Source organism: Dendropsophus ebraccatus, chromosome 13 (assembly GCF_027789765.1).
Source record: "Dendropsophus ebraccatus isolate aDenEbr1 chromosome 13, aDenEbr1.pat, whole genome shotgun sequence".
Taxonomy (NCBI): Eukaryota; Metazoa; Chordata; class Amphibia; order Anura; family Hylidae; genus Dendropsophus; species Dendropsophus ebraccatus.
The window spans coordinates 49,675,111-49,819,289 of record NC_091466.1 but is presented as its reverse complement, the minus strand read 5'-3'; the positions used below and the strand labels follow the sequence as shown (position 1 = coordinate 49,819,289).

At 42.2% G+C, this 144,179-nt stretch overlaps 1 protein-coding gene across 2 annotated transcripts; it reads right to left on the bottom strand.

Annotated features, from left to right (window-relative positions):
• Positions 1–50,544: 50,544 nt before the first annotated feature.
• On the bottom strand, positions 50,545–106,122 carry TMEM260 (transmembrane protein 260). Of its 2 annotated transcripts, none has more exons than XM_069951128.1 (17): positions 106,044–106,122; positions 105,172–105,400; positions 98,343–98,374; positions 95,987–96,138; positions 74,059–74,236; positions 72,364–72,477; positions 70,215–70,394; positions 68,134–68,174; positions 67,519–67,605; positions 65,082–65,193; positions 63,527–63,699; positions 60,845–61,016; positions 59,609–59,757; positions 55,394–55,570; positions 54,546–54,599; positions 53,178–53,268; positions 50,545–51,325 (listed from the first exon to the last, which is right to left on the bottom strand). In XM_069951128.1, exons 2-17 carry the CDS (start codon positions 105,329–105,331, stop codon positions 51,065–51,067), a joined length of 2,133 nt encoding a protein of 710 aa, XP_069807229.1. In that variant the 5' UTR covers positions 105,332–105,400; positions 106,044–106,122; the 3' UTR covers positions 50,545–51,064. The 2 variants fall into 2 exon arrangements, with proteins under 2 accessions (XP_069807229.1, XP_069807230.1); XM_069951129.1 differs by lacking the exon at positions 106,044–106,122 and adding an exon at positions 105,514–105,568.
• Positions 106,123–144,179: the final 38,057 nt, after the last annotated feature.

The window sequence follows — 144,179 nt, the reverse complement described above, 5'->3', positions numbered from 1 at the left end:
CCACTCACTACAATGCTAAGCATGGGCCTTCTTCCTTCTGTTGATTAGAGATGATCGAACATCGAAAAATCTTAGGTTTTATAGAACCCGAACGTTGTTGAACCTTCCGCATTTGATTCCTGATGCCTTCCCGGTCCGTGGGGAAGGAGGAGACAGCCCGGGTACCGCCTGGAATTCCGGGATACAGCCTATTACCTAGACTGAATCACAGAATTCCAGGCGGTACCCGGGCTGTCTCCTCCTTCCCCAGGGACAGGGAAGACATCGGGAGTCAAATACGGAAGGTTCAACAAGGTTCGAGTTCTATAGAACCTAAGATTTTCCGATGTTCGATCATCTCTACTGTTGATATCTCAAACATCCTACCCTGATGGTCCACTGTGTTGATCCCAGTCCCAAAAGAAAACCATATGGGAAGCTCCAATATTCCAGGGGCTAGGACAGCACTGCTCCAGAGAATAGGGGCGTTAGTGGTGGTGGCATCCAATACCCACACATTTAAATTTGTGTAACATAATTTTTTTTTACAGGAACTAATTGGATGAATGTGGAGGACTACTGCCTTATTCCATCCTCTTTTTTAGGTGCTACTCTGATATATACCATCCAGATGGAGGCAAAATGGACACTCTTGCATCCGTCTTGCAATGAATGCCTATAGACACGTTTAGCATGTACATTGTAAACTTCCTGGCTTACAAACCAAATATTGGGCCAAACCTTAATTGGGTTGCTCAAGACCAGTATATGATGATGGTGGTCATGCTGTGTTTCAGTTTTGTTGAAGAAGCCTAGTTGAGATAATCTGTGGCAGGCATTCTAGGGGTATCTGAACATGGGGTAGGTGTGGTGTACAATCTGGAGACATCATGTGTAATGGGTACTCTGGGGCATTTGTAGCTGGTACATTGAGGGGCATCTTGATAGGAACTCAAAGAGTACTTAAAGCCAAAGCATGTATGGGGCACCTGTGGCTTGCACCAATGTTAAAGGGGTAGGCCACTTTATAGTAAACCTGTTTTGTGTGTAGTATAAGTAAGTGTATTCACATTACTTACCGACAGCAGCTCCCTGTGTACCTCATAGAACTGAAATAAAACTCCCCTCTTCCAGGCTGTGCTGCCCTGCTCTGTGGTGAGTCTGTCCATAAGATGGATGACATGGAGGAGCATGTGACCATGTCCTGCCTCCATTGTCCTCCACTTGGGGGAGAGGCATGGTCACATGCTCCTCCATGTCAGCCATCTTATGAACAGACTCACCACAGAGCAGGACAGCACAGCCTGGAGGAGGGGAGTCTGATTTTAGCTCTATGAAGTACACAGGGAGCTGCTGTCAGTATATATAGTGAGTACATTTACTAATACTGTACACTAAATAATTTTACTATAAAGTGGACCTTTAAGGAATTGGTGGTGTATAAAAATGTCTGCACAGTGCAGGTGTGTGTGTGTGGAGGGGGGGGGGGGGGGGGGCAAGTGCTACGTGGCCAGTCAATGTTTGCAAATGGCCCTGATTTTAAATGATACGACGTCTCATAAATTTAAGATTTAGAAGGCAGATTTAGGTTTGATGCGACCAGCTGTTCCCTGCGTGTTGGTATTAAAAGCAAAGGGCATCGGAGCAGGTCAGTCCTAATGTTTGTGGGCTTGTAGGAATGTGTGATCAGAGGGGATGGCAGCAGCTTAGGCTCTCTCATGAAGTAGCGTATTTGCCTCTCCGTAAAGCAAACACTTTCATGTCAAATCAAATGTAACTTTGTCGAGATAACGTTTGCAGTGAGCTTTCTTGAATTTTTCCTTTGATAATACTCCTTTTAGCTGACTGAGAAGTGGCAGCTGATTGACAGATATTGTGACACATCCCGCTGAGAGAGTGGACGGCGTTTCGCTTTCAGTGGAGCATTGAAGCTTGACGCACATTATGTAGCCTGTACGGGGCTCTTTAAAGCAGTTACACTGACTTTTTCTGCAGCATCAACAAATAAACAAATGTTTGCTGTTCATAATCTCGCCTATATTTGCTTCTCGTGCGCCCAGTTACCATGGCAACCAAGGCCCAGAAATTCAGACCAGAACAGATGCAGGTGTTTCTGTCCAAGGTGCTTGCCAACAATGGTCAAGCTTGAGAAATCTTCTCAGTTTTGTGCAAATAAAATAATTTTGATTTCCACCGAGGCCATTCCCTCACTGAATCAATTTATTATACTACAATACTTAAAACAAATGCCGGCCTATAAACCATCTGAGCCCTTTTCCACGTTTCTCTGAAAATACTTGATTGAAGTCAGAAATACTATCGTATTGTGAATCCTTGTTAAACACATGCCCCCCATTAACTGCTTCTGAGCCACATGAATTGTCACATGACCGATATAGGAGTGATAAAGAGCCCAATTGGTTAATATTTGGGCTGTCCCACAACTAAAAGTGGTCCCCTATCATAAAATATAGAATAACTTGCTTATCAGGGGTTCTGGGATACTGACTGATCAAGGGAACCGACAAGGAACAAAGCACCCACCATGCATGTGTCAGACACTCATTCATTTCCCCTCTAATTTTGTGACTGGTGGGAGTCATAGGTCAGACCTCCAAGAATCAGCTAGGTATCCCCTGATCTATGGATAAGAAAGAACTTTTAATGGTGGGACAACCCCTTTATGAGAAGATGATTCTTTATAAAGCCACAAATTTCCTTTGAGTAAGTGATGCATATGGGTGGCAATTTGTGATTAAAAAAAACAACAACAGTACATCAAAGCCCTTCTGGAATCCACAGTACTTTGGCTATGGGCTATTGTCACACTAAGGTTCACTGTTCCTATTTACTGTAAGCTCCTGGCATATACAGTAAACAGATCCAGAGACCCCCATTACCCATAGTATCATTTGTCTTCAGCTCACCCAGGAGCCTCTGAAAAAGAAGAAAAAATGGGAAAGGGAATTTCCAGTGCAGATGTTTCAGTAAAAAATAAAGTTCCTGGTATAATAAGGTTGCAATGAAAGAGGTGGAAGACTGAAGGAAATTTCAATGTGCCAGCAAGACTTAGGGTGCGTTCACACTACGTATATTTCAGTCAGTATATTTCAGTCAGTATTTCAACCAAAACCAGGAGTGGATTAAAAACACAGAAAGGATCTGTTCACACAATGGTGAAATTGAGTGGATGGCTGTCATATAACAGTAAATAACTGCCATTATTTCAATATAACAGCCGTTGTTCTAAAATAACAGCAAATATTTGCCATTAAATGGCGGCCATCCACTCCTGGTTTTGGTTGCAATACTGACTGAAATATACTGACTAAAATATACATATACTGACTGAAATATACGTAGTGTGAACGCAGCAGTGTACCTGTCCTAATAACTTCTAAAAATCTCAATAAACAGTAGATGTGATATAAAGCAAGTTTGCAATTTACATCTATTATTTGTTTTTAGTTATCACGGAGAACAAGGCACTTCCTCTTTTCTGACTTTTTTTCTCAAAGAGTAAGAAAACAGGAAGTCCTGTGTATCCCAGACCATCTGACTTCTCATAGAGAAGGTAGTTATGTGATTGATGGAAACATTGAGCCGTGACTCTCTGTACTGGCCAGAATTCCTGTGTTTATTCAGTTTTTTTCAACCAGCACAAGTCAGAAAATCTGCCTTCAGGAGACTGGACCTGGATTTCTGGTAAGTTCAGCTTTGTTTTACAGCATGATAACAACAAAAAAAAATAATGAATGTATATTGCAAAGATGCTTTATTTCACATCTACTGTTGATTTAGATTTTGAAAGTTATAACGAGAGTGACACTTTAAAGGCTTGTCCAGGCTTAGAAAAACATGGCCGCTCTCTTCTAGAAACAAGTTTGACTCTTGTCTATAGTTTGAGTGTGGTTTTGCGACTCAGTTCCATTGAAATGAATGAAGCTGAAAGGTAATCTGTCAGCAAGTAAGCAGAAGGCCAGGCAGCAGAGATTATTCATGAAGAAGAGGAAGGAGTGGTGAGGCGTGTCAGAGTATAGCACAAACACTAAGCCACAACTCCTCTTTGACTCTTCATTACAGTAGGAGACCCAAGATTGCGCATAATCCACTACATGGGCAAATTACCAAAAGGTAACATGGGGACTGCCAACTACATCACACCGTCATCACTTCAGGTAGGGTAGAAGTGCTGACAGATTCCCTTTAATGGAAAAGCCACACCCAAACTGGATACAAGAGTCATGCTGTTTCTGCAAGAAATCGGCCGTGTTTTTCTAATCCGGGTTAACCCCTTTAGGTTGGTTTTCCCATCTCAGCATGTTGCTCCCTATACTCTGGGTAGAGGATAAAATATTGATTTGTGAGGGCCTCACTATTAAGATGGCAGAGGGAATGGTTTACAGAAAAGAACCCCTGAATTAAAGGCTTATTTCCAGCACGATGTGTTAGTAGGATATGGCATCACTAACCAATCAGTGTGGGTCTTACTGCCATGTTGACTAATCCTCAGAGTTCGATGCTTATGCTTCTTCCCAGTATGTCCCTAAACCGTTACGCATTTGTATATATAGCGCAAGACAGCCCCATTCACTTGGCTAAAAGCATTGCTGTATACAACTAAGTGCCTTTGTTCTCATGATCAGCAGGCTTGGCAGAGGTTGGACACCACCGATCACATGTGATATGCCATAAGATGTCGTAAGATGGGTATAAGGCCTTAATGCCCACTAATCCGACTGAGGCGGTGATGGAGTTAAATTTGGTTGTTGCCTGATTTGCATGTGATCATGAATAATTACAGAGATGGATACATTTTAATGAAAATATAATTCCACAATTACCTTGTAACTGACCGTGCAATTATGTGATTAGTACAATATAATAAGTGATTACACGCTGAGCCTTGTCCTCTAAACTCCTGTGTTACTTTCACATAAAAGCCACAAAAACAATGCAATTTAAGGGAGATCATAATTGTTGTGTACATTTTAATAACTAACTTCCCACATAATTACATCATTTTGGAACATCGCCTACACAAAGCGCTGAAGCCTCTTTGTGGGCTGAACCACTATTTATAAGAACATAGCTTCCTTATTCTCTAGGAATTATACGTGTTGGCTCAAACCCTTTGTGGGACACTGCTTAAAGGGAAACTTCTTATGTTAAAGGGGCTTTCCAGGATTAGCAGAACATGGCTGCTTTGTTCTCAAACCACCACCTTACTTAGTTGTGTCTGGTACTGTACCTTTTTTTTTTTCATGAGAATTGCATTATGGGAGTTCAAATAACAATTGTCACAGTACGTTCATACCACATGAAATCTGCATGGCCTAAGCATCACTGATTTTAGTGGGAAATACGCAATCAAGTCCACAAATGAGGGGCCGTATGAGGGATCCCACAGGCCGAAGGGGCATGGGAGAGAATAACAAGCAGAGGATAACTTGCGTGTGTTACACCATGTGACCAGCTCCAGGTCCCCCGCCGGATAGCCCCTTAGCCAGTCAGTGACTAGAGCGATTGGCTGAGTGGGCTGTCCATCAACCTGGTTGTGATGTTGGCTCAAATTGGGGTCTCGGTCTCCATCAATGCACAGGCAAGGGGAGAGGTGAGTTGGTGAGGTGTGTTATTTTCCCCACCGCCCTTGCATTTGGGGGAAAAAAAAACATCCTGTGGCCGGATTTCTCCTTTAATAAACTGATTTTGTTATAGGAACACGTCATGGTATGAGGGACATCTGCAGGTGCAGGTGCCCAGCAGGGGGAAAACTGCCAGAGGAAAAGAATCCTGCAGTGCTATAGTCGGTCACCGTCTGGCAGACATGAGGGGCCCCACAAGTGAATCTACTCACTGCGGGTTCATACAGCCACTTGAGGGGTTGCACTAGTGATGGTATTGACTTTTTTCCCAGAGCACCTCCTGCTACGGGTGATAAGCGTGTTTTGGCGCCAGACACAGGATTGAGAATAAGTAAAGGCAGCGTTTCTTTGCTTGGTTCAACCCAACAAGGGGACTCACAGTTTTCAATAACATGGTAGAAAAAGATTCTAACACTAAGGGCCAGTTCTCAAAAAGCGGCTGAATTCCTGCCTGCCATCTGTTTCAATGGGACGGCTAACGGTTGATAGGGGATAAAAGCAAACGACCTTCCACTATAGTGTTTTCCCAATATAGGCTTATGTTCTGTAAGTACCGTCTATATTACAAGATAGCCGCCTTCCCCTGATATGTTTCTAAAGTGGGAACATAGTCTTAATGTGGGTGAATGTAACATAGCTTCTTCTAATTAGTATATATTTTTCCCATGATGCCCTGTAAGACATAAGCCTCCACACACCCTAAATACCCCCTTAGCCATAATATTCACCAAAATACAATTTATATTTAAATAATATGGAATTTTAACCCTTCGTATACAGACAATCTTATAAATTCCAGCAGAGCTGTGAATTATTGGATAATGGCTCCACTTTATTGCTCCGCACAATCATATTATTAATATCTAATATTTTTTTTTAAAAGAGAATTTCAAATATATTTAGGAAAATATCAAGAATCCATGAAACCTTCACTTAGATGGAAATTAAAGCTGCATTTAAATGCATTGTCACTTAGACTTATTTAACCAACATAATATAAAACATAGAAATCATTGCCTCTGATTAAAACTTAATATTGGGAGTTTAATTTGAAGCTGGGGTTAAGCGTTTCTTCTACTTAAGGAGCATCTGGCTTATACCCGGTAGGAGCACATCATATTAGCCTAGAACTCGCAGGTAAATATTAAACAACTTTTAAAGATCCAATTCTTCATCTAACTTCTAGGAAATGAATTGACATTAAGATTAAATTGCATATACTCAGCTAACTCCAAATAGGTGTGAAGATGAGGGTTATGGTTCAGAACTTGCTAGCAGAATTGTAAGGTTTGGTGAAGGTTTGCAAAGAAGAAGTTTCAGTGTAATTTTGAGCAAAATGCATAGTAGTTCCCCGATAAAATGCTCAAAAAAAATAAAATCATTAGGCAGCCTATCAGTAAATAATAATCTATAATCTTTGTGTAGAAGAAGTATAACTCGATCTCCAAGGCCTCCACAGCAGCAGAGTAAAAGGGGAACAATATTCCTTAAGACTGCTACAAGCCCTGTGTGCCACTACACCATGTGGCCCTGTCTGGTACTGTACTTTTGCCCCCCAAAAGTTATACAAATAACCAATATACACTTATTATGGGGAAAGCTTATAAAGTGCTTTTTCCCTGCACTTACTACTGCATCAAGGCTTCACTTCCTGGATAACATGGTGATGTCACGACCTGACTCCCAGAGCTGTGCGGGCTGTGGCTGCTGGAGATTGCAGAGGGACACTGAGGGACACAGGGCACTGAGGGACACTGAGCAACCCTCTGCCATCATCCTCTCCAGCAGCCACAGCCCGCACAGCTCTGGGAGTCGGGTCGTGACATCACCATGTTATCCAGGAAGTGAAGCCTTGATGCAGTAGTAAGTGCAGGGAAAAAACACTTTATAAGCATTTTCCTTAATAAGTCTATATTGGTGATTTGTATAACTTTTGAAGGGCAATACAATACTTTAATAAAAATTTTCGCCGGACTTCTCCTTTAATAGGCTGAGCTGTAGTATGATGATAGGTGTGGAGAGGATGGAACTTCCATGGGTCAGAGGTGCTCGAAGTGGTAATATCTAGACAAGTAGTAGAGAAGACCCGGCAATCACCTAATATATTCCACTAATTTATTGTAGTACAAAAGGCATGAGATACAATAAGGACACATTTTGGCCAAGCATGGCCTTCATCAGCTTAGTAGTAGTAGGTAATTTACGAGGGGAGACGGCAGGGTTTAGGCCCTACAAGATCAATTTTACCCAGGATTCTCTAAATAGTGTAAATAATATAATAAATAAATATGGTAATTTCAACAATGCCAATAATATTGATAATATTGATAATAATAATAATAATAAGAATAACAGCACTGTGTCTTATTGCATATTTTCCCCCAGGCCGTGTTATTTCCCATTGATGTTTTACAATCTAATGCCAATGACACGGTTTCCTAAGCACTGACAACAACATCTTCTTTCTGTCCATATTAGAGGCTGTATTTGAAGGAGTATCTAAAGGTATCCGATACGACAGAGATTGAGAGAGGATCAGTGGACTCCCAACCGGGAACTCATTCATTTGTGATTCTCCAACAACAAACACAAAATCCCCTAAGCCCCTGAATCAACGCCTCTCTTATTCCTGTGATGTATTGACCCGATGCAATTGCACTAATCTCCATAATATAACAAAGTGTTTGAACTGTTTCTTTTTTTTCTTCCCCCCATTTATCACTTTCTCACTATTCTGAAGCCCATTATTCCACTTTTCCAGCAAAGTGAATCTCGAAGCCCTAAGGAAAACGATCTCTTCATGTATTATTTTAACCCTTTATTAGGCTGACTGGTAACCATGGCTGAAGTCACAAGTTGGTAAGGAACAAGTTATTATAAGTATGTGAACCTGGTGAGCTTCATCTGCATGGTGGAAATGAATGCACACATGTGGTGCAACTGAGGACGCAATGATACATGCATAGGGTTCTGTTCACACTACTGCTTTGTTGGAGTTCTAAAAATCGTTCATGATTGATGAATTTAGGATAAAATTAATTCAGACTTCAAGATCCTAAAATTATTTCAGACACCAGATTTCAGACCCAAAAATAAATTCAGGTTGACAAGAGTTAAAACCTACAAGAGACTTGCATATTTTTTCCTTAAAGAGCAACTCCAGCAAAAAAAAAAATCTTCCAAATCAACTGGTCTCAGAAATTGCCAAAGATTTGTAATTCATTTTTATTAAAATATCTCACGCCTTCCAGTATTTATCAGCTGCTGTATATCCTGCAGAAAGTGGTGTATTCTCTCCAGTCTGACACAGTGCTCTCTGCTGCCACCTCTATCCATGTCAGGAACTGTCCAGAGCAGCAGCAAATGACCACAGAGAACTTATGCTGCTCTCCAGACTGAAAAGAATACACCCCATCCTGCAGGACATACAGCGGCTGACAAGTACTGGGAAGACTTGAGAATTTTTAACAGGAGTAAATTACAAATCTCTGTAACTTTCTGTCACCAGTTTTTTTTTCACTGGAGTTGCCCTTTAAAGCGATATTGTCACCTTCCTTTGTATATATGGAGCTTAAATTCTGCACAAAGGGGGTGATTTATCAAACATGGTGTAAAGTGAAACAGGCTCAGTTGCCCCTAGCAACCAATCAGATTCCACCTTTCATTTTCCAAAGAGACTGTGAGGAATGAAAGGTGGAATCTGATTGGTTGCTAGGGGCAACTGAGCCAGTTTCACTTTACACCATGTTTGATAAATCACCTAACATGTCTTTGGTTCTCTCTCCGGTCAAAAATGCATTTCATCATTGGCGGACAGTGGCATCTGGGCATCTGTTTCCCCCGTGACTTCATTGCAATGGGGCGTTCTGGAGGCCGGGATTCATGCTCTGTGGTGCGGTCGGACAGTGGTACTGCAGTATCCTTATATGCATATACTTCGTCTGCGCCACAGAGGATGAATCCTAGCCTCCAGAGCGGCCCATTCCGATGACGTCACAGAGGGGGGGGGGGAGCATGGGGGCGAAATGGCCATGAAGCCCCACCCAGATGGCACTGTCTGACAATGATAAAAATAAAATGCATTTTTGACTGGAGAGAAAAGTAAGACATGGGGGGAGATTTATCAAACCTGGTGTAAAGTGAAACTGGCTCAGTTGCCCCTAGCAACCAATCAGATTTCACTTTTTGTTACTTAAAGACTCTGGAAAATGAAAGGTTGAATCTGATTGGTTGCTAGGGGTAACTGAGCCAGTTTCACTTTACACCATGTTTGATAAATCTCTCCCATGGTTTATACAGGTAGATATGACATGTGCAGAATGTAAGTTTCGTAATGGTGCTAAGAACTCAATGGAAAGGAAGGTGACAATCCCCCCAGACAATTACATTTGGTGGGTACACTTTAATTTGGTCCATCAGGGTTCGTTAGAAATCTTGCCATGAAAAATACTGGAAAATCCAACAAAACGTGAATGGTAGAATGCACAAGACAGCTATTCCAGTCACCTATGAGAACAGGGACATTGTGTAACTGGTGGTGACAAAAGACAGATTGTCCCTGGAATTCTTGCAGCAGTTTTGTAGAATATTCTATTACTTGTTATACCAGAAACCTGATAACTAAGTCTTGCAGAATGGCTTTATCAATGTGCAAGAACATTGCTGTAACAGGTAGAGGAGTAGCAGCCACACTTGTGCCCTGGTGCATGAGAAGGTTCAAAACCCTTATACCTCATAGAAGGATACCAGTAAGAACATGGTAGGTGAGGGGCCCTGGTAATTACACATCTGGGATATCCTGTGCTCCGTCCATAATGTCCATATAACTTATTAGTAGAGTTTATTAGGTCAGTGTCGCTGTTCCATTATCTTACCTGTGATTAGAGTTTATTTAGTGTATTCTGCTGGTGGATCTCCAGGGAAACTGAAACTTAAAGTTCCCACAACCCACTGAGTTTTATTCTACAGATATTGTAGAATTGGACTAGAGGTACATCAAAAGAGGTTAGTGTAGAATCCCCATTTTTTCAGTTCTCCCTAGCCGCAAGGGCCCCTCTTTTGATCCAGCTATTTACCAAGCACTACCAAAACTGTGCCTAACTGCTATGTGAGATTACCCTTCAGCTAAAACACTGACTTGCATTGCATCCACCACCTATATTAACTATACCACTACTGTGCAGCCAAACCAGGCCTCAGAGTATGGGATTAACATGTACATCCCTATGGCAATACTAATCCTAAACTGGCACTGGCTGTGGCCGTGCCCCCTACATGCCCCTTCCCCTGGGCTTCACATTGCATTCACACCTACATCTGGGAAGATCTACATTTTTATGTTTTATCTTAGACAAGGGCATTGCTTAAAGAAGCATTCAGCTTTTTTATTTTTTTTTTATTTCTCCCCCGGCTGCAGGCACATACACTTACCATACTTTGCCGGATGACCCACAGCTAAGAACGCTGGAAGTCAGAGTCTCCAATGCATCTCTATTAGAGCGCTCTTATACAGAAGCATTGGAGACCCTGACTTCCGACCTTCAAAAGCATTGGAAAAAGAAGAGGGGTGAGGAGATCTGAACTGCGGTCTAGGACCATAATGAAGCCACACTATGGGAAACCAATTATCAGTGGTAAGTATATGTGCCAGTCTGCTGCCAGAGGAGAAATAAAAAAAAAAAATGAAAAAAAAAAAAAGCTTATTTTACTTGGAAAACACCTAGTGGAAACTGGTTTAACGATTTGGGTTGAACACTAAGTGGAGCCAGCTTCAACAACACTGCCATAGGGTATATGCACATTGAGTAAATGTGGCGGATAACTCAGCTCGGATTCCGTCGCTCACTCCCCCCTGCGCGCCCAATTGAAGTTCCGCCCGTCACATAGACTCCTTTCTATGCTTGGGCGGATTCCGTCATTCGCCCAAAGAATTAACATGTCAATTCTATGGGCAGACAGCGGAATCCGCCTGACCTCAGAATGGAGTGTATGGGATGGGCAGTTAGCCAAGCGGGAATGCGCAGGGACCAGCAGCAGAATCCCTGCATATACCCATAAAAAAGAAGGCAGCCAAAACCTGATGGTCAGGGCAGCTTCCCTGCTAGCATGCACGTATATTCATTTCCAGAAGACACAGATCCAATTTAAAGCTGTGGGTAGCAGGACAACTAATACATAAAGCAAGAAGCCCTGGCACAAACCCTTGAAACCCTAGAACTGCATCCTCAAAGACTTGGATCTTTTAGCTATGGCCTGGTCTACAGCCTCCAATGGCTGTTATCAATATTACTCCCTGCTGTGGTGAGACTACATCTCCCAGCATGCCCTGGGTTAAACCACAACTTGAAATCACTGCATTAAGTTACAAATAAAACTTAACAGCGACCATCGAGCTATAGAAAACGGTTGCTTCTCCCATGGGATGCATTAACACACAATGCCTCATTTTCTTGTCAAAGTTCGAACGACACAAAAGAAGCTTTCTTTTCCTCTTTGCACAACATCCCTTTAACACATTATCAATGTCCTACCTAGAAGAGACCATTTGCAGGGAAATTACACCATGGGAACAGGCACAGTCATCTTAAAATACATTTCTTCCATTTAGACGAACACTAACATATAATTCTTGCAGGCAACTGTATATTAAGACGTGGTATTATGTAGATATGTTCTGATTCTAGTTATACTCATTAATTATGGAACATAGGGGCACTTTGGAGAACTCGCTTGTACTTTTCGTTTTCATGCCGATATTTCAGCCTAAATTAGACCTTACTCAATCACGGGTTTTAGCCTCCTACATTTAGGAGCCTTATTTCTAAAGGGTAGTTAAATGATTTTCAGTTTGCCTTTCATTACCTGAATATACGGTAACTCCACCTATTGAATTAAGGCACAAGTACTTTGCGGCTGGTGAGTATTCCGCTGCTGGCGAATGAATGCTTTGCCGCAGAGAACACACATATAATATTAGACTAGGCCATTTTCCATTATTTTCTCATTAGGTAATTATGGGAAGTATTCTGCTTTAATAGCCCCTTAATTAGTTGCTGGTTGTAAAGGAAAAAATTGCATATGTGTCTATTGTAATCTTCTGCAGAATATATATACATATATTTGATATTTTTTTTTATGAACCAGTCCTATAATTATGAATGTGGGTACATTGGAGTCCTGTGGATATGTTCCTCATTAGATAAGGGTAATAGCATATAAAGTGCACTTAACCAGAACTAAAATTACTGTGTAAACCTCTACAGCCGTTGTGCTAGCTAGTCTGTAAATTTTAGCAGGTTGTAACATTGCTCCCTGCCAAAATGTATTTCAATGCCTTAGCCTTGTTTAGAATTAACTGGTATAATGAAATTGGCACAAAATACCAAGGGACCATTAGAGAAGAATATGTTATACTTTTTGGTAGTTTTTAACATTTCAATGACTACTAGTATATATACATACTGCAAGTACTAATACTAACACTAGGCGGAGTAATGAGCATAAGTAAACGAGTGAGTAATGAGTAAGTAATGAGTATACGAGTATATAATGGAGGTATAAGAGGGTAACCGAGACATTCAATGCTCCTTATTTAGCCAAATAGAGGAAAAGGACTGGCTCTGTAGTGCCACCTATTGGCCTAATTTTAATGGTTTAAAATTAGGGATGGTCCGAACCTGCCAAGGTTCGGGTTCGTATGAACCCGAATGCTCGGCAGCAGATTCCCGCTGTCTGGCCGCTCAGTGCAGCGGGCGGATACAGCAGGAGGAACGCCTGGAAAACTGGGATACAGCCTATGGCTATGGCTGTATCCCAGTTTTCCAGGCAGTCCTCCCACTGGATCCGCCCGCTCCACAGAGCGGGCAGACAGCGGGAATCATTACCGAGGGTTCAGGTTCGTACGAACCCGAACCAAACTCGGTTCGGACCATCCCTGTTTAAAATGTATCTTTCAGAAAGATATGCTTGTATTGGTTTGCAAGAGGTTTTACAAAAGTTTATGACTTCCAGTCCTCATTGCCATTGACTAACATTCAACAAAATGCATAGAGGGATATCATATAGACTATAGAAGGTACAAAGTAAAAGACAATGGACAATGAAAAGAGAGCATCTGCAATATTTGGGGGCCGACTTATGATTATGGTTTATGCTCCAATCTATGATATCAGTCAGGGGGCTCTCCTGTCTGTTGTTATAACATCATGTAGGAAAGCAAGGTCTTGTAGACCTACAGTTCACTCAAAAGTAGAGATGAGATTCCTCTTGGGATTCTGCTCATCGGGGCTGCGAGGCTTTGAAGTCTTCTCCGTTCTGCTCCTCCCCAGATGCTGGGAAAAGAATGATCCAGTCCTGGGAAACATCTCCCAGTTTCCCAGGACTGGATCCATCTTTTTCTATATCACGGTCTTAACAACTTATGACCATCCAGAGGTTACGATAGCGATGGCCCAGGACAGGGGTAAACATGTTCAACCATAAACTCTACTCGTAATTCCCGTCCCTGCCTAATTGGACGATCCGCCCTAGGTCATGGCTTCTAATTGGGTGACCGGAAGACCAGCAAAGCAGGACTATTATGGGGGTGTGTATCTCCACACCAATACTTTGATTAATCAGTGCTGTCAGAGTCAGACTGTGCAGGGACACACCTCTTTGACAAGAAGAATGGTAACACCCAATTGTTCTAAAAGTCTAGTCGGAACAACAAAATACAGAGTTTAGTGCTCCAGAATTGTATCTTTGAGACAGAAGGTGATAACTTCTGACTGCAACAACTTTTAATGGGTGCTAAGACGCAGCACACCAAGCCTAAAAGTTGTAAAAGAGGGTGTTCATGTCAATAGGTGGGAGCAGAAGATGGTGTTCCCCTTTAAGAATCTGTTTGTCCAACACCACTTGAACACTTGTTTGCTTTGCTTTCCCGTCAGCCCAGGTGTTATCACAGTCCCGGGAGCTAGATCAGAAACACGGAAGTTGCCTGCAAAACAAATGGAAGAACTGTGTATTCAATTAGGAGTTAAATCAGGTCTAAAAGAAATTCAAGTGGTATTAAGAACAAATTGGGCGTGCTTGAATTTAAGATGCTGGAAGTAATTAGGACAATGTTTTCTTGGATCAAATGTTTTTTTTTGTGTAATTTTGGCAGTACATATAGAAAACGTCTCTGTGTAAGAAATCATTCATATTGAAAAACAGCTGCATGCCAACAAAATCTCTTCTTAAGAGCTGAGAGATAAAAGCATTATTAAACACGTACAAAGGCAGAGAACGCTTTCTCATTAGGTTACAAACAAAACTGCCATTCAGCCATATTGTAAGGCTCAGGAACCCGGCGTATGAGATATTTCCCAATGTAAACTTGACATGGCCTTTCTTGGGGAAAAATAAATGAATATATGCAACAAAAGACAATGCATACGCCAGACTTATTTCATTCACATCACACTCCAACTAGCTCACTGACTGGAATGCAATAAGAACACTTCTCTGTGTGAAAGTAATTTCAGAAAGTAATCTAGTTTATGGAAATCAAAGGCATCAAAACATTAAAAAACACAGTTTCTCTATAAGTGCTTTGCTTCAAATATTTGACATGGAAATTTGTATAATCCCTCTGGGCCACATGGGTTTTGCTGGTGTTAACATCTTTTGAAATGAATTTTACAAATGTTTATTTGGAATCCCAGCTAATAATCGAGGCATCTGATGCCATGTATGGTAAAGATGGAGATCCGCAATGTTTAGGAAAGGCTCGCAAGCCCGAATTTCGGAATTACAATTACAAAACCTGTAATTTTCAAATCACTGGGAGAGAGCAATGGGGAAAGCAATGTCGTCTTGTATTGTATTGTCCGACGGGATGCTGATTTAGTCGTTGAATATGAATGGCGGTCATTCAGTAGATGTGGCATTTAAGGGGTTGTCTAATCATAGAAACATAGAAAAACACTTGGTCCATCTAGTCTGCCCTTTTAGTATTTCCCTTCTTATTATCTTAGGATAGATATATGTTTATACCAGACAGGTTTACATTCTGTTATTGTAGATTTACCAACCACCTCTGCTTGAAGTTTGCAACACGCATCTACTACGCTTTCAGTGAAGTATTATTTTCTTGTGTTGTTTCTGACCTTTCCCCCAACTAACATTGGAGAATGTCACCTTGTACTTTTGTTCAATTTTTTTTATTTTTTTAAACTTATTTAGTCCTTTAACTTAGTTAAAGGTTTCGATCATGTCTGCCTTTTCCCTTCTTTCCTCCAGACATAAACATTTAGATCCTTAAAGGAGAAGTCCGGCAAACATTTTTCTTAAAGTATTGTACTGCCCCCCAAAAGTTATACAAATCCCCAATATACACTTGTTATGGGAAATGCTTATGAAGTGTTTTTTTCCTTGCACTTACTACTGCATCAAGGCTTCACTTCCTGGATAACATGGTGATGTCACGACCCGACTCCCAGAACTGTGCGGGTTTGGCTGCTGGAGAGGATGATGGCAGAGGGACACTGAGGGACACAGGGCACTGGAGGGACACTGAGCATCCCTCTGCCATCATCCTCTCCAGCAGCCACAGCCCGCACAGCTCTGGCAGTCGGGTCGTGACATCACCATGTTATCCAGGAAGTGACATCACCATTTTATCCAGGAAGTGAAGCCTTGATGCAGTAGTAAGAACAGAAGAAAAAAGGACTTTGCTGGACTTTTCCTTTAATTCTTTCCTGATATGTCATATATTTCAGAACACTTACCATTTTTGTAGCCCGTCTCTGAACTTCTTCTATTTTATTTTTTTAGGTGAGGTCTCCAGAACTGGACACAACGGGATCACAATCTTCCTCTTCCTTCTGGTTATACCTCTAGCTATACAGCCCAGCAAGCGATTTGCTTTCCCCCCCGCCTGGTTGCCCTGGTGACTCATTTTAACGCTAAATCCTTCTCTTCTGAAGTCTTTGCCAATACAGAATTGCCGATATTATACTTGAATATAGGATTCCTCCTCCCCAAGTGCATTATTTTACATTTGAAAACATTGAACTGCAGTTTTCATTGTTTGGACCACTTGCCTAGTAAAACGAAATTCTTTTTCATATCACTGGCATCTCCAGGAATATCAACCCTATTGCACACTTTTGTGTCATCAGCAAACAGACAAACCTTACATATCAAACCTTCTCCTATGTCACTTACAAACATATTAAAGTGATTCTGTACCCACAATCTGCCCCCACAAACCGATTGTACCTTTGGATAGCTGCTTTTATTCCAAGATCTGTCCTGGGGTCCGCTTGGCAGGTGATGGACTTATTGTCCTTAAAATATTCCTTTTAAACTTGCAGCCCTGTGTCAAATTGGCATGGTCTAGAGCTTCTGTGCATTAGACTTGCATCGCCCTTCTGTCCCTCCTCCCCGCCCTCTTCACCATTTGCAATGCCCCAGGCATGTCTGAACACTGCACATTTGCTGGATCGTTAAGGCACCTGTGCAGTGTTCTGACAAGTGATGAATAAAAAAAAAACTGCCCAGGGGCATTCCTAATGATGAGGAGGATGGGGAGGAGGGACAGAGAGGTGGTGAAAGCCCAGGGAACAGGTACTTTAGGCCACGCCAATTTGACACAGGGCTACAAGTTTAAAAGTTGTTTTTTAGGAGAATAACTGCATCACCTGCCAAACGGAACCCAGGACAGATCTTGGATTAAAAGCAGCTATCTGAAGGTCCAAGTGGTTTGGGGTGGGCAGATTGTGGGTATAGAGTCGCTTTAAAAAGAATAGGACCCAGAGCAGATCCTTGTGGATATCTGTCATTGAGCCTAGTCAAACATTTTGTGCATGTTGTGTCCCTCTGCTCCATCAGCCAGTGTTGCAGCAGAGCCACAATGTAAATCATTTAAAAAAACGCTAGAACATGGCATGTTTTTAAATGGTGTCCAACCAATAGGTACCCATCTCATCCACTGATTTTATTGAGGACTCTACAGCCCTCCAGTAGAGAGTCTGGGTGCCTTTAACCTATAAACAAGTTTCAAACTGGGGCTTATGAGCTGTTTGAAGAGGCTACTAAGCTTGTGCAAGCACCACACCCTCTTCCTTGTTTGCTGCCTTGCAATTGCCATACTTGTAGTAGCAGTAGTGAAAGGAATTGCAGTGTTCTCTAGGGTAGCCTAAGAAGGGACGGGGAAGGACACAGTGCGCCCTAATATGGACCCACCAGCTGACCCTGCCTACTTGCCTCAACAGTCCTAGGCAACTGCAGACAACCACAGAGACGGTCCCTGCTTGCAGGGAGGTTATAACACAAAACAAGGACAAGAAAAACTTACATACAAGGGATAGTCAACAGGGGTCAAATCAAACAGGCAACAAAGTACACAAACAGAATCCAAGAGAATAGTCAGCAATCAATGCTGAGGTTAAAAGAAGTAAGGTAACAAATACAGAGAAGAGATATAGAAATTCAAAGTACGCTAGGAAATCTAGTGTACTAACCAGCAAAGATTATAGGAACTAGGGGACATATATATGCCCCCCCTCCCCCCAGGGACTGTCAAATCCCCACTCCTGCCGAGTGATACGGACCCGAGGGGCCTCGCATTGCTGGGAATCGGGTGTTTGTGACATTACCTGGCTGGGAGCGTGACAAAGAGGATCCGGAGCATGCTCCAGCATTACATTCAAAGTGATGCTGCTGGATCGGCCGAGTAAGTATCTAGCAGTTGCCTTTGGCTAGACTAGGACAATACTGCAATAGAACAATACCCTTTTAAGGTGGCCTAGTACCATAAACCATTGTTCCCTCTATGTCCTGGTAAACAAGAGACAATATAGAAATCTAAGAGATACAACTCTGGCTGCAAATGTTTGTTTGGGCATGCTGTCAACGATGTTCCTCCACACAAGGGGCATGGGCAGAGAAAGGCGGCCATATATAAAAGGCCTTTACTTTCAATTGTCTTTTTTTTTTTTACCAGAAAATTTGATCAGTGATACTTCTGTCTGTTTTGACATTGCACTTTTATGTACATGAAAATGGTGTATAGACTGTATATTGTAATTTAATAACAGTTATATTTCAGGAACCATTAAATGGCAGTGTCCAGAGAGTGGATTGGGCCCAATAGATGGTGGGAGGTGTGCCTAAACATATAGGATTTTGTTGGGACCAGTCCAGTATTTCACATGTATCGGAGTTTTCCGGCACAACAGATGTTGAAGGAAAGAAGAAATTCGTTGGTTAGGTGTTGCACCAATTGTCAGTTCAACTACCCGTATAATGGACATGCATGTTGTTGTTAAGTTATTATTACTTTATTATGCTGTTGTTTTTGTACCAGTTTTTTGCAGATAGCTTAAGGGTTATCCCAAACTCCTTAACATACAACACCCTGGTTAAAACACTGCTATGCATTAGTATGCAGAAAGTAGAGCATAGAGGAGCTGACTGGCACTGCCCTTTCCACCATGCAGAGACTGGAATGAGGTCAGACCAAGTTAAACCACAAAATAGTGAGGATGTAGCTGCTCTAGTCTGAATAAAAGAGGTTGAGCTAGTCCTAACCCAGGACTTTTGGGGGCTGTCCTGGCTCCTGCAAAGTATTTTGTCCCAAGTAACAACCTGAGGGATTCACCTCAGGTAGACGTTTCTTTATTTTGGCTTCTGCAGCATGGAGACCAGCAACATTATGGTCTCTCCAGCATGAAGGAGATCAGTGCCAATTGGGGCCTTCAAGAAGAAGAAGAAGGACCAGTGCCACTAGTCTGTGGAGGGAAGTTTTGCACCAGTACTCCACAGCCTCTAACCTAGGACCTAGGGCTTCTGGCCTAGCCAAGGGATCCGTAGCTGCCCAAGCTACCATGAAGACCTTCAAGCCATGGAACATATTGTAGCACATTGTGAGTACATATCTTTTGGCATATCACTGTGAACAAACCAGTGTGACAACTTTTACCCCAGGTAGTAGCACATAGACATTTCTACCCTTTCACTATCACCAGCATAAGAATTGTAATAAGAGACTGTGCGTCCATTTAATTGGATGAAGGTATTGTTAACTAAAGGCCCAATGCAACTATCCTTGACTTGCAGAATTTGCTTTAATGCACCTTATCATCAACAACACATTCCATTGACTGAGCACTGCCACACCGTGATGTGTCCCAACAACATTGTGCAGCCCTCTCTCCATTGGAGCTGATCAAACATGGGAGAGACTCGCAAAAGCCCTTAATCTGGTTACAGAACTATGACAAGGCTGTGGTACAGCACAAGGCTCCATCATTCCACAAGTCTCTTCAGCTTAGGTCACAAAACATGTGTATGGTGGATCAAAGGAAGTAGATGTAAGCCAAATGTATTTCGCCAATAGCATCTATAATGTTTAGCCACCACAAGCCTATAGACTATTGTGTACAGACTACCCCTCTCTTCAGGTATATCATCCTAACCATGTTCACAGGGTTTAAGCAGAGGATATTAACAGCGGGAGCTCTTTAAAACAGCTGTAAACCAGTTTTTCTGAGTATCTCTATATCCTACGCAGTTCATCATCATGGTTTTTAGGGAACTCACATAGAAATGACCAAACAAGACCAAGCGATATAAATAACCAAACAGAAAATGTATAAAAAAAGCACGTACAATACATTCCAGGTTATGACCCTGTTACTGAAAAGGAAAATCCACAAAGGGATTTTTGGTTGGCTCCCGCTGGGCATTTTAATTGCGGTCAAATGCATTAGTTAGAATAAGATAACAGCTAGTGATTCACCGAGTATTTTTTTTTTTTTATGAGTCCAAAACGGAGAAGACATAATAAAGATCAAAAAGTAATGAGAAATCAACACTATAGGACATGCGCTTTAGGATTACACTTGGAACGATTGCCGACGGAACAACAAAAGCATAATCAAGCATGTTGAATGTGACATTCCCAAACTGAAAAAAAATAAATTAACCAGTGAGCAAGGAAGGGTTTTGATCCGGGGGCCAAGGATGTATCTCTTACAATAAATGTGTCTACTTCAGTGCCAGTTCTACATATTAACATGGAAGCTTTACGAAGGAACAATACATCGCCATAATGAGAATCTTGAAATCCCATCACTTTTGACACTGACATATCAGCTTAAGGATTAGCTTTACATTTAAAAAAGGCCCCAAATTGCTTTGTGATAAGCATCAGTTAAATAAAAATGGATCCATGTTGCCTGACATTTTATTTTCTCCTATTTAAAGTTATCCATTTTCAAGAAGACACCAAGGAGACTATAAAGGAGTTAGGTTCTAGTGCAATAGTAGCCTAGATACTGACCCACAAGACATACAGTACTTTAACATGGATGTGATTGGTTTCCATATACAAGGACCTTGGGGTAAAGTTTTTTTTAAAAGTTTTCCTGCTCCTTAGCCTCAAAACTAGACATGCGCAAGATTACATTAAGATTGGGTTTACAAAACCCTGAATGTTAGACATTTGACAGCAGGGCCGGTTTTAGACTAGATGGGGCCCTGGGCAAAGTTGAAGGTGGGGCCCCAAATGCTGAAATATTTTAGCAACAATTTAAGGTCCCCATACATGTTACTCTTGTTGGTGGTACCTGTTGCTCCTGGTGGGTTTGGCCATCAGCGTAAGGTGTATGGGGCTCTCTGGACAGTCCTCTGACAGATGATATCAGTGGACATAGGGGGTCAAGCTTGATGGAAAATCAACGCCCAACCTCTTTGTTCTCAGAGAGATAAGCCACCATCAGATCTGTATGGCTATGGTTTTCCCCTCTCATAGAGAACACAGGAACACTCAGATGTGCCAAATTTCTGTGTATGGGGAGGACGGGACCGGATGGGACAGATAATTGTCAGCTGAAGGAATGTTCAGCCAGCAGTTATTGGAAGTGTATGGCCACTTTTAAGGCCGTATTACACGGCCTGATATTCTGCAGAAGTGAGCGCCAATCTGGTAGAATGGAGCTCGCTTAGAGAGCCTACTACATGGCTCTTTTATGATGCAGCAAAAGCTATGGAGGAGATTTATCAAACTGGTGTAAAGAAGAATTGGCTCAGTTGCCCCTAGCAACCAATCAGATTCCACCATCTTAGAATGTGAGTAATGAATGGTGGAATCTGATTGGTTGCTAGGGGCAACGGAGCCAGTTTCACTTTACACCATGTTTGATAAATCTCCCCCTATGTGTATATATACAGTATATCATTAGTGATGTGTGTGCAATCCTTGCTGTATAAAGTAAACAATAAAGATATATACTACCTGATCACGTTCCCCGGTGCCCTCAGGCCTTGTCTGTGATATATACTACCTGATCATGTTCCCCAGTGTCCTCACAGAGCGATAGCGTCCTGATTCAGACTATTTTCGCTCCATGTATTAGGCCCCTTACTCAGTTCAGAAGGTTACATGCCGGGACTGCCGCTATATGCCAGGACTGCCCCTACATGTCAGGACTGCCACTATATGCCAGGACTGCCCCTACATGTCAGGACTGCCCATACATTCTGGGACTGCCGCTACATGCCGGGACTGCCCCTACATGTCAGGACTGCCGCTACATGCCGGGACTGCCGCTACATGCCGGGACTGCCGCTACATGCCGGGACTGCCACTACATGCCGGGACTGCCACTACATGTCAGGACTGCCCCTACATTCTGGGACTGCCGCTACATGCCAGGACTGCCCCTAAATGCCAGGACTGCCACTACATTCTGGGACTGCCGCTACATTCTGGGACTGCCGCTACATGCCAGGACTGCCGCTAGTGGTGTAAACACAAGAACTTTTTATATGAATTGCTTTAAAAAAATTAAATAAAAAATCACTATAATCAGGATCAAATATTACCTCCATACCGTTATTGAAGAAAACTTTACTATATATAGGCCAATATTACCACCATAAAGTGACCGCCCCATAATGACTCTATATACACTATATACAGACCAATATTACTGCCATAGAGTGACCACAGCATGACTCTATATACACTATATACAGACCAATATTACCGCTATAGACTTTCCACTGTATAATGAATGACTCTTTATACACTGTATACAGACCAATATTATGTGGCTGTCACTCTATGGCTGTACTTTTGGTCTGTATATAGTGTATATATAGAGTCATTATGTGGTGGTCACTGTATGGCGGTAATATTGGTCTGTATATAGTGTCATTATGTGGTAGTCAATCTATGGCAGTAATGACTATACACTATATACAGAACAATATTAATGCCAAAGAGTGACCACTGCATAATGACACTTTATACAGACCAATATTACCGCCATAGAGTGACCGCCACATAACTCTATATACACACTATATACAGACCAATATTACCGCCATAGATTGACCACTGCATAATGACTCTGTATCCAGACCAATATTATGTGGCGATCACTCTATGGCTGTACTATTGGTCTGTATATAGTCATTATGTGGTGGTCACTGTATGGCGGTAATATTGGTCTGTATATAGTGTCATTATGTGTCAGTCAATCTATGGCAGTAATGACTATATATACACTATATACAGACCAATATTACCAGCATACAGTGACCACCACCTAAGGACTGAATACCACCTTATTATTTTTCTCAATAAAATACACCGTATTGCCTTATATACATAGGAGCTGCAGCCAATCAGCGGCCTCAGTGGTCACTGGCAGCAATTACATAGGACTGATGAGGCCAGAGAATGGCTGCAGCTCCTATATACAGTCTATTCACCTCAACACTTGGGAGTCAGCAGTGCTAACTCACACACTAATATATATATATATATATATATATATATATATATATATATATATATATATATATATATACACACTCACACATCCATGAAAACACATTATACAGATACAAACCATCCAGTCCATACACTATACACAGGACATGTAACACACACTGCATTCATCCATTATACACTTACATTCATACACATTACACACTACATATACAGTATACTTACTCTGTCTAGCATGCTGGTTGTAGTGGTGAATCCCCCTCATGTACCATGCAGCTACAGCAGGCTGTCATCCTCTCCTCCATCGTCCCGACAGCTCCACACCAGAGGAGGAAGTCACGTGCAGTAAGAGGAGCTGGAGGGAGGGGGAGGGGGAGCTACACACACACGGAGCAGACACCAAGCAGCGTCCTGCAGCCTCTGCGTGACCCCTGATAGCAGCAGCCAGGGATCACTGCCAGACGCTGCAGGACGCTCTCCTACTGGAACTGCGGGAGGGGGCCCCTGGGGGATGGGGGCCCTGGGCATTTGCCCTGCTTGCCCCCCCCTAATGCCGGCCCTGTTTGACAGGATCCATGTTCTCCAGCGCCCCTAATTTCCTGAATCTGAACTTACTGTAATTTGACTTATCTCTACCTGAAACCATAAGATTTGGGCCATTAGACTAGAATTAGACTCTTCCTGGGCAAATAAAAATTCAAAAAAACAGCAACCATAGGATAAAACCTGGATATAACTGTTAGGGCTGCAACAGCGTCCCGTTCTCCGGGCCACTGCCCCCCCTCTTTCTGCCCCTCTCTCCACGCGGACACCAGGGCCCTATGTGCCTGATGCCGCTAGCAAGGCAAGCCAGGGGTAGCGGTCTGGGGGTCGCCTGCCGCAGCAAGTCCATCACGTCTTGTGGTGGGCACTGGTGAAGACCAAGGGGGAGATTTATCAAAGGGTGTAAAATTTAGACTGGTGCAAACTACCCACAGTAACCAATTACAGCGCAGCTTTAGGAAGTGCTGAAAGGAAAGCTGAGCTGTGATTGGTTGCTGTGGGCAGTTTGCACCAGTCTAAATTTTACACTCTTTGATAACTCTCCCCCCAAGACTCTACTCCCTGGTGCAGCTTACGCCATCGCTAGCAGCGGTACAGCAGATCCACAAATCTAGTCGTTACAATAACCAAGGAAAGAAGAAGTTTATATAAGGACTGCATGCTCCTGAATGAGCTGTATACACCTAGGCACAAGTATGTAGTTCCAGCTTAGCTCTTCTTATACAGCTCCTCCTAGGATCTCCACCTATCTCCTCGCTGTCATGTCAGATAGAGGCATTGACACTAAAAACTTCATGAATAGGCTATAAAACTTGACTGAAACCGTCACAAATAGGCTAGTATGTAACATTACGTAGGTGGTTAAGCCTTGTGATACCTCAGCTTTGCCGCTCATCCATGGATCCTTGTGAAGGCCTTTACATTTTGAAAAACAGCTTGGGGCTGGGTTCACACTACGTATAATTCAGTCAGTATTGTGGTCCTCATATTGCAATCAAAACCAGGAGTGGATTAAAAACACAGAAAGGATCTGTTCACACAATGGTGAAATTGAGTGGATGGCCGCCATATAACAGTAAATAACTGCCATTATTTCAATATAACAGCCGTTGTTTTAAAATAACAGCAAATATTTGCCATTAAATGACGGCCATCCACTCAATTTCACCATTGTGTGAACAGAGCCTTTCTGTGTTTTCAATCCACTCCTGGTTTTGGTTGCAATATGAGGACCACAATACTGAAATATACGTAGTGTGAACCCAGCCTAATGCAGCATTTTTACAACAGGTTATCTTACTTGTAGCCAACAAAACCTAAAAGTAGTAGGTAGTAAATGCTATAGAACACTAAACAACTGAATAAAAGACACAAACTACTGGATGAAAGAAGGAAGCAAACATTTGGAGGTCCTCTAAGAGACACAAGTTGATAAATTTCTATATATTTCCTACTAAGAATATTAGTAATCTGTGTTAGGTTTAGGAGAATAAAAAAAAGGGCTAAGGGCCAGTTCACACTGAGCAAGATCGTCGGAATTCTGCCGTGCTCAGTGTGCTGCTGTAAGTGAATGGAGAGGGTCGCGCTCGTCCGCTGCCGCCGCTCTCCGCTCAGAGAGCGAACATGTTCATTCTTTGAGCGGAGAGGAGAGGGAGCGGACGAGCGCATCAAAGATACCTTAGGCTGGGTTCACACTACGTTTTTTCATGCGTTTTTTGCAAAAAAAACAATTCATTTGTGTGCATTCGTTTTAATCAGTTTTTCCATTCACTTCCATAAAAAAAAAAACACGTTTCAAAATGCATCCTTTTTTTTAATGTACACAAAAATGTGACCAGCTACATTACATAGGCGATCACATTTTCTATACGTTAAAAAAAAAGGATGCATTATGATCTTTATTTATTTTTTTTTAATAATGGAAGATAATGGAAAAATGGATCAAAACGGATGCACACAAATGTATCCCTTTTTCCATCCATTTTTTGCAAAAACGGATTGCAAAAATGTAATGTGAACCCAGTCTTAATAATAATTGCAGAAATCAATGCCAGTCTGACCCTATTCCATGATGTAATTTCGAACGTGTTTTGCCAAAAACAAGATTTACTTTTTGCCATCTGTCTGTTGTTCTGTCATGTCTCATTTTTTCATATTAACAATACAATTATGGAGACTGTACATCCAACCCCTTGTTCAATCTGGGATTTGTTCTATATGTCTTACAGTTTAGCACATATGTGATCTGATTCATAATCAATATTATAATGCATCATTAAGGATGTCTGGTGCCAATTAAATTTTATGCGGAATATGGCAGCTCTATATCATGCAAAGAGCTGCAGACATGGGCAATTCGCTTATAGGGAGATAAAACAAATGATACCTGCCCAGGAAATATTAGATAAAATATAAATGATCAGACATTCAGATGATCAAAAGAATGAGCAAGTAAAACTAAAGCACAGACTAGATCTCATGTCATGTACAGATTTACCTTTTTGCTTCTGTCTTAAAGGGGTTATAATTCCCCATAAGGCCCCGTTCCCACTGAGCAAAGGTAGCGGAATTCCGCGACGGAATTGTCCGCCGCGGAATGCCGTTAGCCTCCCGCTCATAATGGGAGTCTATGGGAGGCGCACGCTCCTGCCCTGTCCGCGCTGAAGAATGAACATGTTCATTCTTCAGTGCGTATAGAGCAGGAGTGCGCGCCTCCCATAGACTCCCATTATGAGCGGGAGGCTAACGGCATTCCGCGGCGGACAATTCCGTCGCCGAATTCCGCTACCTTTGCTAAGGGAACGAGACCTAAGGGTACAAACCCACTTGACGTATTTGCTGCGTGAATCAGTCTTAAAAATAAGCAGGCAAAACGCAGGTTGGCTTTGTACAATTGTTCTGTGTTAAAATACGCAATTGCGTATTTTTGAAGCGTGAAGCTACATGCGTTGTTCGCACAGGTTGTTAACAACTGATGCTTTGCTAACAACAAGCTTCATGCTTCAAAAATACGCAATTGCGTATTTTAACACAGAACAATTGTATAAAGCCAACCTGCGTTTTGCCTGCTTATTTTTAAGACTGATTCACGCAGCAAATACGTCAAGTGGGTTTGTACCCTAAAAATGTTTGTATATGCACTGAGGCTGCCGTACAAAAGTCACATGCACCTGCCCTAATCCCCTGTTGTGTCTGTCCCAAAGGTTCCCAGTCCTGGCTGAGCAGCTCTTTCTGCTTTGTTTTGACATGCAGTGACTAACCTTGACTAGTGATTGGCTGAGCAGGTGCTTTCAGCATCTCAAGACTTAGGGTGCGTTGACACTACGAATAACATCCCGCGGATTCCGCCTCTCCCTACTGCACTCTCTCGCTGGACTTTCCACCCGTGCCATAGACTCCATTCTATGCTCAGGCAGATTCCACAGTCCGCTCATATAATTGACAACTCCCAACTCAGGTGAGAGTAGTTCTGATTTATCATTGATACTTACCTATACAACCCATGAAAATTCAACACTGTCACCTGATATACATCAAACACTGGCAGCAGGGATCAACACTAGAGATGAGCGAACCGGGTTCGGATTCGAGTCCATCCGAACCCGAACGATCGGCATTTGATTAGCAGTGGCTGCTGAACTTGGATAAAGCTCTAAGGTTGTCTGGAAAACATGGATACAGCCAATGACTATATCCATGTTTTCCACATAGCCTTAGGGCTTTAACCAACTTCAGCAGCCACCGCTAATCAAATGCCGAAAGTTCGGGTTCGGATGGGCTTGAGCATGCTCCAGGTTCGCTCATCTCTAATCAAAACCCAAGGTAACATATCGTCTGGAAAATCAATTCAGTTTCTTTACCAAGATCTGATCCATTTAAAGAAGCATTCCGGAACTTTTTTTTATTTGTCCTACCGCTGTGCGCTGGCACGTATACTCACCAGTGATGATGGGGGTCCCCTGCCATAGATTCGTTCTGGTCCTACGGCGCCATTCAAATCCCACACACGTTCATGTCACCGCTTTTGTAGATTGAAGACCTGAGAGCATTTGTCTCTAAACTGCGGCCCTCCAGCTGTTGCAAAACTACATTTCCCATCATGCCTGGACAGCCAAAACCAAAGCTTTAGCTATCCAGGCATGATAGGAGTTGTGGTTTCGCAACAGCTGGAGGGCCGGAGTTTGGAGACCCATGCCTTAGAGAATGCATTGGAGAGTGTGACTTCCGGCCTTCAATCAACATGGAGACAGAGGAGCGGTGCCGTGAACACGCGCAGGATTTAAACTGCGGCGCAGGACCGCAACGAAGCCGCGCTGCGGGACATCGATCATCACTGGTGAGTATAAGCGCCAGTGCGCAGTAGGGGGACAAATAGAAAAAAATTCCAAAACGCTTCTTTAAGATCCCACCAAAGATTCACTTCTATATTACCGATTCAGTGGTTAGGAATTTTACAATAGGGCTGAGTTTCCCTGTGCGTCTGCCGCAGAGGTATTGCTTACTCTTATTACAGGTTATTTATTTATTTTCACTAAGAGTAAATGATTTATGCCGAGGCTTGAAAAAGACAAACTTGAAAAGATCACATTATTGTGATAAAAAGGTAATGAATAACATAAATATAAATTAAACGTACGTCTCGGTGGGAAATCATCCAGCAGCGCTGCCGGAGCCATGGAGCTTCAGAGGAATAACTCATTTCAGGCCACAAGGACGTTCGACATGAAATCAGTTCAGCGCTGCATATTGATTCTATCTGGTTGAGGTCAGGCTTCTTTGTAATTATGTGTTAATTGCTCCTACGACTATGAGGTCATCAATTAATTCTCCAGTAAGGGTTGTAGATTACACAGATTGTTCTCCCGGCCAATTTTGATTAAAATAGAATTATAAGCCGATATTATAGGTTGGACGCAATGTAAGTTGCCATCTGCTGCAATTACGAAGCAATTTGGCCAATCACGGCAGTTGAAATTGCATTGATATGGTTGGGTCCCAAAAGATGATGGGTATCACAAGAGTAGCAATGCATGGTATAAACAGTCCATTAAAGGGGTAGTGCGGCGCTAAACAATTATTCACAAAATAACACACATTACAAAGTTCTACAACTTTGTAATGTATGTTATGTATGTGAATTGCCCCCTTCCCCGTGTTTCCCCCCCACCCACGATAGACCCGGACAATGAGAACTGTGAATCTGTGAAACAGTCTACCACAGGATCTGGTCACAGCAACAACAGTAGAGGGCTTCAAAACCGGCCTAGACAAGTTCTTAGAGCAAAATAATATAAATGCATAAATGTATAGAACCTATCACCCCTCCCCCTTCCCTGTATCCATCCCCTCCTTGGTTGAACTTGATGGACATGTGTCTTTTTTCAACCGTATTAACTATGTAACTATATGTGCATTATACTCACCGCATCTCGTGTCGACCCCCGTCCGCCATCTTGGGACAATGACATAGTCTTCGGGAGGCCGGCCGAACCGCTTCATCCATCCCTCATGCCGCCCCCCCTCTGCTGCGTCATAACTGTGCTCAGCCGCAATTGGCTGAGCACAGTTATGCTCAGCCAATCGCGGCTGAGCTGCTGCTGATGCGGCAGAGGGGGTCGGCATGAGGGACGGATGGAGCCTCCCGAAGACTACGTCATTGTCCCAAGATGGCGGACGGGGGTCGATACGAGATGAGTATAATGCACCACACTTCTGGGTTTAGCGTGGGGGGGAGGGGGAACACGGGCAAGAAGGCCATTCACATACATAACATACATTTCAAAGTTGTATAACTTTGTAATGTGTGTTATTTTGTGAATAATTGTTTAGCGCCGCACTACCCCTTTAAAGAACCACAGTATCTACCCAGGTTCTCTGAGGCTATTTTCCTACACAGTTATAAAACTGAGCAAAAAAATACGTCCGTTTCAATAAAATAATGTGCTTGATGTCTATGGAGAATTGACGATCAGTGCACATACAGAAGAGAAAAACAGCCGTAATTCCACAAGGGTGTAAAAACAATTTAAAAATGGGCCGTATTTCTAACAGATCAATTGAAACAATGAATTTAGGGATGGTCCGAACAGATTCCCGCTGTCTGCTCTCTCCGTGGAACGGGCGGATCCAGTGGGAGTAACGCCTGGAAAACTGGGATACAGCCTATGGCTATGGCTGTATCCCAGTTTTCCAGGCGGTCCTCCCACTGGATCAGCAGGAATCATTACCGAGGGTTCGGGTTCGTACGAACCCGAACCGAACTCGGTTCGGACCATCCCTAAATGAATTGCCCTTTTTTAAAAAGATAAATCATAGAATAAAGGTGACTCAAAAAGAAGGCAGAAAAATGGCTGTAATATTAACCCTTTTATGACCTGGGGTCATTGATGCCTCAATGCCTAGGTCGTGTTTGGACATCAGCTTATGGGATCATAATAATCCCATAATCTGATGTCCGTATGTCTGCCCCCTCTCCTCTGTCCCCTGTCGTTGTAACAATTGTGTAATGTTGTGACAGCAGCAGGGGAGAGAGGGGAGGGGGTAGAGCTCACGGGCGTGCTTCCCGCGCGCCCAGCCTTGACTCCCTTCCCCTGCAGACCTCTGTAGTTAGGAAACCGGAAGCCTCAGGCTTAGCACAGAGCCCCGATGGACACCGGCAGAGAATTCTTCCTCTGCTGACCGCAGTACCTATAGGGTTAACCCTAAGCACCAGAGTGCGGCTCTGGTGCTGAGAGTTGTGGTGGGTCCCCGGCTATCACTGATAGCCGGGACCCGCCACGGATGACACAGACGCAGCTCCTGCGTCATCCTGGATGGTTAATTAACATCGCTGCAGCGTCAGGCATAGGCTGCAGCGACGTTAATTAACTGTGAAGCGGTGGGAGAGGGTTAAACCAATCATACAAGTTGCACAGTTAGTTTTTACAGTTATATAATATAGTGTGTGAACAGTATATTGATACGTGTACCATTTTTTTTAAAGGTCTTAAACCTTCAAATACTCAAAATAGTATTTATTATATCTATTAACTTTTTTTTTTGGCGGAAACTGGAGCTTGATTCAACAGCTGGGAAAACAGGTTCGACTTTGGCAAAAAAAAAAAACATACTGTCAGTTTGATCATCTCTAACCTTGGCTTATAGGTTAATGACCATTAGAGCCATACAACACAAACTAATGACTAAGGTAGGCGAGCGCCAATCTGCTAGATTGGTGCTCGTTTACTCAGCCTATTACACGGCTCAATAATCAAGCAGAAAGGGCTGTAAATATATTGTTAGCAATGTCCATGCAGCCCTTGCCTTAAATGTAAAATAATAAACTTTACACATACTTGTCCATGCTTCCCAGTGTTGTTTTGGCTTCTGCCCACTCCCTGCAGCCGCTGCTGGAACTTCTGAGCCGGTTTCTAAAGTGACAGGCCTCTCAGCCAATCACTGGCCGAGACGGGGTACCACTGCGGCTATTAATTGGCTGAGTGGGCTGTCACTTCAGAGACCGGCTCAGAAGGTCCAGTGGCTCCAAGGAGCGGGCAGAAGCTAGAAGGACACCGGGGAGCGTGAACAGCTATAGATAAAGGTTATTATTTTTTTTATTTTTTTTAAACCATCAACCGCTGGTGATTCATCACTATAAGGCTGGGTTCACACTGCGTTTTTAGCATACGTTTAACGGATCCGTTTTTTTTAACGGACAAAAAAAATGTCAGCAACGTTTTTGCGTCCGTCAAAAAAAACTGATCCGTTTTGATCCTTTTTTTTTTTTATAATGGAAGTCAATGGAAAAACGGATCAAAACGGATGCACACAAATGCATCCGTTTTTGGAATCCGTTTTTTTCAAACCCAGCCTTACACAAAGCAATGTGTGCCCCATGGCTGGCTTTAAAAAAAAAAAAAAAAGAATGGATTAAACAACAATCAGCCTATGATTATTTCTTTGGCTGATCGTTGTCTTTATTACGTGAATCGGCCTGATTTTGCAGATTACCACTCCATGTAATAGGGCCCTAAGTTTTCTGCTAGTTAAAGGAGAAGTGCAGCGGAAATTTTTATTAAAGTATTTTATTGCCGCCCAAAAGCTATACAAATCACCAATATACACTTATAACGGGAAATGCTTATGCTTTTTTCCTGCACTTACTTCTGCATCAAGGCTTCACTTCCTGGATAAAATGGTGATGTCACGACCCAACTCCCAGAGCTATGCGGGCTGTGGCTGCTGAAGAGGATGATGGGAGGGGGATACAGGGCACTGGAAGGACACTGAGCATCCCTCTGCCATCATCCTCTCCAGCAGCCACAGCCACACAGCTCTGGGAGTCGGGTCGTGACATCACCATTTTATCCAGGAAGTGAAGCCTTGATGCAGAAGTAAGTGCAGGAAAAAAGCACTTTATAAGCATTTCCCGTTATAAGTGTATATTGGTGATTTCTATTACTTTTGGGCGGCAATAAAATACTTAAATAAAAATTTTCGTTGCACTTCTCCTTCAAGGCTCGCTCTCTGACTACTAGCACTAATAAAGTCTACCTGAATAAAGCGAACCTGAGCACACTTGGGTTCAACTGGAACTCCTGCCATTTGATTACCGGTGGCTGAAGAAGTTGGATGCAGACACATAGGTACAGCCATAGTTAAAATGACCCTGAGCATGTTCAAGGATCACTCCTCTTTACCAATAACAGCTAGGGGATTTCGATGTGTGTGACCCAACAAGGCAACTATATAAGGGATACTGTTCTGCGCAGGGGAATTGTTTGTTCATCCACTGCCACCTTACAAGCATATGCAACCATGTCTTGATTAATCGTAATGTTTTTAAATGCCCAAGAAAACTATGGAAATACCCTTAAAGATAATTGTTCGGAGCATATTACAGATCAACTCCATTTTCGTGAAATTTGTCAGGCCCACCTACGTAAACATTATCAAGAACACCTAACATGACATGAGCCCAAATCAATGGACTTTAGTGCCACAATGTCAGGTGCTAAAGAATTCAACTCCTTCAACTGAGCTTGTGAGCCTCACACAATGCTCGCTTTGTATCCATAATGACCAGTATGCAACAGAGTGGAAATGCAACTTCCAATACTAATCTACAAATTAAATTAAACTTGTTGAAAGACGCACGATAAACCTGCACTTGTGTTACTTGCAGAACAGGAAAAAAATTGAAACCTCTAAATGTTTTAGCAGATTTACCAAATTTCCAATTAACTTGGGTAACATACCAGCACGAAATCTAACACACACTCCGAACGTATGCCTGAGCAACGTCAAGGATCAGAGAGGAGGATTATTTGTCATTTAGCCGCGATGCCGGAGCGGTACTGCTCACCGATTGTGGTACAACTACAACTCCCAGCTTCGTGGTCATCCTAGATCTATGACACTTATTTTCTTCCTTGTATTTAGAGAAGGACAGCTCAGTAGCAGTTTCCATTGCTGATGCAGCATGTTTATTAAGAGAAGCAAGTCAGATATGTTAGCGATGACTGCCAACTGGCTGGAATTCAGAGCTGGCAAGGAAATGGCAAGACCCCTGCCAAAGGAAGGGTCACAATGAAAAGTTCAGAAGGGAGAGATACACAAATAACACTGTGACCGGTGTACACATCTTTTTTAAGCAATGGCAGGACTTACGTCTAGAAAACTAATGTTTGTTTAAAGTTTAGAAGAACAAAACTGGAGTCGACAAGCGAAAAACTATAAAACCCAAGTTCTGTTGGCCTGAGTATAGGAGGGTTGTATCAAAAGAGCTATCCTCCCATTAAACAGCATTATGGTTATTGTTGGTATTGTTGCTATATATGTTGCTTGGCTTTAGGCTGAACAGGACACTTGGGAGGGGCTTTGTCTGTCAGCCAATCAGCAGAGGCAAAAATACTCTAAGACATACCAATTGGCTGAAAGTAGCTGAAGGCTATATAACAGAACTAATTAAATACCCTTTCCAATTGTCACTTTCATCTTGTTGCCAGAAACAATATACAGCACCCAATACGGTACCATAGGACCTGACACATGTCTAGCAGGTTAGTAAATTAAAGGGATTATCTCAGTTTGTCTTTCTGGACTTTAAAGCGAATCTGTACCCACAATCTGACCCCCCAAACCGCTTGTACCTTCTGATAGCTGCTTTTAATCTAAGATATGTCCTGGGGTTTGTTCGGCAGGTGATGCAGTTATTGTCCTAAAAAAAACAACTTTTAAACTTGCAGCCCTGCGTCAATTTGGCGTGGTCTAGAGTACCCATGCCCTAGGAATGCCACAACCATTCGTCCCTCCTCATTATTAGGAATGACCCTGGAACATTTTCTCCTATTCATCACCTGTGTGAACACTGCACATGACAGGTGATGAGTAGGAAAAATGGTGAAGAGGGTGGAGAGGAGGGACTGATGGGCGTCGCAATCCTAGGGCATACACCCTCTAGGCCACGCCACTTTGACACGGGGCTGCAAGTTTAAAAGTTTTTTTTTTTTAGGACAATAACTTAATCACCTGCCGAACGGACCCTAGGACAGATCTTGGATTAAAAGCAGCTATCCAATGGTACAAGTGGTTTGGGGGGGGGGGGGGGGTCAGATAGTGGTAACAGAGTCGTTTTAATGTCTTTAAATAAAGATTAGATTGTGGTATGCCCACTGCAAATTATATTTGCATTTGTTGACTTAAAGGAGGATTCTGGAGTTCTAAAGTATTTGATATATTGCTGGTGGCGGTGAACAAAAGAAAAAAGATAATACCTACCCCCGATCTCTTGCTAAAGCATTCATTGTAGCTTCTGCTTTCTGTTATGCCTTGCTTTATCATGCAGGACATGCCCATTAAGCCAATAACTGACCATTGTAATGTAACATCCTGGCCAATGATTGGCTTAGTGGGCAGGTCCTTCTCCGTTCTTCAAGGAGCTAAAATGGAAGCTGTAGGGAAACTCTGGTATGTAACTACCTTTTTTAGTTACCAGCCCCAGCAATATATCAGTTATTTCAGAACACCAGAATACCCCTTTAAGTCTACTAGTTCTTTTGTATTGGATGAGCTGAGGATCATATTTTGCCTTTTTTTGTGTACAATATCTTTAGTCACATAAAAGAAAGGCTGGAACTACAGCTGACCCAGTCTATATTACGTGATCCTACAAGGTAGTTTATGGAGAAGATGCACTATATGTGTGGAGAGCAAGCACTAAGAAGCTTTTGTAGACTTCTTTAATCCAACCAGAGATCAACTACATTTCACATTCATTGATATGGTTTTCCAGGACTTATACTGATGGCTTATCCTTAGGACAGGCTCCAATACCAAATCATAGTAGTCCAACTCCATACAAACGAGCCATGCAAACCCTCCAATGTTCACCAGGTATAGTGTCATACATTTTACAGTGGTTGTGCTACTGAAGTTCTTTGCACATGAGTCCATTCAAGTAAATGGAAGTAAGCTTCAGCACCAGGCATAGCCACTACACAATTTACAGTCCAAGGCCTAGTACACATAGAAGAGACCCAAGCGCTCACCTGGCACCACAGTCTCTTTATTTAAAAGAGATCTTTCAGTAATGCATTGCCCTAAAGAAGTTATATAACTCTTTAATATACACTCCCTACAGCTTCCAGCCACATACTTCTCTATTACCCGCACTTACTGCGGCCTGAAGTCTTGTAGCCCATTTGAAAACAGGTCATGGTGCCTTGCAGTGGGCCCCATCTTGGGGCTGCAACGTGTACAGTGTACGACTGTCCTGTGGGCCTGGCCTGATCAGTGGGGTGTGTAAGAGGCCTTGTTTTCCCCACCCCACTCCTATGTCTTGGATGACTTCGCTACTGAGCAGATTCAGAGGTGGGTACCATGATGTCACAGCCCTGGATTGAGCAGGTGTGTGCCGCTGCTGGGACTGTAAGTCAGCTGTGAATGGAGCAGTGCCAAACAGTGTGGGGGGACATGATGTACATCTTTCTGTGGCATTTGTGTGAGGTTGCACTTGGTCAAGTATAATCCTTGTTTAAAATGTTTTTTTATGCTTTTCCTGAAATACCCCTTTAACTGATAGGTTGAGGTGCTTTATGCTAGACTACAACTGATATTGTACAAACAAACTACAATTAGATATTGGTGACCTATCACAGTGTCTGAGAAAAAACTTTCAGTACTGTTTTCCCAAAAATAATCCAGTGCCTTATGAATTTTTGCTCCCAAAGAGGCACTACTTCTTATTTTCGGGGGATGTCTTATTTTTTTTTGGGGGGGGGGGGGGGATGCCGGCAGAGGGGCAGCCTTACTTTCAGAGTATGCTTTACTTTAGACTAGTTGATTGGCTATTTGGGGTGTCCTTTCTTGGACAATGTCTTATTTCCGGGGAAACATTGTATATGTTGCAAAGAAAATGAAATACTCCCTTTATGCCTAATTTCATATATTTTTATATTGTTATTCTGTATTGTTGTTCTACAGCCAGCGAAACACCAGGTGTAATTTTCAACTAGAGATGAGCGAACAGGGTTCGGGTTCGAGTCCAGCCGAACCCGAACGATCGGCATTTGATTAGCGGTGGCTGCTGAACTTGGATCAAGCTCTAAGGCTGTCTGGAAAACATGGATACAGCCAATGACTATATCCATGTTTTCCACATAGCCTTAGGGCTTTATCCAACTTCAGCAGCCACCGCTAATCAAATGCGGATCGTTCGGGTTCGGCTGGACTCAAACTCGAACCCGGTTCGCTCATCTCTATTTACAACACTTTGGGCAAACTTGTTCTATGCATTTTTGCTGTTCTTTTTGCCTATTAATTACACTAAACATAGAAAGAACACAAATGCATAATATTTGAGAATGGACTAATTTAGTTTATTTAAATGTATTGTGGGTCCTCGTTGATGAATTAGCTCCAGGTAAAAATGTGTCTGAAAATCCAAAGTCCTTTGCAGGTTCTCACAACATGATGCATTCTGGAATACAACACAATGATGCCCTTGACCTACATTACAGTGATAGATAAAACCGGCCACATGAAGATTAAAGTGGCCATGCAAATAGATTAAAAAAAGAAGGAAACAAAAACATCATCCTGTAAAGTAAATTGAAAAGCAAAAAGAAGCAATTTCTTCCATCCAAATAGGTAAATAGAACAGGAGACAATGCTAATTCTGCAAATGTTCTTTATTGGAACACAGGAGAGAACGGAAAATTCTTCTCTTCCTAGTGCTAATAATCAATAGATTATACAGCAGGGAAAAAATTACACACTTGGCTCCAGCCTAATCAACGAGAGGGGAGCAGGTGTGGAGGGGCAGAACAGTACCACCGAGGAGACAGGCAAGGGGACTGTGGTCATTTTTGGAAATTAAATTAGCAAACGGCAGTGGTGCCCTTCTTCCCGTACAGGGTGAAATAGGGTCACGATTGGTATTAAAACATTAGAATATCAGATATGAAGGAGCAGAACAAGGAGCTGAGGGGCCTCAAGAACTAGAAGTGCAAGGCAAAACAATGAAATAAAAATTCACAATGTTGCAATTCGTTTAAAACCTAAAAATTTTCCTATAACTTGCATAAAAACAAAACAAAAATAACAGTCCTTAAAGGGAAACGAATAGCAGGTTAGAAGAAATCATAGGGCAGGGGATGCTGAGGTGGAAGGTAGTTCTCTTACCTTCATTAAAGCGGTTATCCAGCATTAGAAAACCATGGCCACTTTATTCCAGCATGTCGTTTTGCCTCTGGAAGAAAGTGGGCATATATATATATATATATATATATATATATATATATATATATTTTTTTTTTTTTTTAATTTATTTTTTTAACACTGGATAACCCCTTTAATATTTTAATTAGGTGTTTTGATGGCGGGACTTCCACCCTTGGTGCACCGATCCACCCACTCCCTGTTCATGAATATTAAGGCACCGCTCTGTAGTGATGCCACGCTGACTATCACCCATTCATGAAGCGGGTGAGCAGGCAGGGCAATGCCAAAATGGTTATTTTACATACTACATACTTCTGTAACCACACATGGCCGTGGCCGTTACCCCCCTATCTTTCTCTCAGCCTGCTTGTCCTCTGGCAATGTCTCTTGCTCTAAGCTGGCCTCCTGGATGTTATCCTTTCTGCTTCCCTCCTTTAGTTTGCCATCAGTTCACTGTTTAGTGTAACCCCTGCCTTGCTGCTTCTTTGATTTCTGTTCACATAAGTTCTTGCAACAAGCCTTTGCCTGCACCAGTAACCCCTTCTCCCTCCACATGCCATTAACAGTAGTGCACTGTAAATCATCCCATAGGACAGCACCACTCTGCTTAATCTGGTGCATTCACCAGCACTCCATCATTGCATAGCAATGCGGAGAACATACTTTTCAAGTTGAAATACTGGTAATCAACCCCCAGTAACGGCACTTTGGTTTCCACCCTTGTCTCCTGCTTTTTTCCTCCATTATCTCTGTACTATTGGTAAACAACCAAGCTCTGGTCTCCGTAAAATAGTTAGAATGAAAAATAGCTTTGCACCATGGAGGAGACTCTCAGGGGCTCAATAACAAGAATGAGGGCACTAAAATCACCATGTTAACATTTCGAAGGCTTATTGTAACAAAGACCAGCAGGTTTTCAAAAATTTTTGAAACAAAGCACCTCTCCTATCCTCAGTTTGGGTGTGGGTTTTGCAGCTCAGTTCCATTGAAGTGAATAGAGCTGTACTGTAATACCACACAATCTGAGGACAGGTGTGGTGCTGTTTTTGCAAGAAAATAACTCTGCAAGAGACCAGAAGGTGGTCTATTTTCTTTAGGTTCCCTAAACGCTATATTTAAAGGCCAAAATGTACTTTTAATGTTATTACATAAGCAAAGTTAGACAAATTCCTAATATACACTAATTATGGGAAATGCACATATAATGCTATTTCCCTCAATTTAGTAGATCAGAAAGGCTTTAATTTCTCTAAAAAAACAAAGCGACATCACAACCCGGTCTATACCTGAAGGGTCAAGCAGGGGGTGCAGTATATGTAGAAATTACAAGTAAAAATTATAACTTAACATTTTTATATGTAATTTCTACATATACTTCGCCCCCTTCTGGACCCTTCAGGTATAGACTAAGTCATGACATCACATTTTGATTGAAACCTCCCTGATCTACTAAATTGAGGGAAATACCATTATATGTGCATTTCCCATAATTAGTGTACATTAGGAATTTGTCTAACTTTGCTTATGTAATAACATATTAAAAAATACAAAATATATTGGACACTAGAACTGTCAATCATAGCTAGGAAAGCAGCCTGGGTAAACTCAGTACAAGAAGTGTCTACTCAGAAGAAACGACCTCTGGGAATCTTGTCATGGAGGCAGCCAGGACATCAGGCTAAACAATGTTATTCGTGGTTGTGCAAGTATCGTTACACTCTCTTTCCTGTAGAGAGCTATGGATGATGGCTCAAAACTGATTCCCTTTAAATTCCCATATGTGACCACATTTCATGTGACTGTCACAGTGTAGCGTTTCATCCATAGTCCACTGCTGTGGTCAACGATGGCACCTTGGTGGTGACAATGTGAATGGCTTTTCTGTGTGCACTGAGAAAAAGCAGATACCGAGGATGCAAGAGACCGGAAGGCAAAAGGGAAGAATTTGTTATGAATACTGCACAATTAATTTTCACATTTCGAGGCTGTGCACAAAAATCTAGAAACACTAGAAAACACCTTTAGGCTGGGTTCACACTACGTATATTTCAGTCAGTATTGTGGTCCTCATATTGCAACCAAAACCAGGAGTGGATTAAAAACACAGAAAGGATCTGTTCACACAATGTTGAAATTGAGTGGATGGCCGCCATATAACAGTAAATAACGGCCATTATTTCAATACAACAGCTGTTGTTCTAAAATAACAGCAAATATTTGCCATTAAATGGCGGCCATCCACTCAATTTCAACATTGTGTGAACAGAGCCTTTCTGTGTTTTCAATCCACTCCTCGTTTTGGTTGCAATATGAGGACCACAATACTGACTGAAATATACGTAGTGTGAACATAGCCTTAATAAGTAACAGTCATAAGTCATATCTCTTAAGTTTAAAGAACAAATATTGTAAGCATCCCTTTTTACGACTCTCAATATTTGAAAAATATTAAATGCATAAAAATGCGTAAAAAATGTGGGTAACAGGAAAAAAATTTTTTAAGATAAAACAATGCTGCTGGAAATAAAAATAAAAAAAAAGATAAAATGAAACATTGTAAAATTTAACAAAAATTATTTTGATTTAACCATTTCCATTATGTAAAATATAAAATCTTCCAAAGCTGCCTATATAAAAAAAATCCATTAAAAAAGTCACTATGCTCATAGCAATTAAACAAAAAACAACAGCGAATTTCTAAGCAGGAAAACCGTCCAAATGCTTGAACTCTCCTGTGCATTGTGAGATAAAAAAAATGTGCAAATCTTGAACCCAAATTCAGGGCCACATTTCAAAAATCACATCACAACTCATGCATGCGTCTACATATTTTTACAAATCTACCTTATCAGTGTCTCATAAGGCCCCAACACACACTGCACTTAACTATCTGCTATGCCCTCTGCTGGGTAGAGTACACAAAGCAAGTCAGATTATTTCCAATTAAATGCTGGCATCGTTGAACTACATCTGCTTTAGGAATGCAAAGCATGAAAATTGTTGTAGCAGGTTTAATATTTCATTCGGCCAAAAAGTATATATTGCTCTGAGGATTTGCCTTTGGTAATGGTTTTCTTGCCATGCATACTTGTTAAGTGGTCCTATTGAAAATCTGCTACCAAACTCCGAGCTTGCCAAGAATAATTCCATGCTGTGCAAGAATTTTTAATTTTTCATCCTGTAGGAGTAATTACTTAGCATAATACCACTTTAAATGTGTTTTATTGCACAGATGCTAATGAATTCCTCCGTAGTATGAACAACGTTCAGTATGAGAAAAAAGCACCCTATACGAAATATAAGGTAAACAAAAAAAATTACAAAAGTAATAAAAATTTTCTTACATTTTTTTTTTTAATTCAACTTGGAATGAAAAGTGTCAGATGCGGCCCGGATACAATGAGTGAAATTACTCACTTGTGAAAAGGCTCGGGCCTCACGAGGGTCGCAGGTGTTGGCAGGAGCAGCATGCACTTTCTGCAAGGTACATGGCCTCTGGGGATTTCATTAAGATGTACTTAGCGTGATTATTGTTCGCAGAAATATCAGGGGAGATCTTGCTCTTTATTAAGATTTTCAATGTAAACATCAGGTTACACATTTTGCTACAAGTGGGGTTAGTTAAGGAACATTGAGGTTTATATGTGAATGTGAGATCATCATTTTCACGAGGGCTGGTCAATTTAAAGAGCGCCTGGTATTTCGATTTTACCAGTTCTTTATCAATAAATCCCGAAAAAAAAAAACTTATTGAAAAAGAATATATATATATATATATATATATATATATATATATATATATATATATATATATATATACATAACATTGTTAATTATAGTCATCTGACCAATTCTTCGGTTTTTTGATCCCCAATTGTAATAGCATTTAGAAACCTTCTTCAGAACACCTGTAGTAAATTATTGATCTCAGAAGGAAATCTTGATGACTAGATAGCATTATTTCCTATATTGACTATACACTAGTATAGGGGTTAGCAATGTTGCCTTGCAGTGCTGCAGTCCGGGGTTCAAATTGGCGGCAAAACCTGCCTGGACTTTGATCTGTCCTTGCTTGCATGGGTTTCCTCTAGTTACGCCAGTATCCTTCCACTTAGCATAAAATGTAGTAATAGATGAGTATGGAATTTATATTCTGGGGAGAGGGATCGATGTACAGTGCTGTGGAATATGATGGCGCTACAAAGATTAATTATATAGAATAAAATAATATGTGTAGAGGCCTAATGGTCTATGGCTACATTTCTTCTAACCAGTGGCGGTCTTTGGCATCAAGCACCCCAAGCGATCGCTTGGGGCCCCCAACATCCAGGGGGGCCCCCACGCCCCGCTCTTGTGCTCAAGACCGCTGGACAGGGCTGCTGCCCCGCTCGCTGCTGCCATCTGAACTGTAACTATGAGCACTCGTAATGAGCGCTCATAGTTACATGCAGCAGCACTGACAGGGCGGGAGACATTGGCTCCCTTCCTGTCAGTCACTCTTATGGCTGCAGGAAGAGTTTTCCCTGCGGTCACAAGTGGCAGCTTTGTCCTTGTGGTGCCGGCGCTCCACTGACATCACTGGAGCATTGGCGCCAGGACAAGGGGAGTGCGGCCTCTTGTGATCGCAGGGAAAACCCTTCCTGCGGCCACAAGAGTGAAGAGAAGAGGAGACGCCCAGACCCAGGTGAGTATAATTGTTTGTTTTACTGTGTAATATACTATATGGGAGGGGGAGCACACTGGGGTCTGTTTAACTGGGGGAAGCACATCGGGGGTCTATATAAAGGGGGGGAGCACACAGGGGGGCTATATAACAGGGGGAGCACACAGGGGGGCTATAGACTACTGGGGCTTCACAGAGGGGTCTATATACTACTGGGGGCAGCACACAGGGGGGTCTATATACTACTTGGGGCAGCAGAATGGGGTCTATATACAACTTGGAGAGCACACAGGAGGTCTATATCCAAGTAGGGGAGCACACAGGGGGGCTATATACTACTGGGGGAGCACACAGGGGTCTATATAGTACTGGTGGGGCACACAGGTGGTTTATATATAACTGGGGGAGCACACAGGGGTCTGTATACTACTGGGGCAGCACACAAGGGGTCTATATAATACTGGTGGGGCACACAGGGGGTCTATATACTACTGGGGGAACCACACAGGGGGTCTATATACTACTGGGGGAACCACACAGGGGGTTTATATACTACTGGAGGAGCACACAGGGGTCTATAGCCAAGTGGGGGAGCAAACAGGAGGTCTATATCCAAGTGGGGGAGCACACAGGGGGGCTAAATACCACTGAGGGAGCACACAGGGGGGCTATATACTAGTGGGGGAGCACACAAGGGGTATATACAACTGGGGGCAGCACACAGGGGGTCTATATACAATTGGGGCAGAACACAGGAGGTCTATATACTTCTGGGGGAGCACACGGGGGCTATATATAACTGGGGGAACACACAGGGGTCTATATACTACTGGGGGAAGCAAACAAGGGGTATATACTACTGGGGGCAGGACACAAGGGGTATATACTATTGGGGGGAGCACAGAATGAGTATATATTACTGGCGGTAGCGCACAAGGGGTATATACTACTGGGGGCAACACACAGCGCTCTATTGTTTTGGAACGCGTGTCGAGTGGGGGGGCCCAGACATAACTTCGCTTGGGGCCCCAGAAATGCCAAGACCGCCCCTGCTTCTAACCATATATTGGAAGGTATTCCACTGAAAACCAAGGTTGGATTGGCTCAATGGAGAAATCCTTTTGGGATCACGTTTTGACAGGAGACGCAAGAATCCAGGAGAAGATAACCCCAGCAGATATTGGAGCGAATTCTTCTTGTGCAAGTAACCTATTTGATTGTATCGATGATGTGCTGTCTAAGTGAGGAGAGTCCACAATGCAAATATAATAGGTAAACACTTGATCTCCGTATCAGTTCTGGGGGTCTTAGGTGTCACACTGCCAATCCCGATGAACTGAATGACATTCAAATTCCTACATAAGTGCAAACGTATCTTCCAATATGTTGGTTGTAAGACCGACTTAATACCTGTTTATAAATGGTCCAGCCACTGGTGGACCAACCATCACACTAGACATTAGTCATACCGTGCATTATATTATCTGGTAATATGGAGTATGGTAATTATTGTAACATGAGCTTTTCTTCTGGGCAAGGTGGCCCTGAATCATGACAGTGTTGTGTTGTTATATGGTGATTTTTAAACTCATCTTGTTATCGCTATATATCCCGTTCCTCCAAAAAAAACGAATATCTATGAGCTCAATCACATTTGTGTCAAGAATATTTGTGTCAACAGACCTCTGACTTTCCTGGGGTCCACTGGGTTTCCAAAGTGGCGCCTCTTGTTTTACTGGAAAAAATCTAATGTTCCATTAGATCCCTAATGGAACATCCAATAAAGTTTTCTGGCTTTCTACTTCCTGATTACTATAGATTTTCCTCTCATCATCTAAGTAGGACTGTGCAAGGACTAGGTGACTATGAATATATGACTACTAACATAGTAACATAGTAAATAAGGTTGAAGGAAGACAAGAGTCCATCAGGTTCAACCTAGGGAAATCCTACTGTGTTGATCCAGGGAAGGCAAAAACCCCTATGAGGCAAACGACAATTGCCCCACCACAGGGAGAAAACTCCCTCCCAACTCCAATGGCAACCAGAACAATCCCTGGATCAACGTATCACCGGAAATCTATGCCCATAACTTTTACAGTAAAGAACCCGCGTCGATGCTGATGATGAAATCTTCTTTACTCTAGACGTAGAGGATGCCCCCTTGTCCTGGTTACAGACCTAGGAGTAAAAAGATCACTACAAAAATCTCTGTACTGTCCTTTCATATATTTGTACATTGTGATCAGATCGCCCCTAAGACGTCTTTTTTCTAGTGTAAATAACCCCAAGCTTGATAACCTGTCCTGGTACTGTAACCCACCCATTCCCTTAATGACCTTTGTTGCCCTCCTCTGTACCCGCTCCAGTTCAGCTGTGTCCTTCTTATATACCGGTGCCCAAAACTGTACACAGTATTCCATATGTGGTCTGACCAGTAATTTATAAAGAGGCAAAACTATGTTCTCATCTTTAGCATCTATACCTCTTTTGATACATCACATTATTTTATTAGCTTTTTCGGAAGTAGTTTTACCCAGTGTTTTATTATTTAGCACATAACTGTACTTATTATTTCTACGGCCCAAGTGCATAACCTTACATTTATCCACATTAAATTTCATTTGCCATTTCACCGCCCAAGCCTCTAGCTTCTCCAAATCCCTCTGTAATATGATATTATCCTCCTCTGTGCTGATTACTGTACCCAGTTTAGTATCATCTGCAAAAATGGAAATTCTACTCTGTAGCCCATCTACAAGATCATTAATAAAAATATTAAAAAGCGGACCCAACACTGACCCCTGTGGTACCCCACTAGTAACTAATACCCAATCTGAATATGTTCCATCATTGACCACCCTCTGTTTTCTATCACACAACCAGTAACTTACCCATTTGCATACGTTTTCCCCGAGTCCCAGCATCCTCATTTTGTAGACCAACCTTTCATGCGGCACAGTATCAAATGCCTTTGAAAAGTCCAGATACACAACATCCACAGCCTCCCCCCGGTCCAGTCTATAACTTACCTCTTCATAGAAGCCGATCAGATTAGTCTGACAGGACCGATCCCTCATAAATCCATGCTGGTGCTGCATCATAAGATTATTTTCTTTCAGATACACCAGTATAGCATCTCTTCCAAACCCACCAAAATACTTTACCTACTATAGATGTTAGACTTACGGGCCTGTAGTTTCCAGGATCACTCTTTGACCCCTTTTTGAATATTGGTACCACATTATCTATGCGCCAGTCCAGAGGAACAATCCCTGTCATTATAGAATCTTTAAATATTAGGAATAACGGTCTGTCTAATACAGTATTTAATTCTGGATACCTTCTGGGCCCGGTGACTTATGGATTTCAATGTTTTTATGGCGTCTCCCCACTTCTTGTTATGTTAGGCAGGTGAGATTTATGGGAGGATTTACATTATCCCTAGTCATGTAGTCTGTTATGGGATTCTCCTCTGTGAATACAGTAGAGAAGAATGTACTGGATGCTTTTATTCAGCTATAAATAGTAGTAAGGAGTCACAAATATAAAAACCAACAACTGAGCACAGCTAATGTGGCTTACATAAATAAAAAAAAATGATATAGCTTTAAGGGTATTCTTGTGTCCATATAAACTTGATATAATGTTAGGGCTAGAAAAAAATAAGCGATACTTTCCTACCCTCAGTCCCTCCCTGCTCGTTCCTTTCTCCATGTTTCCTAGATAAGAGGTCAAAGTAGGACCTGACCGTTTAGCCAATAACTTGGTGAGATGGGACACGATCAGGACACTCTGAGAGGACAGGGGAAGTGCAGGAACTATTTCTTTGTTCAGTGTGAACCCATCTTTACGAACATGTACAATTGTTGCAAAGTTGTAGTGTGTAAGCCGGTAGGGTAGGGTGACTTTGCCACTTTAAAGCCAGGTTTCTACAGTCTTTTAGGAAGCATGAAGGTAGTCATACACCTTCAACAGCTGTTGGCTGAACATTTGTTCGGCTGACACTTCTCTTTCCCAATCCACCTATACACTTGAATGCACAGCTCAGCCGAGTTAATATTCTACATGCCTGGTCCTTCTCTCCTCCAATATCATCTGTCGGAGGAAAGTCAGAAGTTGGTTGGCTAGTCAAGATGAATTTGGCCCAATATATTTCTTGGGTGTATGAGGGAAGGAGAGCGTCAGTGACTAATTTACTAAATTTTATGGTCCCCAATTACTGTTGAAGTGTTAGACAGAGCAAGGGGCTCGTCCACTGTCCTTGCACAGGGGCCCTCTGCTGTCTATGTTTGCTCCTTCTCCACACAATACCGAGATGTTTAGCATTACATTTTATGTATAGTGATGTAAGGTAAAGCTACTCTGCTAATGCGTATGTCTCTCCTTTGTAGCTCAAGATGAAAATCAATGAACCCTCGCAGCGCTGTCTGTTTATGCCGTCTCGCTGTATTTATACAAATTCTTTTGATCACGTGATTACCTTTATACAGCCCCTAAATAAAAGGGCAGGAAATAATTAAATTCACAATGGTCTCCGTGCTAAGGTAGCAGCTGGTTCTCAGCTGCTGTGATAAAATACACAACAACCTGTCAGCGGGAACCTCCGTTTTCCAACTAAGAATTTTCCCCCCCCATATCATACTTAACATTTAGCGTGCCAGAGGGGATGTATATTTAATGCATCCCTTGTTCATAAATGGATATTGAAAGAAAAGGGAAAAAGAAACATGTAACACCCCATCTGACCGTCGATGCTTTTGTTTTAGGGGGAACCATATTTCTTCCTTCTCCCCTGCGGGGAAGTTACTTTCAAGTCGGTTAAAGTCCCCGGCCTTTCAATGCAGCTCTTTGCCAATTAGCACTGAACAACTTCTAACCATTTTTTTTCCTTTAAGATGATCAGGAGCCTAATAATTCTGTGATAAAAGGGCAAAAGCCACCGAAAGCCAAAAGGGGAATTAATGAGCTCCTCCATTTATCTGTCTTCGGAACAGCTGAACTGTTACAACTATTGACACTCATCAAAAGGTTCGGCTCTGAACCCTGTCCAGACTCTGCAGGCTCCATTGGACATCTTCAAATTTAGAGAAAGGCAAAGCAAGAGCTTCCCCTGTGTGATGCCAAAACTAACAAAAGACTGTGGATCAGGTAATGAAACTTCAGCTTTCTCCCCTTTGAGATTTATTTACTGGCAGCTGACAAGGGGCAAATTCAGATCGAATTGTGCAGTCAAAGCCTTGTCAAGCCTTTAGACGCACCCTTGTCTTGAATCACCTTCATGACTGGCATTTTGCTCAAAAGCCCTCGGCACTGGTCCTTAACAGCTTATGACATCACAAAGGACACTCCAGACAGATGCCTACATGGCATCCTGCAGCATTTTAAAAGAGAATTAGTGGTTTTAATTATGGTCGTAGTATGAAAGGGAACCATGCAAGCTCCGCAGGAGACCTTTGATCGGGCTTTTTTTCTAGTACAATGCCACGGAACTGTGACTATGCCTAGTAAGGGGGCCTTTCTTGCCGAATGACTCACTAGTGATCTATGAATGCAGACAAGCTTCTAGCCCTCCCTCTTCATTAGCGAGCATTTCTATACAGGGGTCTATACAGTGCTCGGAGTCTACAAGCTATACAATTGGGAGAATAAGAATCCCTACAGATTCTGCCTTCTACTTAGGAAATGCTGAAGGACTCGGAGTGACTTTATTCATTAAAACAGGTTGCTATTAATTAACTGTCATAATAAAATAAAGAACAATTATTTGCATTTTCTCTTGTACGGTCTCTTTTGCAATAGGTATAAAAGATGCCTGAAACCGACATTCACGTATAAAGGAGCCTCAGAAGTCTCCTCTTACACAGCGGCAGCAGGAGCTGGCTAATTATTCAGACTAGATCAACAGGAGGACAAATAGACGGAAGTAGAAATATGAAAGTGATTAAGAACATATCTATATAAGATCCAAATTACTTGGCAACAATATTTTTTTTTGCAGCCATGATGAAGGAACAAAAAAAATTGGATTTTTTTTCCCTAACAAAAAGGAGGCAAACACTGTAGCCTCAATAATGACTTGACTTTGATTAGTGGACCATGAAACTGAAGAAATAAGGTGGGTAGTACACAACCTCTGTATAGTCTGTTAACTTGTCAATTAAAGAGCAGCTTTTTTTTAAAGTTAATTTTATTTTTTTTTCACAAAAAATTTAAAAACAATGATGTAAACCTTCCCATAGGTACAACATTTCAGTAGCAATGTATAAAAAAAAGTATACAGTAATAACGATCTCTTTGATAGTCATAGTGTCGACAATAAGATTTGAAAATAAAAAAGCTTTAGAATAATCAATAGTAAAAAAATAAAAATAAAGAAGAATAAACTTGTATGATATTAATTAAAGAGATTTCTGGTACTTAAAATAAAAAATAATAGCAGCTAGGACTAGGGTAAAAAAAAAAACTTTAATCACCGCTAAAATTTACTGCTCCATCCCCAGATGTACTGCCTTGTACATGGTGCACAGGATGCTGAAGCCAATCCTTGAACGGGTGGTACATGCAGTTTCTTCAGTCCCGGGACCCTGACTGACTTGGATCCTGTATGTTGTATCCAAAGTGCTCATCCGTGGTGGCTCTGGATTCCAGGACATATAGGAACAACCCCTAAAGCCAATACGGAAGTGAAATGGGTTGGGGAAGCAATATCTTTTTATCCCCCTCTTGGATCCTAGGCTTTGCCAAGCCCAAATTTGAGGAGTATTTTTGGAAAGCCTTCCCCTTTCCCCAAAAAACAAAGATCAATGGTCTCTAAGACCTCAGACCCAATTAATATGAGAAGATAATAAGTGAGGTAGGTATGAGTGTCAGAACATTATACTTTTTGATTGTCAGATGATAATTTTGAATATTTCTGTAGACACATGGCTAGAGGCAAGTCCCTGAGAACAATGCTATATATACATCATGTATAGAATAAAAAAAAAAGACATTTTGGATTCAGTAATACAGAAACCATTGTTGCTGAAAATTTTTCTCCGTAAGGTTATTAACTTTTCACAAAGGTGTACTTACACACTGAAACACAGAAGACTGTTGAATGAAAATACCCCTAGACTAATCTGCCCTTATATTTTTCCTGTATTTACATCTATAATTTTGTGCAGTTTTTTCTTTTTTACTGTAAGCTTTGGATAAGTGTGTAATGCTTCATCATCCCTGTGGAAGTGCTGCAGTTTCAAACACAGATAACAGTTGATCTTTGGGAGTCCACGCAGGAAGCACTTTGAGAACTTAGAAGAGAATTTTTGCTTTTTTATCATTGATCTTGAAATTCTTCAAAATCTGAATCCACTTTCTATGAGAAACACGCAAATTCTAAAATTAAATCCCTGAATCCATGTTACCAGTTTCCAAAGCACTGTGGGAGATCAAGCTAGGTTAAAGTGTTTAGGCCACTTGTATAGTTGAATAAACATGTTGAAATTCAAAATTGTTACAAAAACAGTAAATTAAGATTCTTTAAAAAGTAAATTTGTCCGGCCCTGCACCTGGCTCAAGAAACCTTCACCTGCTTGGAAGCAGGTGTAGATTTGTATCGTGATTTATGCCTGAGAGCAGGCGTAAATCATGATAAATTTGGCACAAGTAGAGGCCACGCCTCTTCCCTGCCTATCAGGCAAGCAAAGGTTACGGCTGGTGTACACCAGAGAGAAGGCAAGAACTGGCACAGTCTACCTGGCACACACCAGGGGTGCAAGATTTATAAATCTCCCCCCCATAGTGTTCCAGATCCCAACAGTGGGACAACCAGCCAGTAAAGATGCCCAAAGATCTTCTAACGCTGTAGCCAAACAGCTATTCATTCTGACCCACCCTGCTATAAACATGCATGCTTCTGTTGGGTGCTGAAATTTAACAGGCCCCAACAGGAGTGAGTAGGCCCCCACACATAAGACAGTCATGCGTAAATTCGTAAATGGTGAAAATTTATTTTTCACGGCAAACAAAAAGTGAAGTTTTGGTCCATCCGGACCTTCCTCAGACACTGTATGCTGTTGAGGAAAGCATGCTGCTGTATAGCGACGGCTGTCCTAAGCGGCGCTCCGTGCCTTGAGCAAGGCATGGAAAGCCATTCAGGACAGCCGCTGCTATATAGCAGCATGCTTTCCTCAACAGCATACAGTGTCTGAGGAAGGTCCGGATGGACCAAAACTTCACTTTTTGTTTACTGTGAAAAATAAATTTACACCATTTACAAATGTAACCATTATTCATTGAGTACCAATATCTACGCTATACAGTTGAGACCTGGACCCCTTATCAGTTATTTTGTTTATGTCACTTAAGGTGAATTACCTTTCCCACATAAGAGTGTCAGTCAGGGCCATATTCCACAGGACGATTATTGTTCGAAAAATAAAAAATAGTTTTACTAAGCTAGACTACCCCTTTAAATCTGCTTAACAGATGAGCAACATTGTTGCTTAATAGCTAAAAATCCAATGAGATGAAATGGGTTGTATGACATTACAAATGGTCTGTTCTTCAAGGAAACTGGGGATGACCAGACACAATCTCAGCACATTTATGTGCTGAGATAAAGTGGACGCACCATACAAAGTTCGATGTTACATTAACAGATCAGATTCCATTACCAATAGTCCTTTCCGAGAATGGCTGCATCCAGTGTGCTTAGATGAGAAGTTCACCTTGGTATTTGGTAGACTCCAGTAACACAATGAGAAGATGTAACATGTTTCATCTGACACCGCCCTTTAGTCTCTTAAGTCGTAGGAGTTCATCTTTGAAGTAGCTGACAGCTTGCTGTATGGCCTCTATCTGGCTGTCAGCCACAGCCTTGCTGGCATAAGCAGAGAAGTGTTTGATGGCATCCTTTAGAAGAAGTTCCGGATCTATGTCTGCTCTATGTTGGCGCAGCATTCGCTCGCATGCGATGGCATAGTTTTTGTGCCAGTTAATGGGGTGATTTTCATGTTTGTCTATTGCCTTTTTGTAAAGCTGAAAAATGAGACAATATGTGGACAGATGAGCTTTTCTTTTTCTTCTCTTTGCCAGTATCAGTTATTCAGTCACGGGAACTGAAAGTAGTAATACCAATTGTACCCCACCCCACCCCATAGACATGAGGATCTGCAATATTACTACATAATATAGTGTACCAATGGGCATTGATTTCTATAGAATCATAAGATGGTTGGGCAAAGGGGCCAGGAGTTGCTCTGGTCACTTTTTTTACACTTATATAATCTGTAATAATCCAGATCATTCACAATATGCAATTTTACATAATATTTTGTATGGTAAGGGCTAAATAGCAACATAAAAATAATAGCACGATGCAAAATGTAGGACATCTGCTAGCTAAATATTGGCTGACACCTATGTTTCCTGATTCCAATACACGTGGACACTCAACCTGGCCAAGCTTGCAAGGAGAGGAAAAAAAGCGGCTGTCATCCACTTCTGGCAGCAGCTTACCTTCCCAGGAATAACAAGACTGGGCAAATTAAAACCCAACATGCCTGACCATTCTTGTCCCATCATCTACCTTAAAGAGTCACTGTCGTATTTTTTTTTTTTTTGCAGAAATCAATAGTCCAGGCGATTTTAAGAAACTTTGTAATTGGATTTATTAGCCAAATCTGCCATTATCTGCATGTAAAAAGCCTTTTCCCAGGTCCCCCCCTCCTACCTCTTTTTCATCCACTCTGAAAAATCTGAAAATTGTGACTTGTTGCAGGAGACGTCCCCTGTCTGCTCTAGGGAGAGGGGAGGGGGGAGGAGGAAGGAGGGAGTTAGCCGGCAGCAGAAAGCAGATAACAGAGGATTACAGACAGGGAGCTGGGTGACAGCTGTAATCCGAGCTCAGACAGGTCACTGGTGATGGTCAGAACAGACAACGGGTGAGGGATTTGTAGATTAACTCTTTGTTGTCCTGTTTTGGTCTTTTCTTTAGCTCTCTCCATAGGAGAACAATGAAGACAGAGGGGAGAGCTTCAAACTGCTTTTTCATGATAAAAATGCATTTTTCGGATAATAAACCCAATTACAAAGTTTCTTAAAATCGCCTGGACTATTGATTTCTGCAAAAAAAAAATTCACGACAGTGACACTTTAAGGCAGAGTCAGAAGCCCCCAAACACTTTAAAGGGAACCAATCAGCCCAATTGGGCTGATATAGTTCCCTGGAGCACTGTATACAGCTCCTGAGCAGCCGCGGCACGTACCGGCGGCAGCTGCAGCAGAAGCTGTATACCTGAGGAAAGAGGTTTTATTACCGGCGCGTGGCAGGCAGAGGTGAGGAAGTAGTCATCTGGGCGTCTCCCCGTCCGTGTCTAGTCACCGCTCTCTGCCTGTCAGTGCGCTCGGAGAGGCTGACAGGCATAGATCGGTAACTAGACACAAGCGGGGAGCCGTCCAGATGACTAACCCCTCCCGCCTCTGCCTGCTGCGCGCCCTGGCAATCAAACCTCTTTTTCTATGGTATACAGCTGCTGCTGGTATGTGCTCCAGGAGCTGTATTCAGTGCTACAGGGAACCATATCAGCCCAGTTGGGCTGATTGGTTCCCTTTAAATGATCGGCCAATCACGCCAAAATCTGTAGATTCACAGCAGTGGGAAACAATACATCCTATTAGAGATGTGTGTGAGAAGGGAATAGGGGGGAAAAAAAACAAAGTAAGTCAAAAAAGGAGGGAAGGGGTTCAGGAATTAATTCAGTATTAATGATAACTGTGAATCCAACAACTACCATGCTAAATTTCATGGTCTTACAGCTGTTGGGGGAAGGGGGGGCATCAAGAAAGCTTGTCTTACCCCTTATAATAACAATTTATGATAATACATTACCTGGTAGGAATATAGGTAAAGCTGAGTTTTGACAGATGGGGACAAATGCGGAGACTCAGCGAGATCAAATATAAAGAAAGCTGTTTTCACTCTGAAAAGTATAGAAATAGATGTGTTAAACATTTTCTTGAAACTTAAAGGAGATTCCCTACCTTTGATTTTCATAGAATATTGACCAGATGTCATGTTTCATTGGTAGGAGTCAGTTCACTGGAATAACTCAGTACAATGGTACCTTGGTTTAAGAGTAACTTGGATTAAGAGGGTTTTGCAAGAAGAGCTCACAGTTTTTCAAAATTGTGACTTGCTTTAAGAGCATTGCTTTGGTTTAAGAGCTCCCTGTACTGGGTGGGAGGGGGAGTGGGGGAGGGGCATGGTCTGCATAGTGAGGTCTACAGCCCTGTACTCTGACCCAGGAAGTCTCCCTCACCTTCCAAATCATAGCAGATCCACTTGAGGCTGGGGCTTGCATCAGGGGACAAGACTGTGGAGGTAATCTCTCCATAGCTGTAACCCCTCTCTCCCCGGACAGAGTGCTGCTTTGATTTAGGAGTTATTTGCATCACAAGCACAGTCCCAGAACAAATTATGCTTGTAATCCAAGGCACCACTATATTCTGTTTTCACATTTGACATTCACTCATATGCCGCTAGGTTAAAGCGACTCTGTACCCACAATCTGACCCCCCAAAACCACTTGTACCTTGGGATAGCTGCTTTTAATCCAAGATCTGTCCTGCAGTCCGTTTGGCAGGTGATGTAGTTATTGTCCTAAAAACAACTTTTAAACTTACAGCCCCATGCCCTAACCTTACACCACCCCTACGTCCCTCCTCCCCACCCTCTTCATCATTAGGAATGCCACTGAAACATTTTCTCCATGATTAACATTTGCACAGGTGTCTTAATGATCCAGCCCATGTGCCAGGTTGACACAGCTGATGAATAGGAGTCAATCTTCCTGGAGCATTCCTCATAATGAGGAGGGCGGGGAGGAGGGACAGAGAGGTTGTGCCAGCCTAATGCATACACAATCTAGGCCACTCCCATAGGGCACGGGGCTGCCAGTTTAAAAGTTGTTTTTTAGGACAATAACTGCATCACCTGCCAAACGGACCGCAGGACAGATCTTGGATTAAAAGCAGCTATCCGAAGGTACAAGTGGTTTGGGGGGTCAGATTGTGGGTACAAAGTCGCTTTAAAACGCTAAAAAAAAAATATATCTATCTGGTACCTTAAAGGTCTTTTGTAGGAAAAACCCCTTTATAGCTTCAGGCGCAGAGCTTAAAGCAATACTTGGTCAGACAATCACAGAATGACCATGGGCTACCACAGCCGCTGCATAACCTTAATTCGCTTAAGACGTACCTCGATTCCCATATCTCTTCATTTGCTACTGCTTCCCACGAGGAAAAATCAAACCTGTTAAAAGGCAATGTTAAAAGTATATTATATACTTTATATTTTCATTGCAAATGGTATAAATTAAAAATCTCCTACCTTTACTTGTTTACAACTCCTATAGAGACCTGTGCGTCTCCATGGCTACAGACTACAAACTAACCCTGTGTAGTCTGATCTTTTAGTCATATTACCTTTCTATCTGCAATCACAAAAAAAATTGTTGCAAACGCATAATACGCTTTAACAAAAGAAATGCAGCGCCATCACGTGCCCTAGAGAGGGCAATGATATAAGGCAAAAACCTCTTAATGATGGCATGAGCAGTCTTTTCCTGTATGTATGGCACCTAACTACTGAGGCTAGTGACTGACTCCACAGTCAGGTGCACAATGTATGGAGGCCACTGCAGTACTTCTGCTAGAGTAATGGAGAGTTCAAAGGTAAGACTTCTTTTTTTTATTCTGGTCCCAGCCTGTGGGAATGTTTGTTAAAGTGACACTGTAACCCCCTTTGTGCATTATGACCTCTCTACACAGGTGTAAAGGGTAAATTTTGCAAATTTCATACCATATTTTATATCATACGCCATGCTGCTTGTTCCAGCAAAAAGTAATCTTTTATCATCTGCGTATTGTGCCACCTGGGTGGGGCTTCTTGAACAAAGTGCCACTTAGCCCCGCCCAAAACGGTGCCAAATACCCCGCCCCTCTGTGACGTTATCAGCACATAGGTCTCTCCCCCTCGGTGGCCATTGGAACAGGCTGGCCTAAAGGTCTAGGGCCCAGAAAAAGAATGCGTAGCACTGCACATACATTCCATACTGCTCTGTCCAGTTATACAGATTGCTGGTAAGAGATATCCATTCTTCAGCATTAAAAATTGCACTTTTTGAGACCAACTTCTCACAACATCCCCACGGCCACAGTGAATGTGTTTTCTTCCATGTTGGGTCGCCTTCATTCAGTCCTATGCATACAAATGTTTCCCTGCTGGAAGCAAAAATAAGAATACATGAAAACAAACATTTAAGATTCCATTTAGGACTGTACAAAAGGAGTCTGTCAAAGGTTTTTCAGTATTGTAAAACACTATAAATATAAATGTATATTTTAATGGCTCTGTGAGTTCTCTATCAATTAATTACACAGTAGAGCACAAAATGGGAATCTGGAAAAACATCTAAAGAGCAGCAGAACCTGAAAAAAAACTGCTACAGAGCAATGGAACACAAACCCGACTACAGAGCAATGGAACACAAACACGACAACAGAGCAATGGCACGCAAAAACTCCTACATAGCAATGGAAGGCGAAAACTGCTACACAGTAATGGAAGGCAAAAACTGCTACAGAGCAATAGAGTTATTATACATTTTAAAATTACTTAAAGTGAGACTGTCACCCCCTATTTGCATTTTGACTGCTCTCCACAGGTGTAAAGGGTAAATGTTACAGCTTTCATTACTTATTTTATATTACACCTCATGGTGCTTGTTCTGGTAAAAAGTCGTTTTTATCACCTGTGGATTAACCTCTTAAAGACGCATGACGTACCCGTACGTCATGTGCCCGTAAGAGGTGTTCAAAGCGGGGCCGCGCGGCGACCCCGCTATGAACCGCCGCGGTTCCAGGTGCCCCTTGTAGCCCGGGACCGCGGGTATTAGCGGGCATGGTCCGATAGCCGTGCCCGTTAATACAGTAATCAGATGCAGCTGTCAAACATGACAGCTGCATCCGATTACTGGATGCAGCATTTCCCTGGTGTCTAGTGGGTGAGATCGCTCCTCCGGGGCGTTGTCCCGGAGGAGAGATCTTTGTACCTGCTGCAGGCCGGTGACCGCTCCAAGATGGCAAAGCAAACAAGTGCCGATCTCATTGATCTTTGCTGTATAACTATACAGCAAAGATCTCAATAAGAGATCAAAGTGTATATACTAGAAGTCCCCCAGGGGGAAATAACCCTAACCCCAGGGGAGCTTCTAGTATATGTGTAAAAAAAAAAAAAAAAAAAAGTATTGTTATTAGTAAAAAGCCCCCTCCCCTAATAAAAGTGTGAATCACCCCCCTTTTCCCAGGTTTTAAATAAAAGTAAATAAATAAACATGTTTGGTATCGCCGCGTGCGTAATCCCAAAGTGCAAAATTGCGCATTTTTGGTCGCATCAAATCCAGAAAAAATGTAATAAAAAGTGATCAAAAAGTTGTATATGCACAATCAAGGTACCAATAGAAAGTAAACATCATGGCGCAAAAAATGACACCTGACACAGCCCCATAGACCAAAGGATAAAAGCGCTATAAGCCTGGGAATAGAGCGATTTTAAGGAACGTATATTTGTTAACAATGGTTTGAATTATTTACAGGCCATCAGATAAAAGAAAAGTTATACATGTTACATATCGTTGTAATTGTAACGACTTGAGGAACATGTGTAACAAGTCAGTTTTACCCCAGGGCGAATGTGGCCCCAACCCCGTATATGTGGGTGGGGCCTCGCACCCTATGTGCCACATCGCTCCGCCCCTAGGGCCACTTAGCCCCGCCTCCTCCATAGGCCCTGCCCACTCAGCAGCCACTGCTGTGGGACAATCTAGGGGGGTGGGTCTTAGAGCTTTAGGCTGGCCCTTCCAATGGCTGATGAGGGGGCGGGGCCTATGCAATGATGTCACTGATGGGGCTAAGTGGCGCTAGGGGCGGAGCGATGTGGCACATATAGCGCGAGGCCCCGCCCACATATATCAATCCACAGGTGATAAAAAACACTTTTTACCAGAACAAGCACCATTATAAAATAAGTAATGAAAGCTGTAACATTTACCCTTTACACCTGTGGAGAGCAGTCAAAATGCAGAGAGGGGGTGACAGTGTCACTTTAAAGTGTCACTGTCATATTTTTTTTGTTTTGCAGAAATCAATAGTACAGGCGAAACTTTGTAATTGGGTTTATTAGGCAAATATGCAATTATCTGCATTCAAAAAGACTTTTCCCAGGTCCCCCCCCCCTTCCTCCTCTCTCTCATTCACTGCTCATTATCAGGAAATCTCGACTCTTTTACATCAGTCGTGCCCTGTGTAACAGAGTGAGAGGGGAAGGGGGAGGAGGCAGATTAGTCGCCAGCAGAGAACAAACGATTACACAGTGGGACCTGTGTGAAAGCCAGTATTCAGAGGTCAGAGAGGTCAGTGCTGACTTCAGAGGAGATAGCCCAGTGATGTAGCTGTAAATTAACTCTTTGTTGTCCTGTTTTGGTGCCTCATCTCCCTCAACCCCTCCCCTCTCCATAAAGAACAATGAAGACAGGGGGGAGAGCTTCAAACTGCTTTTTCATGATAAAAATGCATTTTTAGGCTGATAAACCCAATTGCAAAGTTTCTTAAAATTGCCTGTACTATTGATTTCTGTCCAAAAATTTTACGACAGTGACACTTTAAGTTTAAAAAACTTCAGCCTTCTAGTACTTATCAGCTGATGTATGCCCTACAGGAAGTGGTGTATTCTTTCCAGTCTGACATAGTGCCCTCTGCTGCCACTTCTGTCTATGACAGGAACTGTCCTGAGCAGCGGCAAATCCCCATAGCAAAGCTCCTCTGCAATAAACAATTCCCGTCACGGACAGAGGTGGCAGCAGAGAGTACTGTGTCACAGAGGAAAGAATATACCACTTCCTGTAGGACATAAGGCAGCTAAAATGTAGTAGAAGGTTGGAATTTTTTTTTAAACTAAAGTTATTTAGTGCCTTTATCTGCAACATTGTAGCTTCTTTGTAATGTTGGGAGGGTTACTCTGAGGTCAAGTTGCTTGTGAACTCACTGTGATTAACCCTCCCAGCATTATAAAGAAGCTAAAACGACTCTGTACCCACAATCTGCCCTCCCCCCCCAAACTGCTTGTACCTTTGGATAGCTGCTTTTAATCCAAGATCTGTCCTGCGGTCCGTTCGGCAGGTGATGCAGTTAGTCTCCTAAAAATTACTTTTAAACTTGCAGTCCAGTGTCAAATTGGCATGGCTTAGAGTATATATGCCCTAGGTTTGCACCGCCTCTCTGCCCCTCCACCCCACCCTCCTCATCATTAGGGATGCTCCTGGGCAGCATTTCTCCTATTCATCACCTGTCTGAACACTGTACATGTGCCTTAATGATCCAACACATGTGCAGTGTTCACACAGGTGATGAATAGGAGAAATCCTGCCTGGGGCATTCCTTATGGTGAAGAGGGTGGGGAGGAGGGACGGAGAGGCAATGCAAGCCTAGGGCATACATACTCTAGGCCACGCCAATTTGACACAGGGCTGCAAGTTTAAAAGTAGTTTTTTAGGACAATAACTGTATCACCTGCCAAACAGACCCCAGGACAGATCTTGGATTAAAAAGCAGCTATTCAAAGGTACAAGTGGTTTTGGGGTGGCTGATTGTGGGTACAAAGTCGCTTTAAAGCATAGTGTTTTCGACACATCAGATTCGAGGGAGTAACAATTTTTCCAATAGAACAAATCAGCAAGAAGGTAGCAGATAGATGGGTCAGTTTAAATAGGTGGGAATCCTTCTGGATTTATAAATTACAAACCTTGATTCCGAAGGGCCTAAATTAAGTAACACTGTGTAGTTCTAATGCTGTCCCTAACATTACGATCTAGGTCACATTGGGCAAGTGGATTTTTATTATGGGGAGGGTCCACTTGTACGGGAGTAAATTTATGCAGATTTTAAAACATGTGTGGATAAGCTTGAGAAAGAAAGGCTCCAGGCTATTTAGAAGCCTAAAATGTTTACAATAAATCCCAATAAAAAGCAGTTTGGATATTAAACAGTGGCTGCTTGAGGTCTATGATACTTGATAATGCCGCTATTGGATACTACATAGGTGGTCACCTGCCCTATTGTTGATGAGGGGGAAGATTTTGGGTCGACAAGAATCTAGTTGGTTTTGGTTCTGTAAACAAATAGGACATACTAAAAAAAAAGAGCTTACATTCTATTTGTCCTTTACAGACATATAAACCCCAGGACAGAACACTTAACCCTTACTTTTCATTTACTTTGAGAAAATGCTGAAGGTTAAAGGTAACAGTTCCATCCGGACGTTTTGTCGTCACTGGGTTCCACTTATTGCCGGGGAAATGGACACCTGCCAAGTGTTTTGCTGTCTTTGGTAGATACCAGTCATATGTCATCATCTGCACAATGAGATAAACATGTCAAATGCCCTTAATGAGCTGAATGACTCAACATGACTAAAGTCAAAGGATGAGGAAAAAGAAAGTAATATTAATATAATAGGTATGTCATACCCCATGTATCATCCCTTACGTAGGGGCATACATGATAAAAGAATGGGTTATTGGGTACAAAATGATCCCATGTCTCTCAATGTACCTTTGAGCATGGGGAGAAGAAGAGACAATCAGCCATCTACATATATGGGGACACCCACAAGTGCCATCTATAGGAAGTTTAAAAAAAAAAAAAAAGCAAAAAATTGTCAAAAAGAAGCAGCAAGAATATAGTGTAGTAAGCCAACCAACCAGGACAGTAGGATGACTTAAAGGGGTTATCTGGCATTAGAAAAACACTTTCTTCCAGACAGCCCCACTCTTGTCTCCAGATTGGGTGGGGTTTTGCAACTCAGTTTCATTGAAGTGAATGGAGCTCAATTGCAAACCACACCTTAACTGCAGACAAGAGTTGTGTTTTCTCTGGAAGAGAAGTTTTTCTAACTCTGGATAACCCCTTTAAGGGGAAAACAGATGCCTATCCCACAAGCATCACATACATGATACTGTTCTGTGCCGACCCACTGTCCGGTCACTGCTCTAAAGAAGCCGGATCCTACAGCATCGCTAAAGGTATGCATGCAATGCTTGTGTGATAGGCATCTGGAAACTGGCAGTACAGATATATTCATATATGTGCTGTCAGTTTTCCGTAATGTACAGCAGTTAGTACTGATCTGGTGTTAGTCAATGACAATGATGGACACTGGAGGAAGCTCAATGATGGACATACTTCCCGAGCTTGCATGCTATGCTCTTGCAGGTGAAAACAGACCAGTTCACGTATGGGTCAGTTGCACTCATCCGACAGGCGTTTCCCTACTTGATTACCTGATATCTGTAAAACCCCCTTTACCATGTTTTAGCATCTACATACTCTGAAAACCACACTCACATGTACATTTTTTCCTATTCATTCAAGGTGGTTTTAATGCAGGGCTAGCAAGTAGAATATCAACAACCTCGCAACCTGACAGATCTCGCCACTCACCTCTTGATCTACTAAGGAAAGATCAGGACGAAGTGCTTCACAGTAATGAAGATAACGCAAAGAATTTCCCGTCAGATCCCCTCGCAGTAATATGATAGCATTCTGGGGCATTGAGAACAAAATATTTCTCCCAAATTTGTCTACCACATAATTGCTGCTTTGGTCACAAATGCTAGAAAGAGTGTAAAATGGGAAGAATTACTTGGTAGCAAAAGATACAGGACAATTCCTCTCCAACACCCAGTACTCCACCGTTCAACAGCTTGGTAGAGCCATGGTGCTTGGATGTAAAGACTATACCAGAAGCTTTTTCTCCATACACTTTTCCCTCATACACTTTGTAGTGTATGCAGCTCAGTTTCCACTCACTTCAATAGGAGCCAAGCTGCAGTAACCCAGCATGACCACTACACAATGTATGGAGCACAGCCTTCCAGTGCCACTGTGTTCACATACGGGTCTGCGGCTTGCCTGAACAGATCCTTTACATAGGTCATCAATAAATTTTACCGAAAAGCCGTTTTAATATGGACACCTATGAAAAGCATTTTTTAAAAATTCTTGCTTTGTACAGCTATAAAACCACTTCATATGTTTATAAAAAATGTTGCTTAGTTTCTCTTTCATAGACTTTATCTATTTACTTGTCCAAAGCAAATGTAATTGACCCTTGCACACTTGCCATTTGTATGCTCTCCTCTCTCTTCAGGCTGGGTTCACACTACGTATATTTCAGTCAGTATTTGGTCCTCATTGCAACCAAAACCAGGAGTGGATTAAAAACACAGAAAAGATCTGTTCACACAATGTTGAAATTGAGTGGATGGCCGCCATATAACGGTAAATAACTGCCATTATTTCAATACAACGGCCGTTGTTTTAAAATAAAACATAAAAATTAAAATATTTGCCATTAAATGACGGCCATCCACTTAATTACAACATTATGTGATCATAGCCTTTCTGTGTTTTCAATCCACTCCTGGTTTTGGTTGCTATGAGGACCTGACATGAGGACCAAATACTGCCTGAAATATACTGTGTGTGAACCCAGCCTCAGGCTGGGTTCACACTATGTATATTTCAGGCTGTATTTGGTCCTCTTGTCAGGTCCTCATAGCAACCAAAACCAGGAGTGGATTGAAAACACAGAAAGAATCTGTTCACACAATGTTGAAATTGAGTGGATGGCCGTCATATAACAGTAAATAACGGCCATTATTTCAATATAACAGTCGTTGTTTTAAAATAACAGCAAATATTTGCCATTAAATGGCGGCCATCCACTCAATTACAACATTGTGTGAACAGAGCCTTTCTGTGTTTTCAATCCACTCCTGGTTTTGGTTGCTATACAGCCTCAAATATACAGCCTCAAATATACGTAGTGTGAACCCAGCCTCAGCCTGTAAGAGCTGTCCTCCGACAATTCTCTACCCCTGTTCAAAATATGAGCTGGTATATAAACCACTTTTCATTCCTGCGCCTATTCCTAATGATAAAACAGCAGAAAGGCCTACTGAAGGGTTTGTTTTTTTGTGGGACCAATAGTACACCCTTGATTTTACCATAAAATGCACTGCGAAATATAAAAAACATTTGTGGGCTGAAATTGGGAAAGAAAATGGAGTTCTACAACTTTTGAGGGATTTTGTTTTTTTGCTGTTCAATCTGCACTACAACGGATATGTTATCTTTATTCTGCAGGTCAACACGATTACAGTGATATCCCATTTATATTTTCTTATATTTTACAAACTTAAATAAAAGGAGTCTAAGAAGCGGTATGTTAACTCTTTTTGTGCTGTCATCGGTCGTTTTTAATCGGTACTAGGTCAGGGTCAGATGGAACTGTTTGTTTTTTAGTCTATATTATCCAACATACAATATGACTAAAAAAAACTGAAATTCTGGTGTGTTTTTAATTTAGTGGCAGCACTGCAAAAACAACTCTTGCCATCTCTTCTTCTTTGGAACCTCCCAAAGGTGATCTGAACTTTCATTATATTTTAATAAATTTCATGTATGTGTATATATATATATATATATATATATATATATATATATATATATATATATATATATATACACACACACACATATATATATTTTTTTTGGGGGGGGGGTGATCTGAACTTTTATAATATTTTCATTAATTTCATGTGTGTGTGTATATGTATATATATTTGTTTTTATTATTATTATTTTTTTAAGGGAAGCCAACACCAGGTTGGAAGACTCTACTTTGCCACAGTGCATTTTTCTTACCTTCATCCTCAGCGCTATTTTAATTGAATTTTCCATTTAATTAATTATTTAGTTGTAAATAAATCTGGCAATTTAGTGTATTGGGCAGTATTACCGCCCTCAGTGCACTGCTGGCTTGCCCTTATTCATAAATATTTATCCAGAGCTTTGCAGTGATAAGCACTGAAGGGACGTCACTGCAGAGTGCAGCCTCAATATTCATGAAGAGGCAGCAACAGAACAGGGCGGATTAATAAACTGAGGGCTATATCCCTGCCCCTAGTGCACCAAACCACCTAATTTATATATTAGTTGAACTGAAAAGTTAAAGAAAAACGTATGTATTCTTTAAAAACATACACAACAGTAAAGCCTAAAGAGTTTTGTAGATGCAATCCTAATGTAGCTTTCTGGTAATACCGAAAATGGACTTACCTGTAGTTAGAGTGGATCTGACGAGCAACTACTGCAATTGTGAAAATCCATTCTACATAGAGAATTACATTTCTGTTGCCCATTTTTGCTGTAATGCTGCGTATTAATAAGGCCAGGCCATGACCTGCCAGAACACACACCACAATATTGCTCTGCATCCAAAACCTCTCCACCTATGGGAAAGGATAACATTTGACTGGGTTGATCACATGCAGTTGACCTATGCAGTGGTAATACATGTCATCAACTAAAAACTAAACTAAATGCCTAAATAGTATACTAAATAGTATCATGCAAATGGAAAAAGCATCATATACAGTTTTCTGATTGATAGCACCCAAAATAGATTATTTCCTTGGCAAGGAAACCTCTGACCACCAACACCACCTCCTTAAAGGAGAAGTCTAGTGGAGAGGTGTGGGGGGAATAAATAGTCACCTGTCCTGGCACCCACTCCTGGACTCTGACGGCTGTCTTTTGAGCTCCTCTCCGGCTACGCCAAGACCTGGCTGACGGATGCCCCGGTCAGTCAGTCAGTGACTCGGGCAGGACATTGCTGCAGTCACCGATTGGCTGAGTGGGCTAAATCAAACCAGTCTGTGACGTCGAGCCCGGGTCATGACCCAGGAAAAGATGACAGCCGGAAACTCTGTGATGTTGCGCAGGCTCTGGGAGCGGTGAGCAGATTGTTTTTATCCCGCCCCCCCTTGCCCGTAATGAATTTCTGCTATTACTATTACTGTATGTAGTGTACGACAGCTATTAAAAAAGGGGTCTCTTTATGTAGCAACAGGATTAATGGCGATAAACATTGGTGCAAAGTCTATTTCCACATTGGTTGTAATTTTACCATGTTAGCTGATTTTGAAGGCAGATACAGTTTAAAGTGTCACTGTCGTTTAAATTTTATTTGCAGAAATCAATCAATAGTACAGGAGATTTTAATAAACTTGGTAATTGGGTTTATTAGCCGAAAAATGCGTTTTTATAATGAAAAAGCAGTTTGAAGCTCTCCTCCGTGTCGTCATGATTGTCTATGGAGAGGGGAGGGGTTGAGGGAGATGAGGCACCAAAACTGGACAACAAAGAGTTAATTTACAGCTACATCACTGGCTATCTCGTCTGACAGTCAGCACTGACCTCTCTGACCTTTGAATACCTCTTTCACACATTCCACACTGTGTAATCCTTTGTTCTCTGCTCTCTGCTGCCGACTAATCTCCCTCCTCCCCTCTCCATAGAACAGACAGGGCATGTCTGATGTAAAAGAGTTGAGATTTCCTGATAATGAGCAGTGGATAAGAGAGAGAAAGGGGGGGGGGACCTGAGGACCTTTTTGAATGCAGATAATGGCATATTTGCCTAATAAACCCAATTACAAGTTTCTTGAAATCGCCTGGACTACTGATTTCAGCAAAAAAAAAAAAAAAAAAAACAACAAAAAACGAAACGACAGAGACACTTTAAGGTTGAGTTGATCTTTAATATAAAGGTTCTTTTCATAAGTTTATGATTCTGTAAAAGTCAGAAAGTAACCAGTAAAGAGTGAACTTACCACACCCATGAACAAAGGCTTAGTTATGTCCAAATTGGCTCTCCAGGAGAAAAATAATGAATACCCTAAAAACATTGTGGTGAACAGAGAAACAATGGAAATGCTGGACTCTCTGCAACAGGAAATAAGAAAAGTTTCATTATAACACAATAAAAGCACCAACATAAGAAGCTGTCAGCTAGGATTTCATGAATAATTGCCAGTCATATTCATTAATATTTTTAAAATAAGCTTTGTCTTATTAGGATGCTGAGATAACAGAGCGGGGTCCCCAGCTTGGGATATCCTTCTATTGGCCAAAACAAACAGCTGCTATGAACGGCTATATGGCCATCCACAACTCCCTGATTATTAGGGGTTCCTGGAGCTGGATCTGTAGCAATCAGCTGATCGCTGGGCCAGATTCACATAATTTTTTTTTTTTTTTTTTTTAAAGGCGGGTCCAACAGCTGGGACCCACACTGAACCCTTGTCCCACAGTCCTCCATGCTGCAAGGCCATGGCTAGAAGGGTTTTAATTGGAGACATGGTCAAGCAACTGCTCTACCCCTTCATTCAAAGTCTATGGTGCCGATAGACAGCTGGTGGGTACTGGGGACATACATAAATACACAGTAAGCACAAAACACTCCTTGATTTTAAAAAGTAATAAAATCCAAACTTATTGGAGTATGTTCATAAGTGACCACATGATATAATAAAAAAAAATTATATTATATATATATATATATATATATATATATATATATATATACACACACACACACTCACCGGCCACTTTATTAGGTACACCATGCTAGTAACGGGTTGGACCCCCTTTTGCCTTCAGAACTACCTCAATTCTTCGTGGCATAGATACAACAAGGTGCTGGAAGCATTCCTGAGAGATTTTGGTCCATATTGACATGATGGCATCACACAGTTGCCGCAGATTAGTTGGCTGCACATCCATGATGCGAATCTCCCGTTCCACCACATCCGCATTATCCTGCTGAAAGTAGCCATCAGATGTTGGGTACATTGTGGTCATAAAGGGATGGACATGGTCAGCAACAATACTCAGGTAGGCTGTGGCGTTGCAACGATGCTCAATTGGTACCAAGGGGCCCAAAGAGTGCCAAGAAAATATTCCCCACACCATGCCACCACCACCACCAGCCTGAACCGTTGATACAAGGCAGGATGGATCCATGCTTTCATGTTGTTGACGCCAAATTCTGACCCTACCATCCGAATGTCGCAGCAGAAATCGAGACTCATCAGACCAGGCAACGTTTTTCCAATCTTCTACTGTCCAATTTCGATGAGCTTGTGCAAATTGTAGCCTCAGTTTCCTGTTCTTAGCTGAAAGGAGTGGCACCCGGTGTGGTCTTCTGCTGCTGTAGCCCATCTGCCTCAAAGTTGGACGTACTGTGCATTCAGAAATGCTCTTCTGCCTACCTTGGTTGTAACGGTTGGCTATTTGAGTCACTGTTGCCTTTCTATCAGCTCGAACCAGTCTGCCCATTCTCCTCTGACCTCTGGCATCAACAAGGCATTTCCGCCCACAGAACTGCCGCTCACTGGATATTTTTTCTTTTTCGGACCATTCTCTGTAAACCCTAGAGATGGTTGTGCCTGAAAATCCCAGTAGATCAGCAGTTTCTGAAATACTCAGACCAGCCCTTCTGGCACCAACAACCATGCCACGTTCAAAGGCACTCAAATCACCTTTCTTCCCCATACTGATGCTCGGTTTGAACTGCAGGAGATTGTCTTGACCATGTCTACATGCCTAAATGCACTGAGTTGCCGCCATGTGATTGGCTGATTAGAAATTAAGTGGTAACGTGCAGTTGGACAGGTGTACCTAATAAAGTGGCCGGTGAGTGTGTATATATATATTATATATATATACACACACATATATACATACAGTGGTACCCTGGTTTAAGAGTAACTTGCATTAAGAGCATTTTGCAAGAAGAGCTCACAGTTTTTCTAAAATTGTAACTTTTAAGTGCTCACTGTACTGGGTGGGAGCAGGAGTGGGGGAGGGGCAAAGCATGATCTACAGCCCTGTACTCTGACCCAGGAAGTCTCCCTCCCCTTCCAAATCATGGCAGATTCACTTCAAGCTGGGGCTTACATCAGGGGACAGGACTGTGGGGGGTAATCTCTTCATAGCTGTAACCCCTCTCTCCCCGGACAGAGAGTGCTGCATGTATGTGCCCACATATGCCCTGTTCATTCCTTCATGCCCCCTGCGGTCTCTGTCAGCCCTTGTGTTTCCCATCCTTTCCATTACTGTACACTTATAATATCACATATATACATATAATTGTGCTCACCCTATATAACAATTGCAGTAAATAATAAAATCAGTGAACAGACGCACATTCATAGATGAATCAAGGTGGAAAAACATGAAGGTGACATATTAAAGGAAAATACTCACCTGTTTGTAAAGCACAGGAATAAACATATCAGAGCTAGGCCCTGAGCTATAGGAGTGATTTCTACAAACATGTGGTTGATCTGAAACCTAAAAAAGGTAAAAAAAAAAAAAGAAAACCCCCCATAAATAATACAGAACTACATTACCTATAAAATAAAGAAATGGATACTATATGTAGAGAAATAAATGTGGTACCTATAAATTGAGTAGATGTTGGATGTGATATACTATTAGGGTGCCTTCACACGTGGTGAGTTTGCAGCAGATTTAATGCTGAAAGTTTCCAGTGAAATCCGCTGTAATACTTAGTACCAGCGCATTTTACTGCGAAAGTGATGATTTTTGTTTTACTTATTGAGAAGGGAGTTTTTATGGAGCTCTACAATAATACAGTGCTCTACTACAGATGCATCTCTCTGCCTTAACTGTTTAACAGGATGTTTTCTAGTTTCTGATTCGCTCATGTCTAGTGCCAAGCATGCGCAGTGTACCCATTCTGCGCACCATAATAGATGTATATGAGGACACAGAAAAAACTCCTTTGTAATTTTAGGCAGTATCTCAAAAAGTTATCAGTTTAAAGTACCTACACTATAGATGGTTGGATATACTTACATCAGATTTTCTCCCATACCGGACCCTTCTTCCGATTTAGCCTAAGAGAACAAAAAAAAGTGTCACATTAATAACTAAAACAAATAACTAAAGGGGTTTTCCAGGCGTGAAAAAAATATGGCCATTTTCTTCCAAAAACAGCACTACTCTCGCCTGGGTATGGCTTTGCAGTTCAGTTCCATTGAAGTGAATAGAGGTAAATTGCAATACCACACACACTGTGCTTTTTTCTTTTAATCCTGGATACCCTTTTAACAATGCAAAAATAATTTAATGCAGTACTGTCATTTAAGAAAACTGTTGATAAGTCATGCAGATATATAGCGAAATTTGTAATTGGTCAGGGTCTTAGTGCCGATAACCCCCCTGACCTCCAGATATACAGTACGTAGAAGTGGCGCATTGCTGTGCATTTCCCTCTCCATTTTGTCACTTGTTCCAACTCACTGCAGGAGATAGGCTTTATATATGTCCTGAAATTAGATGGATTGAGCACCGAGATGGGGTGAAGCACTTCTCCTGGCTATGGTGGGGGTCCCAACCTATTAAAACGCATTAAATTGATTTTGCCAGATGTTTCACATAATGTAACAAATCACAGCACCAGGTAGGAATTAGAGCAACCTTCATAGGCACACTTTTACATCTGCAAACTTCTGCTTGTGAGCTGAGCAATTTCCATCTTTTCTATACACAAATAAAACAGCAAGTGCTAACGGGGCAGGAATGAATAGTAAAGTCTTGACAATAGAGAATACCATGAAGGCGGCACTCACCAGTATCTGTTAAAAGATGCTTTATTGGAACAGTAAATGCATCAGCAGTAGGTGCTTTCCACATAAATTACAGAGCGACTGCCATTTCACGTGTAAAATGCTTATTCTCAGCTCACTGTGAGCCAAGAATAAGCGTTTTACACATGAAACGGCCGCCGCTCTGTAATTTTTGTGGAAGGCACCTACTGCTGATGCTTTTACTGTTCCAATAAAGCATCTTTTAACCGATACTGGTGAGTGCCGCCTTCATCATATTCTCTATTGTCAAGACATTGTTGGACTTCTAAAGTGGAGCACCACGAGTGGTCGAGTGTTATTCCATATGGGAGTGTCACACTAAGGTCTTAACATTGGTTTCTGCCGCAGGGATAGTGCCGGCATTGTTGCTTTTTGTAGCTATATGAGAACTAAAGTGTCCAGCATTTTTATCCAAGCTCGAAATTTAAAGGTATGTCGGTGAGGCTGCTTTACCAGCAAACTAGTTATTAAACGGTAAGTGTCACTATGTGTCGCTATGTGCCTTCCAAATTTTGGTGTGGATAGACACAGCTCACGTCGGGGAATCAGTTTGCCAAGGCAACGTCTCATGGCGCAAAATCAGTGTACAACTCTTATTAAAACTGAAAGGTCTCATGCATGGAACTCATCAAGTGCAAGATGGATGCCTTGGCAGCCTGATCCTCTGATTTGAGCGGTGTCTGTCCACGCCAAATAGTGGGGAGCACATGGCAGCAGGCATGGGGAACCTTCGTCCCTCCAGCTGTTGCTAAATTATTCAAACTGGACAGTCGAAGCTTTAATTTAGGCTGTCCAGGCATGATGGGAACTGTAATTTTGCAGGTCCGAAGGTTCCCCATCCCTGCTTTAAGACAATCATCAATACTGGTTAGCCACATGTGTATGTTTAATAAAAACCAAGACTAAACTATATAAATTAGAACATAAGATAAAGAGCCTACGCTCAATGTGACCAATGTGAGACAAGAACAGTGGAGGTTCAAGTATCTCATTGGTTCTCCCAATCCAGTAGAATTCCATCCAATAACTTTATGCAAAGCCATGCGGATTACTTTTAGGGTTGGCTATTAAAAGCCATTAAAGAAAAAAAAGAATAAAGAAAGGCACTTCTGGAACTGTCTTTTAAACAACATTAATCAGAGGTAGGAATTTAATTCCAGCCACTGTATTCAGCTAAATAACAGCTTAACCACTTGAAAAAAAAGAGAAAGAAAGGAATTTCTGATAATATTGCATTTAAAGTTCTACTGAACTTCAAAGGAGAGGAAACAAGAGAGAGTGTTTTACCAGACTGAATGTCCCATACTCCTCTCGAAGTAAATGAGTCAGGAGCCCTTGAACGGTCGTCTGGTCTCCCCAGGTCCACCGTGCTTGATTGAAGTACGAGGAAACAATTAGGTAGGAATAAGGTAAGAGCCCCATGGCGAAGTAGAGCCCTAACTTCAGCAAATAACTCAAGGACAATTCCTGCACAGAAAACATGGAGCGTTACTGCTGGCCAACTTTTACACAAGGCTGGAAAACATCAAATAATATTTTACACATAGATGATTTCCCAATTTGTAACAAGTCTCTGGGAATGCTGTCAAATCTCCTGACTTTAGGGATTATTTAGAAATTGCTTCGAACTGATCTCTTTTGCATGGCAGAGTGAGAATGTAAGTGAAGCCAATATTATTAGCCCAGACTCCTGAGTATCATAACCTGCATTGCCTGCGCTGAAATCATTTTCCTGATATCCATAGGTAGGAACTGCAAGGCTGAGATAACCCACTCGAAAGTTATAAGAAGGAGGCTGATAAGTGTATTTTACGGAATATCCTGTACTCATCAGCAAAATGAGGACACCATTAAGAATGGGTGTCGATCAATAGGCTTATGAAGAGCTACGGTAAGAACAGCAGGATAATTTACAAATTAAATAATCCCTTCGACTATCTCATTTTGAAGACATGGTTTCAACGGGAGCTTGGGTTCCATAAAAGAAATTGGTATTTGAATAGAGAACAGCCACAATAGAATAATGCTGGTATAAGAAAATCTTTAGGAGAACCCATGACCAATGTTCTTCCACTCCATATTTCATAAATAATGGTTCCGGTAGAGAGAAAGGGAGGGCAAATGAAAAAGTGGGCAAACAACATAGGGTGCTGAGCGGTAAAGTAAAAACTGGGGTGCTGTAAAATGCAAATAGAAGAGAATACACTGGCAAAAACATGTAGAGGCCATGTTCAGACATGGTAAAACAGCGGCTATTCTGTGACACGGCCGTGTCACAGAACAGCCGCTGTCTGAGATGTTCAACCCGGCCGAAACTGCAGCATTGGCCGGGTGAATATTACATCAACTTAATTGGAACACGGGCACATTAGCGTGTGCCCGCACTTCAATAAGCCTTAGCACAAAATTTAAAGTATGTCCGGGAGCCGTATTTTTATTGCATGCACAGTCTATTTTGTGCGGCTGTTGTTCACTGAATAGCGGTTTCACAAAGTAGACATGGCAGTTTTCTGTGCGGCCTCATGGAATCTCAGCCGAAGTTGTCCAAGGGCCTCCTTAAAAGAGAAGTCTGGCAAAGGGACAAAGGGGGGAACATAATAAACAAGTGTTATTTACCTCTCCGATGTGCCAAATCACATGCTCCAGGCCAGAACAACTAATTTTGTCCGTCGTGACTTGGGGGAAAATGCCCAACCCAGCTGATGTATTGCCCCATCATCCAATCAATGACTGCATCAGTGTCCTGCCCCGGTCCCTGATTGGATAAATGGGCAATCCATCAGCCGAGTTGTGACGTTGCTGGAGTCAGGGGGCCTGGAGTGGCAAGGCAGCGCTTCAGGGAGCACAGGGAGAGGTAAGTTAGGCTTGTTTATTACGTTACTCCGTGCCCTGCCCGCTAGAAATATTTAAATATTGCCCGACTTCTTCTTTAAGGAGAGCGCCAAACTAGCATGTGTTGTCTTGTATCCTGGTCTGACTAATAAGCCTCAAGTCATATTTAAAGACTCTTAAAAGTGTGGATGCGACCTCCAGTGGGTGGCACCAGAGAGCACCCTCTTTTCCTTCTAAAGGAGAGCTTTTACCTAGAAACTACAAATTATTATGACATGCCATTTATATATGGCCTAAAAGTTCAACCAGCAATAGAGAAGTGATTACACCTAAAGGGTACGTTCATACCTACTGGATCCGCAGCGGGTTTTCTACGGATCCTGTACGTGTGAACGCACCCATATAGACATTCTCCTCTGACCTGAATAGGGGATACAGAATTGCCTTAGAGCACTTATATGTAGAAAGAACTTGTCACCTATATCACACTACTTTTTTATATTCCTACATTAGAAACCTCAATTTACACACTAAGGGCCATGCTTCCCCACAAGACTGAGATGGGATGTGTGTACATGAACATACAACATACATGCATACAAACCTTGTGCATGAACTGATGTCCTAGGACCCACATTACAATGCATATTACATACAGTACAATAGTGTGCTGGTTACACAAACTGAGTCCACAGCAGAAGGCACCATAGAGAGAAATCTGAGAATAACAATGGAAATAATGAATTATTACAAGGTTATCAATAAGAAACTTTCAAAACCGTCAACAAGTGGTAAATATGGATCAGACTATACAATCCCTGTCAGCACTGCTCCTTCTTACCACACTCCGGAACAGTTTAAAACAGTTACGGAGCTCACAGCATCATAATGAATTCTGAAGTCCGTTACATAGCACATCGTCCTTATATACGGACCATGCACGGAATGTGTGAATGACCCCTTATTTGAATGGCAGGAGAGGGGTGGTAAACATCTCATGGCACCAGTTAAGGCTTAGTTTATACCTGCATTGACTTTTCTGTTGTTCTGCCCTATCACTGGAGAATAAAAACAATAATAGGTGCCAGAAAATTCATTACATGACAGAAACCAATGGCACCCACCGGACCACACTGATCTTAGTGGGCTCTGCATGATACTGGCATTTTCCTAGACAGAATATTGCAGCATTTTGCACTACTTTGCCTTGTAATTTTTTTTATATAACTAGTGATGGAAGTACCCAACAAAAGGTGTGAACCCAGCCTACGCAACTTGTCATACGGAGAGATTGGGCTGATCTATAAACGTATAAATGGCCTTCAACAGATGATTCAAAGACCAATTTCCCAGCAATTCTTAGGTTCTATCTATGCTTAGTTGACACAATGGAATTTTAAATGTACATTGGATTCCAAATGATCAATGTTCAAACTTTCCAAACAATTCCAAGCTGAATGAAGATGAACTACTCCAGAGATTGCTATAAACTATAAAACAACATTCCCATCTAAGAACTACAGCATGTTTATGGTACACATTCTTGGGGTAAGGGATCAACCCCCCCCCCTCCCACTGGCTTCAGGAAGTAAGGGTCCGTTCCATGGTGGAGCCCCTGCCGCAGACCTCGCTCGTAATCCCGCCTACCTCAGTATGTCAATGGGATGCCTCACGCACCTCTGCTCTCCGCTCAAAGAATTGACATGTCAATTCTTTGATCTGAGAGCGGCAGAGAGCCGAGGCGCAAAGGGCATCCAATTGAGGCAGGCGGGATTCCACGGCGGGGCTCCACTGCGGAATTCTGTCTGTTTTATTAAGTGTGAACATACCCTAATGTTAGTTGTATCAGTTTCAGGAAAAACTAGATGGGTTTACATAGGAAAGGTTACTCACTTCTTGGATAGTGTTGATGGAGATTATGTATAAACTCGACCATCAATCGGGAGGAACATTTCTTCGTGAAATCCATCCACGATTACTCTTAGTACCTATTCAATGATTTTTGGGGTGGGAATTTCATCGGCGACAATAGAGTTTTTTTTTATAATTACTATAACGGCCAAGTCAATGTTGTCCACAGATTTCCCATGCTCTTGTAGACCTCCCTACTTATGCCTCCTGTTAATTTTTTATGGGAAATGCTCTTTTAACATGGATGTTACAATGATCAACTCTAGATTTCAATTACACTTAGCCCATATGACATATTATAAATGAATAAATGTGCTTTGTTAATAAGACAGCAATGTTATACTTTACTTGGCACCGCTCTGTGTGTCCAACCGGGAAAAAAAATTACCTTTGATCTCTTGCTGTCAGTTTTCGCCTGGTAAAACTCCACTGTAAGACGCATCAGCATCGCCACAAACAGATTGTTCAGGCTAAAAACCTCGGCTGCAATGGACCACTGCCATGTTAGACGTGAAAATGAATATAACCCTGCAGCAAGGATTCCTGCCGTATAGGAGCCAGAAAGCCTGCAAACACAGATAACAGGAAATCTCCTTTTGCGACAAAATAGAACTGTTTGTTATGCATTTTATATTATAGCTACAATCGCCTCTTGATACCAAGAGCTATCAGTTTGCTGTGTAATATTTCCACAAACCAATTCATGACAATATTAATTAGAAAAAAAAAAAAAAGTACACAATAACGGTAAGTGAGAGCAACTGTTTCATGTCTTGGTACACATGGCATGCCCCCTTAAGGTAGAATAGAAAGTTCTAAGCTTTCAAGACCATTGCCAGATTGAATGAAAACAGCGGCCACAGCAAGTAACAAGCCTGTAATGTTAAAATAAATAGGAGGTGAACAATGGATCCTAGTGTACGAGGAACGGGCAGATTCAATGTCACATGGAAGAAAGGGAGATCAGTGAATGACTGCCTTTGTCCTACAGCTGTCCCATGTTTCTAGATAGTATATTACACAATAGGGGTATGCTGCCTGTGGGTTTCCAGTCCTTGTAGAACTACCACTGCCAGGTTACTCACTGGTTTGGTACTTTTTTCCTTCAATCAATTGACTATAAAAGGAACCTATTTATGGAGAGGGGAAACCTACGGAGTGAAATAAGCTTTCTTTGGAAGTTAGAAAAGCTTTTTACTCTCCGGATACCACTTACTAGCCCTAACCTAACAGTTCATTTACACAATGGAAAGTCATGCATCTCATGTGATGTTATGTCTCTGAACATAAACTGTCTAGTTGGCTTTTAAGATGTAAAATTGATTTTCCCAATGTCAACCATTTTATCCTTACTCTGTGGCTTCTACATTTTTCAACTCTGTGCCCTGGCCACAACCCCCCATTTCTTTGCCCACAGAAAAGGGGACTACAAAGAAGGAGCCAATATGTTGGTGCAAATAAGTAATAGTCTCTTTACCCATCAGACTTTTAAAAATATTTTTTTTATTCCTTGTTCAAATTTGCATTTTAACGTATACCATATACAATATGATTTTACTGTAAGACTCAAAGAATGTTTTTGTGTATGTTGGAGTTGCTGGAATAGTGGCTGCTCTGTAGGACTGGAGTAGGAGGAATACAAGTGGCAATATGATACCTCCATTGACTACATTATACCAGAAGCCCTTGGCTTAATTGGTACTTTGTAATGCTTTATTTGCCCTGGAGAACTGGACAGTTAATGCCAGGTTCCCCCAACAGCTTATGACCAGGGGGTCTTCGCAGCAGGACACTGCCACCCTTCGTATGATTTGATATTACCCAAAGCAGACTACCCCTTTAGAGTCACGGTTACACAAGAAAAATACGGTGGGAAGACGTTACCTCTTTCTAGTATTCACTACGTCTTTTGGCTGAAAATATACCAAATTGCACAGTGATATCCTGGCCTACAGACATTTAAAACCAGCTATGATTTCCTGAACGGCATGTTTGTTTTAACTTCACTGATTCCTCTTTTCTCAAAGAGATGTTAGGAAATAGCCTAGGAGTTCCTAAAAATATTTGATCTGTGACCTACCTACTATATGGATTCACAGAGAAGGTCATACTACTATATTAGAAAAAAAAAAAGATAGGACCTAACTACTATATGGGGGCACAGAGGGACTATTATATGGGGCACAGAGGGACCTAACTACTGTATGGGGAAACAGAGGGAACCCAAGTACTATATGGGGGTACAGAGGAACCCTAACTACTATATAGGGGTACAAGGTGGACCATCTACAAGATGGGGCCACAAGGGGGCCTAACTACTAGATTGGACCACAAGGGAACCTAACTACTATATGGAGTTACAGAGGAGATCTAATACTATATGTGGCACATAAGTCACAGCCCGAGTTGGATGGGGAAAAGAAAGTGAACGGCTGTGATCAGCTAAACAAACAGCTGTAAGTCACTGTATATAAGTGCACAGTCATCTTTTGTATTGTCTACAGAGCCTACGTAGACTGGTATCCACCAATATATGGTCAGTGTATACGAGGATATTGGATTTTCTTCAGTACCAGTATGGTGGTATTATTTTGCTATTATTATAGGTATTACTGGTTTTGGTACAGTGGATTAGTCAGCAACTAATCCGCTATAATCTATAGTAGCAGCATAGTAAATGAAATACAGTATTTAACTGCATATGAGACTACTTTTTAACCCAGGAAAATCTTCTCAAAAGTCATGGGTTATCTTATACGCCGGGTGTCGTCTTATAGGGTGGGTGCTGAAAAACTTTGGAACCGCACTGGATAATCTGCAGTCACCGCATACGGTGGGAGGGTCGCAAAAATGGCTGCATCCCCACCGTATGCTGTGACTGTATGAAGAGCAAGCTGCAGGCATCCGGTGTAGGGAAAAAAGGGATACGGTAGAGTGGCGCTGTGCCCAGAAAAACACACCTCTTTAACCCATCTAGCCTGCCATAGTATCCTACCGGTATTACTGTACCTCCTTCTCTGTCTCTCATATCTTGCTGCTGTCTGACGTTTTTTATTAATTATGTGTGTGTTGGAAGAGGGGTAGTCTTATACAGAGAGTATATACCATACTCTCTATTTTAATTGGAAAAGTTGGGGGTCGTCTTATAAAAAAGTGCAAAAATGTTCCACAAAAGTGTGATGCAGTGTAGAATAGAGAATTGAAAGCTGGGAGGAGGGGGATCCAGCTGAAGCACCTTAATGTCTAATGCTGCGTTTAAACACAGAACGATTATCGTTCGAATTTTTGCAATAACGATTGCATTTGAGCAATAATCGTTCCGTGTAAAACAGCAAACGATCAAGCGACAAATCGTTCATTTTGATCTTTCAACATGTTCTCAAATCGTTGTTCGCTAAAAATTCGCAGATCGCTTTGTGTAAACAGTCTTTCAAAGATTCACCCTATGTGAAAAAAATTTCGTACAAATTTTCTAACGATTTGTCTAAACTCTGATCTTTATAAAAACCAAATCGTTGCTTCAAAATCGTTAAATGATCGATTGGGTTAATTATCGATTCGTGTAAACGCAGCATTATTACATAGCACAATAATGAGGAGGAAGAGAGTCTTTCGCATCGTGCATGGCGGTTGATTCTGGCCTTTTAAGATGTCCTATTACTAGAAACAGTTATTGGCCGGTAATCGGCCAAGTAAGGTCAATAATCATTTTGTGTAATAGGACCTTTAGTGTTTCTGTAAAACCTCATTAAAAGAAGAGGGAAAAAGAATCAGGTAATGAGGGGAACAGATAAATATAGACTCTGGGCACACAGCACAGCTATGCCATGTGTCACCAGCCACAGTCAAAGCAATAACCATACAAAAAAAAAATGTGCATTTACAGAAATGAAAATACATAGGTTGTACTACAATGTTGTTTGTGTTTGTGCCATCAAAACAGTGCTAACCTATCAAGGCATGGACATATGAGGAATCTAGAAGGATAGTCAACACCTCTAGTCCTCCCTACGCTTCCCTTCTGGTGAACATCAATGAGCCTTGAAAATCCATGTTAGTGACCATGTTGTTGGGTTATGAGTTGACCTTCTTTGGACCACATTTGCTAAGCACTAGCCCCCACATACTGTGAACACTCCATATCACCAAATTTTCTCAGAAAACGGTACCAAACTTATCTGTAGGTTGTGTCTGGTGTGAGATCTAGGCTCTAGTTACTTCAATGGGGCTGCGCTACAATACCAGACAAAACCCATGGACCACATTCTCTCTTTTCATCTCATACAATCCCAAAAAGTAAAAAAGGTTGTTGTAAAAGTGAAACTTTTTTAATACATAATGTTGGATAAAGAAGGTAGCAAAGTACTCAGCAGTTGTTGGCGAGAGGAATGCAGAGCTTGCTGGGAAGTTTTACTTAATTTTGTCTCAAATTCCCCACATAAATGGCTGAGACATCATCATACTAGCTCATAATCTCATGTATGGAGGTGTCTTAAGTGCTTGTCCAACACAGATTTGGAGGGAATGGGGGATAGGGCACCCTTCGGCATAGCTGTCAGTTGACTGAGCATTCAAACAAGCTCATATATGCTTTTGCCTATAAATGTACAATTCTGTTGTAGCAAAATTAATAATGGCCAAAAAGAACAGAAAATAGACAAAGTTAATGAATTAATAGAACCATCTGAGGGCTATCTAGGCCTCCTCTCGCCTAACGTGTCGATACTATGTACATTTCAGATCCATAGTAACCAATACTAAGGCACTATTTTTAGGATGGCTATGATATTTTATTTATTGAAACATGCCTGTGTATGGGGGGGGGGGGAATTAGGAGAGATAGCCGATGGTCGAATGAGCATTTGGCCAACAACTATTAAGTAGGTATGGCCAGTTTTTGACAATGTGCACACTAACAATTCTGTGAGACCTATGGTACAGGTTGTCTCCACATAGGCGCATATTGACATAGGGTCTTGTTGAAAGATCGGTGGTAGATGTGAACATGGCCTTAGACTTAGTCAACACAATACAAGTGATGGCCGGAAGAGATGGATGATCATAACTTTGTTTCCCGGCCTCAGGACCTTTGAGTTCTTTGGTTAGGGGTCTCAAAAAAGACAGCAAGAGCCATCACCTTCACAAGTAGTTCTTCAGCTGAATGTACTTTATGCGTATGAAGGCAAATCTGCCAACAGAACATAGCACTAGTCAAGATTTAGGCAATGCATTACTCATGCTTGAGGTACAGGTAATTCGTCCACGGGAGGGCAGACATTTTTCAAAGGTTCCCCATAACAGTATGAAATCACTGTCTTAGAATGTACAGTGATCCCTCAACTTACAATGGCCTCAAGATACAATATTTTCAACATACAAAGCTCCATTCTGGACCATCGTAACTTGAGACCAGACTCAACATACAATGCTACAGTTAGTCAAGACCTGCGGGACATGTAGAAAACGAGATACTCGACCAATGAAAGTGGCCATTTTATTAGTAATAAAGTTTTACTGAAGTGGATTCAGTGACTGGCTGTTGAGTATCCCCTCTCTACAGTACAGAGTGATCATACATGTCCTGTGTTGCTCTTTACCTGTGCCAGGATGAGTTGCTCCTATTGGCACCAGGTGAGGGTGGCTTCAATTTATTTTTCTGGGACCCTGTGTGATCTGTACAGGACCTGAACATGCTCCTGTCTTCTACAAAAAAAGTAATTTACAGCTTCCAGCAGCTCTTTCTGACTGTTGTATGTGAGGACTTGCTTTACCATATTAGTTAGTTGCTTATTTTCCTTTAATTTGTCATTTTTTTTTCTCATTTCGGGGGTTAAGAACCATATCAGTTTTTCATAGAGTTTTGGTCTCAACATACAATGGCCGTCCTGGAACCAATTAATATCGTATGTTGAGGGACCACTGTATTGCAAAATACATAAAGGAAAATGTGATTTCTATCAAACCTTTTAGAACATTTTAATGCACTTGTTAAGTCCTTCAAAAAAATATATTTTGTTTCTTTGCAAAGTTGAATACAATCTAATATAATGACTTTAATTGTATTAAGCCAGATTTCCCAAATTAATCAAGGTCAGAATACAATGTCTGCATTTAGAGCTCAAAATGGAAAAAATGTTAATGCATGCGTTTGTATATCACATTTTAGCTGGGATTTATTAAATACAAAATGCCCAGCCCTCCACCGCAATAATAGTTATGGATCTCCTGATGTTATTCCCCTTACCACTTCTATTGTGCATGTCTGAAAGGCGTGGAGTGAGTGAGGTTAATTTCTCCTATAGTACTCCACTCGATGCTTAATGTGGCACTATGACTCCTCTTGAGGGCACAGCTATTAGTACTTATAGGTCTCAGACTTGGTTCCTTGCCAACCTGCACTTTCTATGGCTACCCATGTGCAATGCACAGGACTGGAAAACAAAGCCATGGCTATTAGCTACGGTATACAATAAGGTTATCAGTCATAGGGAGATTTCAAGTAGGTTTGTTCTTGATAATCTAAGGCAGCGGAAACCATTTAATGTAAAATAAAAAACCCTCACACGTGTGTGGGTAATGGCTATTGTGTTTTAAGGCTCAAAAGTCTTATCCACAGAGGTGTTTTTGTAAGGGACGAACAATGCCGTAGATAACTGTAAATTAAAAAGAGTAATACACTGTCCATTTACTGAAACAAATCTATCAAAGCCCAAGACACCAAGGCCAAATCATATTCTGAAGACAAAGCCCTAAATCCTCAGACTTAAATAGTTAATACATCCCCATTCACTGAATAATGTTCTCATAGAAGTCTGTACCATCAGTGGCGGAACTACCGCCATAGCAACGGTAGCGGTTGCTACGGGGCCCGCCGCAACAAGGGGCCTGGCCTGGCCAGCTAGTCCCTGTGTCCTGAGTGTGTGTGAGTTCAGTTTCTCCCCGGTTAGGCCACCCGGGGAGAAACTGTCTGGACTCTGTATTTGAACGGGCCCGCACCTACCCGTACGTACAGGGCCCGCCACGGCATCTGTCCCCGCGGCCGCCTCTCACGTTGCTTAGTTCCTGGGCGGGCCGCCTCCGAAGTCACTGCTGAGCCGTCTCGTCCCCCACGTAAGTGCACGCACGCAGGTCCTCTCTGCTGTGCCGTACCGTGGGGGAGGGGGGCGGAGTCACAGGCGCCATTATTGAGGAGGAGGCGGACTGACAGAGAGCAAGTGACTTGTGCGTCCCAGAGGTATCCCTGCTGCTGCAGCTGCTGAATAGCTGCCTGTCACTGGGGGCTGGGGGGGGGGGGGAATGATGATGATGATGGGGGGGTGGGGGTTGGAATGATGATGATGGGGCGGGGGGGGGGGAATGATGATGATGATGGGGGGGTGGGGGTTGGAATGATGATGATGATGATGGGGGGTGGGGGTTGGAATGATGATGATGATGATGGGGGTGGGGGTTGGAATGATGATGATGATGGGGGTGGGGGTTGGAATGATGATGATGATGGGGCGGGGGGGGGGGGGAATGATGATGGGGGGGGGGGGGGGAATGATGATGATGATGGGGCGGGGGGGAATGATGATGATGATGGGGCGGGGGGGAATGATGATGATGATGATGGGGCGGGGGGGGGAATGATGATGATGATGATGGGGCGGGGGGGAATGATGATGATGATGATGGGGGGGTGGGGGTTGGAATGATGATGATGATGGGGCGGGGGGGAATGATGATGATGATGATGGGGGGGGTGGGGGTTGGAATGATGATGATGATGGGGGTGGGGGTTGGAATGATGATGATGATGGGGGTGGGGGTTGGAATGATGATGATGATGGGGCGGGGGGGGGGAATGATGATGATGATGGGGCGGGGGGGAATGATGATGATGATGGGGCGGGGGGGAATGATGATGATGATGATGGGGGGGTGGGGGTTGGAATGATGATGATGATGGGGCGGGGGGGAATGATGATGATGATGATGGGGGGGTGGGGGTTGGAATGATGATGATGATGGGGGTGGGGGTTGGAATGATGATGATGATGGGGCGGGGGGGGGGAATGATGATGATGATGGGGCGGGGGGGAATGATGATGATGATGGGGCGGGGGGGAATGATGATGATGATGATGGGGGGGTGGGGGTTGGAATGATGATGATGATGGGGCGGGGGGGAATGATGATGATGATGATGGGGGGGTGGGGGTTGGAATGATGATGATGATGGGGCGGGGGGGGAATGATGATGATGATGATGATGGGGGGGGCGGGGGTTGGAATGATGATGATGGGGGGGCATGGGGGGGAATGATGATGATGGGGGGCGGGGGTTGGAATGATGATGATGATGGGGGGGCGGGGGTTGGAATGATGATGATGATGGGGGGGCAGGAGTTGGAATGATGATGATGATGATGTTGGGGGGGAATGATGATGATGGGGGGGCGGGGGGTGGAATGATGATGATGGGGGTCGGGGGTTGGAATGATGATGATGATGATGATGATGGGGGGCGGGGGTTGGAATGATGATGATGATGGGGGGGAGGGGGTTGGAATGATGATGATGATGGGGGGCGGGGGTTGGAATGATGATGGGGGGCGGGGGTGAAATGATGATGATGGGGGGGTGGGGGTTGGAATGATGATGATGATGGGGGGCGGGGGTTGGAATGATGATGATGGGGGGGCGGGGGTTGGAATGATGATGATGGGGGGGCGGGGGTTGGAATGATGATGATGGGGGGGCGGGGGTTGGAATGATGATGATGGGGGGGCGGGGGTTGGAATGATGATGATGGGGGGGCGGGGGTTGGAATGATGATGATGATGGGGGCGGGGTCTGGAATGATGATGATGGGGGGGGCGGGGGCTGGAATGATGATTATGATGATGATGATGGGGGGGAATAATGATGATGATTATGATCCCAGGCCCTAATAAGATGCAGGCCAAAATCATGGGGGGGGGGGGGAGTTGATGATGATCGCCAATAATATGCAGGCCACATTCTGTGTGTGTGTGTCGTGGGGGGGAGGGGGGGCCCAATGTGAAAGTTTGCTATGGGGCCCTGCCATTTCTAGTTACGCCCCTGTGTACCATCATATTATTAAGTGATAAACTAAGGTGGGGACTGCATACCCAAGGTAGGACAACGCTGTTCTTTCACGAGTACCTCATCGACCATCTAAAAGAAGCTCTATAAAAAAATAAAATAAATAAAAAATAGGAGAATGTCCAGTCCTATATTACAGGGCCCAACAGAGCTAGAGTTAGAATACACTGTCTACTACAGTGTATGAGTATGAGTCAATTGGGCTACAAAGAGTGTTGCTTTAAAGGGTATGGCCAGCGAATAGGAACTGAAACATAAAATTCAATACAAATGTCCACCATGGCTACACTGGCTAAAGATACTCTTATACTAAGCTTCGGAAAACAGAGGACCTATTGTCAAAAAGGTGAAAAATACAAATACAAAAAAAGAAGGCATTACAAGGGTTTACTGATTCAGGCAACCCTTGTCGATATGACCTGTTCAAACACAGACTTCATAAAGAAAGGGGTCCCTAGTCAGGAGCCCCAAAGGGAAGCCTTTGCAACGCCTTCTATTGGTCAGAGTAAAGAGACACAGCAAAGAGCAATACCTACACTGGAAGACTCAAATGTGCCAAGTATTAGAGCCCTATTACACAGAGCGATAATCTGCCATACCAGGCCGATTCGGCAGATTATTGCTCCGTGTAATAAAGACAAGGATCAGCTGATAAAATGATCATTGGCTGTTCGTTGTTGTTTATTCTAACCTACAAATTATTGGCTGCCAGGTGTGCATCGCTACACGTAATAGTAATGTGCGGCAGGCTAACGACTGAGTAAAAAAAATTATAAACCTTATACATACGTCTCCATGCTCCCTGTGTCCTGCTTGTTTCTATTCTCAACCTGCAGCCGCCACTGGAACTTCTAAGCCGATCTCTGAAGTGACAGGCTGCTCAGCCAATCACTGGCCGTGGCACTGTCTCGACCAGTGATTGCCTGACTGGTATGTCAGTTCAGAGACCGGCTTAGAAGTTTAGTGGTGGCCGGGGCAGAGGGCAAAAGCAAGGACACCAGGGAGCGTGGAGAGGTATGTATAAGGTTTATCACTTCACACTAGGGCACAATCATAGAGCCGTGCAATAGGCTCAGTAAGCAAGCGGTGATCTAGAATATAGGAGCTCGTTTACATTAGTGATCGAGCCTTGTAATACTGCCCTTACTGTATCATGTATTTACAGATAGGTATTCTTTCCTTTTTTGACTTGTCATATATCCCTTGTCATGTTCTAAGACTCCTAGTTGGGGTAAAATACTGACTTGAAGAGAAAGCTACTTTTCCAAAGTGTTGTGACAGAGATACTTTCCAAATAATTTCTTCCCCTTGATCTAAAGTTTTATCGGCCAGACCCACACAGAGGTCCCTCAGTTAGGTAAAGGGTTGCCCAGATGGAACAAGCTATTTTGTCATGATATTTGGCCAGTGTATTGTGAATGGTTACCACCACGGTGAAATCCTAGATTAGCGAAGCAAAAATACGCCCACACGCAAGCCTGGCAATTACTCTGGCAAAAAAATGTGTGGAGACGATGCAAGAGGAACTGGTAGTACAAGACAAAAGATCTTTGGAAGCCATTTACTAGTAGTAGTGTGGGATTAGAATGTACATGCATGGAGTTAGACTGACCCAAAGACTGAGGCCTACTGCATAGCCTAGCCTCCAAGCGTAACAGAATGAGTGTACTGGTGGAAGGAAAACACAAGGTCACCACTCTTCCTCTCATGTACCACAGCGAAACCCCAAGAGTGAACATTGTGTTCTGCAAGTATTGGGCACCTAGTCATCAAAATGTACAGTTACTATGTTGTTTCAATTTATATTGTGAGATCCTCAAAAATTGTGGGCGCCATCCAACAGGGCTTGGACTAACGGAGTAGTTTTCATAAGAGTTTTGGTCTGAAGATACAATATTTTCAAACATACAATGGTTGTCCTGAAACCAATTAATATTGTAACTTGAGGAACATTACAGGGAGATGGTGATGTAGGTTGTAGGGGCTGGTCAGAGGAGACATCACTGAAGAGGATGGGACTTGAGCAAGATCAAGCCAAGCCTCGAGAGAAAACAGAGGATGATGCGTTGTCGTGAGAGAGAGAAGGGATCCAAGGAGCTGCTGAGACAATACCACATTGTGTAGTTCTTTCTTTATTGACTTCTTGTCAGGGGTAAATCATGCAAAAGTACGGTAAAGCCAGTACAATCGGTGACAACCCTATATTTGTATATTTATATTTGTATTATATTTGTATATTTTGTATATTTATATGTCTTGGAGAGATCCACAACCAGATGAACAGCCCGGTTGCTTGTAGCTGCATCAACCACAGAGCCCTTGCCTACATTGTGGCTATATTAGGCTTTCATGGCTAATAGAAAATGACCTAAAGGGTCTAAAATCTGCACACATATGTCGAAGTAAGAAATACCTTATCACGGAATCAAGAAAGAAAAAAGAAAAGAAATTTGTTTTTCAGGAGTAAAGCTAGTTAACAAAAACCTGAAGCTGAACTATAAGGTGGCTAAACCGGTTAAAGCTCAACTTATCCCAAACACAGATACAGCAAAGCCCACGTCACAAGAATACAAGCAATATGAGATAAATTGACAACTCAATGACTAATATTTACTGGGGTTTTATAAAGGGAAAATACGAGTCATCAGAGCAGTCTCCGGTGGCTTCTGCCTACCCCCCGTCACTCTTTGGGTACAGGGGGGAATTAATCATGCAAGGCATGAAGGGTGGGGGGGCACCATGATTGGCAAAATGGAAATTATAACAGGCCCCCTTTATAGTTTAGGGGTAAGAAAAAAATCAAGAAAAGGGATCCATAAAAGGCATCCAGAGGCCCACTGGGGAACAGAGGATCCTTGACAGAACATATGTGAGTGCATGAGAATCAAACAATTAGAAATAAACAACAGTAGAATAAGATTGGCTCTAAATGAAGGTACCATCAGCTGAACATTTGGGCTGGTGGGCTAGTCTGGGCCAGCAGACTTTATGCAGTATAGAGTTTGCACAGTTACAGAGATATCAATTAGTTAACTTGGATCTTCTTGCCCACTCAAAAGTAGCCCTACATGAGAAACCAGGTACTGCGCACGCCAATAAGACACAGTATCTGCCGAATACTCCCTACTACCATAATGTTATTCATCTGAATGATTTAATTGAAATGTTCACTTAAAGTGGCGCCAAATGAAAAAAAAAACTAAAAAACTAAAAAATTTTATGCCAGATTTAGAAGAAGTGTTCCGGCGTGGCGAATTTCCGTGCTAGCCTCGAGGTCTCATTTTATTTGTATATAAGTAATTAGGGGGAGAGGGAAAAAAAAAATAAAAACTCCTTTTCACAAATGTATGCATTTATCTCCATTACCACGATAAATAATGTGCAGCTCCAGCAGCAAAAAACTCTGCAGGGAACAGATTTAGCAATTTAAATGTTTTATAAGTTTTTGTAATTGAGGAAACTTTTCATAATCTGACATTTCTTAAAACCACTTATTAGAAATTATGCAGCACAGTGGCTGTGGAAATATGAGATCACTTCACAATTATAAAGTCAGCCTGTGCAGCCCTGTCCTATTGTATGAAGTGGCATAAACCCCATGGCGGCCTATCAGCTAACTGGCAGGCAGGGGGCTGTGCTATTCAAAGAGAAAGATACAAGCTGCGGGGCAAAAACCTGGCAGCTCCCAGCTGACCCCACAATCCCCTACTGATGACAGCTCCAAGCTCCATAGCAAATTAGGCCTTCTCATATTACAATTGGAGAAGACAGATTCCATTAGCAGTATCTGAAATTGAGTGGAGAGCTGCGCCGTTATCAGACTTGACTCATAAGCACTGCCATTAATCGCAGCGATGATAGCATTTATATATTTTAGCTATCTGCAGCCACTGTGATATTCTGCTACAAAGGGTTGATGGGACTTAGGGAAGGGAACAATAGAGCTTTTCGGAAAAAGCAGAGTAAATCAAGAAAGTCTATGACTTCCGCACATTCTGAAGGGATTGCGGTTTACATAAATTTTCTCCCAACTGGAGATTGAGCTCTTCCTCATCTTACACATGGGATTTAGTTGTCACTCAATGGTAACAGCTGTGAAAAGGTGAAGCGGCCCACCGTTCAGAATATTGCCTTTGCTTTTTAAAGCAATTAACCCGTGAGCAGGAGGATACCTGGTGATATCAAAGGGATTAGGCCAGGCAGAGCGTTATTAACATTTTCTTGAACTAATTTTAACGCTGACTAGCTGTCAGAAGAGACTCCATATTTCTAAAGAGTTTGTATACCATGTATTTCTTTTTTTTTTTTTTATTCATCAAACTGAAGTGCTATCAGGAAGTCTACTTTAGAATATTATGTAAATTAACCACGCTTTTTAATGTAGCAAAAAAACAGGCTGGATGTACGTATATGGATGGGGTATTAAAAAAAAAAAAACAAAAAAAAAAAGGTTAATTAGTTACAGAGAATGGAATATTACATTTAGGAAAAGAACTTTTAGAACAGTATTTTTCTATTCTTCGTCCTTAACCAATAGACTAGTATTGAATTTTAATAAAGCTGATTGTCTTTAATAGTAAAATTATTTTTAGACTTGTAATAGGGTTTAACCGCTGGCTATATCTGTATTTATGGCATAAATAAAAGGAATAAGATGAATGTAAAAAAAAAATATATACATCAAACGAGATACTTTCGGTATTAATATATTAAGCGCTTTCAGAAATTGAATTGGAGTATTATGGTCTCCGGAACCAACTAATAGTTTTACGTTTTATACCACGTCCTTATGTATTTCACATATAGTAGACAGTATATTTATATGTATATATATACACACGTATACTTATACATATACACTCATATACACATAAAACACATATATATCCACACACGTATATAAATATCTTCATATGTATATATTTAAACATATACACACACACATATCTATGTATATACACATGCACTCACTTACATATCTTTAAAAGGAAAAATATATCTATCTTATATACCCACACTACAATCAGTGTCATGAGTATAGTCCCTTTTACCACCTTGCCAGTCTGTAAGACACCATTTTGAACACACACACACAAATATATATTATATATATATATATATATATATATATATATATATACACACACACACACACACACACACACAGAAGTCACTGCAGCATTCGAGCCATTGGCCAGTAAACACATTTTAGTGAATAAAACACTACTAAGACCGCAATGCCTTCTGAATAGTGAACCAGTGACTTCTAGGTCTAACTACCTGGTTGTTTTCTTGATAGTGCTTGATATATGGGTTATATTTTGTAGTCCTTTTGCAGATTACATCTAAAAGAAATGTTCCCTCTCTCAAATATTCCCAAATGTCAAACGTCTTATAATATATCTTATAATATTACATCTAATAACATTATCTTATATTATAATGCACACCTAGAATGGCCCTCATCCATGACGTTGATAACTTCTGAAATGCATCTGTATGTCTAAAAGGACCAAAAAAACACCCACAAAAACAAAAAAGTAAGCCTGGACTGGATTGTGATATGTAATTATTGTTTAGGCTCTCCAGCGACTTCTGCCTAACCTTGATTTTAAGCATACCAGCACGTATCGTACATGAGAGAGACAGCACTGAATACAGGTATATTTCTAAAACTATATATATATATATATATTTTTTTTTTTGCTTACTTTTATTTATTCTTTTAATATTACTTTTTTTTTTTTTAAAGTCCTTGACTGTACCGTCTGCAGTGAACGTGCCCTGCTGGTAAATTCATGTTCACAGTAGAAAGGTTGCGAAGGTTAAGATCAGGTCACAAGACAAATTAAATTGTAACAACACAACTGACATTGTATAATGTCTTCTTCCACTCAATCAATAGGGCGCTGTTAGCACTATTACCATAGAGATGGCTTGCTCTTTACCAAGGGCTCTCTTTGTTTGACAAGACAAATTTGCCACTTGAACTGTGATGTTCCCCAAGGACATGTACTTCATCAATTATTTGTATTCTGCATACTTGAACTATTTTTTTTTCATATTTAAATCTGCAGGAGGCATAGCGTTATCAATTGTTGTCAGGATGGACAAAGGATGCGTCTCAAACAACACCGGTTATCTGATCGGTTTACACGCATCGCTTCAGAGGACATGAAAAGGTACATAATACATGTAAAAAAAAATATTATATATATATATATATATATATATATATATATATATATATATATATATATATACACACATATATATATATATATATATATATATATATATATATATATATATATATATAAATTAAAGTACAGGCCAACATTTGTAGAACTATTCATTGGCTATGAAATAATATTATATTATTATATAATATAATATTCTGACGTAAAAAAAAAAAAAATTACATGATACATTAAAACATTAAATGTTAACAGTAACATTAATGTTATTTCCATTAGATACATATAGATATATTTAACATGATCCAGATAATTGCAATGTATCCAGTATGTTTTGGCTACATGTGATGATCACAATATTAAATAATAATAATAAATAATAATAATTATTATTATTATATAAATTACATATTTTTTATTTTTTTCAATATAAAAACATCAACAATAAAGTGCAATTTCCTTATAAATAAGCAGCCAATGGCACATTTATGTGGCAGGCATTCCTGTATAATCTATGCCCTACTTTGAGCGGCATAAAGGAATTAGAAATTGTTTGTATCTTGCGCGATAATCCTCTCAAATACGGGTCAGGCTAGGGTTAGGAAGTCTGAAAAATGTCCACATGAAAGTGGAGCAAGGTTAACAAAATCCCAGGATCATGTGATTCAAATTGTTTTCTTTTTGCAAAGGGGGTTAGATGTCCAAAAAAAGAACAATTTACAACATTACCAAACCCATCAGGCAAGTCGCTGAGAGGGAATTTGGGAAAAAGCTAAGACGAGCGCGGTGCCTCTTATTCGGCTGATCATTTCTGATAACTGGAGAAGATGTTCATAAATGTATTTATTCGCTGTGGTAGCTTATATATAGCGCCGGCATACTCCGCAGCGCTCTAAGGAGAGAATAATCAAATCGCATCAGTCCCTTTTCCCAATGGGATCTACAATCTAATTTCCCTGTCCCATATACACACATGGGGGCCAGATTCATAGGAAGCTTATTAACCTCTCTAATTTTGTGATTATTTCAGAATTTCCCTAGAGGGACACAACCTATCCTCAGTCTGCTTGTAAAAAGGAGGACGAATATAGGAAATTATTTACGGAGTACCAAAAAAATAAATAATAGTAATAAAAACACACACACATATATATATATATATATATATATATATATATATATATATATTAGTTTTACCTGGTCTAATATACTTTTAGATGAAGTCAATGCAGCCAAGACTTGTGCGATATAGGATATACTGGTTCCTGTATATACCCAAGGACTAGGTATGTTACACCATTGGTCATGTGTTAGAGAACCCTTTTAGCTGAACAGTGCCACTTTAGTTTACAGATTGCATCTGGTATTGCAGCTCAGCCCTATTCAAGTGAACATGGCTAACCAGACATCGCCTAGGCACAAGGGTGGTGCTGCTTAGGCGGGGAAAAGGGAGATCTTTCCTATTCTGATTAAAAAAGCTCTGTTAATATTAGAGGGTCTATTGGTTTAGATGCAGGCTGAGCAGGGAATCTGTATATTACTATATAAGGGTGCGTTCACACCTACAGGATCTGCAGCAGATCTGCAGCAGATTTGATGCTGTGTTCAGTTATTTAAATGAAATCTGTTGCAGAAAATCAGCTGCAGATCCTGTAGGTGTGAACGCACCATAACTCTGGATTTATCTGAGGCCATGGCCCCTGCCAGCTACATTTATATTATGAAAGAAAGAAAAAAAAATCACATGATTTTCAGTTTTTATCTACAGTTATTTCATGAATTCACTAAGGATAGTGCAGCATTTTGCAGCATTTGTAGTTATGTACCAATTATATACATTATTTACCTTTGCTGTTCTTCTATTTATCCCTCTTACATCCCTCTAAAAACCATACAATTCTCTCAGCTCTAAGCTCCTCTCTTGTGTTAATTCATCCATAGTATTCATTCCTACCTATCTCATAACTGTCCATCTATCTATATGTTATATGTCTCTATCTACAATATCTATCTCCCTGATATATCTCTATCTACCTACCTGGCATGTCTCCCTATCTACCTACCTACCGAATATTCCTTTATCCCTACATCTACCTACTTATATCTATCTATATCTATCTTATATCTATATCTATATCTTTATCTATCTATCTATCTACCTACCTACCTAGCTAATATCCCTCTATTTTCCTACTTAATGTTTCTCTATCTACATACCTGACATATATATTTCTCTACCTACCTACCTACCTACCATACCTCTTTCTACCCACCTAATAACTCTCCCTGTATTTATCCATCCATCTAACATCAATACAGGCAAGAATCAGATCTATAAAGTGTATTGGACACTATATTTTAGCAGTAAAGCGAGGCCTACAGAGAGTATAGCACAGGCCTATTAATAGTGCTGGTTTTCACTCTCTCTTAGAAAACCTTAACTTCAAAGCTGCAGAGTCCTAATAGATCATAGAAAAAAACCTGCTAAATCCACTTTCTGGAGTCTTCCTTTGTAATGCATGCAGTAGACCTAAAGGGTATTTTTGGTAAGTCAGACATATACAGTATCAAATCCTGGTAAACAGATGCTTTGAACAAATCTTTTTTTGGAAGTAGATACCGAACCTGCTGATGTCGGCAGATAAGGCACAAAGGTATTGGCAGGAAAATGGACAAATTGACAACGTGGGGCCATTACGTCGGGGATCATAACATGCATTAGCTGAAATGTGGTTTTATCCGTTTAAAGGCATTTCCACTTTAAATAATCCCTGCACTAAAGCACAGTACTTTGGTGGGGTCTCCATGCCCACTCTCTAGTATATTAAATATAGAGATTATCTTTCTAATGCAGCGGTTCAGTCCCTGAGGTGGGCCATAAAGCCTTGGCCTGAAGCTAAACCCTCCAAAAAATAATACATTTTGTGTATACACTTTTCTATAAAATAAGATACTTTTTGAGACAGTACCACAACTTTACAACTCCTTATCTCAAAGTCCTTTGCCAATACCCCATTATGTTGCAAGGACATGAAAGTTGGGAGTTCTTCTATGAGCAATAGTGGATGGAGTTTCTCCATACATTACATGGACACCTAATTAATTGAATTACATCATGTAATACTACATTTCCCCTGTAGTGGCCACTCCAGAGGAAATGAGCATCCAACAAGCACCTCCCCCTGGAGACCCCTTTCACTAAGCACTGCCCGTTCTCAGAAAGCGGCCAAAAAATGTTAAAAAAAATTGTTTAAAACATGCATGGGTCAATTTTTGCCCACCAAAAACTGATATAAATTTATCAGTAAGTAACCCCCAACACAAAGCTTTACATATAAATGGACGTAAAAACCATTTGTCCACTGTTTACAAGCGTATGCAAGTCCTTGAGATGGATATGAATAGAGTTCTGTACAGGTGTCACCTACAAGAAATAGTAGATACAAAACTTAAAGGGGTTATTCAGGATTAGAAAAAAAAACAAAAAAAAAAAACACAACTACTTTCTTGCAAAAATAGCACCACCCCTGTCCCAAGATTGTTTGTGGTATTACCATTCAGCTCCATTCACTTCAATAGAACTGCGCTGCGAAATCACACTGCGGACAATAGTGGTGCTGTTTCTGTAAGAAAGCGGCCATGTTTTTTCGGGGCTTTTTATTTTTAATTTTTGATGACTATCCTCAATATGTGATAAGGGGCACCCCACCAGCTGTTTATAAGAAGAGAGGCACATGCAATAAACCAAGCTGGAAATAGACAGCTCCATACGTTGTGTAGTGGCCATGGTGGGTTACGACAGCTCAGCTCCCCTGGCAGCTGGCTGCAGTAACCCAGCGTGGCCACTAGATTTTGGTGCACTCTGGTGTCTCCATAACAAGTTTATCGACATTTACGTCAATCATTTAAATCTCTCAAGCTTTTTCTTTTCGTCTTTTCTGTCATTTTATAGGCAAACCCCATTTGGTAGAAGAGTGCAAGCTTCTGAATTTCATCCAAAGAAATTTCATAAGGAAGTAAAAAAAAAAAAAACAAGACATATACACTGTGCCCTAAAGTATGCCGAGGTTTTGGCACCATGTAGGAATCTGTCAACTGAAGACATACTTATTGTAGTGGGTGGTCAAGTTCAGACGAAGTTTAAAACAAAAGTTCAGAAAGATCTACTTTTCATGGGTCAGTAGGCGTGCACATCACAGAGACAGCAAAACTGGCAGTTGTGGCGGCTCGCAAGGCTGTCTTGGCACTAAACTAAAAGCACCATCAAAGCTATAGTCCCAATTAGTAAGATTGGCTAATGTGGCGATAAACTAACATAGCTGCTGCCTTCAAAGTCCTCTGTTTGTTCACACACAATGAGAAATGGGCACAAATCTTAGCCGTTTGTTGATTAGGAACATTTTATTATACTAATCTATATTATTGCTATTATTGGCAGATTAAAAAACAATATATGGCATATTTTTTTTCACACATACTCACCTGTTTTATATTAAAAGGGGTATTCCAGAGAAAACAATATTTCTTTTACATTTTTTAAATAACATTCTAGAATAACTTTATTACTGACAATTGGACTGACAGCAGTAAGGGGCAACATGGCCCCTCTGCTGCCACCTATGGCCGTGTCGGGAACTACAGGCTGCTCTAGCCCTGGTCCAAGCTTCCCCTGATGCATGTTAGCATTAGAAAAGACATTACACTTGTGGGAGCAGCCTGTGTCGCTAGCCTGACACCCTGTCGCAGATCAGGCAGTGACTGACAGTTATCCCCACTAGCGATATGTACCTGCCGGGATCAGGGTTTATGATGCCTGCAGTTCCCGATAAAACCATAGGTAGCAGCAGAGGGACCGTGTCACCCCTGATTGCTGCCAGACAATGTAAAAATGTCTTAAATTTATATATCAGGGGAGATTTATCAAACATGGTGTAAAGTGAAACTGGCTCAGTTGCCCCTAGCAACCAATCAGATTCCACCTTTCATTCCTCACAGACTCTTTGGAAAATGAAAGGTGGAATCTGATTGGTTGCTAGGGGCAACTGAGACAGTTTCACTTTACACCATGTTTGATAAAACTCCCCCATCATTTTCTTCTAATAAAGTTATATTACAAAGTTATTTAACACTATAGAAGGAAATTATAAAAAATATATAAAAATAAATATATAAAAAGCAGAATACCGTTTAAAGTGTCACTCTCGTTGTCAAAAACATGTGACAAGTCAGAGAGACATGTCAAAGGGCCGACGAGAACGAGCTGGGAGAAGACGGCATTCAACGTGGTCCTCTATCGGCTCTGTGTCACGTGATGAGCTTGACTCCTTCCAGTGACAGTAAGGTGCAGACCACAAGGCACAACAGTTCTCACCCCATTCGTGAACACTCAGACCCAGACCAATCAAAACCTTTGACGTGTCTCTCTGACAGATGATATTCCAGGAGAGAATCAGGTATGTTGCATTTCTACTGCCCAATGCTTTTGTTCTTAGAAGAGATTATCTGGAGGAGTCTGGCAGCAGCTCATCCAACCTTTCTTCACTAAGAACATATGAATGCTTGGGCAAGATGAATTTTCATGGGATCAGGGGAGATAGCTGTCACAAGAGTACAGGTACCGCAATCTAAGCTACTAAAGTGTAGCTGCAATACCAAATATAGGCTATTGAGAAGAGTGGCGCTAAAAGTAAATAAAAAATATATAAATAAAATTATCCTATTTCCAAAGTCAGAAAACTTCTTAAAGGGAATCTGTCAGCACCTGTTCTGGGTTCTGAGGTGCTGACAGTGCGATGAAGGTCTGTGTCTGTTAGTGTGGTGTGTTACCTTTATTTTTCATAGCGGTGCTGTACTTTGTCCCCATCTGTGCTGTAATTGTCTTCACAACTGTCAAAGAGTGGTGATGTCTTCGTGCCGCACTTCGGCCCGCCTCACCACTACCTCCTCCCAGCTTCTTTTGAATATTCATGGCGCCCGTCCCCCTGGCCTCCTGGCGACGTCATCTTTAGTTGCCTGGGTCTGTGCATTGTCCGCGCTCCCGCTGCCTGATTCGCTCATGCGCCGTAGTGTATCGGACTGGCGCAGGCGCACTGAGTGCCAAAGCCTATGCCCTCAATGGCTTCGCACAATGCCGCTCCGACGCACTACAGCACATGTGTGAATCAGGCCACGGGAGTGCGGTAAATACACAGACCCAGGCACCTAAAGATGACGTCGCCAGGAGCCCGGGGGGACGGGTGCCATGAATATTCAAGAGAAGCTGGGAGGAGGTAGTGGTGAGGCGGGCTGAAGTGCGGCATGAAGACATCAGCACTCTTTGACAGTTGTGAAGACAATTACAGCACAGATGGGGACAAAGTACAGCACAGATATGAAAAATAAAGGTAACACACCACACTAACAGACACAGACCTTCATCACACTGTCAGCACCTCAGAACCCAGAACAGGTGCGGACAGATTCCCTTTAAGCTTATGTTTACATGTACAGGATCTGCAGCAGATTTGAAGTTGTAGATTCAAACCAAATCTGTGCCATCAAATCTGCTGCAGGTCTTGCACGTGTGAAGCCACCCTTATGGTCCTAGTTGGTCCTTGATGGAGACATGTGACCTGTCCTCTGCAATTGGGATCCTTCACTAACGTACCGCAGGGGACATTTTTTCAAATTTTGTATGATTTAAATACTAGGCTGGGCTTTCATTTCAATAGGAGATTCCATTCTGGTTTATACATTCACATTATGCTGAACTGACCAGCCAAATTTTGCAGCACTGCCTACTATAGGAACTGGAAGTTTAGAGGCAGCTATGGGATTCAGATAGTCACATCTGCAATTACATGGTGTTTGAGCAGGACCAAAGCAGAATGGTTATTCACACTGTGTACTGGTGGTAAGGGAAAAAAATGACACCATAGCGCTTCTCAAAACTCTGAAGAAAATATCTATATTTGGTACATTACACATTTTACTTCTAAAGCCAATGACATACAAAATGGGAACAGGTACCTGACAGACGTACTAAACAGCAAAGAGGCAGCAACGGCTCCAAAAAGGCAGCACAGAAGGTTGACTCGATAAGCAACGGAGTCGATCGGCACGAGGACTATGGCCAGTTTGGCCAGCAGAGTAAACAATGGATATCCAGGAGGATGAGCAACCTGACAAGTATAAAGCAGAAAACATGTAACACTTGGGAAATATAGAGAAAATATCCTAAAGCGACTCTGTACCCACAAACTGCCCCCACCCAACCGCTTGTATCTTCAGATAGCTGCTTTTAATCCAAGATCTCTACTGGGGTTCGTTTGGCAGGTGATGCAGTTATTGTCCTAAAAAACTACTTTTTAACTGGCAGCCCCGTGCCCAACGGGAGTGGCCTAGGTTGTGTATGCATTAGGCTGGCACAACCTCTCTGTCCCTCCTCCCCACCCTCATCATTAGGAATGCTCCAGGCAGATTGCCTACTATTCATCAGCTGTGTCAGCCCGGCACATGGGCTGGATCGTTAAGACACCTGTGCAAATGTTCAGCATGGAGAAAATGTTCCAGCGGCATCCCTAATGAAGAGGGTGGGGAGGAGGTGCAGAGGGGTGGTGCAAAGTTAGGGCACAGATATTCTAAGCCACGCCCGTAGGGCACAGGGCTGCAAGTTTAAAAGTTGTTTTTAGGACAATAACTGCATCACCTGCCGAACGGACCGCATGACAGATCTTGGATTAAAAGCAGCTATCCCAAGGTACAAGTGGTTTGGGGGGTTACGATTGTGGGTACAGAGTCGCTTTAAAAGGGTATTCTCACCACGTCAACATTTTTTCATAGTTACATTGCAAAAGTAAGCAATTTTGCTAATGCTTTTCATTAGCAAAATTATTTATTTTTTCAGCAGTGCCAGGTTCTCTCTCACCATCATTGACAGCTTGTTGTCTAGGTTATCCGACCACTACTCTCCTTTTGTAAGCGGTGGCCAGGCTGTGACGTCACCTAGTGGGCACAACCTGGGGCAGTGCAGGCAAGTATAATCTACAGCCTCTGAGTTTCCAATTCTGACAGCTCTAGGACTTGTCAATTTCCACGGGTTGCCTGTGATCTCAGTGGGAGACACAGAGATGCAGAGCTGATTCAGCTCAGTATCACTGTACCTGTCCTTACTCCTCTCTGCCAAAACAGGAAGCAATGCTGAGCTGAAATTCTGAAAGTGAGAAACCCACTTTAAGTTCAATAATTAGCTACCTAGGCACTTTGTCTGGCACTTAATGGGCACATTATGGGAGATATTTAGATCAATGTTTTTACATACAGTATTCTGTTGATATAGTGCATACGCCTTACATGCAGGAAGAGACAAGTGATTGGCTGCATTGTATGTGACATTACCACTACAGGTTCCCCCTCTGTATCTTCCCTGGCTCATCCTTTAAGCTATCGGTGACAGTCTGGAAAGCTCCTGATTGGATGTTGAAGCTGTCACTCAGTTCTGAGAGGAGGGGCTGGGAAGATTCTCAATACAGAGAGTGCTGGGTACTTAACAGGAAGAGCCTGCCCCTTGGACACTTACCACTACAAAAGATTTTTCTGCCAGTTATTTAAGTTGCATGGCAGGAACAAAAGGGTATAATTACACTGCTCCCGTTGACCTCTGTATAATGCAGTTAGAGATTGAGGTCTCATGACTAATTCTTCTGAAAAAACTTTTGAAATGTGACAGCGACACATGAAAAGTTCTGATTGGTCAAGATCACAAATGCAAAGACCCCCACTGATCATTTAAACGAGTGGGGAGAAGAGCGTAGTTATGCACTTCGCTCCCTGGAAGACAATGGAATTAGGAGTACGATTTTCTTCCCACTCGTGCTGACATGTCAAAAGTTTTTCCAATGATATCAGTTCAGAAAAACATTTTCACCACTTCTATGTCCTACCAATCTACAGAAAGCGTGTTGTTCCTTTCCAAACTCTACATTGATACATGCATTATTACATGCGAAGACCACACGGTCTCCAGATTAGTGCCAGTCTAACAGACTTTCGGTCTTACCTAAAGGGATCATGACACCATAATTAAGTTTATTAAATAATAAAACTTATTAAAACTGTTAACCCGATTTATTTCATTCTCCCCAGCTTATCCAAATTTTGGGTTGATAATAAGCCATGCCACTGTATATACAGTAAAAGCCTTGCTTTATAATTTTGTTTAATTGGATTTAAAACTTAAAGTAAATTGTCGCATACTGTACTTATAAGTTAGTAAAACTGTGGTTTGAAAATAAATTAATCTACTTTACTCCATGCTTAATTAAACTTCCCTAATTCCTAAAACTGTTAATGAGAGCATTGATTAAACAATAAAATTAATACTTACTCCAAGCTCATAGGCGGCTGTGATCAGCTCCCCTGTGAAAAAATAAATGTAAAACCAATAATTACCATTAGGGAATGACCCTCCTCCAAAGTTTCCCAAATTCAAAGGCTTGCGCTGGGATTTTGCATTAATTTGACTTGATAAAAATAAATCTAGAGAGATTTAGCAGCATGAAATTTTCTCAGAAATTCCTCCCACTTTCGATTTAGTAACACTGGAAATCATTTCGCAAACAGAATGTGTGTGTGTTTTATGGCGCCGACAATTAGATCAAACTCTAAAAACAGAACGTTTACATTTTATACATTTAATATAGAATTCATTTAATCCGGCTCCTGATGGTTCGGGATTGCTGAAAATCTGGTAGAGAACTGCAATTAATATGGAAGCAGAAGATTGGGATACGACAGGGATGGGAAATTGACAAAAATCTGTGGTGTACCTTTTATTATCTAATAATTTAGCATTGTGGGGCTTATAATACCAGACTAAAGGAACTTTATTGTATATGTATGTTTTATCATTATATTTAAAGTCATAGCATTATTAAATGGATTCTCCAGTACTAAAAAAAGTTTCTGGCTTAAAAAAAAAAAAAGTTAAACTCACTTACCCCATCTCTCGCTTCCACAGTTCTGACAATGCCCAGTCCCTGATAAGTGCTTCCTGCTTCAGCTGGGGATTGGCTGAGCAGGCATTTCCCGTGTGTTAAAGGGAACCAATCAGCTGATATAGTTCCCTGAACTGCTGTATACAGCTCCTGCAACAGCCAAGGCACGTACCGGCCGTGGCTGCAGCAGTAGCTGTATACCCCAAAAAAGGACTTTAATCCCCCGGGCATGTGACAGGCAGCAGCGGGGAAGTAGTCATCTGGGCTACTCCCTGCCCATATCTAGTCACCGTCCTCTGCCTATCAGCATGCTCGGAGAGGATGAATGACAGGCAGAGAGGTCCTTTACTGGCCACCCAGATGACTACTTCCCGACAACTGCTAGTCCCAATGGAAGAGATTTACCAAAATTGATGCAAAGGAAAATTCAAAGGCCTGCCAATTAAATTTGTTGTTTTTTCATCACTTCATTAGTTCATTAGTAACTTTGTACTATTTTTTTTTGCTTTTGCCAAAACAATAAAAATACACTGATTTCAAGGGGCACAATATCAACTTTGTATAAGATACCTGCACGATGGTACATGGGGCAGTGTGGCTTGATTAATTCATACACAAAATTCTGATGTGTTTTTTATTTAGCCTAGGGGCACTAGTATCAGCCATACGTGTGAGGTGCAGCGCTCTTTTTCTTCCCTGAACCGCATTTTGTTTCTCTCTTTTCTCCGTGTTTTGCACTCCTCCTGGTGAGACCCACATGACCACAATTAGCAGGAGACACCTGAGTGCACATGGTTTTAATCCCTTCTGTCTTTTCCCATTCTATCTGTGATAGCTATGGTGAGTGCAATACCTTATCCAGACTTGTGCGACCTTGGGCGACCTTCTCCGCCGGCGGTGCTGGCCGGGTTCTGGTGTGGTGTTTTTGGGTCTGGTCCTGTGGCATGGGGGTCGCAGGGCCGTCCCATGGCCCCCGTTCCTTGACTGTGCACGCCTGCGGGGTTGGTGGCCACTGACTGGCACGGTGTGGACTTAGTGTAGGGACCCATGTGTATCAGATACCTGCACGATGGTACATGGGGCAGTATGGCTTGATCAATTCATACACAAAATTCTGATGTTTTTTATTTAGCCTAGGGGCACTAGTATCAGCCACAGGTGTGAGGTGCAGCACTCTTTTTCTTCCCTGAACCGCAACTTTGTATAAACATGTACCACTATGAAAAATGGAAGAGAATGATAAACCGGAAGAGTATTAAATTAAATTCTGCTGATTTACTATATAGTAGGAGTTGGTCCTTACATCTCCACTTACCTCTAATGTAACATCTAGAAGATTGTATTTCGTGTACAAGAAAAACCATAACTGTCTCTCAGTCTCCTTATTAAAAAGTAATTTTCTTATTGCCAGCAACAGCTCTTTATAAAACATTAATAGCAGCAGGTAGTATGAATGGGTAGGGGGCCGGTAAACAATATGTGGAGAAAAGAGGCCGGGATAACGTAATCGCAATTATAACAGACATTGGTATTTAATTAGATTGCTACGAGAGTCGCCACAGAATCATAGGCGACTCTTCTCCGCACGTTGTGGCCAAATTTTTATTTTTATTTGATTTTAATTTAGTAAAAAAAAAAATTGTCATCAAATGACCCAAAGAGCTAGCAATCGGTTCCAGTACCAGAAACTGCTAAGGAAATGAGGCTGGAGGTGAACTTGCGGCAATGACTGTAGACTGTATAGTGCTGTAGGCAGTAATTATCCGTGAGCCTGGGAAGTGGATGGAGAAACTCTAGACTTAATGTACGTAAACAATGCCCCACCAGCAACAATTTTCTCTAAGGCTCTTTCCAGGTAACGTCTTTCTCCATCACGGTAATTATGCATTATTTAAATAAGCGTAATGTTAATCATTACCGCTGAAAACACAAAAGTGCCCTGCTCTTTTGTACGCCCGAATATTGACAGTATACAGTAATATTTTTATTTTTTTTACAATAGCAGAAAGCTGTTGTTATAGCCACAATGATTTCCATCAGTTGCATGGTACAACCGCACGGAAAATAAAAAATAAAAAAAGAAGCTCATTCTGAATAAGTCAAACAGAATAAAACAGGCGTGAAATCATTTTATGGATTTTTTTTCCCGTTTGTATTAAAATCCATGAGAAGGAACAGTTTGTGCTTCTTATAGAAATACATTAGAAATATCTGAACGTAGAAACGAAAATCAGATGGAAGGGACAAAGATCAATTGTTCGGGGTTGACGTGGAGGATGGAATTCAGTTTTAGGTGTATTACTGCTCCTTACATTAAATAACTATAGGCTGAGAGTTGCTCAGACCTGGGCTATGATCACTCCGTCAACGTGAAATGAAGCTCAATGGGATATCCGTTATTTCTATGGAGGAGGAAAAAGTAGCCAGATACCTGGATGGCTGGGAGACATAGGTCTACCACATGACATACACTAACAAAAAAGGATAAGATTATAGGAAAAACTATCCAATGGAAGGGAGGCTCTGGTACCCTGGTAGGCCTGGTAGCCTTGATACAAGATGAGGTATGGTTGGGAACAGAGCATACAGGTTCTGTATGGCACCCTGCACCACATTCATCCACAGATGTTACAGCCGGGCCTGTAGACATGTGTAGGCTGCCGAAGCTGGCTCACTATAAATGTTAGACTGGTAATATACCTGGCAATGGGACAGGTCAAGGAAGTTCCTCATATTACAACTAGAAGTGACTGACTGTTGTATAGGATGGCTCCACAGATCATCCTACCAGCAGGGGGCAGAGTACAGACTATGGGCCCTATTCCACGGGCCGAGCAACGATGTATACGAGCGCTGATTTGCTAGATCGGCGCTCGTTTACTGGGCCTATTCCAAGGCCCCGATGATCGGGAAACAAGGGCTGCAAGGATATCGTTAACTATGTACTTGCAGCCCTTGTTTCATACATTACCCGTCCGGGCGCAGGTCTCCTTCTCCCCGGGTCCCGCGCCGCAGCATCGGCTTCAGAGCGGGGCTGTCTGAACTGACAGACCGCTCAGCCAATCACTTGCCGCGGCGTTTCCGGCCAGTGATTGGCCGAGCCGTCTGTAAGTTCAGACAGCCCCGCTCAGAAGCCGATGCTGCTGCGCGGGACCAGGAGAAGAAGACCTGTGCCCGGACAGGTAATGTATGGTTCTGCTGAAATCGTCGGTCGCTGCCGCGCAACGCTATTCAACCGTAGCGATGCGCTGGTGGCGATTGTCAATTTTAGGTCCGGACCTAAATGAACGATCAGCTGATGACACGATCATTGGCTGATCGTTCTCTCTATTCAACCGAGCAAAAATCAGCCGAATCGGGCCGATTCAGCCGATTATCGCTCCTGTGGAATAGGGCCCTAAGTAGTGCCGCACTGTACTGTAGAGAGGAGTGCACTTCAGTAATACGGGAGTAATATAGTACAATGCCCACTTTTATAGGTCGGAGCCTCTAGCCATTCACACATCTGTAGCATTGTATGTTTAGTCTGGTCTCCAGTTACAATGGTCCAGGAAAGACCATTATGTTACTGGGAATACTGTAACTAGTGGGACACCACTGTACTGCAGAGGCTGCTCTCTCTTCATTCTAGCAATCTCACTTAACACACATAACTACAGCTTTCCAGAAACTGAATTACACTTTAGGGCTATGTTCACAAATAGTATTTCCATCAGTGTTTAAACCAAAACCAGGAGTGGGTTAGAAACACAGAAACTGTGCAAATCTTTCCTTTATAATTTTGCTGTGTCAGTTCCACTCCTGCTTGTGGTTGAAAAATTCTGACAAAAAGACCGAGCAAAATACTTTTTATTCCAACGCTTATGCCCAGTCTGGCTGCTGTCAGTGTCCACAACACCCTGATATCTTACAGCCGGTTTCTACTTCCTATTTGAATACTCGTCAGTGCCTACAACTCCCAGCATGCCTTACTGCACTGTCTGTCTCCCTCCACTTTAGTCTCTACCCATTCTCTGCCTATCCCTAACTTAATCTTACTTCCCCGCCTCCCTTGATCTGTGCCTAGTTGTGAAATTCCAGTTGAAGAAATACTACTACTACCACCATCATCATGGGGTATAATCAGCATATGATGGTGGTTGTAGTTATGCAAACCTGAGAGCTACAGCTTGTATAACTACAACCAGCATCATATACTGATTATAAGGCATGATGATGGTGGTGGTAGTCTGGGTCTGGTAGCCAGGCTTTCTCCCCTTGGTCGTTGGCTGCACACAGGATGACAGCTCTGGCTTGAGCAGAGAACGAGTCACAGGGATGATGATTATTCTCATGTCAAATCCTCCCTGTGCTCTCCCTCCTGTCCCCGCCGCAAAGGTGCGGGCTGTGCAGCTGCTGCTGTGGTGTGTAAGGGCCGGTGGTCCCCTGGAACATGGCACTCACCCTATCCCCGACACACTGCACACAGGATGACATCTCCGGTGTGAGCAGAGCAAAAGATGAGTCACTGGGAGGAGAAAGCGCATAGAAATCACTGCACTGGTACAGGACGGAGGAGAGACCTCTGTCCTGCACCGCCACCATGACAGCCCCGACTTCACTGCAAGGTGGCTCTAGCAGGGCTCTACAAACTCTGTAACTCTCTACTGCACAGGTAAAGACGGACTGTTAGGGCGGCAGTGCAGGATGGTGGTCTCTCCTCCATCCTGTACCAGTGCAGTGATTACCATGTGCTTTCCCCTCACAGTCTTCTGCTCAGCTTACACCGAAGATTTCCTATGTGTGAGAGGGAGTCTGCTAATGCCATTGCTGTCATCAGGTTTACAGTTCGCACCTCCGTTACCTACAGCATAGCGGGGACAGGAGGGAGAGCCATGTTCCAGGAGGTGGGAGGTGGATGCTTCCATGTAAGTTACGTCACGGCCCCTTCCTCTGTGTGGGGCGGAGAACTACTACACGCCCCGAAGTTTACGCCCAGCCCTACAAAGCTAACATTACAAACAATACGTCACGGCCCCAAGATGGCGCCCAAATGTGTGACGTGACAACAGCAATTTAGCAAGGACTACAAGACTTCCTGTGGCAGTAAATGCAGAAAAAACAGTACTATAGACTCAAAAGCCGTAATCAATGTCTTTTAAGCATTCATATAACTTTTATGGGGCAGTACAATACTTGAATATAGCTTTTGGCTGGAATACCATTTTAACCCCTTCCCGCATGAGGGCGTAACTGTACGTCCTCATGCGGGTGAGGGCATTAGGAGAGGGGTCGCACGGCGACCCCGTTCTAAACCGCCGCGGTCCCGGGTGCTGTCTGCAGCCCGGAACCACAGCTATTAGCGGACACAGTCCGATCACCGTGCCTGCCAATTAGCCTTTTAAATGCAAAGTTGACAGCTGCATTTAAAATGCTCCTTTTCCCTTTCCTGGTGGTCTAGTGGGGGTAGTCACGGAGGAGCGATCCCCGCATCTGTTACCGGCTGAGGTCTGCGTTGTACTTGCGCTGATCCCGATTCAGCATTCTATTGCTTTCGGCTGCAGCAGCCGAAAGCAAGAGAACACTGATCTCATTGATCTATGCAGGGGGACTTCTAGTATGTGTGTAAAAAAAAAATCTTAATAAAAAATCCCCTCCCCTAATAAAAGTTGAAATCACCCCCCCTTTCCCCATTTTATAAATAAAAATAAATAAACATATTTGGTATCGCCGTGTGCGTAATCGCCTAAACTATTAATTTATCATAATCCTGATCTCGCATGGTAAATGGCGTAAGCGCCAAAAAATTCAGAAGCGCATCAAATCCAGAAAATTTTTAATAAAAAGCGATCAAAAAGTCACATATGCGCAATTAAGGTACCGATAGAAAGTACAGATCTTGGTGCAAAAAATGACACCTCACCCAGCCCCATAGACCAAAGGATAAAAGTGCTATAAGCATGGGAATAGAGCGATTTTAGGGGACATTTATTTTTTTTAAAAGGTTTTAAATTTTTTAAAAGCCATCAAATTAAATTAAAGTTACATATTGTTGGGAGGGCTTGTAAGGGCTTAGGTGGGTCTGCAGGTGAACAAATGCAAGCGCTATGGTCTTTTAAACACGTGGAGGAAATAACGAAAGCGTAAAAACGAAAATGAGCCTGGTCCTGAGGGGGTTAAGGAACACTTAACACTCCCGTCATTATACACACCCTCCAGGCATGCCCCCTCTCACCGTACCTGAGTCCCCTCCTGGTATGGATGGGTGCAAAGTCTTAATATATACAGCAAAAACACAGGTGAACACTACAAAGCTCCCGCTGCCATGGTGCTGCTCTTCTGGTTCTCTAGGGTCACTGCGGATTTTGTTTGCAGCTTTCATAGTCTTCATCTTCCCCATTGTTAGACGTGAACTCCGGTCTTCTCTGTCACTCAGCAGAAACCGGCCATTCCAGTTACCCTCATGTCCCTGTAAGAAGAATGGAGAAGTATAGGAGTTATTGTGGGTAGGACAGAAGTAACCTCCATTATTAGATCCAGTGTCTGTCCTCCGATTTGTATAGTGATCAGGGGGCTTCTTACCCCTCCTTGGTGCTCTGTAATACACAGGACAACCACATATATGTGTTGATGGCGGGATCACTGAAAGAGGAGCCAACAGAACCTATAGAAGCATGTTAGCCTGAATTCACACACAGCAGTTATTGGTGTTCCATTCATCTGGCTGGGGCTGGCAGAAATCCTTATAAAATAAACATTGTGCCGCAAAACTACAACTCCCATCATGCCCACACAAGGTTTTACTGCCCAGGCATGATGGGAATTGTAGTTTTTCAAGCAGAGTATTGGGTTTAGATTATAGGAAACCTTAGGTAGCAGCCTGCAATCTGCTACAACTCCCATGAAGGATTGTCAGGAAGTGCTGGGAGTTGTAGTGCCACAGCACTCCTCTAGGTTGCAGACTACTGCAGTTACACAGCCCAGCAGCACGTGAAGCCCTGGCATAGGATGAGGCATGAGGAATAGCCCAGCACCTGCCCCATACGCTGCAAGGGTTAACCTGTCCGATCTATACACATGAGCACACACAATACTAGGCAAGGATCACTTACAGCTGCGCTCTGTCTCTGTGCCGGTCATGTGACCTGTTGTCTGGGAACAGCGTCTCCCTCTCCATGTGTCTGGCTGAAGCTTCCGCCTCCTACGGAGTCCTGGGAGGAACAAATTCAGCCAGAGTGCAAGTGAGGAGATTAAACAGGTAAAAGAAGTCATGCCTGTTTACTTTAATTACAATTCTATATACTTATATCCTTAGTGCGTGTATATATATATATAATTATTACCACCACAACCCAAAAAACTAATTGTTGCTGCCACCACTTTTATAGTTCAGCTCCACTATGTCAAACAGACTTCTAATACTTAGGCTATGCTCACACTGTGCTTTGAGGCATTTTACTAACCGCCCCCTCATACTACAGACAGTAATACATTCAGTAGGGAAAAGGTTGGTTCATTTTTGTTGGTTCATACCTGTTTTCATCTTTGCCTTAAAAAAGTCAGTTTTTCTCACAATTTTTGAGTATTTGATTTGATTAAAATGTCCAGAAAAGCTGAATACAATAAAATTGCATAAAAACACAACAGCTTCAAAAAGCAACAAAAATAAACATGAAAATGTTACTCTGTATTGTTTGTAAAAAAATTTAAGAATGCCTTCACATGTACCGGTCCGCAGCAGATTTCACGCTGCGGATCCAGTGTCATTTAACCCTATTGACAATACATACTCGCAGCGGGATTGACTGCGAGTATGTAAATTTAACCCCCCGGCGTCCGGAGCGTAACACTGACAGCGGGCGGAGTGTACTGACAGAGGCACCCATCCCCTCCGCTGTGCTGCTGCTGCTGGGCATGGCCCTCTCCTCATGGCTTGGGACCAGCTTGCTTTGGGGGTGGGCATGCAGCGTCCCGAGCCGTGAGGAGAGGGCCATGCCCAGCAGCAGCACAGCGGAGGGGAGCCTGCACGATCTTTGCAGGAGGATGGGTGCCTCTGTCAGTGTTATGCTCTGGCCGCTGGGGGGGTTAATTTACATACAGTATGTATTGTCAATAGGGTTAAATGACAGTGGATCCGCAGCGGATTTCGCTGCGAATTCGCAGTGTGAAATCCGCTGCAGATCTGGTAGGTGTGAAGGCACCCTAAACCTGTTCATTCTTCAGCGCGGAGAGAGGAGGCGTGCGAGCCTTTCATAGACTTTCATTATGACATTATGGCTAGCGGCATTCCACCACTTTTGCTCTGTGTGCACGTATCCTTACGCCTACAGAGACTGAACAGCAGTTTACTGATAGAGGGCAGAGGGAACCACCTGTCACACTGCTAGATGCTGTGGTCACAGTAAACATTTGCTAAAAGCTTGATTAATTATTATGATCAATGTGTGGCAGCCTGTTCCTGACACAGACAACTCCAGACTTGCTCCTGGGCCAGTGTTATCTTCATGACATACCTGGTGCGTCCAATTGCATTGAATCACCTACAGTCCTTAAGTAACAGGTATGTCCTTATGTAGGAAGGGGTTAAAAGGAAAGTTTCATCAGGAAATGACCCTTTTGTTAAAATCAAGATTTTATGTTAAACTTAGTTTTTTATTTTCCATCTCACTACCAAGTAAAAAATCCTGAAATCTTAAAATTTTCAGTCTGGCCTAGCACTTTTTTCTGCTTCTGAGGTGCTGACATTGTGAGGAAGATGTGTGTGTTACCTTTATTTTTCCGGTAGCTGCTGTACTTTTTCCACAATCTGATCTGTAATTTGCGGCATAAGTGCCAAAGAGGAGTCATGGTGCCGCACTTAGTCCCGCCTCCCAACTACTTCCTCCTCCCAGCTTCACCTGAATATTCATTGCGGGCTGGCTCCGGCCTTCCTGGCGACGTCATCTGTCGCTGCGCATGCTCCAGTGACGGCAAAGGCTGCGCGTGCCCTTGTCAGTTTGCACATGCGCCCTTGCGCTTCCGACGAACAATTCCGGCCGGAGCCTATGCCATCAGTTGATGCGCACGGTGCGCCTGCACCGCTCTGATTCTCTACGGCGCATGCGCGAATTGTTCGTCAGGAGCGCCCGTGCCGCACAGAGCCAGATGACGTTGCCAGGAAGGCTGGAGCCAGCCCCTGCAATGAATATTCAGGTGAAGCTGGGAGGAGGAAGTAATTGGGAGGCGGGACGAAGTGCGGCACGAACGCGGCACCATGACTCCTCTTTCGTACTTGTGCCGCAAGTTACGGATCAGATTGTGGAAGAAGTACAGCAGCTACCGGAAAAATAAAGGTAACACACACACTAACACACACACCTTCCTCACAATGTCAGCACCTCAGAAGCAGAAAAAGTGCTCACAGATTCCCTTTAAGCCAAATAATAATCTTGAAACCTCCTGTTTTGTAAAAGACAATGTTTAGAATTTTCCTCCAGGATTAAAGTTAAAAGTAACACCTATATATAGATAATGCATAATATGGAAGGTTTATTTACCTGTCCCGATGCCCGTGCAATGCCAGGTCGCGCTCCTGGACCACAGCCGGCGGCCTTCATCGTTCCCCTGCAGCCATGTCACAACGGGCTGACGGATGCCCGCTCAGCCAGTCAGTGACTGGATTGGGACACCGCTGCAGTCACTGATTGGCTGATCTGACTAAACCCCACCCATTTAGGATGTGTCAGCCGAGTTGTGACGTACTACAAATCCGGGAGAAGATGACATATGGCGGGTACGGGAGCCCGTTGTAGTTTATGTCCCCCCTCCCAACCGTCTGCCAGCAATTATTTTTTTCCCCTTTGGCCAAACTTCTCCATTAATGGCATGTTTTTTTCCCCCTTTTTTTAATTGATTGCATTAGTCACAAATGGATTCATCATAGCTGTCTCTCTGTCTCAGGTGTGGTTTGCTTCTTTTTTTCCTGTCCTTGCTTATTACTGCAATATGACTTCCCTAAGGAATGTTATTTTGAGCTGCACAGAGCAGACCGGGGTCCCTGGAGGAATTGGCCCTACATCCCAGTGTAAAATCAATTTCTTACCTAATTAGCAGCTTTTGGATCCAGTCGCTTAGTCATTGCATTCTGCTTATTTGTAAGGATTCAGACTATTTCTCACCTTGTTGATTAGGACTACAGGTGTGTGAACAGGTATGAATGTGCAGATAATAGATGATCGTATAGAAGTATATCCTACAAACCCTCTCAGTTGGGGTATCAATAGATTGCACTTTCACACATCCCACAGATACATTTATGAAGCAATCAGACTTGGAGTATGGAAAGAGTGAGGAGTCAAAAGTTTAGCCTACTAACTCTACAGCCCTGCGTATTGCCTCCTGGGTAGAGTTAGTGTGCGTTCACCCGTGCAGATTTGAAGCTTCAGATTCAACGCAAATCAGTTCTGGGCCATCAAATCTGCTGCAGAATCAAATCTGCGCCATCAAATCTGCTGCAGATCCTGTACGTGTGAACGCACCCTTAAGTGGACTTCAGGAAACTGTCCGGGTTCAGCAACTTCTCCAAACATTGGTATTTGATTTTCGCATCTATATAAGTTTGATGCTGCCCTAGGGAGTCCTGGAAGACATGGTTACAGCCTATGGGCTCATGCACACTGAGCAAAAGAGGTGGATTTTCAAGCGGATTCTGCGCAAAATTCCGCTCAGAAATCCGCCCGTTTAAATTGAGCCAAGCACTTTTCCATTGTTTTCAATGGGCTTTGCGCTGTGCTTTTCACACAGCGGAATTTCCGTTGCGGATCTACTTTCCGGATGTTACCTCTTTGTGCGGATTCTGCTAGAGGAATCCTATAGAAGTCAATGGGGCTTGAAATTCTGCTTGAAATTTTGCTTGAAATTCTGCTTGAATTCCACTCGATTTCTGCTCAAATTCAGCTCCTATTCTGCCAGAGCAGAATAGAAGAGGAATTTCAAGCAGAAATCTTTCCTTTTCAATTCCTCGTCTTTTGCTCAGTGTGCATGAGCCCTAAATGCGTGTACAGGCTGTATTCATGTTTTTAACATCCAACTTCTGCAGCTGCAGGGAATCAAATGCCGAGTGTTCGGGTTCAGAGAAGTTGCCGAACCCAGACAGTTTTGTCAAATCCTCTCAGTACTACTCCTGGGCCACCTCTTCCTGGTAAGTAACTCACACACACACATCCAGCTGTACACATGACGCCATTCTGTAGACACTGACGCAGTTGCTTAGCTGTCACAATTTGATCCCTGTCAAAGTCGCTCGAACTAAAAATAAGTATATTTTGGGTCTAAAAATTAAATAAAATTAGTAATGATGTCCATTTTCCTTGCACTCAGGCTCATATTCCAGTGTGGCTTTTCCAGAAATGGGCATGGCTTCAATGGAAGAGGCATGGTCAAAAATTGCTAAATTGGTGCGCAATTCCTATTGCCTTTCCTATTCATTGAATAGAATGTCCCATGCGCCCTCCACTCCCCACTGAAAGAATTGAAATGTCAATTCTTGTGGAAAAGAGCGCATGAGGTACACTAGTCAATAAATAGGACTGGCAGAAGTTAAATCGTAGTTCGCATCGCAGGCTCTGCTTGAAATTTGCAAGAATTTTGCAGAATTACTGACTTTTTTTTTACACTTGTGAAATTTAAGTGTACCTGTCACGAAATCCAATCAACGGCAGGAGGTTTGGATTTTTGTAGATACAATCATGACAATTGGATTATAATAAGGGTCGCCACAGGCCAAAGAAAAATGGCTAAAAATGTTTGAAAATTTTAAGAAATCTGATACATCTGTAATTTCCGCTTTTTATTTTTTATTTTTATTTTTTTTTTATGTAATTGACATTGGTGTTTTTGAGCTGTAAAAGTTTGAACCAAAACCCTGTGTCTGAACCTAGCCTACCTTCACACATTCTGTAGTTTTGTCTGTAATTGCAGGTCCTCAATTACAGGCAAAGCTGTAATACAGACTGTAATTGCAGCGCAGATTGTCCTATGGGAGCGTCCATAATTTTTATGGATGAAACATCTGTACCGTCTGCAAATCTGTTAAACACATGGATGATTAATCATTTTAAACAACTCCCATATATTTAACTAGGGCCTTCCCCATTTTTTCTGATTTGCAAAAATGATAGATTACAGGTGCATTATGGATGAAAATATTCACACATAGTATTTTGGTCAGTATTTTATAACCAAAACCAGGAGTGGATTGGAAACACAGAAAGGCTATGTTCTCTCACTGTTGAAATTAAAGGGGAACTCCGGATAAGAAAAACTTGTTTTCTATTAAAAGTACATTAAAAGTTATATACAGTAGATGTGTCTATACAATGTATTACCGTATCTGAACGGTTCTGCCACACTGGTAGCTGATAGAAATCCAGGAAGTGAAAAAATATGGCCTCTGTGCCAATCCACATTGTCTCCTGCTCCTTCTGCTCTCCCCCTTAGGAGACAAATCTTCCATGCCTCTGTCTCACATTGTGCACAGGCTGATGATGCAGAGAGGGGGCAGGGTGTGATTCACCATCTCAGGCTGGCCAGAGGCAGATGTTTCAGCTTCGCTGATTGTGCAAAAGTCTACAGAGAAATTAGGGCTGTGTTCACACATGTTGGAGTGTCATTGCAGTACTGCAGTATCTGCATAAAAATGATGCAGTAACACAAATAGATAATGCTAAACAGTAGAGAGGATAAGAGCCAACACTGCCAATCCCACCTGCACAAAAAACAAGGCATAAACAGTATAACCCATATATAATCAACTTCAAAGATAAAAGATGCTTGATCATAATATGTGCGTGGAGATGAAAATGTTTTTTTTTTTTTTTTTTAAAGTTCTTTGCTTTATTCCAATATTGGTGTTACAGGTAGAGAATACAGCGTGCTGGGGGTGGGTGGGACCACAATGAAATGATAAAGTACTGCAAATAATTCATTAACACAATGAAACTGCAACGTGGGAACACAGCCTAGATGTTCTGCAACAGGTTTGGGCGGGGATTGGGCAGGGTGGGGGACTGTGATGGAACAGCTGAGGGAAAGCATTGCATTCTGGAACCTGTAGTACTGAGTACATCTGCTCAACCAGGAAATACAGAAACACAAAACAGAACAAAACCCCCCAAAACAAATGGATTTTTGGTAGTTTCAAAACTGGGATAGATAGGAAAGTATTGTTATATGCTTCTGCAGAAGTTTCATTTTTGTTTTACCTCTACCCGGAGTTCCCCTTTAAGTGGATGGCCGCCATTTAATAGCAAATAACGGCCATTGTTTTAAAATAGCAGCAATTATTTGCCATCCGATGGTGGCCATCCGCTAAATTTCAACATTCCTGGTTTTGGTTGAAAAATACAGAGCAAAAATAATGTGTGGGAACATGTTCACCCAGCGTAAAAAATTCACTGGTAAAACAGCGGCTATTGTGGCTAGGGTCCTATTCCACGGGCCGATCAACGATGTAAACGATGTAAAATCTAGCAGATTGGCGCTCGTTTACTGGGCCTACTCCACGGCCCGATGATCGTTGAGCGAGGGCTGCAGGGACATCATTACCTATGTCCTTGCAGCCCTTGCAGCATACATTACCTGGCAGGACTTCTCCTCCGCTCCGTCTTCCTTTCCGGGTCCCGCGGCGCAGCATCAACTCCGGAGCGGCCTGTCTGAGCGGTATCCCACCGTAGCGATGTACGGTGGGGGACCGATGATTTTAGGTCTGGCCCTAAATAAACGATCAGCCAATGACACGATCATCGGCTGTTCGTTTTCTCTATTCCACCGAGCGATATTCGGCCGATTTGGCCGATTATCGCTCTCGTGGAATAGGCCCCTTAGACTATATTAGTGAATTGCGCTGGAAATGGTTGTTGGGATAAAGTGATAATCTGGCTTCCTGGGGTAAAAGCTTTATATGTTGTATCCTTGCATGTAAATTTGGATGACTTTAGGAAATTAGAGGATGGGATAGCCCAGGTGGGGGAGGGGTTCACACATCCTGTCTGGTACTCAGGTCCCCTGCTATTTTAGCTCTGTCTATCTTTGTGCCCCCTCATCAGCTTAAGCGTGCAAGAACGGGTCTTTTGTATTGGCTAAAACAACACAGGGTACCAGATGGTATTGAAGAAAGGAAGAAAAATACTGTTAAAAGAAAAAAAAAACCTCCATGTTCAATTGCAGTTTGTGGAACCCATTCATTAATGCCCATGATTCAGGAAAATGTAGAGCAGGGGAAAAACAACTGAGCGTTGGGCTAATTGTGCCCTAATGGCCTCATGTTTACCGTCATACGTTTCCTAATTAGACGTTACAGTGTTAATTACTGCACAGTCGTTCACTTTAGTATTACATCGGAGATTTGCTCTTGTTGCTACTGTTTAGGCCAGTCTCATGTATAAGCGCTGTAAGAATGAGCTTATGTGAATGTGTGTGTTTTTTTTTTTTTTTTGTTTTTTTTATAGTGCCAGAATTTAGTGGGATTTTGTTGCAAATTTTCTGCTGTGGGTTTTATATGCAGAAAATTTAAATGAGAAAAAAAATCCAATACAGATGTTTTTTTAGATATTGTCTTTTATATTGAAGTCAATGAGGAAAATCATAGGTCAGTGTTTTAAGCACACAAAAAAACAACTTTTAAATTGGCAGCCCTGTGTCAAACGGCCGGGGCTTAGAGCATCTGTGCCCTAACTTTGCAACACCCCTTCGTCCCTCCTCCCCACCCTCTTCATCATTAGGAATGCCCCTAGAACATTCTCTCCCGTCTAAACATTGCACAGGTGCCTTAACGATCCAGCCCATGTGCCGTGCTGACACAGGTGATGAATAGTAGAAAATCTGCTTGGAGTATTCCTAATGATGAAGAGGGTGTGTTGTTGTTTTTTTTTGTTTTGTTTTGTTTTTTTCAGATCAACTGGTTTCAGAAAGTTATATAGATTTGTAATTTACTGCTATTTAAACATTTCAAGTCCTTACTTATCAGCTGCTGTATGTCCTGCAGGAAGTGGTGTTTTCTTTCCAGTCTGACACAGTGCTCCCTGCTGCCACCTCTGTCTTACACAGGAACTGTCCAGAGCAGCAGCAAATTCCAATAGAAAACCTTTCCTGCTCTGGACAGTTCTTGTTTCGGACAGAGGTGGCAGCAGAGAGCGCTGTGTCAGACTGGAAAGAAAACACCTATTCCTGCAGGACATACATGTATGGGAAGACTTGAGATTTTTAAATAGAAGTAAATTACAAATCTATCTAACTTTCTGACACCAGTTGATTTGAAAAAAAAAAAAAGATTTTCGCTGGACCATGTCTATTGATCCCGTAATTTCCACAATTCCATGACCGTTCCTTTTTGGTGTTATAATTTCAGTGTAACTGAATTGGATTTTTTCATCAGGAATTTTTAAAAACCCTAAATAATTTGCTTTATTATAAACCTCTGTAGTTTACCTCTACATTTATTGGTCATGTCTGCTTCTCTGCTACTTACGATACTATACATCGTTTTTGCCTACATAAATTTTTACATGTCAGGGCACATTTTCTATAAGGATAGCTTCACACGTACCGTATCGCTGCGTATTTAACGCTGTGTTTTTATTGCTGCGTTTTTATCGCTGCGTGTTTGGTGCGATTTTTTTACATGCGAGTTTTGATTTTCACCTGATTTTCATGTGAAAATCAAAACTCGCATGTAAAAATGGCACCAAAAACGCAGCGTTAAATACGCAGCGATACGGTACGTGTGAAGGCACCCTAAAGAGAAAAAAAAGATTGAATAATACCAAGAGAGGTTGCCTCTTGTTCAGTGGCATGGGTCACATTGGTGACAACAGGGTACTCTTTTTAGACTGGCATACAGCTCAGTGACACAACAGTCGTGATAAATGTAACCCATCCTCTGTGAGTCGCTTACTAGAGCTAGGCCCTTTTCAAGTTGATTCTTTCACCCGCCTATAACTGTAATCAATATTCTTTTCTTCCCAGCTAATTGTGTGATTGTGTGCCTGCCTATTGTTATAGTCTTATATGCTGGTAATGTAGTTTGGAGTCTCGTCTTCTTGTTCTTCAGTAATTTATTTATTTCTCATTTGTCTCTTTCTTGGCTTTTTGTTTGTAAACTTCAGGGTGGTGTATGAAACATAAAAGCGTAATAAAATAAATACAAGGAAGTCATCACAAAGTGAGGCTATACGGCGCCACAATCTGTGCCGCCAAAAAATGGACATGTTATAATGCGGACCGTTTTTTGCGTCACGGATCGCTAGGGTAATGAAGTGTGGCTGTATTCAACACGATGATCAACACTCAACACTAGAGATGAGCGAACCGGGTTTGAGTCGATACGAACCCAAATGTTTGGCATTTGATTAGTGGTGGCTGCTGAACTTGGATAAATCTGGAAAACATGGATACTGCCAATGACTATATCCATGTTTTCCACATAGCCTTAGGGCTTTATCCAACTTCAGCAGCCACCGCTAATCAAATGCCGAAAGTTCGGGTTCGGATCGACTCGAGCATGCTCGAGGTTCGCTTATCTCTCCTTAACACCATCTAGAAACTTTGGGAACTTTGATATGGTTGCCAAAGGCACTTGCTAGTTTTATTTAGTTGGTTTTATTAAAGGGGTAGTTCACAAAAAAAAAATATTATTCTTTCAAATCAACCTGTGTCAGCAAGTGCCAGAGACTTCTATTAAAAAATCTCAAGCCTTCCAGTACTTATCAGCTGCTGTGTGTCCTGCAAGAAGTAGTGTATTCTTTCCAGTCTGACACAGTGCTCTCTGCTGCCACCCCTGTCTGTAACAGGAACTCTCCCTAAGGGTATAAACCCACACACCGTATAAGCAGCGTATTTACTGCTGCGATACGCAGCAAATACGCAGCAAAAACGCAGCAGATTATATCTAAATAACTGAACACAGCATCAAATCTGTACCAACAAATCTGCTGTGTATTTGCTGCGTATTTGTTGCGTATCTGCTGTGTATACGGTGTGTGGGTTTGTACCCTAAAAGGAGAGGTTTTCTATGGGGATTTTCTACTGCTCTGGGCAGTACCTGTCACGGACAGAGGTGGCAGCAGAGACTGTAAAGAATACATCACTTTCTGCAGGACATACAGCAGCTGATAAGTACTGGAAGACTTGAGATTTTTAAATAGAAGAAATGTATGAATGTATATAACTTTCTGCCACCAGTTGATTTAAAAGAAAACAAAATTCGCTGGAGTACCCATTCAATAAAGAAGCAAGTTACATTATATGTTTATAAGCTTGGGTAAGGGGGATATATGTCACTCACTAACATATAGCAGAGAATCTAATAACCCATTCATGCCACTTTTTTGCTATATATAAGTTTTACACGGTCGCAATTTTTTCTAGCACTGTTACAGTCCACTTGCTTGTCATCCAGCCCCAGTGCTCACTCGTTGAAGATGGCTGTTGACAGAGAGACGTGTGGTATGACTCTGTTTATTGCTGTCTTAGGCTATGTTCACACTACGTAAGTTCCGTAATATATCTCGGCTGTGGTTGCTGATATGCAACTACGGAACTTACGTAGTGCTGCCGTCTATGGAATCCCAGCTGGAGTACACATAGTATAGGCTCCGGCCTGGATCACTAGCGGTGCCGCAAATCTGACATGTCAGTTTTCTGCGTCCGCTATTCATTGAATATCGGCCACAGAGAACCTGTCAGTGCACACAATGGAGAGTGCGGCGAATTGAGATGCGGGCGCGCACGGACTTGCCCGCATCCCAATTTATCAGGAGTGCAGATCATCTGGCCGGTAGTGCAGTACCGGCTAAGATGAACTTCTCTGCCACCAATGTCTTACTCCATGTAAACATGGCCTTACACTTATTGGGGGTGATTTATCAAACATGGTGTAAAGTGAAACTGACCCAGTTGCCCCTAACAACCAATCAGATTTTCATTCCTCACAGACTCTTTGGAAAATGAAAGGCGGAATTGGATTGGTTGCTAGGGGCAACTGAGCCAGTTTCACTTTACACCATGTTTGAGAAATCTCCCCCATTGTGTCTAGTTTTCTGGTATGCAAGTGTAGATGAAAGTACTATGCCAAACTTTCACCTATGTTTGTGCACCAGAAAACCTGCACGTTACTATGTAAGATGTCACATGCCCCTCCATAAGTGGCCGTTTTTAGGACAGGAGCACTGGAGCTATCCTTGTATACATGAGATTTAGGCTCCTATCACTATGCATAGTAATAAGCGCTGCAACAATTTAACCATGAGTTCTCTAAAACTACCTCATATTCATCCATAAGTGACAGACCGCTAAAATCAGCATGTCTCTCTCTGCGAGAGAGAAGCTTAAAGGGGCCGACAGGTTCCCTTCAAATACCTTCTAGAAAGAGCTGAATGTCTTTCATCATGAAGCATTGTCTACGTTCCGCACAAAACTAATTAGGCTAGCTGACAATTGTCACATTACAGTATTTATATGACATCTGGGGAACTTTTCATTAACCTGCGGTAAGAGTGAAGAGTGTTGTCCTATCAGTATGCATAGGAGAATGAACAAGGCAATAACTTGTAATTACATTAAACAGGCGATTGGGTAACTTTTGACTTCCTTATCGCTTATATTGTACTCTTGCTATGGAGAGCTGCACCGGGTTAATTGAAACATGCACTATTATATTGGAAACACAATGGCTTGTGTCTAGAACTGGATTTAAATGCGTTTTCCTTAAATATTTGGAGCCTAGAATTCTTTGATCTTTTTGAGTCTGGGATTAGGATCCTTCTCCTGAAGGTAATTATATGGAGGGAGAGGGGCAGATTGGTGACACTATAGCATACTCTAGTGGCCTAAAGTGGGAGATGGCTTTCTGGCCAAAACCATTGCTGCAAGTCCTGGGCTGCCACTGCCTATTGTAGATTTCTAGTATGGAACGTAGCAATAACCTGCCCCAATGTGCAAGACTGAAGTCACAAGATACCACTATTCTGCGATTCCGAAAGCGTTTATTTGTCCCCTTACAGTAGTCACTGACCATGTCAATATCCATTGAGGAAGGGGATGCTTAAAATCGGAGACTTCTATTGTGAGTTTATAGAAGAATATAGCACAGTCTGTTCTTACTGTATTTCAGTGACCTCAATGAAGCTTTAGATAAAACAACACTAGAAGATGAAGAAGAATTATAAGGCTTAAAATGTCTTAAAATCCGGCGTGTGCAGCAGATGTATCCATAGACCTCCGTTATGCGTTGTACACCACATTGGGGTTTTCCTTTTTCGTCTGGATGGAATTGCGCAGACAGGAACCTGAAGTGAAAGGAACCAGAATTGGCGCACTCCAAGTAGCTGTCTGCCGCATGACGGTAATTACTTGATATAGAAAATATAGTGGGAAATAGTATAACCCATTATACAATGAATACAGCCAAAAAAATACACAATGAATACAGCCAAAAAATAATTAAAGAAGCCTGACCAGACCCTTTTTTTTAGCAAGTGCTGGGGCTAGGGAGGATATAAGAAATAACATGCTTTTACCTCCCTGGCTCCAACGCTGGTGGCCGTGTACCACCGTTCTGGTCCCCAGCTCCCTCCTGGTCTGAGTGGGGACCCGGGTTGTGACTTGTGAGGTCCGCTCAGCCATTCAGCGGGCCGAGGTGGGACCCGACTATGGCCGAGCTCCCCTCTCAGACCAGGAAGCAGCCAGGGACCCGGGGACTGGAACGGTGGTACACGGCGATCAGCACTGGAGCGCGGGAGGTAAGAACATGTTACTACTTTTATCCTCCCCAGCCCATGTCTCAACATAAACCCAGTAGTGGTATATAATGTAAAATGAGTCTGACCTTTGGTGTATTCATCGGCTTTGCCCTTCTGTGCTCTGCATGATCTATGGGCTCTGAGAAATTAAGGGGAAATGTTATGGTAACTGTAGTGGCATGAGTTTATTTGTATGTGGGAAGAGGGACAATTTCTACCATCTGGGAAAGTGTACAGTTCTACAGAAGAGCCTTCTCAGTGTAGAACATTAGTAATCCCATAAGCTTCCCAGAAAGCTTTGTCAGTAATATATCCAGTATAAGCCCCAGGAGACTGACCTTTGGAGAGAAGTTTCCACACCAACGTATGTGTACCTCACCATTGCTGCTATAGGCTGGGTCATGTAAGACACTTTCTTTCCTCATGTTACATGGATACAAGCAGCATAAAAGACTTAGTATGTTCTGCTTTTGTATCTTGCACCAGGTTTAGTATGCTACAATATGCTTCTATATTTTGCCTTTCAGGGTCATTTTTCACATTGAATCCTAGTTTTTGAGTGACATGGGTGCTGGATCATCATAATTTATGATCTTTATAAGGGGGACATTCACACGTCCACAAATTTCTCTCCCGAAAGGGCAGCAGCCTTGTTCTAGGGATCCATTGTTCTTCCTGTGGTCAGGTCCCCTACCAGTCACAAAGTGATGCTGTATCCTTGCTTTCTCCTACTTATCCCACTTCCGGAGTTTGTACTTTCCTTTTAAATAGCACAATATGTTTGCAGTATGTGTGTTTAAAGTGACTCTGTACTCACAATCTGCCCACCCCAAACCGCTTGTACTGTCGGATAGCTGCTTTTAATCCAAGATCTGTCCTGGGGTCTGTTCGGCAGGTGATGCAATTATTGTCCTAAACAAACAACTTTTAAACTTTCAGCCTTGTGCCCAACTGGCATGGCCCAGAGTATATGTGCCCTAACTTTGCACCACCCCTCCGTCCCCCCTCCCCGCCCTCTTCATCATTAGCAATGTCACTGGCAGGATTTTTCCTGTTCCTCTGCAGTGAACATTGCACAGGTGCCTTAAGGATCCAGCTCATGTGCAGGGTTCACACAGCTGATGAATAGGAGACAATCTGCCTAGGGCATTCCTAATGATGAAAAAGGTGGGGACTTTAGGCCAGGGCAGTTGGGCACAGGGCTGCAAGTTTAAAAGTTGTTTTTTAGGACAATACCTGCATCACCTGCCGAACGGACCCCAGGACAGATCTTGGATTAAAAGCAGTTATCTGAAGGTGCAAGCGGTTTTGGGGGGGGGGGGGGGGGACAGATTGTGGGTACAGAGTCACTTTAAAGAAGTTGTCCAACTGCAAGGAGGTGACTCTTTTCCCTAAGAGCTAACTGCACTATTTTGGGATAAATAGCTGCTTATATTGCATATTGTGGACCACACACTGACATGCACATTGCAGGGGCTGCATAGAACATAATCATGCTATACTTTCCTAACCATGATCTTCATGGCTTCTCTTGTGGCGTCTTCGGGTCCCCTGTGAATGCTCCCACCACTAATTCTGAAATGGAATTGTGACAGCCCACTCATCCAATCAGTGGTGATGCTGTCCTGCTTCAGTCAGCGATTAGCTGAGCAAGCTGTCAGTGCTAAGACCAGTCCATCTGAAATAGGGGCAGGAACGCTCTGCAGAGGGGGGGACCCGAAAATTATGCAGGAGCACAAAATTTGTTGCAGATTTGACGTTGTGAATTAACGTTTGTGAAAATGGAGAGAATTTGCAATTCAAGAACCGTGAGGCCTTCTTCACAGACAGTTTTGTACATTTTTTTGTGCTTAACGGAAAGCCTTCAAAATTGACCGTTATACCATTTTTTCTGGTCATGCAATACAAAAAAGTTATTTTTTTTCTTGAAACTTCTATGTGTGACGCTAGTCTAAATGAGTTTTCTGGTCTTATACATTTGTGGCGTATTGATATGTGTGACCTCAGAGCTGTAGCTGGGTAAAGACTTGAGTGGCTTTGTATGTAAATACTCAGCCAAGGCAAAGAGAGTTTTTAACACCACGCAATACCTAGAGCACAAACCCCAATATATAGTCTGTGAGAGTAATGGAAACAGCTAAGTTCCCCAAAACAGTCCATTTAAATTGGGTCTCTTCCATAACCTTTATCCACTGAGTTCATGTCATGTAAAGGGTACGGTTCCATCAACGTGACTCCCATTACTTGCTATTGCTCACGTCCTTTTACCTTCATGTATCCTTTTTCTTTACAGCTGTAGTAAAGCTGGGCATTCAAGCTGTGGCTGTCACATGCAGAGCCCAGACTATGCCATTGTAAGATGGTCAGATAGCTGCAGAATTGCCAGTGAATCTGTGGTATTATCCTAGTGGCCATTGGCCACTGCATGTGGGTATGGTTTTCCCACATGTGACAGGTATAGCATGTGAACCTAAAAATACACCTTCGATAAGTGATGGCCGATCAATCATTTAGCTGTCTGTTATCTCTCCTCTCCAGCCCCCTACTCCCCATACGCAGGAACATTGAGCACAGCTAAGCACCTCTATGTTCTCTATGGGGAGGGGAGGGTTAAGCTGCAGCCAGAGAGGATTATCTCTCCCAATACAAAAGGGGTCGGACAGTGATTTCACCTGACCCGTCTCCAACGACTGGCCTATACACCTTATACCGACTGCTGAACCCACCCTAAGTGTTACAGAAATATGAAGTGTATGGGAACCGTAAAGGGGTATTAGGCTCAAACATAGCTTTTCATATGTTGCTGCCAATGGTGAAATTAACAATACCTTCCATACTTGTTATTATCTATTCAGTCTCCTTCCCCCAGTTTTAAGCTGCTGTTTTCTGCTGAAGACACAAAAAACTGTGTGAGCTTTTCTCTCTGACTCCCCCTCCTCCCCCCTCCCTTCCAAGACTGCTGATGTAAACAAGTCCCTATCTGCAACTTTGTAATTCCGGAAGGATTAATCACAGTGAGTTCATCAGCAACTTGACCTCAAATAAACCCTCCTGGCATTACAGAGAATCTACAGTGGTGCAGATAAAGCCAGCCTGGGACTTGTTTAAATCATCTGTCTGAGGAGGGGGGGGGGGGGACAGAAAAAAAAAGCTCACCTACAGTATTTTGTTTCTTCAGCAGAAAGCAACAGCTGAGAAATAGGGGAAGGAGACTGAATAGATAATAACAAGTATGGAAGAAATTGTTAGTATCCCCATGGGCAGCAACATATGAAAAGTTATATTTGAGTGAAATAGCCAGGGCTGTGGAGTCGGAGTCGTGGAGTCGGAGTCGGAGCTAGTTTTGGTTGGAGTCGGAGCTAGTTTTGGCTGGAGTCAGAGTCGGAAAAAGTTTTGCTCATCAATATATTTTATGAGCAACATGCTAATAGGTCACTGAGCTATTGTTTCTGAGCTGGAAGAGTCCATTGTGTGTTGGGGGAGATCTGTGCTGGTCACTTCCTAGATGCTGGATGACTGTATATGAGCAGCAGTGTAATATGGAGATATCCTGTGTAATATAGGGGAGGAGGAGAAGACATAAGTAGTGAAGCAGTAACCTCTGTCCTGTGGTGTTTTCTCTCTGGGAGAAGATTGTGTGTTTTTCTTCAGTGTTCTATGGCTGCAGCAGGCTGTGTGTGTGTGTGTGTGTGTGTGTGTGTGTGTGTGCGCGTGCTATGGCTGCACCAGGCTGTGTGTATGAGTGTGTGTGCTATGGCTGCAGAAGGCTGTGTGTGTGTGCTATTGCGTGCCCCCACAGTGCCCCTCAACATCACTATGTGTGACCCCTCTATATCACTATGGCTGACCCCTCTGTATCACCGGTATCTGGCATTGTTAGCAGTGTTTCTTTGTGTATGGTGAATATTTAGTTAGAAACATAGAAGACTGTCAGCAGGAAAAGACCACCTGCTCCATCTAGTCTAGTTGTGAGTAGTTCAGGACCTGGAGACTGGCTGCATCCACTGTACCCACAGGAGAAGCTGCTTTATATACAGTATTCTTTTATTCCCTCAGAAGTTGCCCCAGGATCATGTAGGACATTAGGGAAAAGCTGCTGAGCCACTGTCATAATAACTGCCCTGGTATCTGACCAGCCATTTTATGAAGGAGCAGTCGGAGTCGGTCCTGATAAGATTCAGGAGTCTGAGTCGGAGCTTATGAAGGAGGAGTCGGGAGTCGGAGTCGGTCCTCATAAGATTCAAGAGTCTGAGTCGGAGTTGGAGTCGGAGCTGCGGCTTACCGACTCCACAGCCCTGGAAATAGCCCTTTAACGGTGATCACTGACTGTCCCATTCGCTAGGTCTGCTGTTCTGGTGTCTAAGCAGCTATAATTGTACAGAAGTAATGCAAGCAGAGTTAAGAAGCAACAATAATAGTCATTTATATTTTTATTTTATAACTTGCAGACAAAGATTTCCTTTTTCTACGGGGATCATTGTTCTGCAATATAAATTTTTAATCAACTTGAATTTATTTTTAGGATGAAAATGTTATAATGAGTGCATGCATTTTAAGTGGTTCCTTTAAAAAAAAAAAAAAAAAGACAAATTAACTTCTATAAATTCATGAGAAATATGGTTGACAACATAAAGAAAGTGAGTTTTCTAATCCCAGCCATTAGTCAAGTGCTCTTTTTAATATGCTTTTTCGCATATTTACTCCTGCGAGACTTTATTGGGGTAGTAATACTTAAAGCAAATTCTGTTCACCCGTAGCAGTGTCATTACAAACTTGAATGAGCACAGTCATTGTAAATAAATAAAAACAATGTACCAGAACCGATTCCGACTGAGAAAATACTGTTCAATTAGCTCTAAGCTTTAGTTAAACTTTACTTTTGCTTCTTTATTGATAAGGATAATACAAAAAGAGAACTCATTTACCATGTATTTTTTTTTTACCCGCATTTACGTAACTAATTCATTTTAAATACATTTAGGTACTTTAACTTGGTTAGCATTAGAAAGGGACAAGCTTTACATATTCTATATAGTCAAATTGATTGTTATGTAAAATGTAACAGTGATCAAAAAGAAAAGAGGGGAAAAAAAGGAACAATATAATGTCAGAATCATTTCAACATTAAGCCAAGCATAGACCGCCTCGTAAGGAATAGAGAATACATGGTTAATTATACGATGAAAGGGATTTTAGGATTGCAAAATTAATGTTTTTAATGGATATTTGAAATTGGTTTAAAAGATTCTATAAGTAAATGTTAATTGTAATGCTAAAAGTTGACTGTAAACTTTAAAGTCAGCCAAATCCAAACATTTTGGTGGAATCAGCCGAACACATAATGCCTATAGTGACCTTTCGACTCTCCCCCCAGTGGCAGATGTCTGGGGGTAGAGAGGTCAAGCGTATTGGATGCACTTGCCCAATCGTTTTGTCTTCAGGTAAATAAGCCATCGCCAGAGGTATCAGGCAGTGATTTACTCCGCTTTACAAGTAGAATACAAGTGTATGTGGTCATCAGGGGAAATCATAGCTAGGTTTGTCTTTTTCATGGCCTTTCTTTTTAAACATAACTAATAAATTTTATTAAAAGTCTTCAGTATATCTGGTCATGCGTTGTTGTTTTTGTAGGTATTAAGGTGTTTGGAAAATGCCAAGCTAGCCAAGGAGTCTTACGGGGGCCATACACCTGATGGCTGAACAGTCGCTTAGCCATCAGTCTCTTCAATCTGACCCTGTCTTTCCCATAAACAGGAATGTTCAGCAAGGCCGAGGGGTCCTGTGTTCTCTATCGGAAAGGGAGGTTTAAGCAGCTCTGTAGCTGCAGCTTATTTCTCTAAGAACAAAGGGGTCGGGCAGTGATTTTCCATCATGCCCTCCACCAACATCTGATGTTGGTCGGTTGGAGGAGCCCCATGCCAACCTGCCACAAGCACAGCCCAAGTACATGCCCAAGAATATGGTGCATGGGATCCTTTATGGTCCCCATACACATTGGTAAAACGTTAGCCATACTTGCTGACTTTGGTAGCACCAGTCACCTGTCTGTGTGTATGGTGGTCTCCTGGCACTGCTTAGAAAGATGATGTTGGGGAAAGAAGGATTGGGCTTGTTGTATTTTGACTGCCCTATGCTTTTGCCTTTGAAGAGATAAGCTGCCAACAGAGGAGTTTGGCAGTGGCTTACCCAGAGCTGAACATTCATGTGTAAGTAGGGAAAGGGAGAGGGCTGTCAGTCAACAACTATTAAAAGTATATGGGCTCCTTTACAGGCCTTGCGGTGCTTTTTTGACATTAAGGTTGCTTTCCTATAGGTCATCGCTCAACCCCTTAAAGGGGTTATCCAAGTTTACAAAGATTATAGCCGCTTTTCACCGGCCAAAAAAGCTAACTCCACCTCTGCCTTCAGGATGTGTGGGGTATTACATCTCCCGATCAATTCACTTTATTGGTATAGAGCTGCAATACCACACACAAACTAATGACAAGTGTGGCGCTGTCATTATCAGAAAACAGCTATATTTTTCTGTTCCTAGATTACCCCTATGCAGGCTTGGAATTCTTCCCAAAGCGACACATTACCACCTCAAACCCACTGCAAAAACCTCCCGACGTGTAATACCTTAGCTGCAATACCAGATATAATCTATGGACGGGTGTGGGTGCTATTTTAAAAAGGAAAGCGGCCATGTTTTTTCCAAATCCTGGAACCACTTTGGGCTGATAAAACATGTGCAGTTTTTTTGAGCCAAAGGCTGCATTCACGCATTCAGTGTTTTTCCTAGTCCATCCTGGTCTTCTAGCTAGCTCTGTGATTCATGCGAAACACTATGTCTTGTCATCCGTTTTGCTTCTGTTTTCATCCATGTCCGTGTTTTTCACGGATCTTTTTAAAGCATTTTAAATTAAATAATTACATCACATCCGTGTTTTTCACAAAACATGGATCTAATTGATTTCTATGGGAAATCCGTTCCATGCTTCAGTTCCAAGGTATGACATGTCCTATTTTTAAACGGAATTAATTGGAGATCCGTGAAAACAGTGAACAGCTTAATACAAAGCAAGTGCGCACGGACAACTTCACGGAACGTGAATGCAGCCAAAGCCAGAAGTGGATTCGGCAAGAAGGAGAACTACAAGTCCTTCTGTGGTGTCCCACCATGGTGGTTCTTTTTCTTTCTTTTTGTGTTTCATACACCTGTCCAAAAAGTTCCTTTGTCAGCTAAAGTAATGCTGGAGTATTAAGAAGTTATTTTATTGTCCACCACTAGATGTCAGTGTTCTACATGTCTAAGTTATGCACAGCTGTAGTTATTAATGGGTTACTGTTTTTTTCTCTTATACCACATGGATCTGTAAGCCAATGAAAGTCCTCTCTCTTCTCTACCTTTCCCTATCTTTCTCTTTTGTAGCTAGACTCTGTAGGGACAAGACGCACCCAGCCGTTTCTCTTCAAGTAACTCTACACAACACTATGCAGTGTTAAGCTCTTCGCAGGAGAGGACAAGTCAGAGATTATCTCAACACACTCTGTGGATTTGGAGAGTCACAGTGCAGGACAGAATCCACAGAAGCAGAAAGCTAGGAACTGATACGGATAGAGCAAAGTTGCTAAAAGCCTATGAACTCGCAGCGCGGTTGTCAGCAGAGAACCCGCAGCATTTCGCTCATCCCAGGTAACAGGGCCTAGGGCTTGTGTCTCCCTCTAGGACGGGTCCCCCGACACTGGTAGGGCAATAGGTGGTTCATTCCGACAAGAGTCGATGCACAGGCACAAGTATTCTCTTTCAAGTATCCTTCTATTTCTACCTCATCCTCTAACATCTCGGCAGAGCACAGTACTACTTGGGTTGGAACTCGACATCATACGACATCCTCCTTTATGCTCCTCTGATTTTTCTTTGTACCTCTCTACCAACCCAGTCAGCCCAGTCAACCCAGTCAGCATGACTGTACTACTCGCTTAAGTGTCCTATCAGGTATAACATACTCTGTCAATGCAAAGCTGTATGTTCTGCTGCACACAAGTATCCCCACAGTAAACAAGATTTCATTTATAGTAAAGAGACCACGGGATTCTTCGTTCTGCACCAACACAATATACATGATATCCTTGGGACATTTTCCCTTTCTGTGGGTGGCAGTACCAATAGTCCGGGTGGGTCACTACTACACTCTGGACCACTGTGACAACAGCCCAAGGGACCCTGTAGAAGCCCAACAGGTCACTGACCACAGGGATACTAGGTGTAACCGGCCCTTTAAAATAAAAACAGGTGTGCCACCATACCTATGTGCACAACTGGCACTGGCGTCACGATATAACATCTTAGGATCCGGTTACATCTCAGCCAACCACCATAGAGCTGGTGACACACTTCACCACCTAGCAAGTGACCGGCCGTACCACCTCCACACTACCGCGGGGGTTCGTCACCACACTTCCATTATCTTTCCCATTCCTTTCCAATCCACTCCTGGCTTGGGATCAGAAAAAACGGCACTGAAAATGCATGTGCGATTCCAGCCTTAAAGTGACTTCAAGCCTGGCTTTACTTTAAAGGGTTGTTGTAAATGATATTGCCTTGAATGCTGAGATCAATACCCTACAAATTTAAGCTTTTTTGTTTGACAGGTGCTAGAATGTACAGTGCAGACATTAAATTGGACTTTTTTTTTAATCAGAGCTCGATAAACGATTCTATTAGGAATAAATCAAATACTGATTTCACAGTATCAAAGCAGCGCCTCCAGTGCATAGAAGTCCTTCCAGTGACAGATGCTTTACAGCGCTCCATCGGATAAGACAAGGTAAACAGTGTCATCGGGAAGACTGTTTGTCACTAGACCCAGTCCATTTCTTTAATCTCCCGTCCTTCTAATCAGTTCATATATATCCATCAAAGCTCTCCTCCCGAATCTAATTGAAAAAAAAAAAAAAAACACGCAAAACTGGTACCATCAATAATCTGCCATCTCTCTTTATCTACATGGATTTTTAAGGCTCGTTTTACATTTGTGCTTGAGGCAAACTTAACATATGCTAGACTACTAGGAAAACCCTTAAACCTAATGTTCCCTTAATGGAGAATAATGCATTAAATACTACTTTTAATACTAATGTCAGATTAATAGAGTTATAATCCATTCTGCAATTTCTCTTCCAACATCAGGAAGGATAACAGACCTTCTGGCTGTGTATTAGCACGTTGCAGGTTGAAGGGAGCCTTTTTTTTCCCGTTAAATCGCAGGGGTCGCGAACCAACTGAATCTGTTTTAGTTTAGCAGAATTTAATCTCTTAAAATGGACTAATATTTATTTCACGGCAACGGCAGCAGCCGAGCTGGTGAGAATGAGCGTGACGATAAGTGACAATGGCTTTACATGCAAATGTAGAATTATAAAGCGGCGATCTGTGATGTTCAGGGAAGGAGCTTGTTAGATAGTAGGATCCTAGATATCAGTTGCAGAGGTATTGCCGGGCTCCCTAAGGACCAGGTTCGGGTCAGAGAAGCCCTTTTATATAGAATAATGGTAAGAATGAAGGTAATATAAAGAAACACTTGAAAATGTATATAAATTTATATATATATATATATCATAATTACAAATAAGCTAATACATAAATAGATGTTTTTATGAAAATACAATGACAATACAGTAGATGGCTGGAAGAAAGGTGCCCATACCCCAAGTCTCACCTAATTTATCCTTATGGATCAGATGTCTTCTGACAAGCTGGTGCTGTCTATATGATCAGGTCCCAAGCAGCAGTTGCTGTTACTCACCAGGGGGCCAGTGTGTAAATTAGTCTCAAATGTGTATGGGAGCCTCCCAATTCTACAAGCAGATAATGTTGAGGGAGCAAAGGACTGGCATATCCTTTTGGTCAACCTTGCGATAAGCCATCAGAGGTGCCTGTCAGCATCTTTCTTCTCTCTCCCAAGTAAAAACATACGCATACTGGGTCAAACCAGGGGTGTAACTAGAAATGGCTGGGCCCCGTAGCAGACATTTGATTGGGCCTCCCTTCCCAACTGACCACTAAGCCGTCAAGTGTAGTCATAACTGTGTAACTGCAAGCGCTCGTCAGAATTGCTTTTAGTTAAAGGGCCATTCGCAGAACCCTGGAGACCCATTCGGCCACCTGGTGCTGCGAATGATGACAGCTCAGGGGGCCCCTTGATGTGGTGGGCCCCATAGCAGCTGCTATGGCTGCTACAGTGGTAGTTACACCCCTGAGTCAAACCAAGCATGCATGTGTATAGCAGGAATCAAGAGGAATGGCTTTTTAGCCAACAACATATTGAAGGTGCATGGGCACAAACAGCAAGTTGAAGTGAATGGAGTTGTAATACCACACACAACCTGATGACAGGTGTGGTGCTGTTTTTGAGGGGGGAAAAAACAGCTATGTTTTACTAGTACTGGATAATCCCTTTAAATTGATTCTCATGTCTAAAACTTTTGGTTTATCCACAGAATAAAAATGTCTGAAAGACTGAAAGATATGAATCCCCACCTCAGAGACCATCCAGAGGGAATCCAAAAGTGCAGAAATCCAGTCCTTTTCCTTTGGTTTTGCCATATTGATCTACCGTGCCAAGAGTTTGTTCCATGCACTCCCATACAACTGACTTGGACTATTTGGACCTTGAGGTGAGAAAAATTTTACAATTTCTTTGCAAAAACAAAAATAAACTTCTTGCAAACTGTGGGCTATAGAGTTTTAGATAAAAAGCCTTGTAAGGACCTAATCACTGTATATTTCTATCCATACACTGTTTGAATCTGTAACCACAGGCAATATAGACCATATTGTTTTCTTAGGGGCAATGTGCACAACCGTTTTTTACACAACAATTTAAGAAGCATTCTGTGTTGTTTTTCTTTTTGTTTTTTTATGATTATTGTTCCCTCATCTGCAGTCTGCCACATATGCTTAGGTAACGTGGACGCCAGCGGGATGTGAGCGGCGCCGTAGGACTGAAACAAAGCCATGCCGATAAACACCGATCATCATTGATAAGTACATGTGGCAGCCTGCAGCCAGGGGAACAATAAAAAAAACAGCATGATTCATTAAACATTTACATATGTAGTACATATTTGTAGAACAGAATTGCCCATGGAAGTCAGTGGGTCTGTGAAAAATGTGAACAGCACACAGATCCTATCATTATGCTGTCCATATTTTCGCAACCCCTGGGAGTTCCAAGGAATGGGACAGGCTTGTGACATCATTCCTGTGACAGCATTCTGTTTTTATTTAAGCAAAAAAAAAGGTAATGTAAGTCAATGAGAAAAAAGACGAATCTAACCTGCTGATAGCCCCCTATAGTGCCTAGGACGCTGAGGAGGAAGGTATGTTTCTTACCTTCCTCCTCTGTGCCGATTCTGCGCTGTTAGCATAATCTTCGGCCAGAAGCACTGCCCCGCCCCCATATCGTCATCCAGCTCGAGGAGGAAGGTAAGACACATACCTTCCTCCTTAGTGTCCTGGGCGCTATACGGGGCTATCAGCAGGTTAGATTCTTCTAACCTGCTGATAGTTCCTCTTTAAACTGACAGAAAAAATGCAGTGTGAACCTAGCCTAATCTGCAAATACAGATTCAATACAGATGTTTTTTTGTGGCTCATAAAAGATGAAACAAGGCACTTGTCGTGTGAGGGAGGTCTGAGCAGTTCCCGATGGTTGCCTCTACGATTCCTATGATGGATGTCATACACCTTTTTTGCCATATACCAATATATTTTTGGCTGTCAGAGGCCAAAATGACACTGTTTGCCTATGTTGGGGTGTTTAAGCCCTAGGAATGTGTTTTCTGTGTATTAGAACAGCTTTTACGGCCTACACGCTAAGCCGAGATCATAGCATAAGGTTCTTTTGTATCATCCTATTACATTTATGTAAAGTCACTGGTGAAGGCTACATAAATAGTGTATCCACAGAACATCCTTCAGTCTTCTTATATTTTGGTTAATTAGATATCTGTTTTACTAGTCTTAAAGGGGTTTTCCAGGGAGTTTTTTCCTTTTATATAATTGTGTTCAGTAACGAGAAAAGAAAAGCCTTTACTTACTTTCCTCATTCTCCACAACTCTCTATTATTTGGAGCTCTGGTCCCGCTTTGCAGCACTTCCGGGGTCAAGTTTGGTACATGGAGTCACCCACGCAGCCAATCAGATGCCTCCTACCTGCTATAGTATAAATGACTTCATGCATTGGTGACCACACTATGAACGGTCGTTAGCATTTTTGTATACAACACACAGAACCATCTATGATACATATAAGTACACATATACACACACGCATATAATAAAAGCAGTTACGGCTACTGTCAGAGGCACCAGACTTGCCTGGCACAAAAATGCGGTAATATTCTTCCTGTCAGCGGACACCACTACAGAACCCTTACATTACCATTCCATTCATTTTCTATGGATGCTGCCGTAAATGGCTGACTACAGTGGTCGGCTATCACTGACAGCTCCAACAAAATAACGCTACATTTCAGTAGGATCCCGATGCAGGAGGTCCCAACAATGCCCCCCCACCAAATCAAACACCTTCACATGGTGAGGGGAAGGAGTGATGGGACAACCCCTTTAAGGGATTGACAATATTATTTTTTATTATAGGAAATTTATATTTATGCACTCTGAAATAAATTCATAGAGGGTCTCTAGAGGTAGAGCTTCATTAACAATAGTATTTTTTAGCAAGCTCTAAGGTAGAGTCTGAGCATCTATATCGTACAGCGAGCGAGATGATTTTTGTATTCATATAGACAAATGCGATAACGTTACCGCAATTAAGTTGGCAAAACGCACACAAGGGATTTGCCTGATGTCATCCTGTTATGAAAGCAATCTTCTCCCAGCATGCTCTCCGTCCTACCTTCCTCTAAGGTGACAGCAAAACAGAAAACTCATTAACTGCCTGCATTATATCAACGATAAGAACTAAACTGTTGTGTTATGCATTCTAAGTTGGAGCAATTAATTCTCTCACTTACTTAAACTGATCAAGATTTAATTACCATCACTTTGTGCAATTACTCCATAATTAAAGTAATTTGGATCATTCCACTTACTGACAGTGTCATTGAACAGCCATTTATAACACCAAAAGGAGAGATAATTAACTTACTACTGCTCAAGGCGCTGTATTAAACCAGAAAAGCTCACAGTAAGTTATTTCCAAATGTACATAACAATATGATAAGGACATTACATAAGATTCTGAATACCATGAAATGTGATCAGAAATGTTGCAGAAAAGGGCAAAAAATCATTAAACAGACATAAATATAAAAGGGGTTTCGGTCAAATGTCTCTTAAGAGCAAAAATCATGTCTCGAAACGCACTGCATGGGGACATGAAATCCGTTCCACGTATGACTTAATCATGATTTACCGAAAAGAATAAAGTGCTTATTAAAGCTGCGTGAGGTCAATTATAAAGGCATAGTGGGTTATTCATGTATAGGCCTTGTTTAGCTTTGTTGCTTTTACTTTCATGAATTTACCCCCTCGTGTTATAGCTTCACATTCTCAGTGTTCTTGTTATGAAGCAAAACTGCACATTGCAGCTCACAAAAACTAATAATTCTCTTGTTTTGGGCCAAAACCTCTGGCCTTCTAGTTATGAACCATGTCTGAACCCACTTTTTATAGGTAAATAGTAAACCCATATTATTAACCAATACTATTGGGCCTGTTCTTAAAATTCTGACTTTTTTGATGGATACTTGCATCCACGCTCTTGATTCTTGTTATAGACCATAACTCTTGACCTTCCTATCATGAACATACTTGTTATAGACCAAAACTCTTCAAGAATTTGCTAAGATGGTTTTCATGTTTTTTTCATTATTTGAATAATGTGATGTGAAATGCCAAGTCTGAAGCTCATACCAGGAAGCGGCAGCCGGACGGGAGAACAGGGCGGCATGATCTGGGACCCGGCACTGGACCCGGGGAGATAAGTGAGCGGCAGCTTCTATATCCACCCCCTCTCTGGCCATACACTGAAAATAACAACAGCCTGGAGTACCTCTTTGATTCGTAGCTGGGGAGAGGTATGCACTGCCACGCACTCTCCCGACTATATTTCAGGATCATCATCGGTCTAGCATTCAGTACAACAACAAGTTAACAGGAAAAATCCATAGCTTATACTTGATAAAGACCAACTCTGGTCAAAACGCTGCTGTATGTATTTGGATATGTGATAAAACCTCAGAATTTTTTCTGATAACTAGATGCTGTTGGACTTCCTTGTTCTTACATATCTACATTGGGGCAGTTGGAATTGCTGGCTCTACAGCATGAATTCACCTTTCTAATTATCTAACAAACTTAGGGTACTATTACACAGAACCATAATCAAGATTATCGCTCCGTGTAATAAAGACAACGATCAGCCGATGATCGTTGACATAGGTTAGAACCTATAATTGTCGGGCGCCGACCGCACACCGCTACGTGTAATAGCGATGCGCGGCGGGCGACTAACCATATATATTACCTATCCACGCTCCAGGGCTGCTGCTGCGGTCCAATTCTTCACGGGTTCCGCGCGCTTTAGCTTCAGAGCGTCCTGTCTGAGCTGACAGGCCGCTCAGCCAATCACAGGGCTGGACCGCGGCGGTCTGTGATTGGCTGAGTGGCCTGTCAGCTGACAGGCCGCTCTGAAGCTACAGCGCGCGGGACCCAGGGAGAAGCGGACCGCAGCAGCAGCCCTGGAGCGTGGATAGGTAAAGTATACCGTTTAAGCAAGGGCTGCAAGGGCATCGGTAACTATGTCCTTGCAGCCCTTGTTAAACGATTATCAGGCCGTGTAATAGGCCCAGTAAATGAGCGCCGATCTAGCAGATCGTTTACAGTTGTAACCGGCCCGTCTAATAGTACCCTAAGTCTTGCAGCGATTTTGGACTTTGCTTTATGGTTATGTCCTCAGACATGTCATAAGTTTCTGTAAATGATAGTTAAGGCCCTATTACAGGAAAAGATTATCAGCCGTACTTAGGTGATTACCGGCCGTTCCGGCAGATAAATGTGAAAAGACCACAATCAGCCGGATAAGATCAGCAACATGTTGAAAGATCACAATATATGTCAGCGACTGTGTGCTGCAGACCGCCACTGACTTCAATGGCGATCTTAGGATCTTTCAAGGTAGTCCCACCCGCTGCTCCCCACAGTCCTTCCAGCTATTCCTCACTTGCTGTCTGTGTGTGTGTGTAATAGCACCGTCAACGAGGAGGCAGCGAGTGCTGACCTGACAGGTCGACGCTTGCTTCCCCCTCATTATTGTGGTATGTGTAATAAGGCCTTTATGCTTTAAGGTGACATTTAGGCAATGAATGGAAGAGAAGATAGATAAGGGGCGCCTCCTGGTGTAGTAAGGTCAAAACAACAAGAGTTTGTGACAGGGTGCAATTGAGCGCACTCACCTGGGTGGGTTGTGCAAGAAATTAGGCACAGCTCTATGGTCGGCAAACTGATGCTGACACAGCAGCCGATCAACAGGAGCCACCACCAGGGTGGGTAGAAGCATGCAAGGAGGTGATCCACGCCGTATCACTGGATCAATAATCTCCCACTAGAAAGGATCATTGCAGATGTATGTGTAGAGTGTCCAATAACCGGTCACAACAAATTATTGTCCGGGATATTGTGAATTCAAACAGTATATTAAGGCAATGAATGGGACACCTGGCAGGATAAGCTTATTAGGGTCTGACCATTTAAATCCTGCCAGGTGTCTCACTCATTGCTTAAGTGTCACTTTAAAACATTACTGTCATTTGTTCAAAGCATTGGTTTATACAAAAGAAACAGAATGTCACAGGACCTGAGCATCCCATCCCTGGAGGACCTTGCCTATTTCGATAGGTTGCAAATATCAAATGATGTTTGTGGCGTCCAGACACAATTGTTAGTGATTAGCATGCTGGAGTCGATCCGAACCCGAACTTTCGGCATTTGATTAGCTGTGGCTGCTGAACTTGGACAAAGCCCTAAGGCTATGTGGAAAACATGGATATAGTCATTGGCTGTATCCATGTTTTCCAGACAACCTTAGAGCTTTATCCAAGTTCAGCAGCCCCAGCCAATCAAATACCGAACGTTCGGGTTCGGATCGACTCGAACCCGAACCCGGTTCGTCATCTCTATTAGTGATACACACCAATTACCTAGCAACGAAATTGAGGGTAGATGTAGCAGCTCTAACAACACTGTGTCCATGGCGTTTTCAGATTACAGTAGACTCCTCCTAACAAATGAGTTTCAAATAAAATGTTGACTAGTCTAGTTAATGTGTTTTTAAACTCGGAATACTTTGATAAAAATAATAACAATGAATAACTTATAGGTTTGTCATTTCAATGTGTCTTCACCGAAAATGCCATTTTTATGGAATCCTTGTCTTAAGTCTTAAGCAAAAACACGGCTGTCACTTTACACTTCAGTACGTCAAAAACAGTTTTCCAGACTAGCATGAATGACCGCAAAGTCCTTCCGAATATTAGAAAATTCAGCAATTAACTCATATTGTAACATGTCCAAAAGGAACAGTTGCACGGCACATCACAGTGTCAAGCAATTAGGCCTTGAAAGTATTCTGGATGAGTGCCTACATAGTGAAATAGTCTGTGTGCCCTCATTAATATGTTAATTAGGACGATGCAAGTGATTTTAGAACGAGGCTGATTAATAAAACCGAGATCACTCAATGTCTTATCATCTTTCAGTTCAGTTCTTCAGCTCTGCTTATGGGGAACACGTATTGAAGGAGGCCTCAATGTTTATTTTCATTTTGACGCCTACTGTGTGCATGCAGTGTTGCTTTCCCTAATTATACTAGGTATATTAGACCTTTTGTTATTTTGTTTAGTGCGTGACTTCCCTTAATTTAGGCTCCACACAATTAATATTTTGACTACTTGCCACACACAGATCCGGCTTGGAACATTTGAAAGCGGAAAAATAATTTATATATTTTAAAACAAATTTCTATTGTATTGGGCAAATCAAATAGAGCATTATTGTGAACTGTATTTTTGCTTGTTTTATACTTTTTTTTGCTATGCACTCTTTTCGCCCTTTCAGTTACCATAGAAACTGATAAGCATTGTAAATGGAACCGCAAGCAAACTCCCCATGAGACAGACAGACAAAAAATACTCCCCCATAAAGTTTGCTCCTGTTCTTTTCGGACTTTTGATCCGAAGGCGATATGCAATGATTCGTAATTTGAATATAACACAAAAGTGAAATCATTAAAATAAAAATCAATGGGGGGAAAAAAAAGTTGTCTGCGACAAATTCAAATAAAAGCACCTTCTGTTTTCCTGCTTCGCCATAGAATGGCATTTGTTAAAATGACCTTTTTGTTACACAGTCATAGTCAGCATTAATCCTATTACTCCATGATTTTTTTTTTTTTATCAAGCCAAAGCAGCTGCCATTTCATCTTGCACTAAGTGAATTGAGGTGCTCAGTTGGTATACACACCACACTCTTAGATGTGTGAAACAGACAGTGATACTCAATACACATCACTGGCCGTTGTATTCTCCAGAGAGTAACCAGTCGCTTCAATATCTACATTAGGGCTGTCAAGACGTATCAGCTCAGTGTCAGGGTCTATAATCCCAGCAACATCTTCTAAGCATGAAAAACATGTTTGCTGGCAGCTTCTAATAGCAAAAACCAAGTCCTTGGCTTTTACTTGCAGTGATGGGCTGGACAATTTTCAGTCTAATATTATTTTCACCATAATGAGGATTATTGTTTCGTTGAATTTATTCTGAAATGTGTTATGTTCTGCTGCTTTTACATCTATTGTGTTGTTTCTAGGTTCTTATGGATTCCTCATTGGTCATTCTGTGGTGGTATGCTAAAGAAATTTCCAGTTGTACTAGTGTTAGATAAGGGTTCCTTTGGCCCACTATGGCTGATTCCAATGGCCCGCCAGCTAGCAATACTGAAGTTATACATATCCACCTTTTATTTGCACCAATATTGTACGTACAGGACATGTTATCTAAAACGTCCAAGAGGTTATTTGTGACTAAATGGTGTTTCTATCTATTGGAGCATATTTGGATTATGTTACAGAAATGTGTACTCAATGTGTAATCAACAGTAGATGCGAAATAAAGCAAGTTTGCATTTTACATTCATTATCAGAAATCCAGGTCCAGTCTCCTGAAGGCAGATTTTTTTACTTGTGCTGGTTGAAAAAAACAGACTAAACACAGGAATTCCGGCCAGTACAGAGAGTCACAGCTCAATGTGTGCATCAATCACATGACTGCCTTCTCTCTGTGAGCGCTCAGGTGGCCTGGGATACACAGGACTTCCTGTTTTTGGACTTTCCTGTTCTTTGAAAAAAGAAAAAAAAGAGTCAGAAAACAGGAAGTGCCGTGTTCTCCATGATAACTAAAAAAAAATAATGAATGTAAATTGCAAACTTGATTTATATCACATCTACTGTTGATTTAGATCTTGAGGCTGGGTTCACACTACGCATATTTCAGTCAGTATTGTGGTCCTCATATTGCAACCAAAACCAGGAGTGGATTAAAAACACAAAGGCTCTGTTCACACAATGTTGAAATTGAGTGGATGGCCGCCATTTAATGGCAAATATTTGCTGTTATTTTAAAACAACGGCTGTTATATTGAAATAATGGCAGTTATTTACTGTTATATGACGGCCATCCACTCAATTTCAACATTGTGTGAACAGATCCTTTCTGTGTTTTTAATCCACTCCTGGTTTTGGTTGCAATATGAGGACCACAATACTGACTGAAATATACGTAGTTTGAACCCAGCCTGAAAGTTATAACGATAGTGACACTTTAAATCCTGAAATAGGGGTTGGATCTGCTTTAGGAAGAACTCCTGGTTGAAGTCCCGAAATGTTTATGGATTGGTAGCAGAAGATCAGGATCAGGCTTGTATTCCAGTACATCTTTGACATGCTCAATGAAGTTAAGATGTGGGAAATCTGGAGGCCAAGCCAACACGTTTTGTCACTGAAGCAATGTAGAGAAAACACTCAGCTCACCATGTGTGTGTGAATAGCAAGGGCGTTGCTCCTCAGTTAGGTATGGAGCAGGTGGTAACAAGTATCCAGGCCGTATCCCGATGGAGATCACCAAGCAAAAGAGAGATGTCCACAGCTTTCATAAAAATTATCAAAACTTTATTGTAAAATCATGTTAAAATCGATAATTTAATAATAAAAAACGATGACTTGTTTTGGGATGCAGTTCCTTAAGGGACTGTGTCCCGAAATGCGTTGGAGTTTTTTATTGCTACATTAGGGATTTTAAGAGGATTTTACAATAAAGTTTTGAACCTTTTGACACTCTTTGGTCAGTAGTGGTTTTAGGAACATGACAGGATACATTAGGGAATATCAATGCTAAGATGGTGTCTAACTGGTATAGCAACAATGATTAGGTAGTTGGAACATGTCAAAAAAACATCCGCATAAATCCCAAGAGGTTTCCTAGCAGAACATTGTTTCCATGACCGTGTTTTTTTTCACTGGTGCATCACGATGTCATCTCTTTCCAGAATAAGTGACATACATGCACCTGGTCATCCATATTATGTAAAACAAAATATAATTCATCAGACCAGGTCATCTTCCATAGCCCCATGGTTTAGTACTTCTACTCATTTGCTCATTGGCACATATAATAGTGGTCAGCATAACGGGTCTGTGGCTACACAGCCCTATGTACAGCAAGCTGCAATACATTGTGTATTCTGACAACTTTTTACGATAACCAGCATCAACTTTTTGAGCACTTTCTAACACAGTGGCTCTTTTGTAGGATCGGAGCAGATGCATCTGCGTGCACCAATGAGCCCATTTCTCTGCTGACTGGTCACCGATTGCTCTTCCTTGATTGGGGATTTCCACTGCATACTATAGACATCGCACAAGACTTGCTGTGTTGAAGATGCTCTGATCCCGTCATATATTCACTAAAGAAGTATATAAAATATAACTTTTAATTATCCTTATTAAAACAGGCCAAATCCTAGCCTGTAATGACCGTAAACGGCTGACTTTAGAGAGAGGTTGCATTTCTTCCTCCAAATCTCTGTGTAGTACCTTTACATCGGAGTGTGGATGGTACTACAACATATGCTGCTAGGGGGAAGAAAAACAAGGAGGCTTGTAGCATAGGGTAATGGCCGCCAGTCCCTGCTAATTCCCTACATTGGCCTAATTATTACTCTCCCTCCAGGCAGAGCTACCACCCTAAAAAGGGTAATTCCGCCACTCTATCCCTCAACCTAATCCATATTTTGCGGTTCAGGGAAGAAAAAGAGTGCTGCACCTCACACCTATGGCTGATACTAGTGCCCCTAGGCTAAATAAAAAACACATCAGAATTTTGTGTATGAATTGATCAAGCCATACTGCCCCATGTACCTCGTGCCGGTATCTGATACACATGGGTCCCTACACCAAGTCCACACCGTGCCAGTCAGTGGCCACCAACCCCGCAGGCACCCACAGTCAGGGAACGGGGGTCATGGGACGGCCCTGCGACCCCCATGTCACAGGACCAGACCCAAAAACACCACACCAGAACCCGGCCAGCACCACCGGCGGAGAAGGTCGCCCCCAAACAGCACAAGTCTGGATGAGGTGTTGCACTCACCATAGCTGTGGCAAACAGAATGGGAAAAAAAAAAAAAGGAGGAGGGATTAAAACCATGTGCACTCAGGTGTCTCCTGCTAATTGCGGTCATGTGGGTCTCACCAGGAGGAGTGCAATACATGGAGAAAAGAGAGAAACAAAATGCGGTTCAGGGAAGAAAAAGAGCGCTGCACCTCACACCTATGGCTGATACTAGTGCCCCTAGGCTAAATAAAAAACACATCAGAATTTTGTGTATGAATTGATCAAGCCATACAGTTCTCCCTCTCTGAACAGCTAGCACTCCTTTATAAGACCCACATGACCAAAATTAGCAGGATATGCCTGTGCTCACATGTCTGGACCCTATGTCTTCCCCATTCTGTGAGAGCAGCAATGGTAAGTGTAATACCATATCCATACTTGTGTCGTTTGGGGGCAGCCTTCCCCGCCGGTGGTGCTGGCTGGGTTTTGGTGGGGCTTTTTGGGTCTGGTCTTGTGACATTGGGGTTGCAGGGCCGTTCCATGGCCTCCCTTCCCTGCACGTGCACGCTTTGCGGGGTTGGCGGTCGCTGATCAACATGGTGTGGAGTTAGCGTAGGGACCCGTGTGGACCAGAGGACCTGCGCGGTGGTACACGGGGCAATATGGCTTGATCAATTCATATACAGACACTCTGGTGTTGATTTTTAATATAGGCCTAGCGGCATTAGTATCAGCCATAGATGGGATGTGCAGCCGTTCCATTCTCTCCAGTTCGTCTAATCCATATTTTACCCTAACTAGGCAGTGGCTGGTAACATCCTAAGCATTGTGTTCCCAGTGGGGAACTCCTCACGGGATATATGTATTGCCACAGTGATATAGACAATGGGTAACTAAAAAATGAAATCACAACGTGGGGACCTAATATATCCTACTCCTTGACAGATGCCATTATGACTAGATGATCAGTATTATTTACTTTGGCTGTCAGTGGATTTTATTGATATGACTTATTGATGTGTGACTGTCCATGTAATGTTTCAGAAGGCTGTAATTCGGCATTACCCTATGATTTAAGTTAGCTTGAGTAGAACTACTCACAATCCATGTATTTGGGCCACGTTTTGACTGTCTAGACAGGCCTTAGATGGCAAATATTGATAAAAGTCTGTATAGCTCTACCATTTTCTGCAGTGCTGTAAAGACATAGGGCCATATTAGCTCAAATCTGTAAGTGATTGCTGATCTCTGTGATCAGTGCTTATTTATTTGAAAGTGATTGCCTATCTCTGTGATCATTGCTTATTTGTCTGTAAGTGATTGCCGATCTCTGTAATTAGTGCTTATTTACGAGGCTGTCAGTCAGTCATGCGGCTGGGCCACTCTAATGATTGCTGGATTGTTCATGCAGCCCTTTCCTGAAATCAGATGTATGACCAACGATTTTTCAGCAGCTCAGAACGATACGATCAGCTTACAAATGAGTGTCAGCTTGTTGGTTGATTTCTAGCTCTATTACACAGGCAGTATTGACCTATTCTGCCAATAATTGCCCTAAGTAACAGGGCCCATAATCATCACTTACATTGCTCTCTGTCCACATTGGATTTGGGCTTAAAGTCTGGCAAAAGAAACCAAACTACCCACATAAACATGGAGACAGCATATGGACTCCATGCTGTTGGATTTGATTGGAGTCTGTGACCCCAACAATGTATTGTAACATTGCAAAACACTGAGCCCACAAATATGTGTTAAAGGGGTATTCCAGGATAGGGGAAAAGCCGGAGAACGCACAGGGGGGGTCCGACCTCTGCCAATCTCCATATTGGGCCCCCGGCTTCTGTATTATGAATAGAGCCGCCGGTCACGTGCCGTGCCATACCCGTGAAAAAGTAGGATCGCAGAAGGAGTCCAACCTGTGTACCCCATGCCAATCTCCGTATGGGGCCCCGGCTTCTATATTATGAATAGAGCCGCAGGTCATGTGCCGTACCAGAAGCTCAATTCATAATACAGAAGCCGGGGGCCAGATATGGAGATCGGTAGGGGGTACAGCGGTAAGAACACTCGCAATTTCCTACTTTTTCCCTATCTTATTACTGAGTTGTTCAGAAACTAAGGATGTTGTCTATTGCACCTTGTACATATGGTCCCAATGTATGCACATACCGAAATACTAGTAGATTGGTCATCTTTCCTCGATTCTTAGATATCAAGTTGAAACAATCTCACTGTCATCACATTCTTTTAACTTTAATCATGACTAGCTTTTCCTTGGCCAGTTATAACCAAGTCAGTTATTACTGCAATGTTTTGCATAAGTTACACACAATGCAGAGCAAAACACTCCAAGACACCAATAAAATTCCTCGTCTCATAAACTTTTACAATCTAGAAAAAATAAAATAAAAACTGCATAAATTTCCGAACTCCGATATTCAACCTGTCTCTCCAACTCAATACCCTCCAACAACTTTCATTCTTGATTAGCGAGCTGCTTTTGTAATGCAGATAGAAGCCATCTTGTCCCAGGATTACCGTTCGGAGATAACAAGTAATTTTCAGCTCCCATACATTTGATGGAACAGACCTGTCTATGAAGACATTACTGTGCCTGCCGTTCCACATTACAACTGTCCTCAGAGGCAGAAGATAGGTTATAGTTTATTTGCCAAGAACGTGCGCTCTACAGTCCAACAAACACAGTCTCTTCTTATTTAACTTTTTTTTTTTCTTCTCCTTTCTGTATGGTTCCGTGATTTAAGGAAGTGCGCTTTAAATCTTCTTCAACAATCAATTTCAATGTACAGGTCTGACTATTCAAATTACTTCTCCCAAAAAAAGTACTTTAAAATGCATTAAGTTATTAATTGCCCGCTGGCACTTTAATCAAAGAGGAAAATTGACATAGCCAGAAGCATGTATTTTTGTGGGAAGGAAATTTATTTGAGGGGGGAAAAAAAACAGCATTTCATACTGCTTAATTTAAACTGAGAAAACTGAGGAAAATCAAGCGCTATGGAAAATTAATAAAACATTTCCCAGCCTGCAAACAGTGACTAATTGTACAAGCAGGACTGACTAGAATTAATAACTCACAATCTTCTATGTAGAGAACCCCCCACCAGCTCAATTTGCCGAGAGATTAAATGACTTCTAAGTTTGCCATATTAAAAAACTGAACATGAATAAAATGTTAGGGAAAGTACATTTATTATTTACTGTCTGTGATATGGATATAATTACCGCTAAACAACACATGATAATGTGACCGGGAATATTTAAGTTTCGCCTCTTGGCAATGGCACCTGTGAGTTGGCCTCCTACGGTCGCACATTAGTCGTGCATGGACATCTGCTGGTACATTTATTGTTTCATAAATTATAGTGTAATGGAGGTTTCTAGACATAATCTGAATAACCTGTACTTGTCACAGTTTTGTTTCGAGACAATGAGGCAAATCTTGGTTTATGAGTCTGCGTTTAACAAAGGAAGCTATTTTGCGCAAATATTGATTTAGTCAACAATATCGCTCCCGATACTGTGGCTACATTTACAGGAGAGATATAAGAAAGACATTCAAACATTTTTAATATCTCTTGAATTTGCAGGCCCAAACCTGAGGTGGCATTGCTGATTCTTATGACATGTCCTCTTCTGATTGCATTCAGGTTTAGTGTGGAATGGAGACTTAAAGTGGATGTGCTATCAGTACATTTGCTTTAAGTTTTGCACATGACTAGTACGGTGCCGGGAAGCTGGTGCCGTGGTCTCTTTTTTGAATGGCGGCCGGGTACCCGCGCACAGCGCCAGTTTATTACCAAGCACTGGCCTGGGCTGAAGCACTGGCCCCCGGTGGGAGGAAACCCCCGCCCCTCCAATATGCGGCTCCATTGATTCTAATGGACCGCGGCATCGGCCTCCCTATCATGTGCAAAACTTAAAGCGAATGTACTGATGGTACATTTGCTTTAAAGCGACTCTGTATCCACAATCTGACCCCCCAAAACCACTTGTACCTTCAGATAGCTGCTTTTAATCAAAGATCTGTCCTGCGGTCTGTTCGGCAGGTGATGCAGTTATTGTCCAAAAAAAATACTTTTACTTGCAGCCCGTGCCAAACGGGAGTATCTGTGCCCTAACTTTGCACAACCTCTCTGTCCCTCCTCCCCACCCTCTTCATCATTAGGAATGCTCCAGGCAGATTGCCTCCTATTGCCCACCTCTTTAGCCCGGCACATGGGCTGAAACGTTAAGGACCTGTGCAGTGTTCAGCATGTAGAAAATGTTCCAGTGGCATTCCTAATGATGAAGAGGGTGGGGAGGAGGGACGGAGGGGTGGTGCAAAGTTAGGGCACAGATACTCCCGTTTGGCACGTGCTTCAAGTTTAAAAGTATTTTTTTTAGGACAATAACTGCATCACCTGCCGAACAGACCCCAGGACAGATCTTGGATTAAAAGCAGCTATCCGAAGGTTTGAGGGGGTCAGATTGTGGGTACAGAGTCTCTTTAAGTGGATTCAAATCACCATCTATATCAGTATCTAATATGTGAGCATGTTTAGGGTGCCTTCACACCTACCGACTCGCAGCGTTAATAACGCTGCAAGTCGGCTAGGTCCTGGCAGATCACTGTCATTACATACACGCAGTGGTCTGAACGACCGCTGCTTGTATGTAAATCTGCCGGCCGCTTAACCCCATGCACTACACAGTGGTCGGAGTTTGTCTCTCTTCATTGTGTAGCAGTGTCGTTGTGTAACTGCAGCTGAACTCTTTTTCACTTGAACG

What these genes read in the sequence shown, in the direction of transcription:
- TMEM260 (XM_069951128.1), bottom strand. Translation starts at nt 105,331, where the DNA reads ATGGGGAAGATGAAGACTATGAAAGCTGCAAACAAAATCCGCAGTGAC. An exon ending in CTGTTTAGTACGTCTGTCAG is followed by an intron (nt 74,237 to 95,986) that starts GTACCTGTTCCC and finishes CTGTGTTTGCAG; the next exon opens with GCTTTCTGGCTCCTATACGG. An exon ending in CAGATCCACTCTAACTACAG is followed by an intron (nt 61,017 to 63,526) that starts GTAAGTCCATTT and finishes CACTCTTTCTAG; the next exon opens with CATTTGTGACCAAAGCAGCA.